Consider the following 114,607-nt stretch of genomic DNA (forward strand, 5'->3'; position numbering starts at 1 on the left):
AAGATGTAAGGGGTCGTTTCGTAGTCAGTTAGAGTTCTATAGATATTAGTATTACAAAAATTAATTTTACAAATTTAGTTATTCAATCCTCTATTTTATATAGAATTATAAAAAAATTCTCTAATAACTTATAAATATATTAGTTATGCAAAAAAACAAAATGAAATTATTAACCAAAATCATATTTAATGTTTCGAATTATATATATTACATGCAGAGGTGAACCGAGGAATTGAAGACTTCGGGTGCACCAATAATATTTTAGCTCAAATATGAGCTCTAAGCTTAAAATAAAATAATAAAAAAAGGGGTTTTAGCTGGATTTGAACCCTTGACTCAAAGGTGGTTTCTCTAGTTTGTACCAACAATACAAGGATACTCTTATGCTTCTCATTGGTGCACTTTTACTATATTCTCATTTTTGTCGGTTTCTCAAAAATAAATATACATATATATACATATGATTTTTTTCAAAATTAGCGAGTGCACATGTACCCCTCCTTAAGTTGTGGGTCTACCTCTAATTACAAATTAAATATGACATTAATTTTAAAAAAATTAATACATGAATAAATTTCTTAACCAAACAAGAAACAAGCTTTAAGAATTCATATTCTAAGAATTGCTTACGTAATTAGTTAAACTGCACAGCCTCGTTAAGTATTTTTAGCTAAGAGCTTACGTTAGCTTATTCATTCACCAAGAATTAATTTTTTAGTTTATAATTTATAATTAATATCAAAACAGAGTGTATATATAAACAAATAAAAGGTTGTTGAGGACCATGGATTCTTGCATACTTGTAATTTCTGCCGTGTGCGTCTTGTTCTCTAAGTCTAAATTTAAAATAAATAAATACTAATCACTTTTGTCTCATTTGAATTCACATATGCAAAAGACCAAATCAATGGGGGTTAAGGTGGGGTGGGAGTTGGAGGGTAGCAGGTGGGGATTTTGGCCGTGGATCAGTGGACGGATGAAAGGAGATAATAAATTTGAAATATTGAAATTCTCTTTTTAGTTTTGTTAGGAGGTTATTTTTTATTTTTACGAGTTTTGTTTTTTTTAGAAAAGGTATTTTTCAATGATAAATAAAATAAAATTAAAAAAATAGTTTTAACAAATATTTTCCTCTGTATAAATACGCCCTCAATTAATTCTATAGACCTCATTTAGGATTTAACTACCCAACACTAACTTTTTTTGTAATCAATGATATATTGTTTATCTAGTTTTTTAAAAAAAAATTGTTCATGCAACCTATTTACCATAATGCAAAAAGAATGTATATAATTTTAACTAGTCTAATTGCTAAAAAAGGAGAAACCAATCAAAACATTATTCTTTTTACACTAATTTAAAAATAAAAGAATTACTACAATAAATTAAAATACGGGTGGTTAATGTCATGTTTACTTGAAAGGAAGTATTTTTCGTCGATTTTTACTTGTTATATTTGGATTTGATATACCTATTAAAAAATAATGTTTGGCATACTTATTAAATTTCAGGATAATTTTGAAAAAAATATTGATACATCTTTAAGTTTTGAAAAAAATAATTTGTTTTAAATTAAAATATAAAATAAATGTAAAAAATTTATTTGTTTTTGAATAGGAGAGAGAGAGAGAGTAGTGTGTCAGCATTAAAGCATGTGATTAACGTAACAACTACTAATAAGAAATGGAAAAATATTATACACCAAACTAATGAAATTTTTATTAAAATGTGATTTAATAAAGTAAAACATATATTGATTAATTAAAGTTAAGTAAAATGAACTATAAATGTAAACACCTGACATACATATATTGAATTGGTGTATATATTCAATGCCGATAAATTTTACCCAATAAGAAATGCATGGGTCCTCCCGTCAACTCACAATTAAAGGTTCCATATTTTGTGGTAACAACTAACACGGCATCCATACTTTTTGCGTATTTCCGGTTAGGTAAGGTTAATAAGGTATTCCAACTCCATTTTCGGTGAAAAATATATTCTCTCCGTTTTATTTTATGCTACATGTATATATTTTTTAGTTTGTCTCAAAGAAATATTATATCAATCAAATCGTTCCTATTTACATATTATTTTTATTCAAATAAATATTCTTAATATTTGTTATTTCATAAAATCAATATATAAATGAAACTATTTTTTTCTATTTTATCCATGAGTATTATTATTAGCTTTGAAAATATGTCTTCGATCAATATAGGAAAACGAGTAATTAATTAATATTCATTGGTCAAATTAATTAATCAAAATAAGTAAATTCATGTTCATTTATTGAAAAATTCTTTTCAAAAGAAATTTAAATAAGGATACAATAATTAAGAGTCCGGAGCCTAAAGGGCCAAAAAAATTGTCAAATATTTCAAAAGGGCACATCACTTTTTATTCTAGCCAAAAGGGCAAAATCGCTGCGTCATCAGCGATTTTCCTTTGACAAAATGACGAAATAGCAGCGATTTCGCCTAATTTTTTTTTTCTTTTTTAATTAAAAATCGCTGCCACAGCAGTGATTTTGTTAAAAAAATATATATTTTTTTTTAAAATTAAAAATCGCTGCCGTGGCAGCGATTTTTGTTAAATTTTGTTTTTATTATTATTATTAAAAATCGCTTGCCAGTGTAAAAAAAATTTTTTTTTTTTTTGTTGTGGCAGCGATTTTAAGTCAGATTTTTTTTTTTCCTACACATCGCTGCAGGGGCAGCGTTTTTCATGCCGAGTGCTATTATTTTCATGCCTATTATTACTTATTAATAATATAAAAATGATAAACAAGACGACAGTATACTCAATAAAATTGTTGAAACATGAGGAAAATTGAATTATATATCATAAATAATAATAAAAGAATATTAAATTCTTAACCAAATTCGCTGCTATAGCAGCGATTTTGAAGAAAAAAAGTTTTTTTTTTTTTGAGAAAATATGCAGCGATTTTTATTTTTGTTTTGTCAGAAGCCCTTTTGGTTTTTGTTTTTTTTGATGTGCCGTTTTAGTTTTTTTAAAGAAAAAGCAGCAATCTTTAATTAAAAAAAATTACAAAATCGCAGCGATTTTGCCCTTTTGGCTAGAATAAAAAGTGATGTGCCCTTTTGGATTTTTGACAATTTTTTTTGCCCTTTAGGCTCCAGACTCCAATAATTAACTTACTTTGTTTTGTAAGGAATATGAAATATTAAATGGTGACAACTAAGTAGAAACAGAGGGAGTACTATGATTAAAAATAATTGTAATTTTATTTTATCTGCAGTAAAATAATTTACAACTACAGAAATATAAGCATATAATATTAGCCACGTTCAGCCTTAGTTTTTTAGAAAATAAGAGTAACGTGTGGGGTACTTTTGTAATTTAAAACAACGGTTGGTCATTAAAAAAAATTAGAGTAACGTCTAGGACACTCTAGTAATTTAGCAGTTGAAGTAGAAAAATCTGGTTGGTCTCGAAAGAAAATATAGAGTAAAGTGTAGGGTAATAATGGAATTTTAAAGTGGAGTAGATAAAAGGAGTTGGAGATTAAAGAAATTTAGAATAACTTGTGGGGATAGTAATGTAATTTGAGGAAGAAAATATCTAAAGGTGATATTCCAGATCGCATCACAGGCCATTGGGGAACCCACGATACAGAACACGTGACATCAACTGACAAGCCAATACTCATCATTTACACGTGTTACTTACGTGGTATCATCTGATTTGCTATGGTGTTTAAGAAAAAAAATAATTAAAATTTGTGGTTTAAGATAATTTAAAATATTTATTTGGTTATAAATTAATAAAAAAAAATTTAAAGTTAAGTAATTGTTAACTTTATCAATTAACATATTTTTTATGGAGAATTGTTTTTCTTTTGCTTGGATTTGATCCACTTGAGCCGAAGGTCTTTTGAAAACCGTTTTCTATTTTATGACGTAATGATAAAGTTTCCATACATTTTACTCTTCTTCCAGATTCACTTGATGAAATTTCACTAAATACATTATTGTTGACATTCATTTTTAAACAAACTAAAAAGAGAAAGAATGTCATATAAAATAAAATAGAGAAAATATAATTTGGACTATAATAATAATAAAAGACGAGGATGAAGGTGGGGATAGAAACTTCAAGAGTAAATTTTGAAAAACTGTTTACTTCTAAACCAAACACACCCTTATTTTATATATTATATACCCACGGGAGGTGATAGTGGGGAATTTGCTTTTCTTTCTTCGTTCTTTTTTTTCACTAGAATCTAGATATTTGTGTTTAAACATCTTATATATCATAAAAGATTTATGTTTTAACGCAAAAATTAGCATGTACTAATACACGTAAAAAAAACAACTAAATTCATAAATTTGTACTTTATGAGCTTAAAACGTCAAATTAAATGACATTAGTCATGGCGATAACGACAATATTTTTTTGTAAACGCAAAATTTAAGCCAATTGAAGTTTGTCATTATGTATTAATACACATCAAGAATATCAATTTCATGACTTTCTAACGTCAAACTAAACGACATTAGTCGTTGCAAAGCGATGAATATTGATCACCATACTATTTGTGAAAGAACCCAGCAATTTCATTTTTAGTAGAGATAATAAATAAATGTATTATTTAACTTTGTCTCAACTAAAATTTTAATAGAAATGCATATCCCATCTGAAATAATACATACAAAACAAACTAAAAGACGCTAATTGTCACATAAGAGACACGTTTTTAAATAATAAAAAAAGAAAAAATATAAAAGAATTTTTTTTTCTCTATACAAAACAAAAAGTCTTAATAGTGTTAATTAACATGAATTTCTCGGGAAATTTTTTTAAATTTCCTTTTGGAAAAGTTATCTGGATTCATATCATATTTTGTTTTCTCCTTATAATTTAAAATAATTACATATCATCTCATTAATTAATAATTTCATATCAAATTTTAAATTACATACACCTAAATATATATTTTTGCTAATCAAATATATTAAAATTGAAAAAAAAAAAAAAGGATCTAGATCCCAAATACTTACTTATCATGTTTACCTCCAATTAACAAACGTCAACGCTCTGAATTAGTTTGAACATATTCTTTTTACATGCCTTTTAATATTAGTAGTAATTATCAATAGATAATTTCGATTACTTTATTTGTATTTAAATAGTAATAATAACACTAATAAGGGATAGCAAATTTAAGTCCAATCAATTCAATTTATTTAAGTTTTGGCGTATTATAAACTCAATTCATTCTAACCTATTAAAAATTACTTTACGAGAAATTTTGTCAAAATATTTTTAAAAGTATGCTAAATTATAAATAAGGAAAAATTACCTAAATATACAATACAATACTTATTTTACTATATTCTCTAAAATTTTCTATCATTTGGAAAAATTACAAATATTCCTACTTTACGGGATGTATCAGTCAGATACATCACTTTACGCGATGTATCGATCGAATACATCATTTTACGTGATGTATCGCGACGTACGTGATGTATCAGGGCGTTACTTTATGCGATGTAATGGTCGGATACGTCACTTTACGCGATGTATCGGGAATTTTGAGATGTATCCGAATTCTACCAAATCTAAGAAAAATTTATAATTTAAAAAAAAAATACAAATATAATGTAATTAGCTCTAAACACTATTGAATTCGTGTAATATCTACAATAAATGAAAAGATTATCTTATTAGGTGCTAACATATTATAAAAGAACAAAAAAAAAATTAAACATTATAAAAATTGAACAGAATTGGGTTTTGACGAGTGCTATAATTTATTATTTGATCTGTTTTGACCCAAATAAATTTAAATTGAAATGAATCTTAACGCATTTTGTTATTTTGACCCATTATAACCCATTTCTATTTGACCCAATACACTCAATTGTCACCCCTAATCCACAAGTACAATTGGAAGAAAAATAGTAAAAAAAAACATTCATCATGTATTATTCAAATCGGAAAAAAAATATCGATAATAAATGACAAAGGGTTAGTATCTCACTCTATCGAACAAGACATAAAAACAAATGTTCCAGCAAGAAAATGAGTAATCTACTATTATTTTGCAATATAATATGCAGCATTATTATCTTTTACTATTCTTTTATTTATTTGTATTGTATATGTAAACGTATATGTATCTATTTTAATAAAAATATTATGCTTTATAGTAATAAATCACATGTAATTAGAAAAAAAAAAGTAGGAAGCTTTTTAGGTGAAAGAAAAAGAGAAAGAAGCTTTTAAAAAGCAGTAATATATATCTCATGTCATAGAGAAGGTGATGGCAGAGGCTACTAGGCCACGTGGTGGATCAATAGTGAATACGTGGCGCCATGCATGAACCTCAAAGGTTGATCCCATTTCTCCTCTACCCACCTCTCTACAACTCCACGCCGTCCGTGAATTCGGCGATTCCACAAGGCGGCGTATTCCATCAAGGAGTAGCTTTTAGTTTCTACACTAACTTAATGAACAAAAGACGCTTTAGGTGGATATTTCCTCCTCGTAATTATAATCAGTTGCGTAGCCAGAAAGTTCACAAATGGTATTCAAGAATTGTATGAGTATATATATTTATTTTTTTGGATAAATGAGTGTACTAGAAAATTTTAAATTAATATACATGAAAATTTTAAAATTAAACTATGATATACATGAAAAAATATTGAAAAAAGAGGCTTAAAACTACGTAATATACATGAAATTTTTTTGAAAAAAAGGCTTAAAACTACGTAATATACATGAAAAAATTTGAAAAAAGAGGCTTAAAACTAAGTAATATACATGAAAAAATTTGAAAAAAAAGGATTAAAACTACTTTTTTTTATGACAAGGGAAATCCGCAACCGCAACCCTTTGGGTGCGCACAGGGTGAAAAAGAGGCTTAAAACTACTTCTAGCGAGATTTGAACTCACTAAGGCTTAAAGCTTGGCTCTTTCAAGGCACCTAACATCACTAAGTTATAACACATTGTTCTGTTAAGGGTGTCCACGATACTTTATTTAACCACTTTCTATATCGTTTTTCTTTAATATACGGTATAATTTTTCGATAAAGAATATCCAATTGGACACCCTAACACTAATATAGCTACGCCCCTAATTATAATGTACAACATCACTATATTAAAATATCCTCACATTTCAATTAAGTGAAATATATTAAAAGCCTACCTTTATTATACATTAAAAACCATTTCAATAGAACGATATATGTTTGAAATCAAAATAAAAATTATCCATACATTTAAGGACCATTTTGATAATTTTCTCTTTATTAACCACCAACAACTATGATTAATCATTAATGTTATTTACTATACTACTTCCTTTTTCCTAATTTCAAAATTCAAATAAATCTATTTTTTGCAATAAAATTTTCATATTTTAAAAATATTTTGAATTGTCAATTATTTGACGATTATAATACTTTCTTAGTTTACCAATATAATATTTTCATTTTAAAATATTGAAAATCCCATAAGCAAATTATCAGTTAAACTTAAACTGTTTGACTCTTGAAAAACTAAATTTGTCATATAAATTGAGACGAAAAAAGTATAAGATACTATGACAACCAGTGTTGTTAATCAATATTATCACAAATCGACACAATATTATCACAAATCGACACACATAATCACCATCATTAATCAACTCACACAATTATCATCGCTATCACCGTCAATAGTCATAAATTTTTCATTGACATTATTTGAGATCAACTTAGTATTTTATTTAAATTTAATGTTTACTATTTTTTAGATAAAGATACAAGTTACACATTTAAATGTTGAGAAAATAAATAATCTTAATTAAATTAATTTAAAATTTTAATACACATCTTAATATTTAAATATTTATCCAAATATTTTAATTTAATAGAAACAAATTAGTCCTAAGCTCTCGAAAATTTATGTCCAATATCCTAGATCCACTCTTGATTGAATAGCAACTTTTGAGGTAGTTGTCATGGGCTCATGGGAAAGGGAAATAAGTGTTGGAATTTTGTCTTGATTTTTTTTCTTATTTGAACTTTTATTTATTTTTTTAAAAAAAATTAAAGTATTATCATCAATGCTAAAAAAAATTTAAAAGGAAAATATAATTTTCTTCCATATTTATCTTGAAATTGAAGATTCCTATTCTTATAGCATAACACAATATAAACGTTTAAATGTTTAGTTTATAGAGATATTTATTATCTCAAAAGTTTTCATATTTTTTTATATTTATTCTATATAATAATATTATATTTTTAGTGTAACTTTTGTTCTCTAATTTATTATGTCTATAATTAATAATTATAAACTTGCGTATTACACTCTAAATCACTTTCGAACCCAATAATAAGGACAGGATAATAGCATGGGGCCCATTTGATAGATTAATGGAAAGAGTGGGGCAACTCACCATAAATATAATTTATTTACCCTTTAGAAAATAGGGTAGGAATTTTCCAGTGGGACCACGATTTACTAGCTCAATGAGACATGACACGTTGCTGAACTGAAATTTCAAATTGTACCGTTTTATTTTGTTTCGTACACCTTAGAATTAGAAAAGAAAGTCTTTACTTCTACTCTAAGCTTCAAAATTTCATCAATACTTTCAGTAGGACGTTATCCCTCTTTTTTCTGTTCTATAGTTTTGGTGGAAAACTGGAAATGCCATGGAAATTTCCTGTCTGTTAAATTGAAGGAAAATGATTACTTCAACTCTTCTAAATTAACAGTTTAATTAATTTTGTAATATTAATATGAAATAATTTTATCAGGGGATTCAATATTTTCACAGAAAAATTTATGAAGTAATTACAAAGATTTAACAAATAATATATATAAACATCAATTTGTTTAATCGAAATTTCACAATAAAAGGGTATCATTATTCTGTCACTGGTTATCATATTGGGTGTGTTAGACAGGAAGGAACAATTTTCTCAAATATTTTCTTTAAAAAAACCAGTTCCGTAGTTATTATTTATAAAAAAAAAATAAAAAATTCTAACAAGAATATAAATAGCAAATTGCACTATAACAAATAACAAAAATACCAAATACTAACAAATTGCACAAAAATACTTCAAAGCTGTCGTACCCACCATCCAATACCCCTACATCTACATCTCTATCCTCACTTTTCCTCTTTATTTAAAATATATATTAATATAAATAAATTGAATTCTTTCTTTATATTGCTGATACCAAACCACGAACGGATAACTTGGTCGAAGCGATTTCGACCTTGTCAAAGATTCTTTTCCTCTTATCTCACCAAAGGTCAAGGTTCGTTTAAGGACTATTAAAAGTCGTTACGCTAAATGAAATTATTCAATACTTGGAATATCTTTTTGGTGTTCAAGTGCTAAAGACATCTAAATTCCAAGCTTTAGAATAACATGAATAATAAAGCATTTATCAAAACTTGAGAATCTAAGTGTCACTTTTCTTTTTTCCTATCATTCATGATAAGTTATTCAAAATTCGATTAAATATTCGCTAATTCTCATCTTGTATTTTTATTATAAGTTATACTAACTAATAATTTTTTTCTCCTTGTATACATATGAGTATGTATAGACACGATGAACCTCTACAAATAATAATTATCCTTCAAATGAACTCGTAAAAAATTGGACTACATGGCAAAAAATAAGTAGATTTTTCCTGCTGGTGAAATAGACGTGAGGCCTACAAAATTAGAGTTGGTGTTCCGTTTACTTTACGCCAGTGGATTTGAAACACAATTTGTTGGTGAGAAATTTACTTTTGAACGTCAAAATATTTCAAAGTTTATAAATGAATTGGTGGGGTCTAATTTTTCTTATTAACTTTTACTGGGTCAGTCAGTCCCATAGGAAGATCCAGAAGAAAAAAAATAAAAGAGAAGGTTAAAAGAGACGGTTCATAGGAAGAAATAAACAAAGAGGACAGTGAAATGTACAAGAAAAACCAATGAAATTCAAGGAAAGCGCAAAGAACACGTCATGAGCACAAAAAAAACATATAAACTTAAATAACCATTTACAAATTGCTTAAAAGATAATCATTTCGTTTAGATAATGCATCGCGACTTGTGAGAAATTATTATATAAAGCGTGACATATAAAACTAATAATACGACTACATGTTTTGTTATTTGATATTAATATTTAGAGTTTAACTTAATTTAAATTACACATGAGAATTCAAATTTAAAATCTCTAATTAATTAAAAATGAAGAAAGACTTATTAGGATAACCCTTGTTAGTAACTCGACAATGAGAGTTGTTTTCATAGGTACATTTCTTTATTAGAATATCAAAAGAAAGGTGTAAATAACATTTCGAAGCTGCGTATAATTTTGGTCAAAAATAATAATTACAATTTATAAAAAAAATTAGATAAGCTATACGAAAAGTACTATAAATTGTAATTTTTTGCATATCAATATGATGAAAAAATATATAATGAAATGTTACTCAAAGTTCTTATAATTTGACTCTAAAAAAAAAGACCATGACAATTAAAAATGATGAATTAATACCTTTTTTATTAGTCTTTATACGCTTTATTTGAGCGGAATTTCACTGTAAACAACTTTTTTATTTTCACAAAAGTAAGTACTAAAAAATTAGAATTAGAATTTACTATTAATTGGATTGACAAATTTTAGCTGTTATTAGCTCATATAAATTTAAACTATTCCAGCTCAAATAACTTTCGAATGAATTAATAATGTGATTATTTATCCACCCACAAAAGGATAAAGCCAAAAGTCTAGCTATGTATTCGGGCCAAATTAAATACATTTTTGTATTTATATTAAAAAATTACAAATGTATAAATATTTTAAATATAGAATTATATTTTAACACTTGAAGTAACTATTTTAAAATTTAAAACTTATAGAATTAAAATTTTAGCTACACCATGTTTGTCCACCCAATTTTAGCCCAATCACCTATTTGACATCCATAAATTAGATTAGATTGGGTAGTGGGTACACATAGTATTCACTGATTCAAAAAGAACAATTTAGTTTGATTTGGTACACAATTTAAAAAATAAAAAAGTCTAATTTAAAATAATTTTTTATCAAATATATCAAAATATATTTTTAATTTTATGGTCTTAAATATATAATATGAAAAGTTAAAATTAAAATATTATTAAAAAGAAAAGAGGTTATTTTAATCTTCTAAATATGTAATTATTGTCCATCAACAAATATTTTAAAATTTTTATAGCTAAGTTGCAGTTACAAAAATGTTAACCACAAACACACATCTATTATGAGAAGGTGTGGGAGCCAGCTGCAGCTTGCAGAAAGAGGACGGACAAGTAGGGAGAAAGAGACATATTTTCCCTCCGAAAAGGGTGGGCCCGGAGACGGACTTGAAATGCGGAACTGAAATTAAAATTAAAACGAATGGACACCAAAAATGGATGAGACAGGAAAAAAGAGAATTCAAATCCAACTAAATAAAGGAAAAGGAAAAAAGAAAAAGGCAAAATATCCGTGAAAACGTGATGGTAGGAGGATTAGATGGATAAAAATGACTTACATTATGATATCTGCCAAACACGCGCCTGTCAACATCTTCCCATCCCACCTCCCTTCCTACTTTACCACCTTTAATTGTTACGTAATTAAAAATAAACAAAAAATGTATTCACCTCTCTTTCTCTCTCATAATACTCTCTCCATCCATTAAAAACACGCGCCTGTCAACATCTTCCCATCCCACCTCCCTTCCTACTTTACCACCTTTAATTGTTACGTAATTAAAAATAAACAAAAAATGTATTCACCTCTCTTTCTCTCTCATAATACTCTCTCCATCCATTAAAAAAATTGGATAGAGAGTGCTGCTCATCGTATACGACTTAATACTATGGGAATTTAGAATAGATATAAATTTTAATGGAGAGGTTAAATAAAAAAAAAACTTTATAAAGGTACTAACAATTAAAGTACTTTTTTTTTGTTTTTCATCGATATTCGGTATTTATATTATAGTAAAATTAACTTGAATTTTCATCAAATAGGAAGTAGGAACTCATGAAAAATAACATTTATATTAAAAAACTTCATATGATAACTCAAATTAATTAAAAAAAAAAACCTATTCACTACCCTAGGTGGCTATTACGGTTAGTACTAGCAATTAATCAGAATTACTAGTACTAGCAATTAATAAGATATTTATATTATAGTCAAATTAACTTGAATTTTCATCAAATAGGAAGTAGGAACTCATGAAAAATAACATTTATATTTAAAAACTTCATATGATAACTCAAATTAATTTTTAAAAAAACCTATTCACTACCCTAGGTGGCTATTACGGTTAGTACTAGCAATTAATCAGAATTACTAGTACTAGCAATTAATAAGAAATTTATACGTTCAAACTTTCTGATATGAATGGCTGTTTGGTCAAATTTTGGTTGGCTATAAATGCTTAATTTAAAAAGTAAGGTATTTAACTAAATTTTAAAGAAAAGATAAGTAATTTCAAGAGTAATACTGTAAAAAATTATTTTAGAAGGTAAAAACTAAAAATTAATTGGTCAACCACTAATTACTATTTTAAAAAACATTTTTTAAATCAATTAGTCAAAACACATAATTTTTTTTATCCATAAACTTTTTTTATAAATATTTTAAAATAAATATTTTTTAAAATATATATTTTAATAGCGTGATATAGAAGCCTCTTTTCTTTTTTTTTGGGTGTATTATAAGTTTTTTTACCCTCGCTATATAATTTTTCTGAAAAAATATAATTATAGGAACCACATATATATTATAAGTATTAAATAACATTTTATTCATTCTAGTTTTTTATTTATCAAAAATCCCTTAAAAATGATGTTTGTGGGATACATAACGTTGTGCACGGAATACATTAGGTTTGATACATTTCACATAGCGGGATACATAATGTTGTGCACGAGATACATTATATTTGATATATTCCACATAGCGGGATACATAACGTTGTGCATGAGATACATGCGAGATACATATCGTTGTGCACGGGATACATAACATTTGATACATTCTACAAAGCGGGATACATAGCGTTGTGCACGAAATACATAGGTAAGTAAAAGAGTGTAGTTAAGTAATTTGTCCAAAAAATAATCCTCTGTTTAAAAAATGAAAAAGAGAACAAATATTTTTTTTATAATACTTTAATTTCAATTTTCTATATTGCATATTCAAAGCTAGAAGATTAAAACATAATTTAATATAACTTTAATATAAAATTATAATATTAAAAAAATTCTTTATTTTTCATAAATTTCATACCAAATAAAATTAGATAATCACTTTTTAAATGGGGGAGTATACACTTTTTTTTCTGGCCAAACGGTACTTAGATTAGATTATAATTTCCACCTCCACTTCCCTACGCCTTTGCATCTTAACCTGAAAACAGCATCTTTTGTCCCCTTTTCCCCTTCTCTCTCTCTCTCATGCACACAAAACCAAATCTTATCGCTGTCACCCTTTGGCCCCCCTCCTATTCTCTCCCACTATATAAACAATCTTCCCCTCCATTATCTACTACATTGCTTCTCGAATTCTCCTCCTCTCTCTTTTACCCAAAATTCAAACAAGGACTTGCAACTATCAAAAGCAAAACAACTCAATTTTGTTTCTCTCTCTCTAGGCATTACAAAAATTGTAGACTAGACCTACTGTACTTTCCCCCACAAGCCCCCACCATCTCATTTTCTAATCATCCTGTTGTCCTATTCTAAATTTTATAATCAACTTTTCCTTTGAGAAATTTCACATCATGAAAAAAGAGTTGAAAACTGAGAATAATAACAGTAACGGTAACAAGCGGTCCCGAGTTGAGTCAGGATTGGACTCAGCTGGTGACTCGCGTGAGTCCAAGCGAGTTAACGCAGAGGTTGAGACTGGTCCTGACTCGTCCGAGTTTAGCCGAATCGACTCGGAGTCGGGAGTGAGTCCCAACCGTTCAAACTCGCCGGAATCGAATGACGTGCAAACAGATGTGTACCTGGATTCACCGGAGGCTAAGCAGATAAGAGAAGATATATTGGATATCTTAGATGAGCCTGACGCTCTAACGGAATGCCCGCCGGAGATTCAGGATCTGGACTCTGTCATGAAGAGTTTCGAGGAAGAGATCCTTCACCACTCACCTCTGAACGACACACAAACCGTCCTTGACCTGACTCCATCAGAATCCGGCGACTCACAACCGGACCTCGGATACCTCCTCGAGGCGTCGGACGATGAGCTCGGTCTCCCTCCCACAACATCTCCGACCGACGAAGAGGTTAACGTCGAATCTACCGTCATGCCGGAGGCCGCTGAATTTGCGAATATGACTTGTTTTGAGGACGAAATGCCTAATTACGACACGTTCGACTTCGGCATGGACCACGAGGCTAGGGTAGGAGATAGTGACATCGGTAACAGCGACGGCGACTTTGTGACAGTTGGAGGATTGTTTGATTATCCTGAGCCGTCGGATTTTTCCGATTTCTCATGGCGGCAGGAATCCTTACCCGCTCTATAAACTGATGAAATTTCTACGTAGGTTTTGTGAATGGTAGCGTAGTTTGTACATCTGAAAACCAGAAAGCACAAGATATAAATAGGAAGCTCATACTGTAGAATCAAATGTTTTCAGAGGCTAGAAATTGGAGTTTTAAAGGGAATTTGCTCATTTGAACTCAAATCTGAATTCTAGAGAATCGATGTTAAATTGCAATAAACAACTGAATTGATTTCCCGCCATTAATTATTAAAGCTAATAAACTAAGAACAAACATATATCATTTCTGTTTATCTGACCAGCGCTATTTGTCAAATATATACACGACTACCCGGAGCTCGGAGGCCAGTTCCTATTTTGTAATATTAATCATTTTATATTCTATTTTAATATGGGGAAACAAAATTTAAAATTGATTTTTTCCTTTTGAGTTGGATTAATTCCTTGGTATAAATTAAGTGATATTTTTTCTTCTTTAATCTCTTTTAAAAAGAATTACGGTTATATAATTTATGTGATACACAATCAAGTCTCAGCAAGGGGCAAAATTTGAAGTATTTTGGTGTTATAATTTCAAGGTAATAAGAATAAAAATGATATGATACATCGTATTTGAACGAGATTAGATAACAAGGGAGGTTCGGATTTAGTGTTATGTGGTATGTAAAGTAGTAGTTGAGATCAATTATGTTGAATTATTGGAAGTGTTTCGTTAGTCAAAGAATTTTTATATCAAAATAAAAATTGAAGAAATGAATATGTTTAATGGATGTGTAGACATCAAAATGGATGTGTGTGTAAATCAAAGAGATAAAATTAATAAATGAAGTTATACAGGGTATAAGATGTATAAAGATAAACCTAGAGACTTTTGTGGTGGTCAAGAATGTGGAAAATGAAGCTAAGATAGTGTGATGTGTGAGAGGTAGGCGATCGATCTGATAAAAGATACTACTAAATAAAAGTTGGCAGGAGAGAGATGGGGTACACATCGAATATCATATTAAAAATACAAAAAAATTGATATTGCAATTTTTCAATATATATTTCACATATTATTATTATAGGAGTAGTAACTAGTCATAGTATAAAATTAACTTTGAAATTTTTTATTACTCTTATATTTTGTTTAAAATGACTTTTTTTGCGCAATTGATTAGTGATAGAAATTGTTTGTAATTTTTATTAAATATTTTTATATGGTAAGTGTTATTAGTATATATAATTGAGATTTTATCAAAAAGTAGAAATCGTAATTCTTATGAATGTATGTAAGTTGAAATCGAATCATCTATAATTATCAATTTATTATATAGTAAAAAACTTAAATCAATACTTTAAAATATTGTACCATATCAAATTAATTTATAATCCTCATTGCATGTGTTGCTTTTGGATTCTTTGTGTTGTATGTACTTGTGGCCTTGTCTTTGCGGTGAGTTCTTTTGACCCTGTTATGTCTTAAAATTCAACTTCACATCAATAATTTTTTGGTTGAAGCAGAGCATGCATCTTGCATTTTTCTAGGAATTGAATAAACAATCCTAATACCATTTCAATTTTGGGTAATTGTATAGTGTTATCTTGAATCGTGTGTGACATTTTGGACCCCTTAAGATCTTCCTTATACTAGTCTATGAGAAAGACAAAGATTTGAGGACTTAAGACTGACATCGAATTGAGTACAGGCGCCTTTTGGGCTTCTTTCCGCAACCCCTATAACCTCATTGTGTATAGCCCGAGTATACACCTGAGTACAGGCGCTTTTGAGCTTCTTCTTTTTTTGGAATCCCAAGATAACGTCCAACCGCTGCTACAACCTCATTTTGTATAGCCAGAGTATACACTTGAGTACACGCGCCTTTGGGCTTCTTTTTTTTTTTGGAATCCCAGGATAATCCACAACCAATACAACCTGACTGACTGTGTATAGCCTGAGTATACACCTGAGTACATGTGCCTTTGGGATTATTTTTTTTTGGAATTCCTAGATAACCTGCAACTGCTACAATCTCACTGTGTATAACCTGCAAATCACACGGGGAATGTAAACTGCACTAGGCCTGCACTAGGCAATAGGCTTAACTCAGAAGGCATTGAGGGGGATCGATCCCGGTCATCCGTGTGGATAACCACCCTCCAAACAAACTGAGTCATCCCGAAGGACACTTTTGGGCTTGTTAATAACGTAGTATGAAGGGAAATTTGTGAGGCCTGATGGATGATAGCGGACAATATGATTTACTGTCTTGGTTTGAAACATAAAATAAGTTCCATTTTCATGTTTAGGTGAACCACTTTCATTGAGGCACTTCAGAGAATTGCAGAAATAGTGAATATTTGGCTTCACTAATTTAAACCTATGAGGCGACTTTCTTGTTCTGTGATGTGATAAAACACGAATAGAACTTGGAACTTTTGTAGGTTACTTCAAAGGGAATATTGCACCAATACTTCTAGTATAATTGTCCTTAAATGTCACAGGGAATAGTCATTAGTACAGATTTAAAGATAAGCTACTGCTAAATTGGCATATATATATGCTATTACATTGGCATATGATTCTTGAAAAAAGGGTCAGGGGAATAACTAGTTTTAAAATGTGTGGACAAACTAATCTGTGATAGAACAATAACTTGTACTGAAGCATATTCTACTTGCTACATATCATGTCTGAGCTAAAGTTCAAGTCTAAATAATGACTAGACAAACAATATGGAAACAACGGCTAGAACCAGAATAATGCACCCCAAGAAGTTAGCACTGTGATGATCATCAAGCTCTCCTTCGTGTTGAAGTTTACAGCAGAGCTGTTGTTAAAGCCAAATCCCAAAGTGCTGGACGTTTTAGGTGGTACTGTCACCATCGGCGAAGCTGAATTGCAAGTTAAAAAAGGCAAAAACTTTGAACAAACGCGTAGAAACATTGTGTTGTTACGTAATTGAACTATTGATACAGTATAAAAAGTTCATACCAGCAAGAGTTGAATTGCTATTTGTCCCAAATGAAACTTGAGGCGTTGATGACCTAGGAGCCAGTCCTTCAGAACCTAAAAATACAGAAATTGGATGAAGGAATAACACATTATTGAACTTTAAAGAAGGGGTTTTTTTCAAGAAAATTACACTATATGTCTACTGGGGGAAATATTTACGTCACGTAGCTCACATTTTGATACACTTTATACAAGTTTGATACATTATGTGTAATGTTTTCTCCCAATTATAATGTTGTATAATATTATATATTGAGTTATGTGGCGTAATATTTTATGTTGATCTTTACTGTTACATACCTGAACAGGTATCATTGTCAACATGCATACTGCAAAGAAGTGGCAATTGAAGTGCTAATGTGGTGTTGATAGGAAGAGTGCTGATGCCAGTTTGATTGAGCAACAGGCAAAGGCAATCTGGTTGCTGGATATAGAGTTGCCTGAGGTTACTGCAACACCGCTCAGTCGGTGATGGCGATGCGCCCTGCACAAACGGTCCACAGGGAGCCAATCGAAGCAGTAGTGGCCCACACGACGACACGGTGGGCCCTGCAGGTAAGTTACCAAAGGTCTGTGAAAGGGTTGTAGGTACAAAAACAAATAGAAGTGAAAAAATAAGAACAGTAGTAGAATCCATGCTGTGAACACTTTAGTATACTAAAGAAATTAGAATAAGTAGCTGAAATTGGTTTTCTATTACTGTATGGACTCTTAAATGGAGTAAATAATCAAATTTAGTGTGAAGTGCAGCATACATTGAGTGTGGAAATAACAAATTAATTACCATACATTCACACAAATCTTATTTTTCATATCTGCCTAGTCAGAGAACCAAATGTTATGATAAAGATGCTCCATGCTTTTATCATTCAGCAAAATGTGTAATTATTTTACTTATTACTACTATCATCTTGAGGGAAAAAAAAGGCTTCAAGTTGAAGGACAATCACAATGAATGGTACAGTAAAAGGGCTGATGATGGCATCTATCACACTACCTTCACATAATTAGCATTTGGGGTTAATCATAATTGAAAAAAAAAGTGGATGATACAGAGTATATAGCACCTCAAGATAATAGAACAATAATTAATTATGACAAATTGACAATAATGATAATCAAATCTCATCCTAATTAAGTAGTACTTTATAAAATTAGTATCTCTTTGTACTATAAATATTGGAATTGATGTAGCAGCCAGTTAATTTCCGCCAATTATAGTGGTGACTGAATTAGAACCTACCCTTGTTCAATGGGAGTCAATTGACACTTCTTCGTCAAAAAAGTCTATATCCGAATCAAAATCTGAGGTGGATAGCATCAAGAACTAAGATAATGTAAAAATATCAAGAATAGATTCACTCACTTTTTAAGCTAACTTGTTTAAAAGCTAAGGAAATGAATACATAGATTCTTGGAAAGAAAGGTAAAAGTGTGGGGAAGGGAAGAGTTTCAACTTTAGAATAAGAATATTTAGACACCGAAAAGGAGATGCCTTTAATTAATTGAAAACATATGTAGACCCTTTTTTTTAGAACAAAGAAAGTGATGCTTTTTTTTTTAGGCCACAAGGCATGTTTGTATAAGAATAATAGGAGAAGTCAAGAATAATGAATGAACAAATTAACTACCTAAAAATGTGCAAATGCTTGTTAGGCAGGAATCAGATTCCCAATCAGTCAATAAGACATCAAAAAAAAGATAAATGAACAATCCATTATCTTTTCCAATTCATAGAAATCCATCATTTCCTTCCTAGCATTTTTTTTTTATCTCAAAGAGAAAATCTTCCTTTCTTCATGACTCAGAAGGTAAAATATTGGGGTCCTTGATTGAAACGAATCTATAATTTAGACATGATAGGTTCTCATGTGTTGAACTCATTGTACGTACCTTTGAAAATATGAGATCAATATTTATCATTTGTTGAAAATTTAGTGCTGTCTTCTTTTACATATATGTCCGTGTTGAAAGTATTAGATTCAGTTGAATTTGTTACACAAAGATTGCATCCGCCTCTGGTTCTTGATTTATTTTTCTTTTTCTCTCCTCATTCTTTGTAGTTGTGTTGCATGGTGATGAGGATTAACATAGACTGCAAAGGATGTTACATGAAAGTAAGTCGGGCACTTCTCACAATACCAGGTAATTAATCGATGATTTTTAGATTTTATAGTTTGTTTGATCAAGCACAAATTGTTGCTCTAATATTGATAAACATGTTTTTTTGTTAAATTACTTCTAACAAAAAGTACATTTCAAACTAAACGTACTTATGTAAGATTGGTCAACGTGCTATTAGTTTGATTACGTTAATAAGAAAGACTCTGAATTTTTCTTGAAATGTTTTGAATGAAGAGCTGGAGACAAGATTCATAGAGAAAAATCACAGCAGAGTAATTGTATGTGGGAATTTCATACCACAAGATGTGGCAATAAAAATAAGAAAGAAGACAAATAGGAGAGTTGAAATATTGGAGATACAAGATTTAAGTGGCAATGATGAACCAAAGCAAGAGGAAATGCCCTTAATAACTTCTTGTGACAACCAAGTTGAGACAGAAACATATGTAACATCACAAAATCCACAACCACACATGTACTTTCAAGTTTACCGCTAATCAAAAACATAATTGTATCTTTGTAATAATAACTTTTTCATCTTCTTAGAATTAATTTCTAGTGCCCAGTGGGTTTAGATCATTCCATGTTGTATAATTATATTGATTTATTGTGGATGGAAACTTTGACAGTGTAATTGTTTTTTTTTTGGATATTATAGTGCATTTTAACTTGTTATTTTCTGTAGTACCAAATTAGATCATCATTATAGAAAGTTATACTTGTTAATGTAGGCCATCTTAATCTATGGTTAAAAAAATTATATATGTCTAGAAGTTAAACTCATTTATTGAAGGTGCAATTCGATTTCAACTTAATTAAATTATCAAGTTGCCTAGTTATTAATGAAGTGAGTTGAGAATCATGAGGTTTCAAGTTTAATTTCCAGCATAAATAAGAAACTTGATGATTTCTTCTCATATTTTCTAGCTTTGATGGACAAAGTTATAATCTGGTATTTGTTGATGGTGAAAGATGACAGATATTCCATGAAATAGTAAAGGTGCACGCAAACTGGCATAGCCACTGTGATTATAAAAAAAAAAATGGACTTGATTAGTTTTTTTTTTTGGCATTGGATTAAAAAATTATCTGTATGTTTTTTTTTCTTCCAATTACTCGAAGAGAAAAACAAATTCAACTAAATTTCAATGCGTTTGTTAAAGTCGGTGTGCTTATTAAGGTGTTCAATTGGAATATATAATAATTGAATAACAAATTTAATAAGCTGATTATATATTAAGCCTCAATCACACGTAGAAATGTTCTCAAATTTTTTGGCATTTTGCACACCCGCTAATAAGTTTCTTTGGGGTTGAAAGTGATATATCTATAAGTTCAATAAATGTATTAAAACGTTATTTTCATGCAGTAACACGAAGCAAGTAAGCTTTAATTTGGACCTACCATCTACTTTAATTTTTAAAAATCATATAAGGAGCTTACCTAACGTTCTGTTATACAAGTATCAACTATAATAAAACATGGTAGGAAATGTGTTAAATGACAGCAACAAATTAAAGAGCATTATATAAAAAAGTTATATATTTGATCGCTCGATCAAAAATATATAAGTTTAGAAAAACAGTTATATATTTTCTTAGACTGACTTTCAACCTAATCCAAAGGCAAAGCCTGAAAGATTGTACTAAAGTATAGTGTGAAAAGTGCGGCTTCCAAAAAATAGGATAGGTGTTAATTTATACAAAATTTCAAGATAATCATGGTCATTAAAGATAAAACAAGAATGATTAAGTGGTGATCATCAGATTGATGCTTTGTGATCAATTATTCAAGATCCAATTCCATAATGCTATAGAACTAATATACAAAGTAAATTTCAGTATCCCCCACCTCCACCCCACCCATCCACAACCCCCAACCCACTATATACTTTCAAGGATCTTATAAGTTTGTTATATATTACTATCATTCGGTGGCGAATTTATGTGTTAGAAAACAAGGTCATGAAATTCGTGGTCACTTGTTAAAATTTGATACACTATCTGTATAGTATTTGTAAGATATTTAGTATTATCTGAACTCTGAAAATACTCATGTATGGTTAAAAGAAATTAAATAGTGCATTGGTTGAGAGATGGTCTTTAACTCCTTCAAGTCGAGAATCGAAGTTTTTTGTTTCTTTTTTAGGCATTTTTTCTTCTCAAATAGCCTTTCTTATATATTTTAAATATATATATAAAGCAGAACACACAGAATAATAGTTAAAACACGTAAATTGATGATTTTTTTTGTAATTATATATGTACTTTAATTAATTATCTTTTACTCACCAAAATATCATTATACTAAAATTTTATATTTTATCTTAAAAGATAATAATATATTCGTTATCTTGAAATTATGAATTCGCCGCCATCAATTATCATTCATAATTAGTACTCATATGTCAAGTTGATAACTTTCTAGAAAGACGTGCCTACGATAGAGGATTGCCCAACAATCATTTATAAGGTGTGATTATTCATTATTGTTAGCACTGATAATTTACATGATGTATGCCTAAGATGTAGAGGCGAATTCAGGATTTTCAATAAGAGCGTTTAAAATCTGTAGAAACAGATTTCAATAAGAGGATTTAAAATTTATAGAAACAGACACATGAAGTAATCAAAGGGGACTCGATATCTACTATATATACATATAAAATTATTTTAACCATATAAAAATAATATAATTTTTCGTCGAAGGGGTTCACCCTTCCTACAAGGTGGTTCCGCCCCTGCTAAGATGTTTGTTGTATATATGACTATATGACCCTTTGTTTGCTGAAAAGGTAAAACAATATAATTTAGACACACAAAATAAGTGTGTGCCTCAGTTAAATTGACAGCTCGTTTCTGATTAGTGCAAACAAATTTAACTGGAGTTATTTTATGGTTCTACATTATATAATCCTAACTAATATTACAGTCATCATATGAAGGGAGCAATATATATATGGCTAGTGGATAGTGAAAAATGAATACATGTAATACTTGAGAAAATAGTGATAAATGTTTTGAAACATCTAAAATATTATAAATTGAAAAGCGAGTAATAAATCAATTTCTACTACTATTGTTATAAGATACAAGAAAAATGTTATTTGAACTAGTGATCTCGATCCACATATTTGAAAAATTGCCTCCAACATCTTCCTTGAAAACAATTGCATACATATATAGTTAGTCACACATACATGTACCGATAAAATCATAAAATGAAATATTGTATGCACACAAGTACATGTATTCAACTATCTTTTCAAATCAAAATACTATCACGTCTTAATATATATCAAAATTCGGTAAAAAAAAATTAAAATGCAATAGTAACGGTATTAACTAAATTTTCTCCGAGAAAAAGGAAAGGTATTCGCTTTAATCCTATATCAGTTGTCCCTTTTTCTTTTCACACCTTTTTAAAAATTGTAAATAAAAAAGATTATTTTACTAATTTACTTCTAAAATATTTTTGTTTGCAACAAATTTAAATTTTAAAATAACAAAAAATAAATTGCAATCACAATAAAATAAGAAGAAACATAATTTTACTTATCCAGATTGCGGGTACAATTATATGTTCCTCTCTTGATTCTACTCTCCTAGCTAAGATTTATCTATGATTGATCTACTCTTCTAGCTAAGATTTATTATGATTCGATCGCCGCCGTTAATGACGTATTTCTCGAACTAGAATGATTTAGTTTTGACCCCTATATGAATATTCCATCAATTGCGGAATATTCGAGATATCTTTTAAGGGAATTTAGTATCATTTATATAGGCATGAATTAGAGTTTAGAGTTGAGTAGTCTCGAAGAATTCTAATTAAAACTGAACACACTTTTTAGAGTCTTACTTCGAATTGAACACGTCTTATAGAGTCCCATAAAATTTTAATATTTACAATTTTATTTTAAAATCTTACAAACTTGTTTATATTAAAATTATAACAAATAATATAGACGACTAATATGAGACGGGTAACGGAAGGAAACAAGAAAACGGAAAAAGAGTAGCTATTTCACGAAATTACCAAACAGGGGCCCACAGCAGCAGCCCAATAGCTGATTCGTTTGAAAGAGAAGTCCAGTCCTACCAATCTCCACGCGGCTTAATATGGGTTACAATCACCATATCTACGACGTCGTATAAGTAAAACTGTCAACATAAACCATTCTCTTTTCACATTCTTCACTGTCACAGTATCCCCTTCTCTCCGGGAACTCTTCGTCAGTTTTCTAGACTTTCCTCATATTATCGGAATGGTGAGAAAATTGAATTCCTTCAGGAAGAGTTTTGAAGACAAACGAGTAAGAGAACGTCTTCTTTCTTTATGCAACGGTGTTGAGTACACTGAGTTACCTGGTTTCCGGCACAGTCTTGATTACCAAGAAACTTCTGGGTGTTGTTCTTCTTTACGGGAGAAGTTTTCTGAGCTATGGAAGGATTGGAAAAGAGTATCCGCGAAGGCGATGGAGATGGGTCGAACCGACCCGAGAAAGATCATCTTCTCCGCGAAGATGGGTTTGGCATTGATTCTTATATCTTTGTTAATCTTCTTTAAGGAACCGGCTGTTAAAGAGCTTGGTAAATACTCTGTATGGGCTATTCTTACTGTTGTCGTCGTTTTTGAGTTCAGTATTGGTAAGTATTTCACTTTTTCCTTGATCTCTGTTTGTTGATTTTGTGCAGTTATTTGATAATTGTATGCTTGAAAGATGTAAATACGAAAGAAGATTTGTTTTTATACTTATTGTAACTGTAGAGAGCAATTAAAAGCTTTGAACAAGTCAATATTTTAATTTAAATTTCCCAGATAGAAGTAGGCCCTAACATTTATTTTGTTTTTCATTTTTGGGATTAAAGATTGGCATTTATTTGTATTCTGTATAGCTTTGTATGGGAACTTTTTTTTTACATATACATGTTTTGAACTGTCCACAGGAGCGACTCTAAGTAAAGGGTTTAATCGTGGGCTTGGGACATTATCAGCTGGAGGACTTGCACTTGCAATGGCTGAATTGTCTCAGTTGTCTGGAGACTGGGAAGAAGTTGTTATAATCATTGGTATATTCATGACAGGTCTGGTTTTTCGTTCAGTACTCATGACTTATGTGTGAATTGATGTTCATCTCTTTGTTATATTTGTACCTTGCTGACTGAAGTTTGTTTGGTGTTTCTAGGTTTTTTTACTACATATGCAAAACAGTACCCAGCAATGAAGCCCTATGAATATGGTTTCCGAGTTTTCTTGATAACGTATTGTTTCATCATGGTATCTGGCTATCACACAGGAGAATTTATTGAAACAGCTGTTAGTCGGTTTTTGCTCATTGCACTTGGAGCTAGTATTTCTTTAGCTGTGAACATATGTGTGTATCCCATCTGGGCTGGTGAGGATCTTCACAATCTGGTGACGAAGAATTTCATCAATATAGCTACTTCACTAGAAGGTAATTCAACCTATGAGATGGTTGTTACTTTCTCGAGATGGGATTTTAGACTTGAATTGTTTCTCTAGAGGATCATCTCGAGATGGGATTTTAGAATTGAATTGTTTCCCGAAATGGGATTTAAAGTTGATGACATTGAAATCTTTGCAGGTTGTATCAGTGAATATCTGAACTGTGTCGAATATAAGAGGATCCCTTCAAAAATTCTTACCTACCAAGTGGCTGATGATCCAGTTTACAATGGCTACAGATCAGCAGTAGAATCTATAAGCCAAGAGGAAGCTCTGGTATGTGCTTAAGCATTCTTGCACATGGATTTGTAATTTCTTGAAATTTCGCTAGCCGGATGTCCTTACTTTGGTACCACAGGAAGCATTTGCAGTCTGGGAGCCACCCCATGGTCCATACAAGATGATTAAATATCCTTGGAAAAACTATGTCAAAGTTAGTGGTGCATTAAGGTATTGCGCTTTCATGGTTATGGCACTGCATGGCTGTATACTATCTGAAATACAGGTAATTTCTCTACTCCTTTTTCCAACTTTCCTACTAGCCCTGAGTTTGTAAAGTGCATCATATAGTATTCTCTTATCATATTTATTTTTTATTGCTAGATTACTTGGTGCCTATTTGGATGGGCTTATAAAAGTTAACTTATAAGTCATAAGTTGCTTTTGACTTTTGACTTATTTTAAAACTTTTTTGGCCTAAAAGGGTGCTTAAAAGCACTTTATAACCTTTCCAAACACCTCCAAAACTAAAAAACTACATTAAAGTAAAAAACACCTAAAAATAAGTTAATCCAAACTGGCACTTATTCTCCTAACCAGTGCAAATTTTCTCTGGAAACAGTCTTAAAGCGACTCATAGAACCCTTCACTGAAACTTGGCCATTAAAACTTTTAGCAATGCTTTTTTGCTTCTGAAAGGGGTAGGGGTAGGGGGTGGGGAGGCAGGTGACTGCTAGCAATTGCTTGCAGTATTAATCATAGTTATGTGGTGTCCCTGTGCAATAATTATATTCATTTGATTTACTGGTGAATGTGTGAAGTACTGGTGAAAAATTGAAAATTGAAGTTGCTTAGCTCTTCTATTCCCTGATAATATGCTGCCTATGGTTGTTGTGATGTATATAATTACCGTACTTATTATACTTGTAATAGGTGTATATGCTTCAGAACAATCATATATTAAGATTAATATCTATATAGGGTCCTTCATTGTTTGAGAATGTAATTTGACATTATAAATGGCATGCATGCATGTAAGACTATTTCATTAGGAGATGAATTATTTAAAGATCGATCCTGTACTCTATCTCTCTGGTAACATGTGTAATTTTCATCAAGGAGACTAGATGACTGGAAACCTTTTTCTTATCATTCATCCATTACTGAGTGATGCTACCCTTTTACTGGAACTGCACGAGGAGATTTATGCAGACAGATGAAATAAATGTTGGAATGTCTTCATTTCCTTTCAGCCAAAGTGAGGCTGAAAGAACATGGTCTGCAGTATTACAATCTACGGAAGCATGTCATGTATTCCCTCCTTGTAAATCATCTTAGGACTTTGTTATAAAATTAAGTTGTTGCTTAAGCTGTGAACAGAGTTACGAGGTAACTTCTGGTGGGAGGTAGCAGCAGATATTTGGTGTGATAATTGAGTTGCATGTCAGCTAAACCTGGACACCACCATTATAAAAGAAAAGAAAAAAAAGTTAAGTTGCTGCTAGATATGCATTATTTATTGGTTTAATATTGTTTGTTCAAGTCCTTGCATATTCAGATGTCTCAGTTATAAATGCTATGACCTCTTTATCTGAGAAAATGACTACCAAATATTTTTTACATGTAGGCACCTCCCGAAAGAAGACAGGTTTTCCGTAATGAGCTTCAGAGAGTAGGTACAGCAAGTGCCAAAGTATTGAGAGAACTGGGGGAGAAAGTGAAAAAGATGGAGAAGTTGGGGTCAGTGGACATTCTCTATGAAGTTCATGAAGCAGCAGAAGAGTTGCAAAAAAAGGTGGATCGGAAGTCTTATCTTTTTGTCAATGCTGAAAACTGGGAAATAGGAACACGAGCCATGGTGGTGGATATTTCCCAGGAGCTTGGAAGCATGGATGAGGACAGAAGCTTACTTCAACATCACAGGTCTCAAAGTGAAACAGTCATCAACATAGACTCCATCCTTGCCTCAAAAAGTTGGGATAATAGGACGTGTAACTTGGCTAGTAATAACAACCAAACTACAGGAGTAACCCCAGAAAACACGGTGGAGAAACCAAAATTCCGAACAACGCATTCTCTGCCTAAAGATAATGATGCACTAAAGGAGGTGGAAGCGGGAGAGGATGAAGAAGTAGAATCAAAGACATACGAAAGTGCCAGTGCTTTGTCTTTAGCGACATTCACATCCCTTCTCATAGAATTTGTTGCAAGACTTCAAAACGTAGTAGACTCATTCGAAGAATTAAGTGAGAAAGCAAAATTTAAGGACCCTATGGATTTGTCCGATGCATCGCAGAAAGTTGGTTTGTGGTCCAGGTTTAGAGGGTGTATAAAGTTTTGGAAAAGAGAGAGCAGTTTACCAGTTTAGAGACCAATCCTTCTTGTCCATGCAATGACAGAAGACTATAGATTTTATCCTTCTTGTCTGTATATAAGGAGATGTTATAGCAGCTTACACAACTGGGAACTCGAATATATATCCTGACTCTGAAAAGTCTCAAACATTTGAATAGGCCAATTGCTCCTGCTGGTTAGTTTTCAATATATATACCTATCTATGTATTGAGCTAAAATTTTAGCGAAGTGTTCTGGGCTCCAATGCATTAAGGTATAACGGTAAATGTAGGTAGCACAAATGTACATTAATACGTCTGTTTACACTATAATTTTTATATTGTTTTATTGTAGTATTCTATGGTGCATTGTAGAAGTGATCATCATGGATGTGTTCGGTCAATTTTCTTATGTTTGGTAAGTCAAATTTTTTTAATGACTTACCAAACATTTTTCTCAAAAAAACAAGATGAGAAAAATAACTCTCCTAAAAGTAGGGGAAACAAAGTTCTACCAATGACTTTTTTTGTTTTGAAACATTTCATCTTCCCCATAAACCCCCCCCCCCCCCCCCATATTCCTACCTCCCCATTTTCACCTCTCGTATTTTCTTAAATTACATATTAATGTTTTTTTCTTACATATCAAAATAAAATAAAAATAGATAAGAAATTCACTTATTTTTCTAAAAAGTATTTCTGATAAAAAAAAAAAAATCTCCCATCCTATATTCCCATCTTAGTGTATCGTTAGGCCATAAACTAATTTATTAAGAAATCTACTAAGTATTTATAAAATTTTGATTATTGGTATATCAACTCGAGGTCACTTTTGAACCTATAAAAAAATGTACCTTTGAGTTTTTTTTTTTTAAGTATAGATAATTTAAGCTTTCGAAAAGTAATGTGTGCTAATACATATTTTCTCGAAAGAATCGTCAAACATCTCACTTAAAAAAAATAAAAATATGCATTGTTCTTAAGAAAAAAAAAAACAGTTTTGAACTCTCTAAAGTTGATCAAACAAGTTAATTTTGGATCTATAATTTTAAAAAATTATAGTTTTAAAAATAAGAATAAGCATCTTTCTAAAGAAAAAAAAAAATACTTTTGAACTTTGACCAAACAAGTTAATTTTGAACCTATAATTTTAAAAAATAATAGTTTAATGAAAAAAAATCTAAAGGTCAAACAGTTAAAGTTGAGCCCAAAAACTCGAATCCAAAACTTCTAATCAAGATCGGCTCCATGTCTTTAAAATTACTGAAATACACGTCTTATGTTTCCCTTATTTCTAATATTCCCTTCTATTTCTAAAAACCTCTAAAATCCCTTTTTTCTCTTCTAATTCTAAATTATTTTATAATGTATCCGAGCTACATATTATGTATCCGATTTGTTTTACTTTATCAGGAATTAATGTAATTATAAACTAAATAGGGATAGATTGTAATTTCATATTAAAACTATGTGTATTCCTAAAATTTATACATTTAAAAATGAGGCATTAGGCCCCCTAATTCAAAGGGTCCAATCTTTTTTTAGTAATAATAAAACTATGATAAGCTTTTTTAACGAAAAGAAAATAATATATATATATATATAATTTTTTAATTTATTTGTCTTTTTTTAGTTTGTTTCGAAACATTAAAAAATGTTTCTTTTTTTGGATTAATTTTTAAATTTAATTCCACATGATATGCTTAAGACCCAAGATTAAAAAATATTTTGGTATATTAAAAAGAAAGACATGACTTTAAATCTCAGATATTAAAAAATAAAAAAATTATTAAAAGTTATGCCTCCAATTTATTTTTGGCTTTAGGCCAATAAAAATAAAAAGATTTCTATTAAATTGTGATCACGTGATTGTTGCTTGCCATGTCGTCCTGCGTATATTTTTTGGATAAGATAATTTAAGCTTTCAAAAAAATGTTTGCTACCCCGTAGATATATATTTTCTCGAAAGATTGTTCAAACACCTTACTTTAAAAAGTTAATATTAGACCTATAAATTTTTTTAAAATTAACGAGTTGAATTTAAAAACCAAACATTTAAAGTTAGGTCCAAAATAACTCGAATCCAAAACTTAAGAATAAAAAAATTTCTATTATTAAAAAATTAAATTGCGATCATGTGATAAATCTATTGAGCAGGAGGGTAAATCGAAGAAAAAACAGAACAAAAAATTGTTGATTTCCAAACTATACAAGTAGAAAATTATCGGTCTAACTTCCAATATTTTCAGTCACCCATCTAACTTCCACTATTTCAGTCGGTATTCTGCAGTCCAAACTTTTCACAGACGTCGATTCTCTCTGTCATTTCATTTAGTTTGTCTGCAATCGTTCTTCTTCTTGTTCCTAGTCATTCCTCATGTGTTTTAGCTTGTTATAGTAACTCATTCAATTTGCATGTAAATCTATCAAAAACTTCTGATTGCATGATTTGACAGTTTTCTCTTTAAGAGTTAGTCATCCTTAATTGCCTCGAGAATATGAATGCTACTTCAAATTACTGAATTATGTTCGCATATGATTGCACGGGTTTTATATAGTTGATGATGAACATTGCATTTGTTGTTAGTTTGTAATAAGTATAGAAGAGGAATTTTATTTGTCTATGCATTTGTTGCGTGTCCATAATATTTGAAACATTTCGTGTCTTCATATTCAGAAGTGAACAACTTTGCACAGATTATCTAATACAGTTTAATAATTGTATAGCATTTTGTCGGATAGCAGGATGATTGCATCATCATTGTTTCTTTTTTTCTTTTCTTCTATGCGGTCATAGATTTTAACGAGAACAATATTTTTACATGTCTTAAACGTAGTTAATGACAAATATTCTCTTTATTGGAAGAACATTCCTGATGCACTTCTAAATCTTGCCCCTGTAATGGATTCAGAGATTACTTGTTCTCGATTTTTGCCTATTATAGTGTTCCATCGTAAGACAGGTTAATGATCAAGTTCTTCATGCTTCAATGCTATTCAATATTTATTTTTAAGGTCAAGTTCATATTCCAGCGTGCCGAATGTTAGATTTCATGTCGCAAAGGGGTTGAAATCTCTTGCTTCTGTAGTTGATCAATCGATAAGTGTCAGCTTAGTTCTATCATTTTAGAAATATAAATATGTGAAAAAGGATGTGGATAATCAATTCAGCCGTGTTTGAATAAATTAAAAGAGGATAAAGATCCAGAAGTTGTGTATTTTGCCAAGAAAGCTCTACATGCAATCAATCAAGTCATGAGATGGGTCAAAACAAGATTTTTTGTTGCCTATGTTTTGGTGGTTCCTGACTTGTTGACTACCTTTAATGTGTAACTGTATTTGTGCATTCTGCATCATGTGTATGTAGAACTCGAAGCCACACGCTATTGAACTTGTAGATCAAACGGCTATTACTGGACTTCAAATACAATACCATACCAAGGGTAACATACAATATGGGTAGGGCTGGGGCATGAAATATCGAAAATCAAATTATCGAATCGAATTATTTTGTTATTTGGTATTTAGGAGTAAATTTTTAGAATTATGGTATTTGGGTTTGGGTATAGTATGAGACATTAGTATCATTTGGTATTTTCCGAATACCGAATTTTTTACTTAATGAAAGTCATATATCAATATGTCCATTACTCATTCCAAAGAGAAAGTTAATGAATAAACATAATTAATACCCAAGTACATGTTTTTTAGTTGTATCAATTTGTTTTTTCTTGATGTCTTCTTACTTATTGATTTTTAATTATATCGTGTCTTCGCATAACAAAATAGAAATGATTGGAGAAATAGTATTAACTTTGTAATATCATCAACAACAACTTCAATATGATATTACCGAATACAATAACAAACTGAAATTTAATTTACCAATAACGAATCGAAATTTAAATTTTTGATAATTACTATCTACTTTTAACTATCAATTACCGAATTCAAAATTTGACAATCCCGAACGAAATACCACATACCCACCCCTAAATATGTGTAGCTGCTTTATGAATGTTGATGCATTGACCTTGATAAAATAAGTTAGATTAGCTTTTTATATTTGATTTTTTCGAATGCTATGTAATTATTTATCTTACATATAATTCATAACACAACAATTTCTTTAAAATATAAATCATACAAGTTTCACGTGAAATTACAAAGAAGAAAATGAATAAAAAAGCGTAGAACTCTCTCGATCAATTTTTACTTGTCAAGCATTAACTTGGAACACTTCCTAAACAACCATAAAAATTATAATTTTACTATATCCCCCTTTGTATATAACAAACTCCATGCTTTGAGAAATGACTAGAATTTTTTTTCCGTAACTAATTTGATTTTATTACCAAAGTGGTAATTAAAGAGCATAAAAAAACAGGGAAAATCAGTAGCTCTACCGTGGATAGTTTGAATGATTGCTCGCAAGAGTACTTTGAGGTATCTTTTGTTTCATTTGAAGATCATGGTATTCATATCTTGCCATATTAAAGATAAATGTTTTCCTATATTTATTTATTTTTGAAAATTAAGTGATTTTCTTACTTGCTTTTTGGTGTTCGATTTGTAAATAGAAAATCCCCCAAGGAAATTTAAGTATAATATAGGCTAATACTATGACCTTGGATTCATGTATCGACTCAATGCAAGATCGGACTCTTGCCCTAATATACCGACCCCGACCCTAAGATTCGATTCAACACAAACCCCAAATCGGACCCTACCCCAATCTTGAGACTCAACCCAAACCCTCGAGATCCACCCCTAGCCCCAAATCTTGTCTCAATCTCAAGATCTAGCCCCAATCTTTAAGAGGTTACCCTGACAATAGCAACACATAAGTTGGTCGAGTCTCAAGTTACGATTTAGTCTTGTGTCGTTTCGGGGTTAGGTTCCGTGTCGGGGGTGGGTCATAGTTTAGGGTCCTGGAGGGTCTCGGGTCGAACATCAGATCTTGGATTAGGGTTGGGATGGTTCAAGACTTGGGGTGGGTCAAGACTAGGGTTCAAGTGCATCGGGTGAATTAGGTGGTGAAGTTGAACAAGAATTTAAGAAAATATATATATTTTAATTTTTTATTAGGGATATAATTTTTCTTAATTTAACGAAAAATAAGTTCATTTAAACCAAACGAATATAAAGAAATTAGAAAACATTTTTCTCCGCATCGAGCACATTCTAAGGATAAATAAAAAATTAAGTAATAATTATTTTTTAATTTTTCAAATTAAACAAGTAAAAAATAAATAGATATTTTTAATATAATGTACAAATAAAAGAGTCGGAGGAGTGTGAAATTTACCAATATTGGAAAGCCAGAAATGCGTTTTTTTTTTCGTTCGCAAAAATACTTACTTTAAAAAGTCGGAAAATCTCTATAGGGGCTGGCTGGCTTGGCTCGGAAGGCTATTAGTTGCTAGTCTGGAGTCTTGACCCAAGATTCGAGTTGAATTCACTCTCGGGGGACCAGGGTCAGGGCCAAGAAAAGCGAGAATTTTCTTGTTCAACTTCAATTCATATGAATGTAATGTATCAGATCGGAGTTAACGTATAATCTGAAGGAGGGATCTGTTAATGGCTAGGATCTTCGAGTACTTCGTAGTATGTGGTATTGGGACAGAGATACGGACCTTGGATGCGAACAGAGGGTACCATGGCGCAGGGGTCATGTATATGCCAGCCCTTCTTGATCAGTACCCTCCTTCCAATCATACTCTCTACCCTCCCCCTCCTCCGCAACTTCCTACTGTAAGCACTCTTTTCCTCTTTTCCCTCTTGAATGGTACATATGCAATTTTTTTGACTGACTATGTAAGGTAAAATCCATAAATAAAGTGCCATTTAAATGATTATTTGTTTTTTGCACTACAAATCATTTTTTGCGGTTCTGAAATGCAGTGTGTTCTACCAGCTGGTGTGGAATTCTACGGGTCAGGTTTTGATTCAAATGATCCATCAACTCTCCCCAGGAGTTATCCTATTGTTTTGACTGGTATGCTAGTAGCTTTCACATAATATCTTCCCTTGCTTTCTGGAATGCCATTGATTGTGTACAATCCCTTCAACATACTTATGCTAGGCTGGGTTAGTGTTGTCTGGACGTTTGAACTTTCCTCTGTACTGGTTGTAGCTCTATTGCTGGTCTTCTGATAAAACATTATGTCCTCATTTAATAACGAAGAAGGATTTAATTAAACTGTTGTTTAAGGTCATTTTATCAGAAGAAAAAATTAATCTCTTCTCTGTGCCTTCTGCTGTTGTCGGTTTAGTGTTTCCGCTTTCTTTCTTTTATTGGGTCGTGACTAGTGTTAATGTCTACAGAGGGTGATGGGTCAAAGATCTATGTCAGCTGCATCGCATTTCGGGATCCTGTTTGTGAGGATATTGCTGAAGCTTACCGCATTCCTGTAAATTCATATGCTGACAAGTGCATCTGTATTGTCTCACGCTCTCCCAGTTTTCAAATCCTTCGAGATGCCCTGGAGGAAATTTTTGTGCTTTGTTTTTCCTCCTCTGGAAGCAGGTATGAATTTAGAAAGCTTCGCTGTTTATGATACAACCACGAACCGTTGACACATATATTGCACATCAATTATTAATGATAAAAGTTTATACTTTGTATTTAGATCTCCCAGAGGGTCTGCAACCTGTTTCTTATAAATGGAAAAAATATTGCTATTTTATTGTTTTTTTTTTCTGACAATCCTGCATTGCTCAAAAGAGTATATCAGAAACAACCTCTTTACCCCACAAAGGCAGGAGGTAATGTCTGCATACATCCTATCCCCTCCAGAACCTCACTTGTGGGATTATGTTGTTATTGTTGCTGTCAACAAGGGGATGGAAAGGGAGAAGTGGATTTGAGAAGGCTCTCTACCTTCTTTGGTTTCACACCAGAAAGAGGAAGTTAAGTGGAGAGAGTGTGAAACATTCTTTTATAGGGTCCACCTGTTTTCCTCCCCTTCTTCTCCTACTTTACTGGCTTGTATTTTTCCCTACCCAGTTGTGAAGCAAGGATTATATTTTTCTTTTTTCCTGCATGTGCACAAAAAATGTTATAGAAGAATAATTATATAATTTCTGATTCTTACTTGACTACAGAAAATATATGGATTGCAACGAAAATTTATTTTTGTTGTTCCTTTTTCTATATTTATCATCTTTCGTATTAATGTTGTCAGCTCTGCAAAAATTTCAGCAAGCCACTGTGGGATGTTATAGCATATTCAGTCTCCAATGTACCTTTGCCAACACCTGGAAAAGATAGGGTGCTATTTGCTATTGAGAACAGCCTTCTCTCTGTTGAAGTTCCACCAAAGGAGGGCCTTCCTCATGCTGATGTAAGCTTACTAGCATTTGTCTTCTTGAGAGTTTTTCCGGTTAGGGTGTCTCACTGGATGGTTGCTTCAGGATTGACTATATTTTACTTGATGACAGATATCATTTCAGCCTTTGCTTCAGTGTTTGGATGTGGACAATGTAATCCAATTATTTACAGCTGTTCTACTTGAGAGAAGGATTTTGCTTCGATCGAACATGTATTCCTATTTCTCTCACTCCTGGGGAACCATAAGTAAAGTTGTTTAATTTCTTCGATTTATATGTATCGCTGTTAGTATCATCTCCTGTTTCTTGTGCATACCTTACATTTTAAATGATGTGTGCACAAGGTTAATTGCTTACTAGTATTTGCAAGACTCAGAAGACAGAACTGAAAAACCCCTAAGCAGAGAAAAAAAGTGGTAACTGTATATATTTCATAATGAAGTAATCAGTACATAGGTTGTACCGAAACGATATTTACGAAGAGCTCCAATGTACTGTCCTTGTGTAGCTGATTCTATGCTGTTGTGGGATTCATGTTTCCTAATTTCAACTTAACTGATTTTGTAGGTATTCTCTGTTAACACTTGTATCAGAAGCCATATGCCATTTAATATATCCATTTCGGTGGCAGGTGTGTTTTACTGATTTATGAAATATTTTTGGGATTTATGGCTTGCTATTCCAATTTCTATCCTGTGCATTTTCTCAAATTATATTATATGCATGTATATATGAATTTATGAATGTATATTTATGTATGTATGTATGTCTGCACGTTTGTATGTATATTTACGTAATGCCCTATCCTATGGGGACTTTATCATGTTTTGAGGTTTCCACGGACAGTCATCTGATTTTCTGACGTTTGTTGTGCTGAAGCATGTCTACATTCCATTGCTGTTTTTCAGTGGAGTAGACTATATTGATGCTCCTACGCCATACATGATGGGCCTTCACTCTGGCGTGGATACTTATGGGCTTACGATGGATGGTGTAAGTTCACTTAATGCTTATAATCTAATATAGACACTTAACTCTCTTTATCCTTTTCATTTAATACTGAAACAACTTGAGTTATCATTTTGAGATTAAACAGTCGTCTTCAGTGTTGATTAATTATGGAGCTTCATGGGTTACCTCTTTTTGATAGTAAAGTAATTTTATTGGCAGACCAGCACCAAGAAAGTGCTACCTCTACTTAGTTTCATATAAAGATGGCACTGTTCTTCCCTGTTTCCTTTTTATTTTTAAGTAAAAGAGAAAGTATCTTGTGAGATTTTAAAGATGTCATAGAAATCTCCAAAGAATTCTTCTTTATCGATGGTGATCGGTCATACTATACATAGCCTTGCTTAGTTTTCCGGCCAAATCCTGATTTAATTTTGCTTCTCCCAATCGTCGACAGCTTGGATAGAAATGGTAGTTTGATATGAATTTATTGCATATGAATATGAGATACATTATCAGGGAAATTGTTGGTAGCTTAGTGGTGTAGTGTGAATCCAGCTAGTTCCCAGGCTGGAGTGACGTTAGTAAAGTTTTGCATGGTCTCAGATATGCCAAGCTTGAACCAGTATGAGCCAGCGTCGAAGCAGATCCAAGCTTTATAGGTATTAGGTAGGAATCGCTGCTTGGTAAATTCTAAATGACATTCTTTTAACAAACTCTTAAATTCACTTGTCTTTCGATTAGGTTCTTCATGCATAGGATACTTCTATTTACCAGAACCACCACTTCACACAATAATGGTCAAAACCTCCAGTTCGCTTACTAAACTGCTTGAATCTGTTGTTCTCTAAGGTATAAAGACAAGGAGTGAGAAGGAGAAATTGATGGAGAAGCTCATATATATTTCAATAGAAAAAGCTTGCTATGCCTGGTATTTAAGGTTGAACTGGCAAAGGTTGAGGGACTTATGACTTAGATCACAGGTTTGAGCCTTGCGTCATGCAAACTAAGCCTGGTATTTAAGTGGTGAAGGGTAGAGGGAAGGGCTCATTAACCTGAGTTTTGAAAGCTGCGGTTGTGGCCCTTTACAGGTTTCCGGGTCATCAAAAAAAGTTGTGTACTTACCAAAAAGTGGTGAATTAGAGTCCTCTTCAGTATCATGCTGAATCTTGGAGCTTAGCTTTAGTGTGCTCTGACTTAATTTACTATTTATCCCACTTTTTGATTTGTTCTTTCTTTGATGTTTTAGGTAGTTATTGTGGACCTTGAGCATAATCGCATCACTACAACAGAGGACATTCCTCCCATACCAGAGCCAGAATATAGTACCCTGCGTGGTGACATTATGAAGTTGTTGTATCCAAATGTTGTTGGAATAGACCAAATGAAGTCTACTCGAGCAAATGTCTCCGATCAGTTCCAACGAGGTGGCAACAGACCATGGGGAGAAGAACACGACATTCAAATTAGGTGATTCTTGTGTGTCATTTTACAATATCTGTGGTTGTTTTTGTTTGTCTCTCAAGGAGGATACTTGAAGTTGTAAGTTAAGGTTTCAAATAAAATGACATATTACTGGTTTTTGTTCCTTTTGCAGATTTACATTCTTAAAGTTCTTTGCATCAATACTTGGTGGCTACCGTAATTTCATAGTAAGAAGCTTAAACTTCTAACTAATTGATATATCAGGTGAAAGTACAACTGAAAATAAGATTTTTCATCACTTTATATCAGGAAAATACCGCAACACAGGTCTTCAACTCTCAGGCTTTCCTGAAGAAGCGCTCTCGGTCAACAAACCAGCCACCAGATTCAATGGTGATGTCGAAGTACCCATCTTGTGTTTGTAGACATACAAATTGATTTAACTTGCTTGTAGTATAAATATTTGGTCCTTTATAAGATATACAGGTTCAACATGTCAAAAAGGGCCTGCAGGAATTTAGGATGGATTATTTGATGATAATATACATTTGTTGATCCTATATGTTACATATATAATATCTGCTTGGACTATACAGGGTATGTTTTTGTTGAATATTTGATGGGATTCAGTTTATTTTAGTAATGGACAAACAAATAAGATTGATTTTGCATTAGAATTTCATCATGGCATTGAAGCCTGAAGGCTAATATCTTGATAAGATAGGGAAGACATAGATTAGGACTGAGAAGTAAGGAGACTCCAACATTCATGTTCAACTTCTTTTGGTTTGTAAGCCTATTGGTGTGATGTTAGTAAAGGATGAATGTGACGAGGTTTGTTAAAGCTCGACCTATAATGAAAAAAATTTCACCTCATCCACCTGCTTTATTTCTAATATATATGAATATTACATAGGTACACATAATACACCTATACTTCCATGTGCTTTCTGTATGGTTATTGCTTCTGGTGTCACCACTCGTGTATTTATTTTCTTTGTATTATGCCAACAGATAAGTCAGTTTTTAGATTCCCAGGGTTTCTTGGATTATTTGGAGAGAGGTCTTGGTTCTGAAGAAAACAATAATAATCTCCTAGATAAGTTACAAGATGCAATTGGCAGGGGTCAAAATCCTCTTTCAGTTCTTCCTTCACTTAAGGCAGAGCCAGAGATCATAACTATATCTGATCCGGGTGTGGGGATTTCAGGTATCTTTTCTTATTATTGTGATGTGGCTAAGTCATGTTTGATGAACATACGATTGTTGGGATGGATACAACACTGATGTAAATCCCCCCTTTGCTCCAAAATAAAAATTAGGATCAGGTGCCAAATACTGTTATGACAGGTTTCCTGCAAATGTCAGAACGGAAGAGCAGGAGGAAAAGAGGAAGCAGATTCTAGCAACAGCAAGTGGAGCACTTGAATATTCTGGGAGGCATACTACTAGGTATGTCCTATGTTATTATGCGGGATTTCTCTGGATGTTAACATCATTTTGCTTCTCTAAAATGAAAATTATTTTTTCCTCCATTTCATCAGTTCACTTTCAGTACTTGCTGGAAATGATTCAAAGGCCGAAAGCCTAAGCCCCAGAGAGCGAGCTGTACGTTCTCTATATTTTGCTGGTGATGTATGTGATTCACTATTTTGTCTCTCTCAACCCAGTTGGTTTTTTTTCTTCCTTACAGGCAGAGAGGGAACGTATGGTTTTGGACATAAAAGTTAAGCTTCAGGTGAAGTATTTGTTACTCTTAAACCTCCAAGTCTTTTTATATCAGATGCTTCCTTCTATATATTCTTTCTCTTAAGTTGTACAGTATATCCATCAGATTCTTTAAAATGAAAATTGCAGAAGCACTACCAGTTAAGGGTAGTTTAGAAATTAGTAATACTATTCCTCGTTACATTGAGTTTATCATTCCTTATATTTTCCTTGCTTTCCTTCAATATTACACCCATCTTGACCTGTTCCATATGGAGCGGAAGATCATAAAAGTGGAACCTATTGACTACTATTCTATTATCCTTAATTTCCTTGTTCTATTTTTACAATAAATTTGTATCATGGAGCAAAAGTTGAAGGGTAAAGGGGAGTGGCGCGTGTATTTACTTTCTATGCCAAGTGATTATGCATTTTTTAATGTTGTTTGCTAGGATTTAATGAAAATGATATCTGTTATGCTATTGCTCTCGTATCCGGAAGAGCAAAAAAAAGATGGCTTATAATGCACCCTTGATCCTTATTTTGCACTTATATGATCTATTCTGTTCTATCTTTCAAATCTAGAAGAGTAGGAAAGGCTGGTCTTAGTGCTGTCTTGCTCTTTGCTTTTCACTTTGTTACATATGAAGGAAAACAGTTCACGCCCCTTTTCCTGCCTGTGCATCTCTATCTTCTTGGATAGACAATCAGTTGCCTTTCATTAGATGGTGAGTAGTTTTTGTTATAATAAGTTAATATTAATAGAACTGGAGGACTGAAAGCCACCTGAACTATTAGTTTGGACCTCTTCCTATTATTGCAGTATGTATATGTTGCTGATATTAACCAGAAAAATAGCGAATCAGCAAACAATTATATCAGAAACTTCACTTTTAGTTATTTGATCATATTTGAGTTTCTATTATCTTGAATATACAGATTCTTCCTGAATTCATGTTAGTCCACTTCTCCACCACCAGTGGTTAAAGTTTGTATATAATACTTAAATAGGAGGTGTACTTGGTTTAACAAGAAGGAAAAAGATTGTTCTTTTTTTCAGAAAAAGTACAAATAATATAATCTTATCAAAAAGGTTATTTAAAAAAACAGAAACTAAAGCTGTCCTGCCGCCAGGTCTTTGGTTCCCGAAAAGTAAAAAGTGTCAGTTATACATCACACAAGATCAAAACTTGGTTCTTGCACCAAGTCTATTGACTCTGGTATTCAAGTGAATAAGGATAGGGGGGTGGGGTCATTACCCCCAAGTTTCGAAGTTGAATCAACTGCTTTCTTGGTCATTCGAGAAAGAAAAAGAAATTAAAGCTGTCTTATTAACCACTTACATTTGAGCTCCCTCTTCACATTAAGACTGGGGATGTGTTGCATGTAATACAATTCATTTGCTTCCAGATAGTATGTAAATTACATCTGAAAATAATACACTTATTGACTATTGTATATACATTCCTGGGTTGGCTTTAAATTGCATGATCTTTTATCAGATTCAGTTCTTTGAAAAACTTTGACTAGTAAAAATATGCAGTTATTAGCCACGGTACAACAACCTAAGATAGGTAATGCTATACCTATTTTTTGACCAGGTCGGTGAAGTCTATACATGTTTATAGAGATCAAATACTCATGGTCATCACTCATCACATAACTTTGATCATATTACATTATGTCTGGAATGTTTTGATAAGAGTTGCAAATAGTAGTGTTGTTATTCTTATAGCTTACATAGCATTTTCCTAATAAATGATGCTGTCTGAATTTCTTAGCATTTGTAACATCTTCAGTTTCTTCAGGAACAACAAAAGCACTAGCAATTAGTATTCCTATAAGAGAATTCTGCTTAGTATTTCGATGCTTCTCAGAAATACTGAGTTTACAATACATAAATACGTAGGTGTTCTCTCTTTTTCAAATGCCAAAAAGTTAATGAGAAGTTAAAGTTCTTTGTTTCTTACGGGTCAATTTTCGAGTTTGACAATGCAACTTAAAATCCATTTAGTTCTCAGTAGATGGATAGTGTGCATCTACTCCATTTATCTCTTAATTTTCCGGCTTCCAAGGCTCTAACTGACTTGCGAGCTTAAATGGAGAAACTTGGTGAGTGAGGATCCATATAGCTGACTCCAACTTGTTGGGATTGAGGCGTCATTGTTGTTGGTTCTAGTTGACTTTCTTTGTAGTGTAACAAAATTTTCCACCAACTTTACATGGGAAATTATGAGCTTTTAAAAGAGCTCTTGTAAAGTATTAAAGTTGACTATCATATTTAGCTTTCTTGCCAAGGATTTTTTGATTCCGACTAGGTTTCTTTTGTCTGCTCTGTACATGTACCTGCACTTCTGTGGCCTCGTGGATGCTTCTTACTTTATTGATGAAAGAAAAAAAAACTTCTCATATAGATCTTTAATTCCATATCTGCATTTGCTTTTCCTTAAAACAGGGATTGTGGGTACGCCTTGTGAATTTGGGACAAACTGATGATCCTCTTTCCTCCTTTGAATATGGAACCATCCTCGGTATTTTTCATAATATCCCAGAATTACTGGCTTTTTTATGGTTAATGCTGGTATAATCTACTGTCCTAGCAAATGAAGAACAGGCTAATTGGTAGGCTTATTTTTTATCAGCACTTATTGAGTCAGATGCTGAAGGAATTGGTGGTAGTGGTTTCGTTGAATGTATAAGAGAGCACATTCATTCAGTACGTAGCTTCAAATCAGCACTGTTATCTAATCATTTGACATGTTTTGTGCACTGACTTCCGCCCTTTTTACCACATATTCATAGGGTTTGAACTGTCAATTGTCAGAGGAGCAGTTTATTGCAGTCAAAGAACTGGTAAAGTGACACTTCAACTCTCTATTTTTTAATTTGATTGAAGTATCTGAGACTTCTCACCCTAAAAAAAGGGAAGAAGAAAGAAAAAGAGCTTTTCTTACTTTTTTTTTCCTTTTCCTTCTACATTATTGAAGAACACTCCTCCTTTTGGGAGAAGTTATGAAAGGGAGAAAAACATCTTAATACTTTGATAACTAAATAATCATATATGCAATGTGACTTATTTTGCAAATTCTACTTCCTACTTTTAAGTGATACTGTTGAGAATTTTCTTCAGTTTTCCCCTCTGAGATGACATTTTTATTTGATTTACAACTTCATGCAAGACTCCTTACCTAGCACTTTTACTTTTAAGTGATACTTTTACTGCTCAGTATGCTTTCACTTCTGTTACTTCTTTTGGACGGCTTTGGACTCTTTTTTTCTTACCTCTAAGGTAGGTGTAAGGTCTGCGTACTCTGTACTATCCCCAGTCCCCACTTTGTGGGACTACACTAGGTATTATGTTGTTGTTTTATTCCCTTACCTGTCACTAGAAATATCACAATCTATCCTGAGTATTCCCTCTTTCAGCTAGTTAGCCAAGAGCTCAACAGGAGCATTCATGGACCAACTTGTCTAACATATACTTTTTCATGCAACTGCAGCTGAAAACAACAATTAATCTTGCTATGTCTAGGAATGACATGGCAACTGTCAGAGATGCCCTGGAAGTCTCTGCAGAAATGTACAAGAAGGATATAAACAATGTCTCAGACTATGTTCAACGACATCTTCGTTCTCTTTCTATCTGGGAGGAGCTACGGTGTGTTTCTGTCAACTAAATAATACATCATAAGTTGATGTCTCATAAAATATGTTAATAGTTGATGTCTCCTTTTCTGGTGTCATGTTAAATTACACAGTACAATTAAGGTAACAATAAGATCATATATGTCCATATATGACCAATCAAAGTCCCCAAGGCTTTGATCTAGTGGTAAGAGTACGACATGTGATTTGTGGGTTTCGAACCTTTTGTAAACAAAAGCCTAGTATTATAGTGGATAAGGGTAGAGGGCAGGACCACTATCTATCCAGTTTCAAACTTTACACCATTGGCCCTTGGTATTTCTTGGTTATAAAAAAATATGTGACCAATCAAAGTATTCTTTCTGGAATTTTTACCTCTATGGTCTTCAAATATCCAGGTGCTATCTCCTTCATATATTTTAGAATATTCAGCATAATTTTTTGGAAAAATTACAGAAATCCACCTTTTAGTTTACTTATTACCATTATCCCCTATAAGTTTTACAAATCTCCAAAATCCCTCATTTTCGCGCATCAGATTAGTGTATCAACGCTTATATTATTGTATCTCGCGCATCAGATTAATGTATCAACGCTTATATTATTGTATCTCGCGCATGTATCAGCGCTTATATTATTGTATCTCGCGCATGTATCAACGCTTATATTATTGTATCTCGCGCATCAGATTAATGTATCAACGCTTATATTATTGTATCCGTTTGAGAGATTTCTGTAATTATAAACTTTTAAGGGATATATTATAATTTTGCCTTAAAAGTATGTGATTTCTGTAATTTGCCCTAATTTTTTTTTTTAAATTGATTTTCAGCATAAATTTTATTTCAATCCTAACTAGCTTTTATTGATTAGATTATAAAAGAGCTTCCACAAGTTTCTCCAAACTAACTACTGGAACTTTGAACAATTAGCTTATCACAATGGTTAAACTTTAAAGGGTGAACTTTGTCCTTTTACCTTGTAATCACTATGCCTCAATTACAAGGGTGTCTTTGTGAATTGTGTGTTGGTAATATATAGGGAACTAAGACTGAGGTTCATAAGTTTTTCAAACTTTGTCTTTTTCCCTTTTTCTTTGATAGTCTTTCAAAGTTTGAGGAGTCTGTATGAGGTTTCTGTCTGACATCTCCACATTCATTTTGCAGTTTCTGGGAAGGATACTTTGATTGTCTACTGGATCGTTATTCTAGCAAGTAAGCGATTTATTTATCTATGCTCCATACAAGTTTATATTACACCCATCGTTATCTGTATGCTTCATTTTGGCATATTAGCATTTAACAAGTCTTGCCTTGTTTTCCTTTTCAATGGCCGTTATTTGGATTGTTAATAATTTCTCTAAATGAATTATTGAAGCTAGGATGCGACATGTGGATTACGAAATACTTAGTGTCATTAACTGAATTGCAGCATATATGTTGTAGATATTTTAAAATACCGCATCTCCTACATGAAAGGAATTCCAACAGATTCCAAGGTAAGAGGTTTGTATGAAAAATTTGTCGGCGTGACAATACAATATAGGAAGAAGTTGTCTGAGATATATCAAGGCAAGGGAGAGTTGATTATTTTACATATACTAGCATTGTCCTCTTAATTGCAATGTTGAGTATTAATGATGTCAAAACCAGCACTAAAAAAACTCTGATTTGTGCATGCCAACAGTAACTGGGTGGGTCGATTCACATTCGTTCTCCATATCATGCATTAGTTTATATCTCTCCAACTAGAATCAGTTGTCACCTAGGCAATATACTTTTTTTTTTCAATCATTGACAATAGACTAAGATGACCAAATAAGATCATCATGCCGATGAAAACAACTTGAACATCTTTAAACAAGATCCAAAAATAAGACATGCCAATTACATTACTTCTGTTAAAGTACTATATAGTAACTTGCAAGAGACCAAGAGTATAATTTGCAGTATGGTTATCAAAAAGGACTTGGTAGCACATAACCACAAGAGAATGTAGCAGGAGACAGGTAGCAAGATGCAATTGAAAGTGCACCATGCTGTTTAATACTGACAGTTTATTTATGCTTCAGAAACATGAACATTGCTCACTTTTAAAGAGAGTTCACCATAAGAAGCAACACCTTTTTAATATTAGCAACACTCATCCAAAATCAGTAATAGCAAGCAAAACGGAATTAAAAAAGTTTTGGAAAATAAATGTTGATCCTTTTCCTTTCCACCTTGCAAGGCATAGTGAATAAGGACATAGTTTAAGTTGTCATTGAATTCAAAAAAAGATCAATCTTTGTAAGAATCAAGCAGGACTCTTAAGATACAATTTGCAGCTTCCAGTTGGAGTCTTTTCACATCTCTCTATTACGCCCTCCCAAATAACTTCAAAATTATGCTTTGTCTTTAAGGTTAAGCCCACATATATTGTTGGTAAATTTTTTTGATGCCCTGGGATAGTAGCTAGCTCCCGTAGATCATAGACATAGTTGACTGGACACTGGAGTTGGGGGCGGTTAATGCTATGTTGCTCGGACTCTCCAAAAATGATGTTGCACCCGTGTTGGATACTTGGGTTCTCCAAAAATGAATTACTTTTGAAGGATCCAGCGCACACCCATCAACATTTTGAAGAGTTCAAGCAACATAGTTTGGACATGAGTTGAATGATATTTGAAAAAAAGTAGTATTTGAAGTTAAGTTGAAATGGCTATTCGGAAGTTGAAGCTGTGTTTCGACATGTATTTTACTTGAAAAAATGTTAAAAAGTATTTGGAATGAAAAATTGACACAATGTGTAACCAAACAGATTCTTAACAATTTTTTTTTGTCCAAACGTCCCCTAAGTTTACTCTTGGCCCAATTTTCATGAAGTCCTGATACAACTTCAAAAACACCAAGGATTAGTCTCGTATATCTTTTTTGTCTTTCCTCAAGTTCACAGAAAAAGTGTCATCCGCACATAGAAGGTGTGAAATTGCCAAACTATTTTCTTGCCCACAGTTAATTGTGGAACTCTTGATCCAACCCTCAGTTACAACAAAGTTGAGCATTCTGTAAGCCCTTGCATAATTCATAGGAACAAGAAAGGAGAAATTGAATCTCCTCGTCTTTAACCCCTTAAGTTGGAAAGGAACCTTGGGTATAAATTCTCCCTGCGTGTCGGTGGAGAAATGCATTTGAAATATTTGTGGTTCTTGTTGAAACATGCATTGCATATGCATTAAAACCATTAAAAGCTAAGATATCTGCTATGTTTGCCTTTTTGCTGGTCTACATTCTCATTGTAGTTTGTCAAGTTATCTATCATTGCTTTTCATGTATCCAACAATATTGTTAAGAAGCTACTAAGCTGAGAGACTTCTTCAACCCTATGTTTGAGTGATATAATACTTTAAGAGATTTACTTTAACTTTTATCAAAAAAAAAAATACTTTAAGAGATTAACCCTTGCTTATGAACTTCTCCCCCAGAAACAGTGCAGTCCCATGATCTTGGCATCACCTTCCCTAACAAGTTTCTAGGCGTAGTTTGTGCTGCCATTTTCAATTGTGCTTAGATTTGACCCAAAAAGGAAAAAATGAAGGAGAAAGTATGCATGATATTCAAATCTATGTTCTCTTTCTGTCAGGTCAACCAATTATGCTACGTTGGTGACAACCCAGCTCATTGTTCTGGCTACTCACATGGTACATCTTATCCTCATTGTAAAGCAGAAAGTTGTTCCACCCAATTGCTTTTGGGATGATATTTTCTCTTCTGAATATTGATTCTCTTCCCTTATTTTCTTGAAGGCTGGCCTTGGACTTCATGACACTGATGCATGGTACATGATTGAAACAATAGCTGGGAAAAACAACATTGGGTACAAGCATATTGTGAGTTATATTAGACTTTTTCTCATGCCCCTAATCCGCCTCTCTCCTTTTTGACGTGGAGGTGTTACTGTAGGTTTGCCATGTTAATGTTAGCCTATTATTACTTGTAAAAATGGAATGTTGCCTATGGCATTTCTATCTGTTTCTTGCTATAGTTGTGTAAATCCAACTCAATATGATTTGCTGTTATTACTAATTTTTAAAAAATGATTTGATGTTACATAATTTACACCTATTATCGTGTCTTTCGTAGAGAACCATGTATATATGTAGGTTTTTTGCCTTTTTGGTATACTTCTTGTATACATGTGTAATTTTGGCCCAAATATTAATGAAGTATATTTACCTTATAAAAAAGAATGATTTGCTGTTATCAAATTATATAAAAACATCAAGCCGTTAATATATCTAGAAACTCTTTAGTGATTTTCTGAACGCTCTTTATTATATTGAGTCCCTCATTGAGCTGTGGAAGGAGAACTGATAATATATTGCATGCCTCCATTTCCAGCAGTGACCAATCCGCCTTGGTGACGCCGCATGCTTATTTTGTGGCATATCTCTTCCTAAAACCATTCATAAAGTCAACATATAACATCCTTCATAATTACCAACCAACATTAGGCTGCCAACAGTCTTAATGCTGAGGAATACAACATTACTAGTTCCCAAAAAAAATAAAAACCAACATTAGACAGGCTAGTTAGCTCCTTTTTATCCTGGATCCGTAATGCAGGAATTCTGTGACTGGGGTGACATATTTTTTGGTCTTTTCATTTGATTTTAACCTTATGGCTTATTTGTCATAGTTAAAACTTACTAATAATCACTTGTTGTCACACAGATTGTTATGTTATTTTTTCGTGCGTTATGAGAATCATTGAAGAATGTTTTAGCTGCTGCTCTGCTTAATTTTTGGCACTCTACCTGCTGTGCTTCTGGACTATATTGTTATTCAATTGTCCGTTTCTTCAGCCTTGTACTCCATATTAGTAAAAATTGGTAGTATTTGCATGCTTTAAGCATGTTTTCTGTTCAAAGCACTTGACACCATGTTTAGAACACGTTTTCGAGGAAAAGAAAAAGAAAGGTTCTTAAAAGATTGAATAATGGACTTCAGTGTTGCTAAACTTTCTTTCTTAATCTGTTAATTTTCTAATTTATTGTCAGATAAAACTCCGTGGATATTTATCCCATGTCCGGCATATGTTTGTTGGTTACTGGGGAATCCACTCAGTTAAGTTACAGTCTGCATCTACCTTGGGATTACCTTCCCCGCGAGCACAGGATGCATCTGATGATGCTCAACAACCTGCTGAGGCATCTGGTATCGGAAGAAGCTGGGTCCAGAGCATGTTCAGCAGGGATACGTCAATAAGAGCCAAGTCTTTTGGTCGTGTTGGCAATTGGTCTTCTGATAGTGGCACTCTAGGCATGTAGTATTCCTTCTATTTTGCACATTATGTTTCTTCCCTGTGTTGCATGCTGAGATTTGCTATTCTACTAACTTCAGCTTCAAGCGAGAATGGGACTCCTCGAAAACAAGATCTATCAGCAGCTGGACAAAAGAAAATGCAAACCAGCATCCGTACATTAAGGGGTCACAGTGGTGCAGTTACCGCTCTACATTGTGTGACGAAAAGAGAGGTTTGGGATTTAGTTGGTGACCGAGAGGATGCTGGTTTCTTTATTAGTGGAAGCACAGACTGCACGGTACAGATATATGAATTATTGAGTCTGAATGTTTGTCATGGTCCAATTTGCCTTATGCTGTAAGACCCAATAATTTCTTTATTTTAGTTGTGAGATAACATATTTTTCTAGTTTTAGAAAATTCTTAATTTGTCTTTATTGAATATTGGAATGATATGGACCCCATAGAGCAGAACAGATACAGATGGCACATGGAACTGACTCCAACTAGTTCGATATTGAGCCATAATGAGATGAATAGTGATTTCCATCTTTCCTTCTGCCATAGCTTCCAATCACACGCACAGTGCACGCAGACACACATTTATTTGTGTATGTGTGTATAATATATATTCTATTATCAAACCAATTAGTAATACCCTCCTATTATAAATTACATACATTTAATGTTTTCATAAAAACATTGATAACTAAAATTAAAGAGAAACAAGAGTCAACCATGTAATGCTTAAATGAGTTACCTATTGTATATGACATGATTATCTTGTAGAGATAGAGAGCAGCAGTAGCAAATTCAAGTGTTTGTGATCTTGTTTTGCCGTTTTAGTTATTGCTCTGGCAAAAATTATGCAGGTTAAGATCTGGGATCCTAGCCTTCGTGGTGCTGAACTTAGGGCTACTCTGAATGGGCACACAAGGTAAGATTATATGTACTTTCTTCTCATTGCTGGTGTTTAGCTTATTGATTTCAACTTACATATAAGTTTTGGTTATCTCTTTCATTTTCCACCACTTGAAGTTAAATGTAAGAGAGTTTCTCGATCTTCTCCTTTTTTTAGTTTCTTTAATTTTTTCATCCGTCTTCTTTACAGGACTGTTAGGGCAATTAGTTCTGACCGAGGGAAGGTGGTATCAGGATCCGATGATCATTCTATTCTTGTATGGGATAAACAAACAACACAACTACTTGAAGAATTGAAGGACCACAATGCACAGGTTTCGTTCAGTCTCTTCATGTTGAATGTGCTCGATCCTTTTGTTCGATATCCAAATAGAGAATGACTCTCTTTTTGCTTGCCTTTTGGCAAGTATTTTCATTTATGGACTTAAAAGCAGTGAACAAGTGCAAATGTGGTGTAATTTAACATAAAGGAAAAGTAAAATCTCAAACTGAACTGTACGATTTTGTACCAATGTTGCTAATGAACTGAAATGGTGTTGAAGTGGAATATAGACTAATCAGGAACCTAAGTTGTTTGGCATCTCTATAATTCTTGCATAATTCTATGGGTTTTGATTTTATCATTTTTCTAATGACAATAGTTCTTACTTTATTTCTTCTTAAGCAGCTAATTAAGATGTCCAGTTACCTTAATCATCTTAATAAGCTGCTTAAGAAGAAATAAAGTTGTTTGGAACCTAAGTTGTTTGGTATCTCTATAATTCTTGCATAATTCTATGGGTCTTGATTTTATCATTTTTCTAATGACAGTAGTTCTTACTTTATTTCTTCTTAAGCAGCTTATTAAGATGTCCAGTTACCTTAATTATCTGTGTACGATGTGTAGATGTACATTAATGTAAACCTTCTGGTGATCTCATCATTATACCAAATCATTCTCTGTTCTTGTAGGTCAGCTATGTGCGCATGCTTTCAGGTGAACGTGTCCTTACTGCTTCCCATGATGGGACTGTAAAGATGTGGGATGTAAGAACAGATACTTGTGTTGCTACGGTAGGCCGTTGCTCTGGTGCTGTTCTTTGCATGGAGTATGATGACTCGACAGGAGTCTTAGCTGCTGCAGGCAGAGATGCGTATGTCACTTCTATCAGCATTTTAAACAAGCTGTTTATTGTGTTCATCTGAGATATCATGTAAACCTGCTTTTTACAACTTAAAATGTTATAATTAGGGGTCGTTAATTTTGAGGGAAAAGGAAAATTAATCTATTTATAAAATTCTGCACTATTTATGCGGAGTAGTTTCTGGTATAGAACTCTGTATTACTATTGTGATCTCCACATGACTAACATAATGTTTTGTTTCAGGAGTTCAAATTGAAAATCAAATGGAGTATTACTAATACTTTATAACTTATGCTGGACTCTCAGTATTACTTTTATATGAGATAGAATGTGGAATAGGCATATGTGTATTAGATATACCTGGATAAGAGTATCTAAAAACAAAGATGTCCTTAAAGTAGGCTTTTCCTACATAATAATCTATGCATTACTATTGTTTACTGTATAACAATCCTTGGATTATTAATCACCACATGGAAATCCATACAATATTATGCAGCGCTTTATAACCCTTGAATAACTTAGAGCATTTTTTGCAGTGTCGGGGTAAATTTTAAAAAATGCTTATAAGCACTTGATTTTAAGCTAAAATGTTAAAAATAAGCCAAAAGCCAATCCAAACAGGCTCTTAATCGTTAAATCAAAATGACTTGTTAGCATATTGGCACAAGCCTGACTTCTATATATTTCCATTTGAAGGGTTGCAAACATTTGGGATGTTCGTGCTGGGAGGCAAATGCACAAGCTTATGGGACATACAAAATGGATAAGGTCAGATAAGGTTCAGAGTTATTATCTTTTTCCTTTTATGCTGTGCTTCTATGATAATTAATGAAACTTGTAATTCAAACAGATCAATTAGAATGGTGGGAGACACGGTGATAACAGGTAGTGATGATTGGACGGCACGAATCTGGTCTGTTTCTAGAGGACAATGTGATGCAGTGCTAGCTTGCCATGCTGGTCCAATTCTATGTGTGGAGTATTCCTCAGCGGACAAAGGGATAATAACAGGTCATGACCAGTAAATAAAGAAGTATTCTATTTCCGAGTTTCCTTTTATTGTTTCTCAGGGTATTATTAGTTTTCATCAGTTTTGTTGATCAAAATCTTGTATAGTACGTTCTAAAGCATGATAAAAATGCTCTCAGGTTCAAGCGATGGTCTTCTGCGGTTCTGGGAAAATGATGATGGTAAGCATAAGTCTTTCCTGAAAATTGGTTGTTTAATTCCTCTAAGTGACCCAGTCTGTCCCTGACTTAATGGACAATTAGCTAGCAATATGCAGTTTAATGTAACAGGGAAAACATTGAATTGCATGTGAATCCATCTATTATAGTTTATGATCATCACAGTGAAGCTGATTCCCCTTCTTCCTAAATACTCATTAAAAACATTCGAATCCTTGACTCCCTAATGGCGTTTGACAAATCAAATTGTTCAGACAGATAGCTCATGATGCCTTTGTGAGTTACACTTTAGCTGGTTTTTCGTTTATCTGTATTAGATACGAATCTTTTTTTTTTTTTTTTGAGAAGGTAACTAGATACTAATCTTTTATCAGCATTAGTCTTGTAGTTTCTTGTCCGTCGATTTTTGTTTGCTTTTCCTATTATTTGCTAGGTCTTCTTTACTTTTGTATTTTTTTTCCTAAACTGCTTTGGTATGCGTTACTTGAGCCGAGGGTCTTTTGGAAATAACCTCTCTACCTCCATGGGGTAGGTAGGGTTAAGGTCTGCGTACACTCTACCCTTCCCAGACCCCACCTGTGGGATTTCACTGGGTTTGTTGTTGTTGTATTAGAATTTAGATACTAATATATTGTAAGTTATTAATGATATCTCCTCTCTATTTAAGGTGAGATTTCCCCCTGTAATATCGATAATAGTACAGCTCGCCTTGTCAAAGGTTCGCTTAACCCTGAAGCGAGAGGTGCAAGACATGTTGAGCACTTTGCCTCACTCTATGTGCTTTAGTGTCATTATCATTAAGGTTCTAAGACATTTTTATCCAATAAGCATCTCTTAACGAGGCGATGCTAAACAATGGATATTTCACTTATCGTATTCTTTTTTTCAATTTCTTTGTCCTATATTTGTTATTCATGCTTTTTAGTATTAGTCTTGTACTAAGCATATATTTTTGTATCTTTTCTCCATTTGAGCCTTTTTTTCATTAAAGCCCATGTGTTATGTGCGCTTAAAGCCCTAGCGGACCGTAGAGTTTTTTTTGTGCTTTTCGCTTTTGATAACATTGGACCCGACTTATCTTTTCTTTTTCTCTTTTTAATCATTAAAGAAACTGGAACTCTCTATATTCAATTTGGTTTATGGAATTGTTCAAACTTTTTGTGACTTTCTAAAGTTGGGAAGCATCAAACATAATCATAAGTTTAGAACTGTATTTTAAATAATTTTGTTAGCATGATGAAGTTTTTCTTTCACACAACCCTCCCCAGACCCCACTTGTGGGATTACACTGGGTATGTTGTTGTAACACCATCATATCAAAAGCCTATTATCAATTTAATGTAGCCTTGTAATGCCAGAAGTTTGATATTTAATGTACCCTTACCCGGCCGAGAATTCGAGTTTTCTCATTGAATTGGACTGATTGTGAACTGTCATGGTTAGCACATAAGACTTTACATATCCATTTGAGCAATCTGATCTTAGATTGCATCTCTGACCATGGATGGGGTTTTACTCTTTTACTGGCTGCCATTGTCAATATGATTGTCAACTGTGCTATTTAAATTTAGTACTCCCTCTGTTTCACAAAGAGTGACCTGGTTTGACTTGGCACAAAGTTTTAGAAAATAAAGAAGACTTTTGAATCTTGTGGTCCTAAATTAAAGTTGTGTCAAAGTACTAAACTGCTCTTCAATCTTGTGGCTTTAAACATGCCACGTGGAAAACTGAAATTAAAATGTTACCAAAAAAGGAAAGAGGTCATTCTTTTTGAAACAGACTAAAAAGGAAAGGAGGTCATTCTTTTTGAAACGGAGGGAGTATATAGGAGTATTAAGCAACACATTCACTCAATATTTTTATATACAGCGTGCTTCTAGCTTTGCTGGACATTTGATGTTCGGTGTGTTGGTAGACGAAGGTTGACATTAGTTAACTATCTTCTCTTCCATAGAGATGAATGGACGATGAACTGGTTGATTGAATAACTAAAGCTGTTCTTTTTATGTGTAGGCGGCATAAGGTGTATAAAGAATGTCACTATCCATACTGCTTCAATATTGTCCATCGATGCTGGGGAACACTGGTTAGGAATAGGGGCTGCTGATAATTCAATGTCTCTCTTTCACCGTCCTCAAGAGAGACTAGGTGGCTTCTCTAGTGCTGGTTCAAAGATGGCCGGATGGCAGCTCTACAGAACTCCTCAGAAAACAGCAGCAATGGTATGTATTTTTATTTATTTTTGGAGATAATGGTTTTGTTGTTGAGATAATGGTAAAAAAACACATCTGAAAACTGTCACTTTTTTGCAAGTTTCACACTCCAACTATCCGTTGTTCCCTTTTCCTACCTAAACTATCACCATCTTTGTATTAAAATACACTCAAAGCTGACTAGGCCAACTATGAGTTGTTCCTGTTTCCTACTTGAACTATCACCATCTACTCAACTAGATAAGTTCTAATACATAGATGATGGTGATAATTCAAGTAGAAAAAGAGAATAGATCATAGTTGGGGTGTGATGAAGTGATAGTTCAAGTGTATTTTTGACCATTATCTTTTTCTTTTTTGGCTGTACCAGTACTAAACCTTTTTAAGTGACATTAATAGAAAAAGCATCTAATGAATCAAGAAACTAGCTATTATAATTTTTTAAAATGCTCCTAGGCACTAGTTTCGAGGTACACCAAAGTTACTTTTGAATTAGTGGAGCAACTCCGGTGGTCCTTCTGATCACCGGAAAACAATTTTCTTCAGGTCTCCACTATTTCAATTTTCCTGTTTTAGTTTTTTCTTTTCTAGATTCTTTTTTCTTGCCATGCCCTGCTACCTTGGAATAGATCAGCTGCAGTATTAAATACTGTATCATTTGCTCTTTAACTTTTTATGCCATCATCTGTTATCTTCAGGTACGATGTGTGGCTTCTGATCTTGAAAGGAAAAGGATTTGTAGTGGTGGACGCAATGGGTTGCTTAGACTCTGGGATGCTACTATAAACATCTAGGTTTTCATAATTATACTTACCTTGACGGTTTCAATGGATGATCAAGAAGGCTCGTAGTTAGGCTAGTTACCTCTGTCTCACATGGTAAGGGTGACTGTCGCATTTACTTGGGGTTTATATGTATAAGTTTGCTCTATTTGGTTGCACTAATCACTATGTACACATGCATTGTACATGTATCTTGTATAAATCTTTACAAAATTTGTACTAAAAATAGATTCACTTTTAAGCTCGTGAAAATTCTTGAACATTTGTCTGAGTTACAAAATTTCTTTCTTTCAAATATCTAGCTCGATGAATTTATAGGGGCAGCCTTATAAGATTTTATTAGCAACTATCTCTGATTTTTTATGGCAACTAAAACTGAGCATCTGTCTTTTACTTTTACCCTCAAACATTAAACTGTTTTCTTGAGGAGGCAAAGAAAAATAAATAAAGTAAAGAATATATAGAAAAATAATCCGAAAGCATAATAGTATGTTTGAATTGATTCAAATGATTAGAAGCCATGAAGAAAACAAGCATATTCTCAAAGAGTAACTCCCAAGAGAATATAATATAATGAAGAAACAAGCCATCATGGCTTTCGACCCACAAGTGGTGTAGAGAAGTTAAGACTCATATTCCCAAACATTTACAGTTTCAGAACAGAAGGGAGATGATAGTGGAACGCCGTAGGGCTTGCTTCTATATTGAACCTGGAGTTGGTCAAGGGACTGTTGTCGGTCAATCTTGAAAATGTGCTCCATGCTGAAATATCACAAGTAACGCCTCGTCCTAGGGCATCGCATGGAAAACTAAACCAAAATCCTTTTTTTATCTTGCATTAACTTGGAAATAGAATTCCAATTTCTACCAAGATAACTGGAGGTTCCAGCCAACAAGAAGAAGCCTAATGAACCTAAAAAGAAGGATCATTGACGTAAGATGTTGTGTATGCTTTCTTTATAATGTTGATACACTTCAGCATACTCGGAGTCTTCTCTCTAAGGTGGAAAGCTCCAATGTGAACTCTTAAAACCCCCGACGTTGGCAGGTCGTTTAGCCCCCTTCATCTTAGACGCAAAGTATTAGGGTAAACCAATATGATCCGGCATTGTAGGTGTTCGTAGTGAGATGGAGGCCACTGCCCCGGCCCCTGAGTTGGTAACTTTTGGTCATAGGTTGTCACCCAATACTGATAGGGGAAACATGTCCCTTTTTCCATCACAGAATAAATGGAAATTGATCTGACAGCAACTGTGAAGAATTATATATTTCCATTTTCCATCCACACTGGTCGGCGGGTGCATCACCCACTTGTAGGGGTGTGCATTCAGTTTTTCGGTTTGGTTTTACACTATTCTGTTTGGATTTTCGGTTTTTGGTTTTGTAAAAGTGTAACCCAATCCAAAATAAATTTGGTTTGGTTTGGTTTTCCTCTATTCGATTCGGCTTTTTTCGGTTTGGTTATTCGGTTATGTCAATAATTAATAACATATATAACCAAAGTAATAATATTTAATCCCTTAAATATTTTGTTATGAATCTTTAGGGAAGGATCGATTCACAGGGCGATATATAAATCAATTCGTTAAAGGGAGGCTGAAACCTTAGAATTCATTAAAAAAGAACTCCGATCTCTTCAAAGGGAGACTGAAACCTTAGAGTTCAATGGAAGAGAGAACTCTAATCTCATGCTTTTTGCTGAATTACGACTTACTGATTTATTCATCAAAAGCCCCTTTAAATAGGAGTCTTATTGGAAGTCTAATTCTTATGAAAGTAGGAGACCTAAATCCTATTCCAAACTAATAACTATAACTTAACCTAATCCTTATACAACTCTGAAACTAAACCTTATTCTAGAATAATAAATAAAGCAACTAAAAATATAATTAATTACTTAAATTAATGACTTCCAACGCATCCCTAACATATTCTTTCTAATATAAATCATAAGTAAAACTTAAAACACAATACTTATAAGTATACCTATTATAGATGTAATTCAAACATAAAATATAAACGTAATCATCATGAAAGGCAATAACCAAAAAGGGACAAAAGTGGTTAACTCCAACTTAATTCTAAACCTAAACATTATATATATAGATATATAATTCGGTTTTTTTCGGTTTTTATTTTTTAAAATCTGAAACCAAACCAAAACAAAGTAATTTATTAATCCAAAACTAATCCGAAAAACCAAAAAAACCAATCCAAATAAAAATTCGGTTTGATTTGGTTTGATTATTCGGTTTAATCCGAATAGTGCACACCCCTACCCACTTGGTTGTGAGTTGCAGTGAATTGTAAATAAACATTGTTTCTATAGCTGCCCCAAGACAATTCGTATCAGGAAAGGGATCAAAATTGTTCTCATAAGTAGAGTAGTATCATCTATAACGTAAATTTTACCTGTGGAAAGTGAACCTAATTAAAGTACTTAGTTAAAGCTAACCTTGCTGCCATAATCTAACTTCAGTAAGGGAATTAATGGTGCCATCTGATGAGCTATGAAAGTTCCTTTGCATTAAAAGATAGTTCTTCATTATGAAAATTCCAGGAACATTTGAAAATTTAGCATTATTTCTCTTTCCCATTGGGGAATTACAAATCGCAAAGGAACACAGAAACATACATATAGACAAAGATCTGAAAAGTTAAAAGACAGAACAAAATTTAGAGAGAAGCACAATATAAATACTTAGTTTCTACAAATTAATCAGCCCATGGCTTGGTGAACTGGAGGGACCATGGTAGCTTGTTGTAGCTGCATGTTCTGATTCTGTGCCTGATTTCCTTGCCATCCTGTCAATGAAGAACAGTCCATATAGTTTAGAAATATGACAACTATGATTGCGAAACCCATAAAACGGAGGTCTGGTTCATAATTTATAGATAAGGATGGTGATACAATTGACCTAGCAACTTAATACTTGTGATTATAAAAATAAAATAAAATAAGGTTGTAAGTAGAACTACCAATTGAAGGGTCAAGTCCTCTGTGGTGAAGCTCTCGATATTCTTGACAGAGAGCACAGTATTCACAAAAGCAGTGGATTACCCAGTCAGGTGCCGGTGATTCAATTAGCCCGTACTGGCTCCTCAACTTTGTACGATAGGTGCATGACATTATGCAAGGCATTCCAATGAACATAAGAATTGCCCCATAGATAAAGCCGCTAGTGGTACAAGCTATAGTATACACAAAAAAGAGAGACAAGGAGAGAGTATCCAGGGTTAATTATGAAGTGTAAGAATTTCCATTTTTGTTTTCTTATCTATGTATCACTTACGAGTTTGTCCAGAGTCTACAATCTCAGCAATCTGTCCAAATGTCAGGCAGGGGAAGCATGCTGTAATGAGAGCTGAAAGTTTGCACAAGCTAGTAAATCACATTGAAACTTTTACTTTCGTAAGCAAATTGAACAGTTCCTTTGTCTGTGTGTGTGCTTGAGTGCATGAGATAAGGAGATTAAAAACTGTTTACCATTTGTGGGGTCTTCCATGCAATCAAACAATCCAGTCTTCCAAGATTCAGTTGGAAGAAGTGGCTTGAAGGGGATTCCCATCATGGGAGATGCTGGTTGCGTCCCTTGTTGGTATTGTCCCATACCCATTCCTATTTGTGAACCTTGCGCTAAACTGTACTGTGGAAAATTAGTACCTGCTTGAGGCTGAGAGTTGGTAAAAACTGGCACATTATGATTCTGAGGCACAAATGCGTGTGGTCTAGCCTGAGGAGAATATAATTGGGGATCAACTTGAGGTGGTGGAAAAGCATGTGCTTTATTAGGAGTTGGAGGAAAGCCTTGTGGTTCATAACTGTCCTGAGCAGGAGGGAAGGCCTGTGGCACAGTTGGAGGAAATGCGTGTTCTTCTTCTTCTTGCGTAGGAGGAAAGGTGTCTGGCTCATAGTAATCTTGAGCAGGTGGGAAGGGATGTGGCAAGGGTTTAGACTGAGGGGGAGGAAAGGCTTCTGCTTGAGGTTGAGGGTCATGAATGGGAAAGCTGTTGTGTTGGCTAGGGTGTAATGGTGATTTGGGCTTAGGCTGCTTCCTTGGCCTCTGATTCTTTCCATTTTGCTGAGAAACCTGTGTGGTCACAGGCCTGCTCATTTGCTGAGGTGCTGCCTGTACATATTGTTGCTGTAGTACTGAGTCTTGATTTTCCTGTGATTCACTTGCCATTGTCAGTTCTTGTGGTGGTTCATCTTGATTTTCTTCTGGATAAAGATCTTCATGGAAAGACTCAATGGATGGTGGATGTATTTCATCAATGGTTTCAGGGGCTTGATAATGATCAAAACTTTCCACTTGAGAAGCGTATTCTTGATGAGGCTGTAGCTGGTGCTGATCATTATCATTTTGGTGTTGAACTTGGAACTGATGAATGGGTTTTGCACCTATACGCCCCATTTCTTCTTCACTCTCTTTGTTGAATGAAAGAAGAAAGAGGGTACTTTATATTTAGATGATCTGAGTTGATAGAAGACTATTAATAGACATTTTATACTAATAATTATGGAAATGTGTGGGAATTAATCACCCCTCCCCCCACTAGGCTCATTGTTTAATTTTGGTAAATTCGGCTGTCGAGGGACATGTTAATTCCACGTTCCTGCATAGTTGATTGATGTCAACTATCTTATGATTGAAGGGAGATAATGGGAATATTATTTCCTTAAGTATCCTCTATTTATTAAGTTCCTAATAATATGTGAACACTCAGTTTCCTTTTGAATATGCTTGTAGCCGGGGTGAAGCTACAATATCACGTATGGGTTCAGTTCAATGGCGGAGCCAGAACTTTGACAAAGGGGTGTCAAAATATAAAGAAGTAAAATCACGTAGAAGTCAAGAAGTGTCAATATGTAATATATACACATAAAAAAATATTTCTAGTCTAGCTACACAATGTAAATTTTCGACGAAGGGGTGTCGGTCGACACCCCTCAACTTCATGTGGCTCCGCCACTGGTTCAGTTATAAACTCCAAATCCTAGCTCTAGTCGGTGCTTAACGTGAAAATTATCATTCAAATAACAGCATTACAATGAGAAAAATGTAGAGATGTGAACAAAATTTGCTACTATCGACAACTTTGACCTGGTTTACCTATACAGATAATGCCAGTAAGTCATTGCAGTTATCATGGAATTTCAGGAGTATCGTGATGATGACAACTCTAAACCAAAGACTTAGTCCACAAAGCAATGTGAGCATCTTTCTTCAAAGTCAACTAAAAGCCTAAAATATTTGTAGACTTGTAAAGCAGTGAGCGACGACTTTTACTTATATAACTTGCAATTTACTGATTGTAGAATTCCAATAATTCATCTTTGGACTTTGAGTGTAATATGTAAAAGACTTGATGAGGTATTGATTTTGTGAATTATATTGTAAATAAATATTGAAAAAGTCATATATATCTTTATATTTGTTTAAATCAAACAAATTTGCCCATCACTAAACTTTTAATTCAATATCATACCTTTGTTAGGAAAGATACCATTTTTCCCTTGATGCTAACAATGATATGATAGAGACAAATACGAGATTGATTTTCTAACTTTCTGAACTTCTACAATTTGTTAAAATGCCGATTAATTCTTTTAAAATTTTCTCAAATTGCGGGTGAATCTGACCAATTTCTCTCTATCAAACTTTGCTTTATGTGAATTAAAAATACATTCCACGATTTATAAATTGCACTCAACACCTTATACCATTTTGCAATTACAATTCACATTTATCATTTGCGACTAGAAATCTCATTATAGTAAGTTGGATTGATTCAAATAGTGCACAAATTGTATTCATTGGCTATAACTTACAAACAATTGTCTGTCCAATTAAACATCATTGTATAAATTAAGTTAAAGTCGTAAATTTTAAAAATATTTCTTTCATTTAAACTTTGTATCCCATTAAAATATTACCCCACTACCTAATCACATCTTCTTATAGAATTTGTGTGCTCCCTTTTTTCCTTTTAAGTTTATCCATTTACGAACTCCTCAGAAACTAAATAGTACTCCATTTGGTATTACTTGACCAAAATTGCACGTTTTGAAGTGAGAAAAAATACTCATAAAACTGAAAACTTGAGATCTCTGATATATCATAGGGAAACATTTTTATTATATTGAAATCTTTGGAGAAGGTCAAATTGTAATATTAAACTAATACTTCTTCTATTCACTTTTCTTGTCTATTATTTAAAAACTAAAATTTATTTTTACTTATCACTTTTAACATATTATATTTTTTTTCCCCATATTTTATACTTAGTATAATATTAAATATTAATTATAATAGAGATAATGTGGTAAGACATGTCAATTATAAATTATTACGTTAATAGGTGCTTTTTGCAACGGGAACCTATATATAGAAAAAAATAAAAAATTGTTCAACTTTCTCCATAGCAACTTCAGGAAGGAGGATCACTGGATCAGAGAGGGAGAAGGCGAAAAGTTCGTCTTCTTCTACTCCCCTCGCTACTGGAGAGGTATGTGTTGGCGCAATTATCTGTTAAATTTCGTCAAATTTATTTTAATTTTGGGATTAGTTCACTTTAACACTAGGCAAGAGCAATTTCGCCTTTATGTTCTAGTTATCAGTAGTTTATCTGATGCAATAATCGGATTTTTAGCTACTGTTCAGTCAAGTTGCTTTGCATTTTGCTGCAAAATGTTGGAACAGAGAGATAGAATGACAGAATGGAAATTAGCTCGGCTTTTAGTTGGATTTCGATTGCTAATGATGAAGTGAATTTAGTAGAGAAAAATGTTCATTTGGCATTGTATGCTTCTTTCTGATTTCTGTGACTTAGTTCTTTACATACTTTTGTCTCTAACTCAGTAATTATTTTTTTCAAATGATTGTTTTGTGTATAATGATATTCATCATCAACAACAACAACAAAGTGTAGCCCATAAGCAGGGTCTAGGTAGGTAGAATGTACGCATACCTTATCCCTACCTCGGGAGGTAAAAAGGCTGTTTCCGTAAGACTGTTGGTTCGAGTAACGCACGTCAGAGCACTATGGAATATGATGTTGATCAATATGGGTTCAGATAACAGTTTTAAATTTTGAACTCTTACAACTACATCTCCCGTTCCTCTAACTGACTCCTTTGGGGAACTAGTCACCGAACAATTAGACCTTCTTTTTTGGATAGCGCTTATGGTTACCCCAAAAGATTGCATAACCCCAGTGGTCTTGAAGAAACCTTGGGGATCCACCTCTGTGAGGCGGAGGAACAAGTGATGAGAAACTAATCTAAAACCATATGAAATAATAATACAATTGATAAAAATAAATGACATCTGATCAAGGGATGAATGTGGAGAGAGAAGAGTATTGGATGGGGATCATAGATCATCATGATATAATGATAAGGTTATCGAGCCATCTATTGATGTTTAATATTAGATTTCCAAAAGTTCAATGCTTTTGATTCATACATTTGAAGTTCTAAAATGCTATAATATTCCTATATTATGAATATGAGCTTACAATAAATTGACATATATTCTAGAGACCTCCTCTGGGCTCGCTTGCAGGAAACTGAAGAGGTTTCATTCTTTTTTCCTTTATTTCTGAAATGATCTCTAATCTTTCCACTTACCTTCTATAAAACCTCAGAAATGTGTCTTTCGTGCTTACAAGGGTCATTGTTATTAAATCTTGATCTTTCTAGGAAATTAGACGTCTGAATGAGAAGATAGGTGTGTTGACCTCAGAACTTAAGAAAACAAAAGCAGATAATGTCAAACTTTATGGAAAAATCCGTTATGTTCAAGATCATAATTCTGAGAGAGTGATTTCAAGAGGATCAAAGAAGGTGACCTGTCTGATTTTATTGTTGATTTCACAGTCTGCGTCGATTTCTTTTTCTTCTGATATGCTGCTTTCTCATTCTCAGTATGCAGAAGACCTAGGAAGTGGTTTCAGCTCAGATGAGGAGTCCAATTACAAGAAGATGTATGAAGAGGATATAAATCCATTTGCAGCTTTCTCGAAGAAGGTCCCCAACTTTTCTGTCACATCTTAATCGAGTTTCCATGTCTTTTTCCCTGATGGCAGGGTTAGGTTGGTGTTAGTAAAACTTAGCTGTTCCACTTCCTCCATCTGCCAAGTCCATTCTTTTGAGGCCTATGAATTAGCTTCCAAACTATTTAAATTCATAAGAGTAGCATAAAGCATGTGCGATTTTTAATGTTCCATACATAAAAATTGCAGAAACATTTATGATTCCATTTTCTAAACTGTTTCTAGATGTTCTCGGCTTTGTATTTCCCCATATTTACAATTTTACATTGTCTAGTCAGTGCAATAGCTTCCCTTCAATTTTCTGTATTTCCCTTGTTTCCATTTCTCAATCTGTACATGCTTCATACCTATTTTACTCATGCTATTGGAGGTTCTTGGTCCTCATCTTATCAAATTGTTTTGTTTATAATAGGAAAGGCACCAAAGATACAAGGAACTAGGTTTGAGAGACAAGATTACTCTCAGGAGTGGATGTTTTCTTCTTGGTAACAAGTAAGCCTTCTCTCTTCAGTTTCCCCTTTAGTTAGCTGGACACTTTATCTTTCCAGATCGGGATGTGCTTGCTCCTCTGCCGTGGTAACTTAAGACTAATCACATGGATGAAATGATTTGCATTTACATCCTAAATTTTTCACCAAAACCATCTAGTAGTTCTATATATGAGCATCTTTATATAGGGAAAACAAATAATATTTGTGTTAGTTAAGGGCTATTACTTCTAATCCTTGCCTAGACTGAGAGAGAGTTTATCATTAAAGCTATGATATTGGGATGGTGTATCAGTAATTTTAGTTCGAAGCTGTAAACCTCTATCTTGACACCTTTGTGATTGCACACCTTCATCTCATCTTCTAATGTAGGATGTGCTTAACTAACCAAATAGAATTAAAATGATGTAATTTGAGCTGAGATTTAACTGTCAAGTTTCACAGTAGTAATTGATGAAGATTATCAACTAATCCTGCTCAATGGTATTGCTGAAAAGAATGGCTGGGTTCCTGACTTAGATGTGCTGCTTGCTGCTATAATTTCTCAATTTAGATTTATAATTCCTGGCCCTATAACTTGTTACCTATGCATTTCAAATCTCATAACAATAGTAGCAAGTTTGGATCAAGTTCCAAAGAAAAAATGTTGTGAAAAAGTGGAATGGCATTGTTGTTTTATTAGGGACGGGTAACTGTCTATTCAAGTCTCATACATTTTATAGTTAAAAGATAACAACAACATAGTGTAATCCCACAAGTGGGGTTTGGAGGGTGGTGTGTACAAACCTTACTCCTACCTTGTGAAGATAGAGAGGATATTCCGTTAGACCCTCGACTCAAGTAATGATAAGGCAAAAATCATCGCAGTAAATATTAACGATGCAATTGAAAGTCAGGACTGATCTTAACGGTGTTTAAGCAAAGATAGGATAAGTAAGAACTAAGAATTGGTTAAGCCACCAGGCATTGCCGATCTAAGGATTACTATTGAAATGGATCAGGTATACCTGTTGTATTCCGGATGGAATATATAGAAGGCATATGTATTTTGTATGGAATAATTTAATTATAGTTCTAAGATGTATTAGGTAGCACAATATTTTGTGAGTTGTAATGTATGCACTATGAATTTAGTGTTACCGGGCATACAATTGCCGATGTTACTTGAAGAAAATCTTGAAAATTACACTGAAAGTGATAAAGATGATGTCAAAAAAGAGAAGTAGTTAGTTCAATAAATTCAGTTAAGCTAATCAAGAAAAAAAAAGTAACAATAAACGTAACTAATAAGAGGTGTAAAATCATCTTCTAAGGTTTCATTGAGCTGGAGTTGTCGAGGTCTTTTTCTTGAATCACATTAGGAGAAAATGTACTTGTAAATAAAAGGTAAAACTAGCTATTTTGTATGTTTCCTTTTCTTTCATAGTATAGAATAAGCATTATACAATAGAAGGATTGTCCGATGCACAAAACATCTCGCGTTAGCGGGGTCCAGAGAAGGGTCGCAGCCAAGGTTTGTGTTGTAGACAATCCACCCTAAGGCAAGTATTAGTGTTTGCTTCTATGACTCAAACTTGTAACCTATAGGTCACACAAAGATGTATATCCTACTAAAAAAAACTTACTGGCGAATGATGCAGAAAGTAATTTTCTTAAGGAAAATGTTTTATGTTTCAAACAATCTCTGATAGTTTTTTCGTCATTCTCATTTCTATTTCTGGTCTCTTTTCAATTTAGTTATTTAATTGTTGGAATATATGCTACTTTATTTGTTTCACATACTTGATTTTTAAGCTAAGGGTCTATCAGATACTGCCTTTTTATCTCTATAAGGTAGGGGTAAGGCTGTGTACACTCCATTTTCTCTAGATGCCACTTGTGGCATTACATTGAGTATGTTATTGTAATAAGTATTCGAGTATATATGTTTCTTACTAAGCGAAAGTCACTTGACTTGTGTGTAATTGCATTCTTCTACTAATGGCTTGAAGCATTTGACTAGTGTGTAATTGCATTCTTCTGCTAATGGCTTGAAGAGCTTGTGTCATTTGGATTTGCATTTCACATTGTAAAATGAAAACGTCAATTTATTAAACGAATAGATACCTCAACACAAAGTAAAATCAATTAGTTTTATGTAGCTTATAATGATTTTCTTTTATTGTCTTATGGCAAATCTCACGAGAGATTTTTATTTTTACATTTTAAGAATTTAAAATAAACATAAAACATTTTGTAGGATCATTTGGATTTCAATATTTCAACTAGGTAGCACAATCACGCTAGTTATATACTAGCTCATTATAAATGTTCTTTTAATTATGTAGCTCATATATCCCCAAATTTTATTTCAAAATTATTATTCGTTATGTGGCTTAAAGTTGAATTACCGGTAATCTTTCATTTTCACTTAAATAACTATACCCCGAAATGCTCCCGGCATAGGAGCCTACGGTTCCATTCACATACCAACCTCTTAGTCCTATAGGACTTAAGTAGGCAGTAAAAATCGTGAAGCACTAGCCTACAAGTAAGTTCATCTTCACACGCAATGCTATACTGCCTGAACTTTTGAAGTCACATACTGAAGAAGTTCATTCAATATATTAAATGCTAAGCTTCTTTTAGCATCAATTAAAGTCGTTGTAGTATAGTGGTGAGTATTCCCGCCTGTCACGCGGGTGACCCGGGTTCGATCCCCGGCAGCGGCGTACGTTTTTTTGCTCTCACCGGCGACTGGTTTTTCCGATTCATAAAGCAGAATCAGGAATGAAGAATATTTTACTAACATCACAACAAAGTCGTTGTAGTATAGTGGTAAGTATTCCCGCCTGTCACGCGGGTGACCCGGGTTCGATCCCCGGCAACGGCGAATGTTTTTTGCTCACTCACCGGCGACTCTGGTTTTTTTCAAATCATTAAGAGAAATAGGAAACTTCTACGCTATTGTATCAATAAGGTCGTTGTAGTATAGTGGTAAGTATTCCCGCCTGTCACGCGGGTGACCCGGGTTCGATCCCCGGCAGCGGCGTTTGTCTTTTTAATGCTCAACCGCATTCAGATCAAACTTCCGTCGAATACTAAATTCCGATTCCGACCACACATCAGAACCGCATTCAGATCAAACTTCAGTCGGATACTAAATTCCGATTCCGGACACACATCTAAAGCTCGATGAATGTAGTATGTGCATTTTCTAGCTACGGTCCTTTGGTCCGCCTCTTCTCCTCCCTTACTAAAAACCCTAATTGTACACGTAATGGAGGAGTTGGATGAGCAGCACTTCTGCAGAACTTTTTAAACTATTGCCAAAGATATGTCAATGGAGCAGTGTCTTTTTCAAAGTGTTCTTTGGAAAAGGTATTTTCCTTTTTGTGTTTCTGGGTCTCATCTTCCTGATGATTCTAATTTGCATTTTTTTGCATCATTTTTGTAGTTTCCTTTTAATATGTGCGTTTAAATTGTTATATTGTGTTACTATTAGCTTCACAAAGTAATGTGAACACAGAAATTATTATTTTGATAAAATGGGAGATATTTTATATATAGTTACTTACTTTAACATTACATTATCGCCGTTATTATTTGTGATTCTAGATAGCTAGATATATTATCAAAACGAGCTAACTTATTACGTATAGACCATGAGGAGTAGATACAATATGGGAGTCGAATTAATCTCATAATTAATTGATTGAAGGAAGCTTATTATATTTTGAATAAACTATTTATAATACTTATGAATAGATTAAATAATACAAATATAAAATTATAATTAAAATTATTGAATTTTGCCGGTATAGAACGCTCTTCCCCTGTAAAGAGTTGCCAAACTAGTAGTTAAGTATAGATAGAAGGAAAATAAGTCGGTAATGCATCAAAACAATATAATGAAGACATTTAATTCATAAATGGTTTATTACTTAAATTTGGTCGATTAATATTACTTAATGATTGTAAATAAATATAAATGGGTGCATGCACTGAATTGTTCTCATTTCTCAACAATAAATTCCTATTTTTTTTATGGGTAAAGAATAACTCGTCTTTTATGCGAGAATTTTTCGTTTTCCCCACTGACCAGGCAAAAAACAAAACAAAACAGGCAATTCATATTTTCTTAAATTATTCGGACTACTCAAAAAAAAAAACAAAGTAAGAGGAATATGGGAAATTGGGAATGGCAACCAGTTGGAATCTGGTGCTTCCACCGAACATATACGAGGTTGAGTGCGTGTGTACAGTGTGTGATGAAAATTAGATGTGCTACAAGTAAGGAGAAAGGGATGAATTTTGAGCACAATCCTAAGTAACGTCTTTTGTGTTACACGATTGAGTTGGGATGAATCTTAGATTCTTTCAAAATGTATTATTGTTGTTGACGGTTATCTTGACTTGTCACTAATATTTTCATCATCTGGTTGTTGCGGAGTTGCATCATTGTTTTGGATTCCCAGTCTTACCCTTTATGATCTAGTGACATGTCCGATGTTACCTTTACTGAACTAGATTCAATTGAACTTTGATTATGATGTGTCTTCTCTTGATTTGTCCAATTATAAAGACGGTATTTCTACCCATACAAATAATTTGGGAATTGAACGTTTTGATAAAGAAATGAAAAAGGAAATTGTACCAACTAATATGACTAACTGATAAACCACAAGCAGCCAAAGAATGGTAAGTGACTATTAGCTCTGTGAGCCAAAGAACATGAGCGCAGTAGATTCTTATATGATGTCCCTCCACTTTTAACTTATATACACCTACAAATTGTACGGTACAATGCAAATAATATTTACTCGATTAGTGGTATATCAAGTTGTCTTCATTTTTTTTTTTCAAGTGATCAGTTTCAGTTATTTAAAAACTTTGAGCAAAACTTCAAATTACGCTAAGGTGGACTGAGTTAATATGATCCACTCACGAGCAACTTTATTTTGTGACACATAAAACCTATGAATATTGTGTGAGCCGTGAGGCTTGTTTTGGGTCCATCAATTTGTTTTGGGAACTACAAATATCATCCTAGGATTGATTCCCATGCAAGGTGTCCTTCATCAATGTGTCAGAAATTTTGCTAAAAATATTTAATATATATAACATGTATATATGGAAAATAATTTTTGATCAGGAGTATAATTTTCTCTATATCAAATTTAATCTTCGCTCAACTAGACTCTTCATGTCCTAATCTGTGCCAACTAATGTTGGGGATACATGTCAAGTTGTGATTGAACATGGGCATATAAAGCTAAAGCAGATTAAGACATCAAAATTAAAAGGCTACCGACCGAGTTCAAGTCATTTATAGTATCTGATCCCACTACTAAAGGCAGGTATGCCCTACTTCTTAAGTGACAATATCCACACGTTGTCTCCTCCAATGGAGATTCTTCTTGTATTTATCCTATATTTTTATAATAATCTTAAGCATGTGAACTCCCTTAAGCCACCTTCCTTCAACTTCAATAAGACCAATTTGTCATTTTATTAATGACTTAATTAGTGATCTTGTGTTAAAAAATCAATTTCTTAGTCACTCAACTCACTGGTGGCAGAATCTGACCATCTGCCTTGGTTATTATTATTATCATTTTTTTTTTCTTTTTTCATTTATACACCAATGTAAAATCCTGAACATATCCATAATATAGTAGTTGAAGTGGATCACTCAAAACTTGCAGTGCTAGTAATATCACTCGAACAGTAGGGAAGAGTGGCCGAGTGGTCAAAAACGGCTGACTATAAATAATATACGTTCTGTATAGTGGGAATTCTACAATTGGGATCTTGAGTACTCAACAGAACCCAATAGTTTGGAGTCTAACCATATACTATGTGTCTTAAAAGAAATAGTATAGATAGCTTTGAACATATGTTTCAAATCTCTGTTTAAATTAAGCATACCTAGAATATATCAAAATGTTCATTAGTCTTGTGCTCTTAAACACACATTTTACGTGGAAAGTTTGAAGTTATAAAAAGAGTTGCAAAAAAAAAAAAAAAAGACATTTGTTTTTAGACAAAATAAAATTGAAAGACAAACAAATAAAAACAAAAAGATTAATATTTAAAATTCTGAATTTGTCACTAATACACCGATTAAGTGCAACACAAAGCTATAGGATAAAAGGCAGTTTTGAGCATTATGTGACATATGGACCAACAATAGTTCAAAAGTTGGCATTGGAATTGTTGGGGTAACGCTAAGAGCTCATGGCCTGTGTCAATGTTTCGTCACTCTTTCCCCCATTTACACAGAAAAAAAACAAGTCAAAAACCAGACAGACTGCAATGGGAACTGGGAAGAGACCACCTCATGACTGATCACAAAACTTAGCTTGTTTAATTTGACTCTGACGTAAAATGCTGATGCACTTCCCCAGAATTTCATGCACAATCTAAAAAAATATTTTATTCCAACATACCTCCAAAATGCTCACCCAAGTGGTCTCATGTTGTCCATATACAAAAGTTAAAACTCGATATGGTGCCGTGGATGTGATCACATCTCTTTTAATCAAAAATCTCAAAGTTCTAATTATGTATATGAAAAAATCCTCGTGATGGCGTATGCGGCACAAATTCAAGTACTTGCTATCCATAATGTGTAACAATTGATACTCCATTTAAAGTTGGTAGTAGAAGTTGGGTACGGTATTTATGAGGCTCTCACCAGTCAATAGCACTTTCTAGAGTTATTTAACAAATTCACATTGGACCATTCTCATCTTCCCTTCCAACCTTATACAGTAGTATTAATTAATAATTACAGTCGTACAATCATTTAATTTCCAACTACATTTCAATCTCTCACCTTACAAATTTCCTGTGAGTAATTAAAAACTACACCCATTACATTCATAATTTAAAAAAACATTTAAAAAACCATCCATAATTAATATAACTTCATTATCCATCACCTACCCTTTATTTGTTTTTTGTTTTTCTCTTCCAACAAAGTATACTGCTTTTAATATTTTTACAATAATAATTAATATTGGTAAAAGCAGTTACTGGAGAATGGAGATGCAAAGTGTTTTACTATTTCCTACTCAACATTTGTCGGGGCTAAATCCAACAAGATTGTTGGCCAGGTCATAACTGACACGTGTCCCTTGCTGCTGTATGTTTCCAATAATTGATAGCGACCCATCCGTCGGAGCAAAAGCCAAGCAGAATTTTCCCGACGAATCCACCGGAATTAGGTAATTCTTCGGGTGCAATGGCAGTGTTTTGCCGCCGGAGAAATGAAACGCCAACGTCGGAACACTCGCTCTTGTCATCGACGACAAGTCGTAGCAGGTGTCAAACAGTGCGAACTGCCCGGCGGAAGGTAAATGCTGAGTGTACTTCACGAACGAGTCACGTAGAGTATTGTAAGCAGTGCTCTTTAACCGAGTCACCGCCGTTCCGGAATCCACAATTATTCCGCCACTACCACTTCCGTCCACCTGAAACACCGACGCCGGAATCGACAGCATCTGCCCACCGACGCTGATTCCGGTGAGTCCGACGTAGAAGAAAGTGCTCCTTCTCGAGTTACGGAGTAACGGTGCGATTACGGAGTCACTGGGTCGGGCCGAATTGAAATCCAGCGTTGAGGATGAAGCAGAGTCACGGTCTACGAAACAGTAGGAAAACGAAGACGCTTTGATTTGAGTTGGTAGAGATAAAGAGCCGCCGCCTAGAGCAATCAAGCCAGCGGCACCGACGAATAGCCCTTCGTTATCATGGCCACAACCAATAGCAACTTCAGAGAACGAACCAGATTTCCCAAACGACACCGTTTCAGTTGCAAACTCTCCAACAGTGAACGAGCCGTCTCCATAAGAGACCTGGTAGAGACACGATTGAGTACTAGCACAAGCCGAAACCTCAAGAGCCGAGCACTGAGCTGCGTCGCAAGAGAGCCGACTGTATGTAGAAGAACTCGACGGGCTAAAAATTGGATCCGACTGCTGATAACAATCAGAGCACGGCTCACATTGAACCCAAGTGATGTCACTGCCAGTGTCAAGCACCATGTAATACTCCTTAACCGGTTGACCCAAGCCGAGCCGGGTAAAGTACTCACCGCTCCCCTGACTAGCTCCAGAGGTAATAGGAGTCTGAAGGTCCTCAGGCTGTACCATGGTCTCCACCGGCTTGAGATCCGAGTGATTAAAGTTGTTCAACGCGAGCTGGAGCTTCATGGTGAGTGAAGAAACTCGGGCCGAATCACGTTCGAGTCGAGAGAGAGTGAGAGCTGCATAATCTTTATGGCGGGGCTTAACAAGAGCTGAACGAGGATAAATTGAAACAGATATTGAAGAAGAATTAAAATGGGTATTCTTAATTGCTTCTTGTTGAAAATTTTGTGTAGCAGGAGTGAGAACTTGAACAGTTTTCTCAATGGATGCTGCAACATCGAAGATTTGGGTGTGAGGATGTGAAGAAGATGACAAAGAACGAGAGAGAACACATGGGACAGAAACAAGATAGATAAAAAGAAGAAATAAGCAAAATTGGGCCATTTTTTTTTAATGAAAATTGAAATATGAAAGAAAAGGAATGGAGAAGAAAAGAAAGTGAAGAAGTGAATATATGTAGAGAAGGGAAAAGCCTAAAGATGAGGGGAAATAAAAGGAAGGGAGGGGGCTCACGTCAGACTTGTTGAATCCATACAAAAGCATTTAAAACAGAGAAAGAAGCTTGATACCTGCTCTCCCTCTCTGTTTTTATATTAAATCCATCACGTAATTTCGCATTAGTATGAACTACGAAGGTATTGACTAATTTGAAGTTGTTAATGAAAATTTTAGGATAACTTACCGTTGTTATAGTCTTTGCTTTTACGGTGAACACTAACCCCCACAGTATAATAATTTACAAATAACACAAAACATGTAAAATACACTAGACAAGCTCTATCCAATAAGCTGGTTTAGAATGCATTAAAATGTGCTCGATCTCAGATCATTCATATAGATGACCACCTTTCAAACTAACTTTTGTATTTTTTAACAGAATTTTTGTCATGTTTAAATTCAAAATATTTGATTAAGAAATTGAGAAATCTTTTAACTATAGTCACCACAATCTTGTTGGTAGACTAGATTTCTCTTTGTTCTATTATCACTACTACTATAAAATAAGAGGTGATGTTGTCACCATCAATTAATTAATTAATTAATTATTGTTTTTCCCTCTCTTCTTTCTAGTGTGTATCATTTTTGTCCTTAATAATCTTTTCCTTCTAGTTTCTACTACTACCACACTTTATCTCCCTTTTTTTTCTATTCCTCTAGCAATTATTTGCTAATTGTGGTCCAACCATAGTCAAATCAAATAGTTTCTAAAACTTAGAGATAAGTTCACAAAGAAGATCTTTTGAAATTTTGATAAACATATCAATTTTGTTGTCGACTTTCATACGTAGTTTTCTGTCAAATTATCGGCCAAATCATCCGTACAAGGAGATTACTTGAAAGATAAAAGCTAGCATGCAACAATTGTCCTCACTTGTTTGATGGCTAGGAACTCATTCTATAAAGTCAATCAATTTATGTGATACTTTTATTTCTAAAAAAAAGACTTCAAAATATATATTATTTTTTATAGTTAAAAATTAACTTTTAAAAAAATATTTATTTTTATTTATAATTAAATAATTATAGTCACACAGGTAGATGTTTAAGATTTGTTTTAGATTATAAATTTCATAAGTTCTTTTTCTTTCTTAAAATTTGTGTTAAGTGAAATGATATCACATAAATTGAGACGAAGAAAGCTCTATGTCAAATCAAATGACGTAGAATGAAGTATTTACGTGGAAGATGGTGATAATCCAATTCCTTTTTGAGAGAGAAATCCTTGCCTCAAATCAAGTCTTTCCTTCTCATTTTTATTTTCCCTTCTTTTACAATCAAAGAGTTTGAAACAAATAGTATCTTATATTAACGTACGTAAAACAAGTATATTTTAAAAGGTCAATTTTATAGTTAAGCGTTTTATAAATAATCAGACAAGTTTTTAAAAAGAAAAAAAAATTCATAGGTGCAAGATGCACGATGACCCATTTATAAGTTCATCATATCCTCACATACGTTTTAATCCAAAAAGAAAAAGTTTTGCCGCTTGAATAAATGATGTCACTCATTAACTTAAACAAATTCAAATTCATCATTCTAAATATCAATATTCGTGAAGAAAAAGAACCGAACACCATTAAAAAATTAGAAAAAATATATATTACGTATATATTCCTCACATCTTATATATTAAGAAAAAAAATTAGAGTTTCCTTTTTTATAAAAAGAACATCGAAACAAAAAATAGTTTTACATGGGACATGGGCCCTCTTTCTAACTCATCTAAAAAATCTTTGTATTCACATAGGTTGTTTGTTGACTTCAATAAAAAATTCTTCTTACCTTTTCCCCTTTAAATTAAATTTTGAGGTGAGTGTTTGGTGTTGGATTAATTTTTTCCATTTCTTTCCACTTGCAAATGTAGTTGTCAAATTAATTACAAGGCTACACCCCATCCATAATTGAAGATGGCTATAGTAAAATTAATTACTACATGGTTACCGTGGGTAGTTCAAGCAATCAATACTTGAACTTCCCAATATTTAATGCTCGACATTATTTTAGACATAATTACAGTTTAATCTTTTTAGGTGGTTTAATTTACAAAATATTAATGAGCAAGTTGTATAGATTTTGTATTTTTTATTTAAGTATTAGTATAATAAATATACTTATATGAACATATAAATGATAATATACATGATCAGCGTATGGGTATAATATTTACGGTTAGTGTTTTTCTACAGTAACAACATCAAGGACATTTATTTAGCCACCCTACTCAATAACTATTTTAAGATATCATAATCTCTAAAATTCTCTATTATTTAGAAAAATTATAAAAATCCTTTCTCGGGTAAATCTCTATCAATATTTTGGATACATTCCTATCCCTTCTCGGATACATCCCTCTCCTTAAGTAATGTATCATTTGCAATGTATTGGACAACCAAGGAATGTATCTGAGAGCAATGAAAAATCCAATTTTTTTGTAATTGAGGAAACTTCCTACTCCCTATGTTCAACAATAGTTGCTCAATATTGACTTGGCACACCCATTAAAAAATAATAAATAATAGGGGTAATATTACTATATTATTCTTTGATTTTATTAAATTTAATGCTAGATTAGATAAATCTTAAAGTATTCTTATTTCATCCGCGTTTTCCCTTATGGCAGATTCGAAAAGTATCCCATCTTTTAATCTTAAATCTCTTTGAAAAATGTGTTAATGATAAAAAATATTTAATAGTAATGGTAAAATAGACACAAAAAGTAAATTATCTTTTGATTTTCTAAATTAGATAAGTATTATTAGACAACTATTTTTTTTTTTAATATAGTAGACAACTATTATTGGACGGATGGAATCCTTTATTTAATCCAAATCAAGAACAAACCAATCATAGTATGCTGTGTTAATTAATTAATTTATGTACTACGCCTATAATCAATTTCAAGAGTGTGTTTAACGAGGGAAAGGGTAGATAGAATTAGTTTGAGTCATAAATAGATGAGCCTTATAAATAAAATATAAAAAATTTGGGTAAGTTTTGTAATTTTGAAAGAACTAAACAATTATATTTTAGCCCAAAACAAGTGCATTTTTTTTTCTTTTTTTTGCAGATTTTGGATATTTTGCCGATTTTTTTCCCCAAAGCTAAACAAACTTATTTCGAAAAATGGTTGCAATATTTATGGCCAAAAATTGCTGACAATTTTGAGTATTGAGGACTCAAATCATTAGTCTCATTAAAAGAAATCCAAGAACTGGACCAATCACTTTTCAATGAGCAATACTCCAATTGTTAATTGATTAACACCACATATTATGTCTGATCTTGAGCATTATGTATCACACATGAGACTTTCCATAGCGATTGCATACTCATGTTGAATCGTGTAGGATTCTAAGATCTCTACCTCAAAATGAGCTAGATTTCCAGTACTAACAAGAAGGAAAGGTGAGACACTAAAGGGATGCCTATGATAGTTACTAGGGGTGCACATGGCCGGGTTGGTTCGGATTTTTCAAATATCAAACAAAATTATTTGTGTCAGATTTTTTAATCTATAAACCAATCCAATAAAACTCGGGTTTTTCAACTTCGGGATTTTTCAGATTTTTGGGTTTTTTCGGGTTTTTCCGGTAAAGTATAATTTACTTGTACTTCAAATATTTCTTTAGTCCTTCCAAAATACAACTATCTAAGGTGTTTCTTAAGAAAATAACATAAAATATTATATGAGTAATGATACTAAAATATCCAACAAAAAAATAATAATAATGAAGTCACGTAAAACAAATATTGCAAATTAGTCATAATGAAAATGATCATAATTTAAAAGTTCTAAATCATGCTAAAATAAGTTTAATAAGTATTAGTTACCTGATTAAATATTAAAGAAAATTAAAATTAGATTATGTATTTAAATAAACCAATGTAAAACCATAGAACAACTTATCTATGCAGGAATAAGTGTGCGCAATTACGAGAACCTCTCATTTGCCATAAAAAGGCAAATTATTTAGTAAAGGCAAAAATGATTTGACTTGGATAGAACATAATAGAAATAGTCGATTCATATTTGGGATTGACCATACTACTTCGAATTGAGGAATAGTTGATTGATTGATACATTTCTAGTATAACAAACTCAGCAGTCTCTGGTGCTGACATTGTTTACAGTAATATGTTCGACTTCGAGCTCAACAGACTGGAGGTAACGAGGTACTATGCCATTCTCAACATTTATGTACAATATCTATGCGGGGTTAGGCTGCTTCTTCTGAAGAATTCACCCATCAGGTTCATTTTCTTTAACAACCTCCACTGGCAGGCTCGATGGAGCTCAGCAAACCATTGCCTCTTAACTGTGTGCAATGTTCTTCTGCATCAGCTTGAGCACAAATTATCACCACTGCCAGACCATTGTGATGTGCCTCTTGCATGATATTAACAGCATTGTCGACCGTCATCCCTGGTATAACCTTCATGAGTACTTGAACAACATATTCCCTCTTGTTGAAATTGTCATTGTGCAGCATCACGCGATAGGGTGGGGACATTTTCCTTGATTTTCTAAAAAAGGAAGACACAAGTTGTGATAGTAGAGTATTAGTCATTGCATTAGGGTGGGGACATTTTCCTTGATTTTCTGGAAAAGGAAGACAACAGTTATGACTTGTGACAGTAGAGTACTAGTCATTGCATTTGTTCTTTATAGAAAGTTTATTAACTGTTGCATTTCAACCTCACAACTTGTATCATTTTCAACAGAAACCCAGAAAGTAAAGGAATATTAGCAGTTATCCACAGGCAGTTTTCTTGATAGGCAGCTCATCAAAATGAAACTTTCTGGTCTACTTTGGGGCGTGATCAATAGTCAACTCTTGCCTAACTTATCCATGACTAAGTAAACAAATAAACATCACCTCTCTTCTTAGGGTGAGATATATTTTGCCTAAAGAAAATACTTCAGGTTTATGATCCTAGATAGATTGCCCTTTTCCTCAATCTTTACAAGAATCAACATTATTTGAAAACCCTTGCTCTGTTCCTGCTATCCACCTATACCCTTTAATTGCTGCCAATTTTTGTTCTCCTCTATCATTTCCCATTTTCCACCTTAGTAGTGTTGTACAAAGTACTTATACATCACCTAAACAACAATCAAGCAATATGCACCAACGGATGAGGTCTAGTGGCCAATGAAGTGAGTTGATAACCATGAGGTCTCAGGATCAAATTGCACCAGCAACGAAAAAAACTAGGTGATTTCTTACAATCAGTCCAAGTCTTTGTGGACACCGTTATCCTATACCTATGTTGGTGGGAGGTAGCAGGTACACCATGGAATTTAGCGGAGGGAGTTGGAAATTCATTTCTCCATTTGAAAACACAAGGATTCTGTTGATTGGAGTCATGAATGGTATCACCTGAGCTGTGGTTTTCTCCCAGTGGAAATTGGGACTTCGGAATTATTAGGTTGTCTCTGTGTAAGGTAGAAGAACAAGTGATTAAATAGTTTAGTATAGATGAGGCTGGAATCTGGATGGCGCAGTGGTTGGAGTTTGACAGTCAGCCAGTTTGCAACGACAAAGTACAGTGTAGGAGAATGAAGCATTAAAAGACTTATTCTGGATTTGGAAAGACAGGATGGAATGACCTCGTTCAATTGACAAATAACTGCCCAGTAACCACATCAGTAGAGAGTATTTCAGGGTAGTTACTACTTTTCTTTCACTACGGAAAATATAGTCCAGGAAAGGGAACAGTAACAGGTCCACCAAACAAGAAATATAGCAACTGAAGAATGAAAAATTATGTGTAGTTGTATATATGGGTATTGGGTGCTTCCTTTTATCAACCGCACATACAGAAGAAAGAATAAAATATCTTCCTATTCACTTTGGAAAAGGGTCTACAAAGAGAAGGCAATGATCTGACGTGGACATGATTGGACTTGGTATTACTTAACTTCAATTCTATGTCTAACTCTATAATATTCTTATGACAACAACAACGTCAACAACAACATACGCAGTGTAGTCCCACAAACTGGGTTCTAGGGAGGGTAGAGTGTATGCAAACCATATCTCTACCTCAGAGGTAGATAATATGTTATTATTATGATCCACCAATCTATTAGCTGTCTACGTATGAGGATGATTCCAATCAACTCTACTTTTCACAGATAAGAAACAGAAAAGAATAGACAAAGTACTCTTAATTTTGGAAGTAGTTGAGATGTCACTTGGCGGAGACACGTAAACGTGCAAGAGCAGAATCAAAAAGTTTCAGACTCGTGTTCGAAAGAACAGTAAAGCCTTTAGAACCTGAGTTAGTTGAAACAACACATACTTCACAATTGAGGAATCCATACCTCAAGTCAAACTCAGATTCACGCCCAGGAGTTGTTTTCTCTATAACAGGCTTCTCCAACAACCCACCACCTTTGCCTGATCCTGCTATAGACATTGCCATTAAAGCATTCCGATTTGTCCATTGTTTTTGGCGAGGTTTCTTATCTCCTGTATCACATAAGCCGACAATTCAATCTTATACCAAGTTACAAACATACGTGAGTCAAAATTCATGAAGAATACAGTGGCAGTCCATGAATTCTCCAACTTATGTACACATATTCTAGTTATATATACATTTGATACAGAGTAATCACTCTGGGTTACTGAAGAGTCGTCCGACTTCTCAGTGACCGAATTAGAAAGGTTTTTATCTACTACTAAGTGCGTTGACAGGCTCAGATTCAAAATTACAATTACGTGTTTCAATTAATGCTCTAGTAAATAGTATTCATTAAATCCATGATATCTCGAAACCAATACATCTCTCTTGGATCAACTTCGAAACTTAACTAGTTTTGAATGGAAGAACGATCAACAGTTTCTAAGAATACTAATGACTAGGTAACGTGATTTGGTCGACCAGCCAAAGATGCAGATAACCAATCATCTCTTCAACTTGGACTCTCATAGTTCTCTCACAAATTTCGGTCCTTTTCAGTGAAGAAAACACCCCCATTTCTGCCCCAGTAAAAGTTCAAAGTTCAATTTTACTCTTTACTTTAAGTTATTGTGAATGTTTCAAGAACAACATACGCAGTGCAATTCCACAAGTGGAGTCTAAGTAGGGTGGCATGTATGATGCCTTACTCCTATCTTGTGAAGGTATAGAAGTTGTTTCCGATAGACCCTTGAATGTTTCAAATGGAAGAATAGCGTAAAGAGCCTTGTCTCTACAGCCCCCACCCACCCCAACACACACACAACCTCCAATTGACACTCTTTTTCGTGTATTGTGTGTATGGTCACTATTACTTTGGGGTAATCACTAGACATCAGGGTTTTCAAAGACCGTAACTTTTTCTCTGTTTTTAACTCTAAATGCACATAAGAGAAATTGAAAGCCAAGAATTCACGAACCCCATCTCAGGCAAGCAAGGATAATACTCCCTCCGTTTAAAAAAGAATGGCCTAATTTGACATGGAACGGAGTTTAAGAAAAGAAAGAAGACTTTTTAATCTTGTGGTTCTAAATTAAAGTTATGTCAAATGTACCAAAATACCCTTTTATCTTGTGGCTTTAAACATGCCACGTGGAAAGTTAAAGTTAAATTGTTGCCAAAAAAGGAAAGGGGTCATTCTTTTTGAAACATACTAAAAATGAAATTGGGACATTCTTTTTTAAAAAGAGGGAGTACATAAATTTCACACAGAAACATTCAAGAAAGCAAACTATTCCAATTAAATAGCCACAATCTCTCAAAAGAACAAGCAATTCTTGGTGAAACAACAATAAAGATTAACAGTTAACATATCCAATAGTGAGAAAGATGGGTTTACCAGGTTTTGGTTGGAAGATTTGATGGGGAGAAAGTGCGACTCGGCCACAAATGGCAGTCTCCATGACCATACCTCCTCTCTCTCTCTATAAATTTCTCTTACCTCCAACCACACACGCACAACACTGCTAATATTCATTAAATCCATGATATCTCGAAACCATTACATTTTTCATGGACCAACTTCGAAACTTTACTGGTTTCAAATGGAAGAATGATCACCAGTTCACAAAATACTAATGACTAGGTAACCATGACTGGTCGACCAGCGAAAGATGCAGATAAACAATCATATCTTCAACTTGGACTCTCATAGTTCTCTCACAAATTTTGGTCCTTTTCAGTGAAGAAAACAGCCCATTTCTGCCCAGTAAAAGTTCAATGTTCAATTTTACTCTTACTTTAAGCTATTATGAATGTTACAGGAAGAAGAATAAGAACAACATATCCAGTGTAATCCCACAAGTAGGGTCTAGGTAGGGTGGTGTTATGCAGCCTTACCCCTACCTTGTGAAGGTGGAGGTGGAGAGTTTGTTTCTGATAGACCCTCAAGTGTGAAGAATAGCATAAAGAACCTTATCTCTACACCAACCACCCCCCCCCCCCCACACACACAGAGCCCCCAATTGATACTCTTTTTCCTGTATTGTGTTTCTGGTCGCTCTTAGTTTGGGGTAATCACTAGACATCAGGGTTTTCAAATCCAGATCAATGACGGTAACTTTTTCTCTGTTTTTCACTCTAAATGCACATAAGAGAAATTGAAAGCCAAGAATTAACGAACCCCATTTCAGGCAAGCAAGAATAATCCATAAATTTCAAATAGAAACATTCAAGAAAGCAAACTATTGCAGTTAAATAGCCACAACCTCTCAAAAGAACAAGCAATTCTTGGTGAATCAACAATAAGGATTCAAGAATCAATCAATTAACTTATACAATACAGAGGAATAGAGAGAGGAAGATGGGTTTACCAGGTTGAGGTTGGAAGATTTGATGAGGAGAAAGAGCAACTCGGCCACAAATAGCAGTCTCCATGACCATAACTCCTCTCTCTCTATATCTCTCTCACCTCCCACCACACACGCACAACACTACTACTACTACCACTGATCTCTGATTTTATAGTCTATCACAAATTTGTTCTCTTTTTTTTTTTCACCTGAAAATTTATATATAGTACTAACTGATAAATAAGAAATAAAATTAAATGAGTGGTTGGTACTATAAACAGTCGATCAAGATTCAAGTCCTTCACACATATGGAAAATAGACACGTATCAGTTTTTGTGAAATCACAACCCTTTCCTTCTTTTCTTATCTTAATACTTGTTAGTTGTTAACATGTATCGTTATTGTGTTTTGGTTATTATATTATTTTGTTATTATTATTTTTTTTTGAATAATTTTATATTGCTTTTCTTATCAATTTTCATGTGTTTTTATTTCATTTTTTTTTAAATAATTATTTTGATTTAATACACTCAAATTGAGCATATTTCTAAAATAACTTTTCTATCTTTGATAATGTCTGCATACACTCTTTATTTTTTATATCTCACTTGTGAAATTATATTGAGTATATGATTATAAATATTTTGATCTTTTTAGTTTAATGTAATTAACAGAAATAATTCATGTTTGTATAAGCTTAAAATAGTTCCTCAAGAAAATATATTTGATTAGTTTTGATTCCTTAAATTTATCATAAGTGAGCATTTTTTTTTCTAATCAAAATATTGTTAGTTTCAACAAAATTGTAAAGTTTTTTTTTTTTAATGAAAACTCATATTGAGAAGTCAAGTTTTTATGGTTTGTGTTACTTTTTATCTACCTTTTTTTTTTCTTTATTTGATGTAATTTTGGGTGATCCAATTTTCGAGTTCTAAAAAGATATTTTTGATGTTTTTAATTAATTCAATTTTTTTCACATTTCCTGTTAAATATACTTTTGGGATTCAATCTTGACGTGTCTTTCCCTTTTTAGTAACCAATTTTTTTTACAAATCAATTATTATATTAATTATATTCATAATATAATTATTAATCAGATATATAAATTAATTATGTCTTTTTTCTTTCTCCCACAACTCACTCATCTCTCTTCTTGTTTTAACATGTAGCTTCAAATTAATTAAGTAAATTATAGCTAGTTTTTGATTTTTTTCTCAAAAGAAAATGACCCTCCTAAGTGTGGTCTCGTAACGACTTTTCGTCATTGTGCCGCTCCTTGTTATAATATATAGCTTCAAATTAATTTAGCAAATTATAACTAATTTTTGAAATTTCGTAAGAAAAAAAAAAGTCTCCTTAATCTATGTGTGGTCTCATAATAACCTTGATGTTTTTTGTTATAACATTTAGCTTCAAATTAATTAAGTAAATTTTAGCTACTTTTTTTAAATTTCCCCAAAAGAAAACGAGTCCCCTTATCTATGTGTGTTATCGTAATAACCTTAACATTTCGTATTATAATATGTAACTTCAAATTAATTAAAACCTTAAATTTATTGTTATAATATGTAGCTTCAAATAAATTAAGCAAATTATAGCTACTTTTTTAAAATTTCCTCAAAAGAAAACGAGTCTCCCTTGTCTATGCCGTGGTCTCCTTACGACCTTTCGTCACTGTGGCGCTTAAGATATCAGTGGATTCATACTGACCACTTACTCTGCAACTCATGCAATGGGCTGCTGCTGTAGAGCCGGTTCCTCGTGGCTGACCACTCCCAGGCTCATTACGAACGCTGCCTGCCTCAACTTTCGGCCTATATTCAACATGTGCAGTGTGAGCTTCCATCGTAACAACACCTCTTCGCCGACGGCTTCCTACAGCCGGCGTTGGTACAAACCGGAACGTCGCGGAGGTATCAGTCAAGCACCGGAAATCGTCCGGCATTGGGTGCAAGGGGATGCTCTTCCCGGTGGCAAACATCAAGGTCAGTCCCTAAATTTGGTTAAGTTTTTTTTTTTTGGGCAACTCTGAAGTTTGAATTAGATTATGAAATATTGGTGCAGAGGAAAGGTTTACAGTTGTTTCGTACAACATTTTGGGAGATAGGAATGTTTCGAATCACGGAGATCTATATAGAAATGTTCTCCCAACTTACTTAGATTGGGACCACCGTAGAAGAGTTATTTGTGAAGAGCTCCTTGGATTGAATCCTGATATAATTTGCCTACAAGTAATTAACAATTGCCCTTTTGGTTACTGGTAGTTTTATCTATGTCTATGCTTTGGAGATGAAACTAATTGAAGAAATTTATTAATGTGATATGAGTAGGAGGTGGACAAGTACTATGATCTACTAAACATTTTGGAGAAATCTGGATATCTCGGCTCCTATAAGGTCTATATCCACCATGGCCTCCCACCAGTTAAAAAAAGAAGGAAAATTGTAGTATTATCATTCATTATACTTCTTGCTCTTAGAAAAATATTTAAATGCGTTACTTAAACATGTAGAGGCGCACTGGTGGTTCTGTTGATGGTTGTGCTATGTTTTGGAAGGTTGATAAGTAAGAGCAAGAAGTAAAAGTTGTACCTTCCAGTTAGTATCTTGATACTTGTTTGGACTGAAATGAATACTTGCTCATGCCAGGTTTCAGTTGTTAGAGGGTGAAAGCGTTGAATTTAGGCAGCATGGGCTTCGGGATAATGTTGCTCAACTCTCTGTTTTTGAGGTAGTAGTTGTGAATTGCAAACTTCTTTTCTTATGTTCTGTAATCTCATCTAGCCTAATGGGATCAGTGAGTGATGAAAGAATGCTCAAAATTTGGATATTAAGCTGGGTGGGTACAAATATGTAAAAGGAGATATGAGGCTAAAAAGAGAGAACCAAACTAAACTGGAAAATATGCGAGAAACTGGCCAACTACCTAAATATGAGCATTTAACTAGTACAAAATGATTAATCTAAAGCTCATCGAGCGTCAAGTTCTTCAGAACATGCGTATATGATGGCCAATGGCTTAAATGACCTCGTATCCATGACTTCCTTCTTGCATAAATATGCGGATCACTTCTAGTAGGTCAAGTTCTGTCCCAATAAAAACATGTGCAGGTAGCATTTGATTAAGCTGATATCAGAAAGCATGTCTCTATTTATTCTGAACTGAAGATTTCTTCTGATTTCCAGGGTGATTTGTCTAGACAATCACAGTTTCATTCTTATTTAGTCATATCCCATTTGATTTTGTATGTCTAACTTTGTCTGGTACAGACAGACGCGTGAAGCCAAGTCAAGGAGGCTCGTAGTTGGGAACATTCATGTGTTATATAATCCAAACCGTGGAGATGTTAAGCTTGGTCAAGTAAGATCCTGTTTTCTAAGTTTTTTTTTTTATTATCAGGTAAACAAAATATCAGTTCATAAATCAAAGGCCAAAAATTGGCCGTAGACAAGTAGGATACCAAAAACTAAAGAACCTGCAAAAGATATGGTTCTCTACAAAAGATACCCAATCCTCTAAACATCCTGGAACTACATGGGTGCAACAAAAGTAAATAAGGGACCAGAGACTACTGCTCAACTGCCCAAAACTCAATTCTACCCGTTCAAAAGCCCTCATATTTCACTCTCTCCAAGTGATCCACATCAAAGTCAGAGGAATAATTTTCCATGCCCTTCTTCCTCCTGCTTCTTCCAGCTTTCCAGCTAAACAACAGATCCTTGACAGACTTTGACATCACCCAAGACATACCAAACCAACTTAACATATGCCACCATAGTCTTGTAGTCAGCTGTAGTAAAAGCTCATCTACCTCTTTTTCCGCCTTCTTGCATTAGTAACGCTAGTTGATAAAAACAACCTTTCTTTTCCTTAGGTTTTCCTCCGTCATAATCACCCCTCTAACAGCTAACCATGAGAAAACGCACACCTTCCTTGGCACCTTAGGAATCCAAATCGACTTTACGGGAAACATTTCTGCCCTCATCAAGCGCTTCTCGTAAAACTAAAAGGACAGAAAAAACGCCTTTGTTCCCTAACTTCCATCTCATAGAATCGGGTCTTCCAACTGGCTCACAATGCCGATGGAATAAAGCTAACAATCATTGAAAATCCTTCACTTTCCAATCTTGGAAATCCCTCTTAAAACCTCAAATTTTAGAAAGTATCTCACCCTTGTGTCCCCCTAATTTGTTGGATTATCACCTCACTTTAACTAGAAACCTTGATAATGCTTGAAAACTCATCTCTTAACAACAAATCTCCATACCACAATTTGTTGTTGTGTTTTAAGCCTAAATTGTGTGTTTCCAATGCATGGTTTAGTAATGCAAAATACATTTGCACCTGATTGTTATAATTTAAAGATTGTTATGGTCATTAATAATTTAGAGATTGTTATACATGAATCACTTAGGCCTTATTTGTTTTCATTAAGATTAAGACCTCTAAATCTAAATACACATCTAAAATTAAGATGTGCATTAAGATTTATAGGTCTAAATATGAATACACATCTGAATATTAAGAGGTTGTTGTAAGATTTGAATACTAAATAGTTAACCCTGCTTGTTTTCTCAACATTTGAATGTATAAAATTTGTCTTTGTTTTAAAAATAATAAATATAAAGTTTAAATAAAATACTTAATTGATCTAATATTATATTAATCAAATATTTTAAAACATTTATATGACAATTAGTGGTAGTGATGGCTAACGATGATGACTGTGTGTATCGATTTGGGATGGTGTTGAATGATGATTGTGATTGTGGTATGATTTAATGGTTGGTAGTAGTGATTTGGGCTTGAGATTTTCTTGTTAGAGGTCTCAAGTTCGAAACTCCTTGCTAACGAAAGCAAGGGGTTTGCCTTCTGGGTCAAGCTCATCGCATCAGGCTTGCCTAGTGCGGGTTACCTCTCATGTGTGGTTTGTGAGCTATTGCATAGGAGCGGGGGTTTTACCTTATGCGCACCAAAAGAGTAGCGGCTACGATTTTACCTTGTCATAAAAAAATATAATGGTTGGCAGTAGTGATTAACTATAGGTGTTGATGGTGGTGGTTGATAATTGGTAGTGAATGATATTGATATCTAATGGTGATGATAAATGATGATGGCTATTATCGGTATTTAATGTTAACTAATATGGTAATTATCGATAGTGAATAATGAATGTAATAATGGTTGGTAGTGGTGATTGCAAATAATGTCTAATGGTGATGATAATTAATTTTGGTGATTGGCGGTAATGGTGGTTGTGGTTATGCTGAGGATGGTTGTTGTGGATGGTAGGTGGTGGTGATAGATGATTGTGGTAGTTGTGGCTAAAATGATGGTTGTGGGTGAAGGTAGATAGAGTAGTGATGAATTTTTTAAATAGACGTCTTAATGATATTAAGACTTGGTTATAAATCCTAATCATACAAAATTATTCATACCCATTAAGTGGTTGTAAAATAAGAAAAACAAACGCACTGAATGATGAAGATTCAGATCTGGAAAACAAAACAAACAGACTTAATGACTCAGATTTGATTGATTAAGATTAAGACCTTCATTAAGTGCAAACAAATTAGGCCTTACTTTGAAGCAATAGTTTTGACTTTAATCAGTAAATACCTACATTGCTAATGTAGTAATTGAGGTTGCACAAAATTGGAGCTAGAAAAGAAATAAGTGGAACCTGGAAAGTATTCTCTAAGGCTAATGTAACTGAGTGAAATTTATTTTGTAACATACAAGAAAGGAACCCATTTGTTTGTGCTCCCGATAAAAGAAATAATGTACTTTATTCCCTTACATACTTGGATTGGGTTGAAAAATCAGACTCAATTTCTCTTGGAATCCTAAATATGCTAATAAAGTCAATAGATATTTGATAAACACATATTACAAAGATTTCACCATCTCATTGAGCAAGCCTTGATGTAAAATGTAAATGCACTAACATTGCTGGATATGGAACATAAAAGAAAATCAATGAGTGTATGAGGGTTTTCTTTGATCCATCACTTTCACTTTGTTCACTAGTTCAATAAAAGATTTCAATTGATTTACCAATCTAGACAACATAAAGCATCATTAAAGACTACAAATGAAAAATTAAAATAAATAAATTAATGACATAAGAACTCCATAAACTTTTATTTTGTGGTTTAAAATCTCATATAAATAGATGACTTAATAAAAAAAGGCAATAATTGATCATTTAGAAAACTCGATCCCTGGTAAAGTCTTCTCCAAGCATAGCTCTAATTTCAAGAACTTCAGTTACCAACTTCATGATAATTACGAGTTTCTGAACTCTCATCCTCTTCTGGCTCACGAGCAACATTTAAATCAATCTTGAGATGCTCGGTCAGAATAGCACTTTTTGTTTCTTCTAGAACTTTCTTCAGCCGCAACTTCATTGCCAGCTTTTGCTCCACCATGTGTTTATCTTGAGGTATTTCTAAGCCAGGGTGCATAATCTTATACATTAGTTTACGTTTTTTCTCTTTCTCCTCCAGTGCTTCTAATTCTTTATGGAAATCTTCCAACACCTCAAAACCATTTGATTTACCCTCAACATAAACATGTTGGCTTTCCTCTAGTTTCACTTTGAAATATTTATCAATTATTTCCTCAATACTTGTGGAGCCATTGGAGCATGGTTTTCCACTTGGTGAAAAAAGTAGAACACCAACATCCGCTCCGGACATAGTTGCAAGCTTATTTGCTTGCTGGAATAGTGTATTTTTTCTTTTTGAGAAGCTTACAGCGCGTGCTTTCTCAGATTCGATCAACTTCATTTCAATCTTTTGCTTACCTCTTTTGGCCTCATTTTCCATTGCTAAAGAAACTAATACAAAGAAGAAAATAAGATGTTTTGTTGAACAAGTCTGAGCAATGTTAAGAGGAACACTTGGGTAATTTATAGTAGGTGGGTGAGTGTAATTGTCACGAGTATTGTAATGTCTATTTAATGTTTTCTTATCAGAAGTCTATTCTTGTCACGTGTATCGTCACGTTTATTTATTGTTATCATATTATGACTATTTGTCACGTGTATTGCTATGTTTATTAAGTGTTTTCATATTATGTGAATTTATTACGTGATCACCATGACTCCCAACAAAAGTTGCCTTCTTATTTATTCCACTGCAATTGCAAAGTAATATGTTGAATTCAATCTAACTGTAAATTAAAATAGTTTGTTATTTTATTTTAATGTTTTCATCTTTTGAGTCTATTTGTCACGTGTATTGTCATATTTATTTATTGTTTTCATATTATGAGTCTATTTGACAAATGTTTTGTCACGTTTATTTAGTCTTTTCATATAATGTGAATCTATTACGTGATTACCATGATTCCCAACAAAAGTTGCTTTCTTATTTTTTTCCACTGCAATTGCAAAGTTATAATTTTGAATTGAATCTAAAGATATATTTTTGTTAAATATATGTAAATAAATTAAATCATTGTTATTTTTCATTTATCTTTAGATTTATTTTATTTATTTTTGTCATAAAAAAAATCTAAAGATAAATAAAAAATAACAATGATTTAATTTATTTACATGTATAATTTTAATTTGGAAGGGGAGCCTTGAATCACCGGTAAAGTTTTCCTCGTGTATAGACCACAAGTTTGAACCTTGAAAGCAGTTACTAATGCTTTCATTAGGATAGGCTGGCTACCTGACACCCCTTCGGTGAGGCCCTTCTCCTAATGTGATTTAAGAGAAAAATCTCCCTAAGATGATTTTACACCTCTAATTAGTTACAATTATTGTTATTTTTTAAGCTTGATTAGCTTGATTGAAGTTGTTGAACTAATTACTTACAATTTTTTGGCATCGTCTTTATCTCTTTCATTGTTATTTTTAAGATTTCCTTTAAATAATATCGACAATTTTATGCCCAATTACATTAAATTCATAGTGCATACGTTACAACTCACATAATATTGTGCTCCTTAATACACTTTAGACCTATAATATAATTATTCCATAAAAAATACATGTCTTTTATCTATTCCGTCTTTAATACACCAGGTATGATTTAACTCTTGATCTATTTTAATACTTATCCTTAGATTGGCAACACCGGTTGGCTCGACCAATTCTTAGTTCTTATATCTCCTACCTTGCTCAACTGCCGTTTAGGGCAGTCCTGACTTTCAATTGCATCGTTTTCTTTAATCTGTCCTGACATTAATGAAAGTGGGACCACATTCCAAACACTTTGTTTTATCTTCCTTCTCCTGCTCTTTCTGCTAAACATCAACTCTTTCACGGTTTTTGACATCCTTTATGGAGTGTCAAACCATCTTAACATAGCCCACCATAGCATTATTGATAATCCACAATGTAGAAGAAGATGATCTACATCATTGTCCGCCTCCTTGCACATGTAACACCAACTGATGCAAACAACCTTCTGCATACTAAGATTTTCCGCTGTCAAAATCACCCCTCTAACAGCTAGCCAAGTGAAAAAACACATCTTTCATGGCACCTTTGGAGTCCATATTACATTACATGGGAAAGCTTGCTCCCTCCTAACTAAAATCTTCTCGTAGAAGGCCTTCACAGAGAATATTCCATTATTTCCCAAGTCCCACCATCAACCATCGGGTTTATCAATCAGATTGACTTATCTATGAAGTTAGGCTAACAATCTTTGAAACTCGGTCACTCTCCAATCTTGAAATTCTTTTATAAATCTCAAGTTCCATAAAATCTCTCCACCTTGTATCCCCCTAATTAGTTGTACCGTCAAGTCTCTTTGACAAGATATTCTGGAAATTCTTTGGAACTCCTCTTTCGATGTGCCGAAAATTTACTGTTTTTCTGTCTCCGACCATGAATGAGATATATTCCCAGAAATACTTATATCCCTTCATAATATTCCTCCACAAACCACACCCAAAAGGCAAAGTGATATTTCTAGTTCTCCAACCCCCTTCTATTCCATATTTATCAGCTATCACCACTCCGAACTTCCTATTCCAGTTGCCTAATAAGGCTTGTTAAAGACCTTTGCATCTTTTTAAATAAGAGGTTGTAGTAAGATTTGAATACTAAATAGTTAATCCTGTTTGTTTTCTCAACATTTGAATGTATAAAATTTGTCTTTGTTTTAAAAATAATAAATATAAAGTTTAAATAAAATACTAAATTGATCTAATATTATATTAATAAAATATTTTAAAACATTTATATGATAATTAGTGGTAGACCTCCCCATTTTTAGGAGATGTGACAGTCTCTTACTGCACCAAGTGAAATTTCCTGCCGCAGCCCATAAGAAATTTCTTTGAATTTTTTCCAACTTTTCAGTAACCAAAAATTAGAGCACGAATCGAGGACATGTAGTAAGTGGGAATACTCAACAGTCTGCTCTTAATAAGCCATTAGGCAAATATCTTTTGTGCTACCCTGCAAGTTTCTTCTCAACCCTCTAAAGAATGGGATTCAACATTGTATGATCCTTGTTCGACGCAGCTAACGACACTATAATACATGTTATCGGAAGTCCAACCCTGCAATTCAGAACTTTAGCAAGCGATCCAATGTCATTTACCTCTCCAAGTAGAATAGTTTCACACTTTGTCAAGTCGATTTTGAGGCATGACACTGCCTGAAACCATGTGAGGACTTGGCCTAAATAATCCAACTTGGTCTCAACTGCTTCACAAAAAACCAAAGTATTCCACAAACAGCAAGTGAGTCATTGAAACTGTCCTCTACACCCCAAACGCAGCATCGAAACCCTTCAAGTGTGAAGTAACCCCCAAGACAGATCCAGCTCAAAGTTTCCATAACTAGAATAAACGACATTGAAGATACATGGACCCCTTGTCTCAAACCCCTCAAGCTCTCAAAAAATCCACACGGATTACCATTTACCGACAGAGAATCTCACCGAAGAGATGCAAAAATATATCTAATTTCTCCACTTTTCCCCAAATCCCATTTGAAGCAATAATGGAATCTAGGAATTTTTGGTCCACATGATTATTGGCGTTTTGAAGATGAAGTTTGCACTAAACACCAGGCACTCCTTGCTTTCTCCTTGAATCCACCACCACGTTTTCCACTAAAGTTGCATCCAAGATCTGTTTACCCTCAACAAAAGCATTCTGCGATGCAAAAATAGTTTCGTCCAACACCTTCTGAATTCTAATGAAGGCACCTTAGAGATGATTTTAAAGATGCTTCCCACTAGACTAATATGTCTATAGTCCTTCATGCTCGTAGCTCCCTCCCATTTAGGAATGATCACAGTGAACGAGGCCAAACTATTTTTGAATTGACATCTTTTATGAAACTTAGCAACAGTATCCATCACATCAGTTTTGACCATATTCCAGCAATGCTGGAAAAAAGTCAAGGAGAACCATCAGGTCCCGACACTGTGTCACCCGCAGAACACTGCACCGCCCTTTTCACCTCCTCCTCGATTGCCTTTCCTAGCCACTCGCCCTCCTCTCCTCCGATTTGAATGAACCCTAACCACCACCGCCCCAAAAAAATAAATTAGGCCTCCACTCTGGTTCCTCTTCAAACAAATGTTCATGAAAGTCTACAATTGCCCCCTCTACTTTCTCCTTCCCTACATTTCTGGCATAACTCACCCTATTGATCTTCACTGACTCTATGTAGTTCCTTCTCCTATTTGAGGTTGTTGCCCTATGAAATTTTTTTGTACTAGAATCCGCCTCCATCAACCATAATGCCCTAGATTTTTGTCTCCAACTAACCTTTTGGGCCAAGGCCAATCAGCTAGCGCCCTTTTCAATCTTTTCTTTCCTCTCCTTCTCCCTCTTATCTAACTCCCTCCCCACTTCTACCTTCTCCAAATCCCCCACTTCATTCATAATTTCTCATTTTCACTTTTACTCTTCCAAAACACCTCTTTTTTCCACACCCTTATGTCAGCTTTAAGCAACGTCAACTTCTTGAAAAGCCTCATATTACTCTCCCAAAACACCTCTTTATTCCACACCTTTATGTCAGCTTTTAAGCAACTTCAACTTCTTGAAAAGCCTATAAGAGGGTCTCCCCTCCACCACATAACTATTCGACCAGCTAGCCATTCTATCCCCAAAATTAGCCACTTTAGCCACATATTTTTTTGAGATAAGGGTAACTTTGTATTCACAAAAAATTCATCATCCAAGGGATGATGAATTGGAAACTTACATCCCACAGGGTGGTGGGCACACCCTTAAAAAGCCATATGGAATTACAAGTTTCCTTTAAAATCGACCATCTCTATGCTTTCCCCTACCAACTCTTGCTTACACCAAAAAAATAGAAGACTTAAGCATTTCATTTCTATCTTCTGAAAACTATCATTTTGTCCTTCAAAACACCTAGCATTCCTTTCTTTCCATAGAGTCCACCATATACAGGCTGGTATAGTCTTCCACCAATCTTCACTTTTCCCTCTGTTGCCAATTCTTGTCCAGCTATTAAGGAGCTCTATGGTTGTCTTTGGCATCACCCAGCTAACCTCTAGTATACACAAAAACATATTCCACAATTTTGAAGCTGCTTTACAGTGAATGAACAAATGATTATTTACTTTTGCTTTCTGCTCACACATAAAGCATCTTGGGCAAAACTGCATCCCCCTTTTTTGTAATGCCTCATGTGTAAGGCAAGCTTTTCTCATGACTTACCAGACAAAACATGCTACTTTTAATGGGCTTCTTGTCTTCCACACTAGCTTCCAAGGCCATTTTTTAGTCACTGATTGATTGACATTTATCCTCCAGTAGCATGATTTGACTGTGAACATTCCTTTGCTATGTAACTTCCAAATTGGTTTATCCTTTCTTTGAGATATAGCTGGAGGGGTGTTTAGCACCTCTTGTAGCCTGGCCACATCCTCAATTTCCCAGTCATTCAAAGCCCTCCTGAACACTAAGTTCCACCCTTGTTGGCTCCATACTTGAGCAACAGTAGCAGATCTTTGTAAGCTCAAGGTGTAGAGGTTTGGGAATAAGTTCCTCAGGCTATCATCCCCTTTCCAGATTTCATTCTAGAAATCTGTTTTCAGACCATTGCCCACACTAATATAAATATTGTTATTGAACTGTGGCCACAACCTTCTGATGGTCTTCCACACACAGCATCCAAACGACCCCATCACCTCCTCAGTGGTCCATTGGCTAAACAAGTCATATTTCCCTGCTATGAATCTTCTCCATAAGGCTCCATCTTCAGTACAAAATCTCCATAGCCATTTTTGTAGCAAGCAATTATTCTGGATGCTAAGATTTCTCATGCCAAGGCCACCTTGTTTTCTGCTCAAAGTGAGTGTCTCCCATTTCACCAGGTTGTAGCCTTTCTTTTCTTTGTTCCCTTGCCAAATGAAGGATCTTCTCATTCTGTTGATTTTCTTCACAATGCTCTTGGGTATTGGAAATAGACTCATCATGTAGGTAGGTAACCCATCTAAAACTGACTTGATGAGAGTCAACCTACCCCCCAGTGATAGGTACTGACTTTTCCATCTTGAGAGTCTTTTCTCACATCTCTCCATCACCTCATTCCATACCTCCAACTCCTTATTTTGGCCCCCAAAGGCAACCCCAGGTACTTCGTGGGCAGAGAAGCTATCTGACATCCCAAATTCTCAGCTAGACTTTGTATATTGTCTACCTGATTAATTGGGAAGAGGAAACTTTTCGACCAGTTAACATGAAGCCCTGAAATGCCCTCAAATATTGTAAGGATTGCTCTCAAGTGTCTGATTTGTGCCACTTCTGCTTCACAAAAAACCAGGGCATCATCTGCATAGAAAAGATGTCTAATTTCCAGATCATCACCTCTCCCTATTTGAGCATTGAACCCTTAGAAAAGATGTGTAATTTCCAGATCATCACCTCTCATCCGCCTTCCCAAATTGCATCATTAATATGTACTGTGATGATTTTTACCTTATCATTACTTGAGTCGAGGGTCTATGGGAAACATCCTCTCTATCTTCTTCGCAAAGTTGGGTTAAGGTTGCATATACACCATCCTCCCCAAACCCCACTTGTGGGATTACACTGCGTATGGTTATTGTTGTTATAAACACTACAATTATTTGGAATTCACAGCTGTCAGAAAGTAATTCCTCTTATTATTAATTTGTAAAAATTTGCTTGATTGAAATTAAATTTATCATCTGTTCGGATATTGGAATTTGTTGATGGAAGTTTCTGATCAAATTGCTTTCAAAATTGTCCCAAACTGTAAGAGTACATCTTATTTGGTTATTAGGAAATTCAAGTGAAAAATAAATGTAAAAACCAACTTATCAAATCGTTTCTTACTGCTTAGGCACATGGATAGAGTGAGTTTTATTCTTTTGGACTTCAAATCCTGTTTCATCACCATGCAGATTGACGTGTGGTACCAAGGATTGCTATTTGCTTTAGTTTGTCACCATGTGGTAACTTATCACTTATATTCTTCCTCTCAGATTCGTTTTCTTTCATCAAGGGCACACATACTTTCAGAAAAGTGGGACCATGTACCTATTGTGCTTGCAGGTGATTATAATAGTACTCCCCAGGTGTGAATAACTGAAATTTATCTTTATGAAGTATGTTATTGACTTCTATTTTTAAAAATTACTTGCTGAAACAATGCCTATTTGTTTATCCCTTGTGACAGAGTCCAATCTACAAATTCTTGTCATCATCCGAGGTAATACGCCAGATCCCAATTCAGTATCCTTTATGCAATATTAAAGTACTTCTTAAGTAATATGATCTGCATGCTTTTTTCGTTGAATTGTTTGCTTCTCAAAGGCTTTGTTTTTGATATAGCAGCTCAATCTGATGCTACATAACCGAAAAGAGTTATCTGGTCAGAGACGATGCCATCCCTCTCAAGTTCTTGGTCTTAGAAGAGAAAAGGGGATTTTGTTTGTTTTAATGGACAGGTGAAGCAAGGATCTTCCAGTACTTATTATGTCTTTTGAAGGTCTATGTGCTCCTTTAAATCAGATAGCTAGAGTGTTCATAAAACCTAAGGGGGGGTCATAAGTTGCTTCAGTTTTTGTTTTGTGAGAAAACAATGTGGTGTTTTTTAACAACATGACATCTTCTCTATATCCTCATTCTCAGTTTTCAACTTCACTATAATGTGTTGTATGGTCAACTTCACTGTATCACCAAATTTGTTTATGGGGATAAGACTTTGTCACATTGCTAGAATATAACAAAAATGGAGATATGAAACTAACTACCCATTTACATAAGGCTTAAAAATATTTAATAATAAGAAAAGACGTATAACTCTTCCAACTGTTTATGTTGGTTGTTGCTGATTTTATTTGGGTTCAGCTATTAATGCCCTTCATACATTGTCAAGTGTGTTTGATTCTTGATCCATTGATTTTTGAGATTTCTGATGTCAATTGGTTTACTTGTGAGAAAACTAAATTATTTGTATTATCATATGATTTTGATGAAGAATTCTGTTGTGTGCATGCAATTGACTTCAGATTTTTTAATTCTCGATGGAGTGACGAGGAGATAAATGTTGCTATTGGCGCCCCTAAATCCCACATAGCTATGCACCCTTTGAAGCTAAATAGTTCTTATGCGATGGTGAAGGTACGGCTTGTCCTTCCTCTCCACAGTTTATGTTTATTTCTTTGTGTATTCCTCTTAGGCAGACGCTACCTCTTCCTTCTTCTTAGGGACCTCTAACAACAAGGGATAACAGTGGTGAACCATTAGCCACATCTTACCACTCGAAGTTTCTGGGAACTGTTGATTATTTGTGGTACTAATGCTGTTGATTACAACTGCTACTCATATTTTTCTGCTAACTTGATTGAAGGGAGTAAGCACTAAAGTAAAATCCACCACATGCAGGTATTCTGATGGTCTTGCACCCACAAAAGTTTTAGATACTTTACCAATTAATGTCTTGAAGAAAACAGGTGGTCTTCCCTACAAGGTATTGTTCTTCTGACATAGTAACTTGATGTTGTTAATAAGAATGTCTTAGATTATGCAAATGACTTGATACTTGATTGCACATTTGGGATAGATTCAGCCATCAAGAACCATAGTCACAACATCTTTTCTTTATGGTGAACCAGTAAACTTTTATTTCGTAAGCTGGATAAGAGCACTCCTTGATCTCATTACATTTGATATATTCCTTGAGATGTTTTGTGTGTTAACTTCTTCTCTAAGCTAATTTTGATCTGAATTTCTGGGCCGCAGAAATTGGGTAGTGATCACTTGGCTTTGGTTTCTGAGTTTGCATTCTTGGAAGTTGTTGGAGCAACTGAAGACCGTCTATCAGTTAAAGGTGACATCTGTTAATATAGTGATGGACCGATCATCCATACAACAAACTCCTCATCGTGGCACGCAGGTTCAAGACAACATGGGAAACAAACTGGATATTGCATATGTCAAACGGAGTGGCGTGAATTAAACTGAGCGTAAGAAATGACAAAAGTTTAGTTTGTGATTACTAAGCAAATGCAATGTTCTATCCGCTGTTGACTAGAATTATACTACGTACAAATGATTGTTGTAGCATAAATGATAGGAACTCATGGTTTGGACGTGTGAATATGTTATCGCTGAACAAATTGGTACCTTTAATATCATCTCAAGTTTTTGTCTGCAACTCTGCATTGCAGTAGGAACATATATGTTAACACAAAACCAAGTTTGCAACATTGTGATCTCAAAATTTTCTCTTCCTAATGAGATGCTATCAAGACTTGGCTAACAGGATGAGAAGTACTTCTTCCTGGGTTTGCAATTTGCATCTAGTTAGCTGGGTGGGCAACAAATTTCATTCAGTTCCAACGTCTTCGTCCATATAAAGTTGTGTTCCTCTTAAACCGTTTGGTCATGTGAAATGAAATCATAATATAATTGGAAATCATATAAGATAAAGTTGAAGTTTTGTGAAGACGTGTAATTTGAAATTTTTAGTTAAGTATATATTTTGCTCATAAACATAAAACTCACATAATGCATTGTCACAAAGCAATTCTAAAAAAAAGAGTATATTGATTGAATTTTGGTTCAATAAAAAAGTAAAATTGAACATGAATAATATTTATATACCAACAAAAATAGCATTTGGTAAAAAGTTATTAGAGGTGAAGGAAATGAGAAAGTTTTGTGTAAACCAACAATATTTATGCTGGTGAGAATAATAGTTATATTCATGTTTAAAATTTGATATTTTTTGTTTGCATATTAAATAAACGGTTGGAGGATGTAAAATGGTGGGATTTTTTTCACAAAATGTGGGCTAATTTTTGTATTTGAAAAAATGTGAAATCATGATATAAAATTTTCAAATCTATTTTTTGAAGAATTAAAGATTTCATCTCATGATTTGAAATAATGAGATAAAATAACATGTACAAAATATCTATTAAAATATCAAAAAGAGTGTATAATAAGAGTAAATTTTCTCAACTTTTGTGTAACATGTAATCTATTATCGATGTTCTATTTATGGAAACAAGAAAACACAAATTCAGACTAAACTATACAAGGAAACTTGAACTTTCAACACAATACGAAAGTAATTTGAAGAAAATTATTTTCACCAATAGAAGAAAAATGACTCTTTCCTATTTATAAGAGAGAGTTAGAGACCTTCACATTTGTTTAATTTTTACTTTCTTACCATTATTTTACGAACACTCAAAAAGTTTCATTAAAATATTATATAATTTTTATTTTATTGTCAATTTTTATAGATATTTATCCCCGTATCGCATCGTCTCTAACATATGATGTGTCAATCTGATAAAGTGAAATTTGTTTAGTGATAGAACGCTTTTATCATCAATGCTAGTTTGAGCATTCAAGTTACTCCGAAAAAAAATGAGAATACTATTTATCCTTCTAACTAAATTAGACGTTTACTCGTCATTCAGCACTAACTCAGGGACTGTATTTGCAATATGATGAAATATTTAAATCAAGCGTATCTTGACTTTCGAGTCGAATGGATATATAAACACAAACGTGTAGTCATCGACACGTCACTGCAGGGGTAGAAAGCGATTGAAATAATTCTATCCAATTATAGAATGCCAAGTTGCAATTTGGGAACCATTTTTACAGACCACAAACCGACTTATTCCGGACGGCAAGAATCGGGCGTGTTATATCTTTACCGACTCCTATTTCGCCGGGCACGGATCCATTTTCTCTCTCTATCTTGCCGGAGAATTTTGGAAATTAGTTTGCAGTTATTTCGATTGAATATTTTTTTCTTCCCGGAGATATATCGATTTACTCGGTTTCCATTATTTGTTGTTGTTGTTACCAAATCTAATCCAAATATAATCTACGTTGTCGCAACCGATGCAACGGCTCGTTGACCATACCCTTGCTGTTACCAAAGAGTAAGTTCTTCGTTTCTCGTCTTTGTTATGTGTATAATATACACATAATGTACATGCCTGTATGCGATTCAGGCGTATAGTGGTTCTGATTGGAATGAAATGGAGGGGGGGCGGAATGTATGGAAGATTTATTGATATTGGATTGAGGCTTATCTGATTGTGATCTTTTGCTTTCTCGCATTAAGTTTCTTTTGGAAAATTGTTGTTTCAGAGGTTGAAATTCGCCATGATTGTCCTAGTTCAGGTGCAGAAATGTTATCTCTTTTGACGTATGAGTGTACATCTTGCTCAACTGTTAAATGCTTAAGTTTTGGTGGGAAAAAATGCAATTTTGTGTTTAAGTTTCTGTTTTGGGTTCAGTTGATCAGCCAGAGCTTAAGAAAATAAGAAGTAGAGCAATATGTTCCACATCTTATTTTTGAACCTCTAGCTTCTTTGTATTTACTCCTGATGCCATTTATGGTAGTCAAACTAATATAACAATTGTTTTTTTTTTTTGGATAGATTTAGCTATAATCTCCACTATTCATACAGTGGGATAAACATGAAGTATTGCAGAAGTTTCCTTTTTAATTGTACTGATTGCCTTAAGGGCATTGGTTGAGTGGAGGACAACATTATAAGCTCAATATCTATATGATTTCCTTCATTTCTTTGCCCTTTTTTATTTTTAAGGAAATATAATAGATGGAACTTTTCGTAATGATATTAGATAATCCACTGCTTTAGAAGTCAGCACTATTACTTGGGTGGATGGATTGGAATAAGCTCTGAAGTTACTAGTCATAAAACTAGCTCATACTCAGCTGTATCATCTCATACCTACGTTGTAATATTTATTCAGCTTGAAATCCTTAGGGTTACTTTCACGCTACTTTCTGGCTGTAGGTTTTTGTCTTTAGCTTTAGCAAGTTTTGTTATTGATGCATCATTCGATGTTTCTGATTCTTGTTAACATTTACTCAGGTCAGTTAAGACATTGACCTATGAGTCGCTGAATAATGTTGTGAGATTGATTAATGGAGTGTCAGCACTATTATTGACGATATTGCCGGGGAAATCTACTATTCTTGAAGGCATACATGGTTGGGAACTTCGTCCAACCTTTCGTGGACCTCGGCTTCCACAGTGGATGGAGAAGTGAGCTTTCTAATTTTTTCCATGTTACCCTGTTTTGGCTTTTGAATTAATGTCTTTTTTATAATGCAAATGTATTAACAATTACCTTCTTGGTGATCACAGTGGCGCCTCATCTTTTAACCAGTTCATCCATGAACATTCTTTTGATTCTGATACCTCCTCCTCAAGTGTGGATTATTCATCAGAAGAAGAAGAACAATATACTGATGAAACCATTTGTCCTCCATCTCCACTGTCACAAAGTTCTCGGGTTTCTAGAGCTCGCAGTCTTTCAAGGCGGAACAGGCATTGGATGCATTGGTTCAGATACATCGTCTCATGGCTCCTATTCCCTATTAAATTTATGTTGGGCCTACCTTTGTTTATATATGCTTTGAGTAGGGGCCGTAGAGCCTCTTGGACATCTGAGAATTTTCAGTCTTCCCATGTACAAGCTAGGAAGAGATTACAGACACTCAGGGATCAAGTTATCCAGTCTGCCACTGACAGAAGACGTGGCGTTGTTGAGGTTTGACTTTTCGCGTAACATTAATCTTCGTCCATTTTTTTTTTTCTTCTCTTCCATGTATGGAAGGGTGAAACCAATTGATTCAGAAATGGAAGCAAATTGAAAGATAGAAAACTTCATTCTATTTCATATGATGTTGACTCAAAAATACGCCAACATTCCAACATTCATATGATGTTGACTCTGCTTAATTGCTACCTTCACTTTCTTTCGTCTACAATTTCCTACGCAATTCCTGAAGAGAGACTATGAATGAGCGAGATAGTTAGCCTCCCTTTTTCTGGTTCTCCTTAGATTCAGAGGAATGTATTTCGTATCTGAAAACAATTACTATATTACAAAATAACAAGGAGAAAATACATGGGAGAAAGAACTGTAATGAGGGAGCAAAGAACCTATCTAGATTGAATTGGAAAAGAAAAGACAATCTGACTCTGCCCTTTATGGAAGGGTAAGAGAACTTTATCAATGATAAGTGGGGTTGTGATAGCGGAGGTGATCGGAAAAGGCTCCTCTCCTTAAGCAGTACATCAAGGAGCAGGTTAAGGAAAATGATCCGTGAAATTGAGTGAAGAAAGGGTGTGAAGAACTACAACTTTAATTAGCTTTTAAGTTTTCCTGTTTACCATTTTAATGTCAAGGAAAATGTTGGACCTGAGAAGGCTAGCCTTGGGGCGACAGAGAAGTGCTCCGTGTTTCTATGAGTGACTAGGGTTTGAAACAAGGAAGCAGCCTCTCCATTAAGTAGGGAAACCTGTTGACCCCCGTCTTTTCCTGAGTCTGCTTTAGCAGGAGCCTTCTGGCACTCTGGTCGGCTTTGGAAAAAGTTGGACTTGAGTAGTTCTGTTGGTTCTTATGTCAAACAGAAGCAACCAAGCATCTGAACTAACTCCTGATGGCTTTGGAAAAAGTTGGACTTAAGTAGTTCTGTTGGTTCTTATGTCAAACAGAAGCAACCAAGCATCTGAACTAACTCCTGATGGGCTTTATCACCAACATCCTATTCCTCTGGCACTGCCTGCTCAAGAACAATACCAAAGTGAAGAATAATAGAAAGGAGAATAGGGAATATAAAAATGGTGTCTTTTAGAAATCACTTTGTCCCTTATATGCTATACAATTGTTTGTTTTCTCCTCGATTGTAACTTTTCATGGAAATGACTTGGTCTGAATTTTTTACATGTAGGACCTCCATCTAGCAATTGAGATCACCATAGAGGCTGTTTTTGATTTTTTTCACAAGGCTGCACACTGTCTTCTTTCACCAATAGACACCTTGAAGAAATTGGTTAAGTGGTTTTCTTCTGACAACAGTGGTCGTGTGGACGTTCCCACTGTCGGTTCAGGTGTCTCTGTTCCTGTGGATACCCTTTCGGAGAGTGATCCTACTCCAAGACAACGGAAAACGGGCTTTCATTCCCTCAATACGGATGCTCGGACATGTCAAGATGTCATTACAGAGCTTGGGTAAGGGATTTTGCTTGCATCCTATGTAATTTAACATATTGCATACATGGTTTTCTTTAAAAAATCTTACATACACAGTGAAAGGGATTGGACGTTTCCAATCCTATTTAAAAAGATTTGTTAAGTTTTTCTTATTAATCTGTGGATTTTTCTTAAGTTTAGATTTAAAATATACATTTCCAATTTCTTTAGAGGTCTTTTAAGTGTTGGATAGGATTAGCATAATGTTGGATTAGTGTCTTTTGTCACTAATCCAGTGAACCTAGCGAATGCTTATTTCCTTAAATACTAAGTAACATTTAAGTTATAATGATCAGTCTAAACTGGTTGGACATACTGCTTTTTGGACAAGAATTATGTTGGAAATATTTTGAAATTACAAGTGTAAACAGGATTATAAAAATTGTGGACTTTCAGTTATATTTTTGTCTTGTCAGTGTTGTTTGGGTACACATTATCCTCTATAGACTTGAAAACTTGGTTGGTCAGAAGTTGTAGTAAAACCAGTTCATTTTCAGGCAACCTCACCAATACATAATGGTGAAGTGTGTATTAAACTCTTTGTATTCATAACTAGTGTGCATTAGTTTTCAAATAAAGTTTAGCATTCCAGTCTCAACTTGTGTCTCTTTCCTTTGTAGATACCCATATGAAGCTCTTCATGTGGTTACTGATGATGGATATATTCTCCTTTTGGAGAGAATTCCAAGGTTTGGGTTCTTTTTATCATCACCATATCTTTATATCTACAGCTTTGAGGTGGATGTCCATTTATAGATGTTCCTTGATGTTTCTAACTTGATTTTGCAGACGTGATGCTCGAAAAGTTGTTTATCTACAACATGGGATTTTTGATTCATCCATGGGGTGAGCTTCACATGTCTTCTAACTCTTCAAAATCATTTTCCCTTTCTTATGCATAGTATTCAACTTGTTGCGTACTTTGGTTAACACCGACTGTCTTTGGCATAAATCGCAAGTTGTTTTTTGAGATCTTCTAAGCGTATGAGTTATTATACTTCCATAATATTTTAGTTGAAATGATAGTTGATCAGATAGAAGGACTTCGGAAGTACGTAATATTGGTTCTCTGCCGTTCTTATTTCTTACTTCTCCTTTCTTGCCTAAATATTGTCAAGATCAGTCCAATTTTCAATTGTGTTATTAAGAGTTGCTGCAGTGATCAGTTCTAATTGTCAACTGCATCATTATTTATTCCATGATTATATGATTTACAGGTGGGTATCAAATGGAGTTGTTGGTTCCCCAGCATTTGCAGCCTATGATCAAGGTTTGTTCTTTGTATATTTTGGTCTATAGGTGTGCATATACTATAAACTACCCTGAGATAATTCTGTAGTATTCATTCTTCTGTTTCTTGATTACAGGGTATGATGTTTTCCTAGGAAATTTCCGGGGATTGGTGTCGAGAGAGCACATTGACAAGAATATATCCTCACGTCGGTAAGTGCATCACTTCATGCAGCTCCCATTGTGTCTGAAATGTCATTTGACCTCTTTTTTGAAAGGAAAATAAACTTCATATTTTATGTTTTTGTTGATTGCTGAATTTCTATCAAGTTACTTCAGCTCCCAAGTATGGCATCTTCATGCAGGTACTGGAAGTACTCCATAAATGAGCATGGGACACAGGATATACCTGCAATGATAGAGAAGATCCACCAAACAAAAGTTACTGAATTGGAAAATAGCCAAAAAATTGTGGAGGAAGAGAGTGGCAATGATCAGCCTTACAAACTTTGTGCAATTTGTCATAGTTTGGGTGGAGCTGCTATTTTAATGTACATTTTAACACGTCGAATTGAGGTAAAGCCCCATAGGCTTTCAAGATTAATCTTATTATCGCCGGCTGGGTTTCATCATGATTCCAATCCCGTATTCACAATGATGGAATGCTTATTCCTGCTATTGTCTCCTCTACTTGCCCCTTTTGTGTCAGCTTTCTATATTCCCACTCGGTTTTTCCGCATGTTGTTTAACAAGTTGGCCCGAGACTTCCATAACTTACCAGCAGTTGGAGGCCTTGTGCAAACTCTCATCAGTTATTTGGTTGGTGGAGACAGCTCCAATTGGGTTGGAGTCTTAGGGTTGCCACACTACAATATGAATGATATGCCAGCTGTTTCATTCCGTGTGGCCCTTCATTTGGCACAGATCAAGCACACTCGGAAGTTTATGATGTTTGACTATGGGAGTGCAGCTGCGAACATGAAAGCTTATGGTTCCCCTCAGCCTTTAGATTTGGGGGAGTTCTATTCCCTTATTGATATTCCAGTTGATCTTGTTGCTGGGCGTAAGGACAAGGTCATCAGGCCATCCATGGTAAGGAAACATTATAAGCTGATGAAGGATGCAGGTGTGGAGGTGTCATATAATGAGTTTGAGTACGCTCATTTGGATTTTACATTTTCCCATCATGAAGAACTATTGGCCTATGTTATGTCTCGGCTAATTTTAGTAGGTGCTTCTATGAAGCAGCAACCTGGCCAGAAATCATTGAAGAACAGGAGAAAAGAGGGGCAAACCAGCAGCAGCCGTTAAAGTGTAGCCCTAACAAGAGTCGGACCTGTCTATATCTTGGGTGTTTCTTTGTAATACATATATGTCACTTGTACAGAAAAATATAGAGGATACTGAATCAGGATAGGGTACTTACGCGGCCCCTTTTGGACATTACAAAATCCTACTCAAGGAAATAGAATTGGACTGGATGTTGTGTCCTAGAGTGTGGATGTGGTTTTGTGTATATTTTGTATGTATGTTGTAACTAGTAAAGGTGTACCATTGTTTAGGAATGAGCACTACACATATGGTGTTTATTGTGAAATTAGTACTTTGTAGAATTTGTGAAAAATGAAATCTTATGAATGGGCATGATGCTAGATACAAATGATATGCCTTTAAAAAATCAGCTGCTGATGTTCTCTTATTGACGAGTGTCGTATAAATCTGGGGCGAGGGCTTCCAGCAGGCCCCCTTCTCTGGCTTTCCCTTTTGTATGAATGAAGATGCTCTTGGCTGGACATCATTGGTTCTGTGTCACTAGAACCCCGGTGCCTGCCAAACGTGCTTCCAGACCATCTGCAAAGCAATGAGCTAATATATGGTTTCCATCTCCAAAAAGAGATGAATGGAGTCTAATCTGGTTCAGCAGTTCAGTTGCACTCCTGCAATCATCGGTGGCAAGAGTCTCTGCACAATTTTATTAAAAGAGACCTTAAATTACGATTTCCTTTTTGACACACTATTTCATCCCGCAGCCGCCTGTCCCTACAGTAGATCCTTTTGATTGCCCCTTCTGCGCCGTGGTTTTCGTTCTAGCATTCTTCTTGCGGTAAGCTGTCAATGCTTCCCTTCCATTGCACATGCTATGCAGCAAAATTACATCAAACTTCTCCGAACGAACTGTTGATTCTGTATAACCAGCAGTTTGCTTGCTGCTACTTTGTTTTTTTAAATCTATATCATCTCTATGAGGATTTTTCCTCCCTCTTGGTCCTGTAGGTGAAGTCTCTCCCTCATCCCTTTTGTCCACCTGAGCTGCCACAACCACTTTCTCCTCTTTTCTCAAGAGGCAGCAAGTCATTGATAACCACATTTGACATTGTCCAACAACTTATTATTAGGAGGGAGGAATTTGCTTGCTTCTTCAATTGTTTTTCTAAAGAAAAAAGAAAGGTCACGGGTTCAGCTATTTGAACCTCTAAATTTACTTAAAGCATGACGTGGATCCAGTTAATTTCTTATTTTTATTGTACTTTTACACTTAGATGCGCGGACTCTCTACTTTTGATGCTGCACCCATCTCGGATTCTCCAAAAATACATTATTTTTGGCAAATCCGACACGCACTCGTTGATATTTTTGAATAGTCTGACCAACATAGCTTTTACATTCTAATATAATGTATAAATATAGTAATCTTTAAGCCGCTGTTATGTGGTTCAACTTGTCTGCTTAACATCAATAGCATGCCCTCTGCATATAAAATTGGGACTTTTCAAATTGATTCAGGACTTCATATGTTTTAGGAGCATAAAGACTTGTCGAGTGTCTGGGACTTGTTTGTCGATACTTCTTCTCAGTTGTTATAGAATCTTTAGCATTGTAGATGAGGTTCCATTAGAAGACTGATGTAGTGAATGTCTAATATCTGCTTTCAAGTGTGGAGGTCTTCATTCCTTTGCACATAACATATTTTATGCAAGTCCTGTTCAAACTTTTAAAGAATGATACATTAATTCTTAGTAAATTCTTAGCTGATGATGTTGTTTCCAAGTTGCTTAAAGTCATTGTAGTTATATCGTTTATGCTACTAAAATCATTGTGTTAAGTTGATTGTTATACTAGAACTTGATTATTCAAAGGGAGAAAGCATATAGCTTCTCTGTTGTGCATTAGCATAGCATGATATCTGCTCCCATTAAGCCATCGACTATCTTATTCTTTCTACTGTCTTTTGATTTACTTCTCCTCCTTTCATCCGAAGCATAACTGCACACTCACACGATCTTTGCCGAGAGATAGGAGCATTCGGTTTCTGATGGTGGAGAGAATGGACTAGATTCTTTCCTACCTTTCAATTGATTTGTTCATTGTGTCGAATTTTAAATTCAATTCTTATAATGTGGCTTGAGCTATATCCAACTTGGAATTTCTAATGCTAAATTTTCTATAAGTTACAAGAGGTTTTCACAATCACAAAGCATGGGGCACTGGATTCTAAAATTTACTACAAGCATTTCATCAACCATCTAGTGATGAGAAGAATAGGAATATTGTTCTTCTTGTCTGACAATTGACTTGTTCCGTTGTGTCAATTTTTTATTTCAATTATCTTGAAATTTATTTAGATGCTCATTTGAGTCGAATAGATGCAATGCTATAATAATTAGTACAAGCTTCAAAAGTAAAAGGTTCACAAATAATGATATATTGTTTAGGTTTCTCCTTATTCCCTCTAAAATCTCTTGAATTACCATACTTGATACATTAATTTTCATATTTCTTTGGCTTCTTGATAATGTTGTTAAAGCTTACTTAAATTCATTAATCCCTGAAGCTCACCGAAGCCCAGGGTATACGCTTCACCTCGCTTAAATGGCGCTTTAGTATAGGTGTTGAGGTGCTAAAGTGTGTGCACCTTTATTTTATATATATAAATTGTACATATACATATACAAGTATATAACAGATATACAAATACATTTCGCCTCCCTCCACGCTCAGCTGTCTCTTGTTCGTCTCTTTCCTCCCTCTCCCAATCTCGCTCGCCTTTCTCTTCCCTCTCTCAATATCGCTCACTAGATATACAATACATATATACAATCATCTGATCGATATACATATACAATTCGACAGATATACAAATGCAATTCACTCTTCCACTCTCACCCTCTCTTGCTCGCCTCTCTCCTCCCTCTAACATGTAGCTACGAATCGTTATTAACAAACTATAGCCATTGAGCCTAATTAAGTTATTTTTAATGGCTATTTGTGAAATTGTCCCTTTTTAAATTTTATCTTTTGAATGAATGATTTTTTGTTTTTGTCATTCAACATACTAAGTAATAATAAATAATTGGTTCAAGATACCTTGACATTAAAAGAAAAAATTGCAAGACTCAAATTATGTCTTACGAAGAAAAAATTCCACAAGACACATAAATAATGTCTTACAAGACATAAATTCAATTTCAGAACATTATGCCATAGAAGATCAAAATCTATAAGCTACAACATAACTTAGTTTCCATAGAATTTCTATTTATAGATATGTAAGTTTAGTTTCAAAACCACAAAAAGTTATATTTTAGAGGCATAACTTATCATAGTGAACTTTTGTCAAATAAGATAAATATTTTCAAAACTTATGTTGGACAAAGGTAAAAAGTTCTCTACACTTATATAGAGTAAATAACTAATTCTTGCAAATTAAATAGAGTAAATTTTAGGTTTAGCAAATATAAAAATCATATTTGTATGCTATAGCTATAGTTTGTATAATTGCGCTCCACAACAAACTTTATGAATGCTATAGCTATTAATCTGTATATTTCGGTATACATATACATAAAAATTATGTATTTGGGTCTACTTGTATATTTCGGTATACAAATGGGTCCTGCATTTGTATATTTTGGTCTATTTGTATATTTCGGTATACAAATGGAATGGCAAAAAACATGGAATGTTTGCTGCGAATTACAAATAAAAGAAACTATGGCTATAACATTTAATTTGAATTAACAGTTTGCTATTTCATACAATTTTCCCAATTAAATACTACATAACTCATGTCGAACGAGGTAAAAAAATTCTAAATTTCAACCTTGCAAAGTTAGGTCATAAATAATAGGGATAAGAGTCTGAAAAATACTCCAACTTTGGTCGGATTTGTTGTTGTGGTACTAAACTTTCATAAGTACCTATTACCTCCCTAGACTATTTAATACCGTATTTTTTACCCCCTGAACTATTTAATAGTGTATTTTAAAGGTATATATGTGCCCACGTGGACACATTATTATTTATAATTTTGCATTATTTTTTATGGCCACGTGGGCAAATATATATGTTTAAAATACGATATTAAATAGTCTAGGGAGGTAAAAGGTCCTCGTGAAAGTTTAGTATCGCAACAACAAATCCAACCAAAGTTGAGGTATTTTTCAGACCTTTATCCCTAAATAATACTACTTTAATCTAAAACTTTTAATTAAAGTACAAATTATCAATTTAAACTTTAAAGGACAAAACTTAAATACCACCCTCAAAATATGGATTATCCTTGCACAAACTTGTTTATTCGGCCCAGTTGGAAGAGCCCATCATAGGAGTGAGTTGTGGCCCACTTTCGAAGAGCCATATGTGAGTCAATAATCTCAGATTTCGGATTCAGGGTAGAAAGGGGGAAGAGGAAAATCGAAGGAAAACAATCGGAAACGGAGACGGAGACTAGAAATAAGAGAGAACAATGAAATCGCCGAGATGGGGATATGTTAGAATTATATCAGGAACTATTTTTGGAGGCATTCTTGGATTCTATCTTATGCATCGCGCTGAACTTCAATACAAGGTTTTGCGATCTTCTTTTTCTTATTCTAGGTTAAATTGCCTACGCCAAAGAGCGATCACCTGTATAAATTACTGTTATGTGATTGAAGGAAATGTGGAACGAGAGATTGAAGAAGTATGAGGAGGAGCTCAAAATGAATCAAAGTATGGAGACGCATACCCCCACTGAGTTGTCTGGAGATCCTCTTGCGAGATAGGTACTTTGAAACACCGACCTGCTAATCTCTTCACTTTCTGTAGTTTATAGCTTAGATAAGGTTTGAGATGTTCAGATGCTTATGTATCTTGTGGATTATGATTTGGAAATTCAATTCAGACTGGACACTCCAATAGAAATGAATAATTGGGTATTGAATTGCAGTCCTGGAATTTAGGCTGACTTTCTGTGTGAAGCTTATGTCTTGTTTATAATAATTTATGTTTATGCAAGTACAATGGGTTTAGTAGATATATGATTGGGGAGTCCTATACACGAGGGTCTTATTTAGGTCTTGTTCATGCTAAAATGTAATATATCGTTAAGTTTGGCAGTTGTGAATTATGAGGCTGTCTAGTTCTCCAAACATGTTTCCAGGACCCCACTCCTCAAGCATACGATTCACAGAACATCCTAGTTTGTAGCATTCTTTCACAGTGTAATCACCCTTCTTTTAAGTTGACCCAAAATGTAAGTTGGGTGTATGAAACTATAAAACTAATTTATGTTTATACATAAGTGATTTTTTTATTGAAACTGGTAAGATTAACTTTATACATAAGTAATTATTCATGTTCCCTAGATAACAAGTTTTAAACCACCTTATCCCTATTCCTTACACTAGAAGTTTCCGTAATGTAACGAAAATCAAACATTTTATGTATACACAAAAATTGTACATATATTATTTATTAATAGGAATTAGGATTCCCCTTCATGCAAGCTGGCTCCGTCCCTGCTTGCAACAGTTCCATATCAATGTCTCCAGATTCTGCAGAAAGTCGCAGCTCTTATTTAAGACACGTTTCAGTTTTCCAATAGTTATTTGCTAAAGTCCTGCTGCATTTAGAAATTTTGGCCAAGATGTCTTTCCTCAGAACTGACTTGATTAATCAGTAGCAGGAACAAGACTACTGTACGTATGATCCAACAATAATTCAAGAGGGAGAAGGTTTTCCTTCTTGTATTGTACACTTGCACCTTGCTTCTTAATTTTTTCATCATTTTACACTACATTCTTTATTCATGCAATTTTCCATACCTTTGATTGTCCAATTCTTTATGATTGTTTTTCTTCTGCTGCTCAGTCCATTGCACTTGCATCAGTATTATATAAACTTTTTGGTTCTAGACTCTAGTGATCAGCTTAAGGCACATTGGTTCAATCACTTAATATCATTATTTACTAGTACTGAATATCTCTTGTATATGGAGAATGTTGAGGCCTACCCTTAGTCAATCAAGCGAACTGTGGACAGATTTTAGTAGGTACAATGTATTCGTGTCTTTCTTAAAATGCTCAACTGTTCTATCATTAATTTAGTTGATGCATGTAAATTTTTCTTACGAGACATAACTATACTGTCTTTTCATCCCTCAAGTTGTACATTCTGCACTTTTGTTATGTTTACATGTCCAGATCGCTTCACCCTAATTGTTAGTCTCATTCACTAACATTATTTAGTAGTCGGACATACTGTCCACATAAACACCCCTTTTTTTATTTGCAGCTAAAGATAAGTTGCTTATGTCATATCTTCAGTAGCATTTCCAAAAGACTGCAACTTAAATTTAGACTGAAGATATATGATGAATGAGGATATCAATTGATTCAAGTTTCATGTTCTTTCCCTTAAATGTGTGGTGTTCATCTAATGTGAGTGTTTCCTGTTGGTTCTTTTAGATGAGCTCTACTTTATTAAAGTGAAGAAACATTCTGCATAATTTCATGCTATAAACCCAGTATGCTATTTGTGTTTTTTAAGTACCTGGGACAGAAGGAGTCGAAGTAGAGTAGAAATTGGGGAAGAGAAAAGGGGAGGATGATAATAAATCACGAGTCCGGATATTGATAAATCTTCATTTTTGCTTGAGCTTAGGGTCTATCAGAAACAACCTCTCTATCTCCCAAGGTAGAGGAAAGGTCTGCCTACATTCTACCCTCCCCAGACCTCACTTGTGGGACTGCACTGGGTATGTTGCTTGTCTATTTGTTGTTGAAGAAAGTGAATGTAAAGTAAGGTCCCTTCCATATTCTTGCAACTTCGTATATCTTGCTTCTCAAAATCATTTCTATGGGTTTTCATGGAATTCATCTCCTTTTCGATTACCCATGCATGTAAAATCATTGCATTGATCACTTGTGCTTGTAAATCTAATCTAAACCGCAGTGGAATGCTAGCATATCTCCATTCAAGGTCATTTTTCTTGCTTCCAATTGTTAGTTGCAGTTAGCTGTCTTTGTTATTGATCAACAGAAGTGACAGGTGCAGATGGAATTCTGTGCGTAATTCTTCAAAGGCGTGATCCGGGTTTCAACCTCAACTGCTGTTTCATATGTCCAAAGAGGTAGACAGGGAAACGGCAGAGATGTGGTTGCTGTTATCATGTGAAAAGATGATCATAGAGAACAAACCCCCACGGGAATGTAGTTTTGTGAATTATATTATTTAAGTCAGATCTTTGGGGAGGAAAATAACTATCACCTTATTTCACAGCTCCACCCCCCACCCCCACCCCCAATTTTCTCAAGCCAACCTTTCCCGCTGCAGCTCCTTTTTTCTTTTTTTTGCCCGTGGATTGGCTTAAATTTAAGTGCTAAGTAAAGTTTTAGCTTTTTTGCGTTTGGTAAAATATTGAGTCAATTTTTCTATGAGTGTCCTTCATTTGAAATGAGGAAAATTTGACAAAACGTGCACAACCATTGAGGGCATCAGAGAAGAAGAAAAGCAGCGCATTTGCTTGAAAAATAAAGTGGCCAAATGACCATTTTTTGACAAGTGGATTATTTTGGGGAACAATGTTGATACAAAATATTGTCTAAATATTCCTTTTTTTAACTTAACTTTCTGTCGATATGGGTTGAGATGAGTTTATATGGCTAGACTGGACCGTTCTTTTTCAGCAGATGAGCATTTTAATCAAGTACTTGTGTTCTTCAAATATTAACTTTTACCTTATAAAAAGTGTGTTTAATTAATGACACTTACAATTAGAGAGAATTGAACAAATAATGCAAATTAGACCTTAAGTTTTCTTATGCTCCTTTAAAATCTGTTTGGTATACAAGTGTATGTAGGTGTAATTTCTATGTTAACCTTTTAAAAAAGAATCAAGACTGTCGGATGGAGGTAATTATCCTTCAAAAGATTTCAACTCTCATTCAATTTCACTTGTCTCGTGGTTATATATAGTTCTAGATGCTCTTGGTCTCTTCACTTAATTTTATTGTACGGATATTATTGTAATATAGACCTTTGTCATCATTGCTTTTCTAATTTCTTTAGAGTTTTTTCTTTTAGTCAATTCAGAGACATTTCTCAAGCATTTGCATGAAAAGATATGTTATTTAAGACTAAAGTATGATGATATACACGAAAAAATGGATAACAAAAGGTGTTGATCATAAACTATATGACGCTTTGTGTGTATACTGCTAAATTTTTTCTATTATAGAAATGTGATGGAGAGGATGATCACTGGTAAAACAGATATTCTATCAATCATACAAGGGCAAAATTGCAATTTACACTAACAAATGGACTGATTTCAATTCCAAACGCAAGGTATAGACCCATCCGTCTTCCATATTCTAGAACCATCCGTCTTCCATCTTTCACACTCCAAGCAAAAAGATTTCAACTCATTCCAAGCACAAACACTCTAACATAATTCTAAAAGCATAGTTTCTTCCATCCCTCTTGTTCCAACACCAGTTAACCGATTCGCAAGTCTTCATAATTTCAGGTATGTCCCAAAATTATATATGAAATCCATGGCTGATGTGAAGGTTTATGTTGTCTGAAATTCATGGCTGATGTGAAGGTTTATGTTGTCCTTACATATTTGCGATTCCATAAGAAAATAACATATTACTAATTACTGACTGATCTAATAAAGAGTTCACATTTTATGAAATTGAACCGTGTTTGTTTATGCACAAGTGTACACCCCATACCAATTGCTAGAGGTTATGGATGAGTTATCAAACATGGTACTCTAGATTCAATTACCCATCTATTTTTTGGAACGAAACAAGAACATAAATGGGGTTTAAAAGCATATGAAAAGATGAAGTTGTGTTGCTCGCTATTGTCAATGAAACTTTCTCGCGTGTGTGGTTACACATTTATCTAGAAGGATCCAAATACCATCTCTTCCCTCGGCATCTTCACTATCGAACCCGAACAAAAGTTGTGAATCTTCACCAATAAACAGGGATGGAATCCATCTGCTAAGAGCTGATGGAGAACACTGTGCCGATTTCCACTTATGCTCCATCAAATATATTGTACTTTTGGCACAATAAAACTTGGACATGTTTCTACTTTAGTTATTTAAAACAAAAGTAAGGGTATGTTTTCTGGATCATTCTTCATATGTCTCTCCATAATTTCTCATTCCTCACCTTTACTGTCTTACCCTAAGAGGGCAACTGGGCAAGGTAAGATCAAATAAATATATGAATCTTTTACTCCTCTTCGGAATTTCAATAAGAAAGAAGATTCACTAAAGTTTAGGATTTAGAATTTTTAAAAAATTCTCTTAATTTTTCTTCGATTTAGAGTGTAGCTAGCTTTGGTGGGTGACTAATATCCGCACGACCCAAGGCCTTCCGTTGAACTACTACTCAGGTCTAAATCTCATTATATAACATGTTCTCCTTCTCATATATTCTACTTTGAAAATATTCTCTCTTAGTTCCTCTTAGTTAAAGCATTTTTAATATATTACCCTCTGTTATCTTTATCTATTGCACCCAACAATATGACTTCTGAGTTTAGATTTAACCGTTGTATATTTGATTGTTAATATATGTTTTTATTATTTTGATTTTTTTTAATTGCACATAGATCTCATCTCCTTTCCTAAAGCCAAAATCAATCTCTATATATCTGTGGGATTTCATTAGCTCTTCCGCGTGTAAGGTGAGTTCTTATTTCGCTTAACAACTTAAATTTCCCCTTCTTAATATGTCTGTGATTTTTTGCATATGCTTGCATTCACTGAAAAATAGTGTTTATTGTCACTCATGAACTTTTCATAAATGCCTTTTTCTTTTCTATAGAATCCCACGTATCTTTCATTTTCAGATCCTTTCCTGGTTGCATCAGTGTTTGTGTTAAGGCAAATGTATACATTACAACTCTCAATGGCTGGTTGTTCATATAAGGTTCCTCACACTTGCTCTCTCTTTGAGGCATGAATATGAGGTACAATCAGATGGTCTTGCAGTGTACAATCCCTGGCAAACATATATTACGGTGATTAGTAACTTCAAAAGAACTTTCTGATGGTTAAATACTTCTGGTTTTATTTGATACTCCCTCTATCCCTAATTACTTGTCAACTTGTCAACTTTTGAATTGACATACCTATTAAGAAATCAATTATTGACATAGTGAGTTTACCATTTTATCCCTATTAATTATGAAGTAGATAGATTAAAAATTTAAGATTTTCAAAGTAATTAATTGAGGGTATAATAGGTAAAATTATTTTGTCCTTTCTTGATTTGTCAAAATAGACAAGTAATTAGGGACAACTATAAAAGGAAAAGTGGACAAGTAATTAGGGACAGAGAGAGTATTTTTGTGCTCCACCAAAAGTTTTGGATATTCGATTTTAACACAAAAACCATACAAAAAGTACAATTTTGAGGCGTCTTTCAAAATGAGAAATCTTGAAAAACCTAAAAGGTATCTCATGTAAAACTGATTATGATGTTGAATGGATTATGGACACGCAGTCTGGAAGACACTATTGTTACTTTGTTGATTGAAAGATGGCAAATTTCCACCAAAGATTGGTTACCTTGCTGCCATTTTTATTATATGCTTTACTTGAGCCGTAGTCTATCAGAAACAACTTTTCTACCTTTATAAGGTAAGGATAAGTCTGTATACACACCATCCTCCCTAGACCTACTTCTACTTCTGGGATTGCACTGGTATGTTACTGTTGTTGTTTGCCTCCTTTGTTTGGTTCAGGGTTAGGGTCACGCTAGCTAAACTATATACTTTCAATTTTACTATGTTACTATTAATACATATGGTTATACCTCTCGAATTTTTTATTTAACGTGTTGACTGAATATGATTTGGTTACTTTGTTGGAGTTACTTGCCCCATTGCCCCCTACATTTGCCAAGAGGAGAATGATTTTAATGTTGTTTTTGGATGAATCTTTACACAGAAAAACAAAGTATAATTTATCATAAAAGTTGATTAGTTAGAGAGGAAAATGGAGAATTATTCACAAGCTCTCTTAATTTTTCCATTCCGGTTGGATCCAAGAGAGGACGTCATACATGCATGGTACATGGATGACATGATGAGGACCAGAGGCTTCCTCATCACCATGAGCCAAAGGAGTTTGTGTCTCTTGACAAGCTTGCCGGTAAAGATCAGGCTAAGAATTATATTTGTATAAATTATCTATGAGGAATAGAAAATCCACCTTTACCACCCATTCAAAAAAAGAAATCGCTAGGTTTCAGGGCAGTTTATCACTTGCGTGATCCCTTCAATACCTTTCGATAAGTTTTTGAGTTCTATGTACAAGGATCTCACATTTGTAAATTCTTGCTAAGTGGATAAATGACTTTTCA

At 34.0% G+C, this 114,607-nt stretch overlaps 11 protein-coding genes, 1 long non-coding RNA gene and 4 other non-coding genes across 21 annotated transcripts; 11 read left to right on the forward strand and 5 right to left on the reverse strand.

Annotated features, from left to right (window-relative positions):
* Window positions 1–13,593: 13,593 nt before the first annotated feature.
* LOC125832606 (uncharacterized) lies at window positions 13,594–14,726 on the forward strand. Its single transcript, XM_049511797.1, has one exon. It carries the CDS (start codon window positions 13,812–13,814, stop codon window positions 14,562–14,564), a length of 753 nt encoding a protein of 250 aa, XP_049367754.1. The 5' UTR covers window positions 13,594–13,811; the 3' UTR covers window positions 14,565–14,726.
* Window positions 14,727–16,267: 1,541 nt separating this feature from the next.
* On the reverse strand, window positions 16,268–18,175 carry LOC125832305 (uncharacterized). Its single transcript, XM_049511444.1, has 5 exons — window positions 17,839–18,175; window positions 17,518–17,592; window positions 17,279–17,417; window positions 16,693–16,840; window positions 16,268–16,570 (listed from the first exon to the last, which is right to left on the reverse strand). Exons 1-5 carry the CDS (start codon window positions 18,173–18,175, stop codon window positions 16,268–16,270), a joined length of 1,002 nt encoding a protein of 333 aa, XP_049367401.1.
* Window positions 18,176–19,139: 964 nt separating this feature from the next.
* LOC125832610 (uncharacterized) lies at window positions 19,140–20,180 on the forward strand. 2 transcript variants are annotated; one of them, XM_049511803.1, is made up of 3 exons: window positions 19,140–19,349; window positions 19,602–19,683; window positions 19,897–20,180. In XM_049511803.1, the coding sequence occupies exons 1-3, from the start codon at window positions 19,338–19,340 to the stop codon at window positions 20,157–20,159; spliced, it is 357 nt and encodes a 118-aa protein (XP_049367760.1). In that variant the 5' UTR covers window positions 19,140–19,337; the 3' UTR covers window positions 20,160–20,180. The 2 variants fall into 2 exon arrangements, with proteins under 2 accessions (XP_049367760.1, XP_049367759.1); XM_049511802.1 differs by having other exon boundaries at window positions 19,326–19,427.
* A 3,640-nt stretch (window positions 20,181–23,820) lies between these two features.
* Window positions 23,821–27,964, forward strand: LOC125832599 (aluminum-activated malate transporter 9-like). The gene is made up of 6 exons (XM_049511792.1): window positions 23,821–24,311; window positions 24,612–24,749; window positions 24,851–25,120; window positions 25,271–25,407; window positions 25,490–25,636; window positions 26,978–27,964. The coding sequence occupies exons 1-6, from the start codon at window positions 23,930–23,932 to the stop codon at window positions 27,716–27,718; spliced, it is 1,815 nt and encodes a 604-aa protein (XP_049367749.1). The 5' UTR covers window positions 23,821–23,929; the 3' UTR covers window positions 27,719–27,964.
* Window positions 27,965–33,091: 5,127 nt separating this feature from the next.
* On the forward strand, window positions 33,092–54,591 carry LOC125832598 (DENN domain and WD repeat-containing protein SCD1). Of its 2 annotated transcripts, XM_049511790.1 has the most exons (31): window positions 33,092–33,437; window positions 33,588–33,681; window positions 34,011–34,212; window positions 34,888–35,029; window positions 35,127–35,227; window positions 35,583–35,646; window positions 35,895–36,008; window positions 37,213–37,433; window positions 37,561–37,615; window positions 37,698–37,781; window positions 38,403–38,598; window positions 38,711–38,840; window positions 38,933–38,996; window positions 39,082–39,126; window positions 41,551–41,626; window positions 41,738–41,811; window positions 41,898–41,948; window positions 42,596–42,753; window positions 43,907–43,954; window positions 46,362–46,419; window positions 46,525–46,608; window positions 47,779–48,040; window positions 48,122–48,321; window positions 48,895–48,959; window positions 49,134–49,257; window positions 49,895–50,076; window positions 50,767–50,838; window positions 50,921–51,081; window positions 51,219–51,260; window positions 53,271–53,479; window positions 54,169–54,591. In XM_049511790.1, the coding sequence occupies exons 1-31, from the start codon at window positions 33,264–33,266 to the stop codon at window positions 54,262–54,264; spliced, it is 3,648 nt and encodes a 1,215-aa protein (XP_049367747.1). In that variant the 5' UTR covers window positions 33,092–33,263; the 3' UTR covers window positions 54,265–54,591. The 2 variants fall into 2 exon arrangements, with proteins under 2 accessions (XP_049367747.1, XP_049367748.1); XM_049511791.1 differs by lacking the exons at window positions 33,092–33,437; window positions 33,588–33,681 and having other exon boundaries at window positions 34,023–34,212; window positions 34,871–35,029; window positions 54,169–54,349.
* LOC125832726 (small nucleolar RNA snoR137) lies at window positions 44,731–44,860 on the reverse strand. Its single transcript, XR_007443254.1, has one exon. It is a non-coding gene; the product is annotated as a small nucleolar RNA snoR137 (small nucleolar RNA).
* Window positions 54,592–56,779: 2,188 nt separating the features above from the next.
* LOC125832420 (early nodulin-75-like) lies at window positions 56,780–58,751 on the reverse strand. The gene is made up of 4 exons (XM_049511568.1): window positions 57,740–58,751; window positions 57,546–57,617; window positions 57,232–57,444; window positions 56,780–57,057 (listed from the first exon to the last, which is right to left on the reverse strand). The coding sequence occupies exons 1-4, from the start codon at window positions 58,665–58,667 to the stop codon at window positions 56,972–56,974; spliced, it is 1,299 nt and encodes a 432-aa protein (XP_049367525.1). The 5' UTR covers window positions 58,668–58,751; the 3' UTR covers window positions 56,780–56,971.
* Window positions 58,752–60,574: 1,823 nt separating this feature from the next.
* Window positions 60,575–62,821, forward strand: LOC125832306 (protein CASP-like). The gene is made up of 5 exons (XM_049511445.1): window positions 60,575–60,579; window positions 60,693–60,762; window positions 61,958–62,101; window positions 62,183–62,284; window positions 62,723–62,821. The coding sequence occupies exons 1-5, from the start codon at window positions 60,575–60,577 to the stop codon at window positions 62,804–62,806; spliced, it is 405 nt and encodes a 134-aa protein (XP_049367402.1). The 3' UTR covers window positions 62,807–62,821.
* A 2,616-nt stretch (window positions 62,822–65,437) lies between these two features.
* TRNAD-GUC (transfer RNA aspartic acid (anticodon GUC)) lies at window positions 65,438–65,509 on the forward strand. Its single transcript has one exon. It is a non-coding gene; the product is annotated as a tRNA-Asp (tRNA).
* An 89-nt stretch (window positions 65,510–65,598) lies between these two features.
* On the forward strand, window positions 65,599–65,670 carry TRNAD-GUC (transfer RNA aspartic acid (anticodon GUC)). Its single transcript has one exon. It is a non-coding gene; the product is annotated as a tRNA-Asp (tRNA).
* Window positions 65,671–65,757: 87 nt separating this feature from the next.
* TRNAD-GUC (transfer RNA aspartic acid (anticodon GUC)) lies at window positions 65,758–65,829 on the forward strand. The gene has a single exon. It is a non-coding gene; the product is annotated as a tRNA-Asp (tRNA).
* Window positions 65,830–69,751: 3,922 nt separating this feature from the next.
* LOC125832068 (protein ASPARTIC PROTEASE IN GUARD CELL 1-like) lies at window positions 69,752–71,522 on the reverse strand. Its single transcript, XM_049511203.1, has one exon. The coding sequence runs from the start codon at window positions 71,315–71,317 to the stop codon at window positions 69,857–69,859; it is 1,461 nt and encodes a 486-aa protein (XP_049367160.1). The 5' UTR covers window positions 71,318–71,522; the 3' UTR covers window positions 69,752–69,856.
* Window positions 71,523–75,480: 3,958 nt separating this feature from the next.
* LOC125832493 (ATP-dependent Clp protease adapter protein CLPS1, chloroplastic) lies at window positions 75,481–80,418 on the reverse strand. Of its 2 annotated transcripts, XM_049511646.1 has the most exons (4): window positions 80,289–80,326; window positions 79,243–79,317; window positions 77,763–77,910; window positions 75,481–75,958 (listed from the first exon to the last, which is right to left on the reverse strand). In XM_049511646.1, exons 2-4 carry the CDS (start codon window positions 79,310–79,312, stop codon window positions 75,697–75,699), a joined length of 480 nt encoding a protein of 159 aa, XP_049367603.1. In that variant the 5' UTR covers window positions 79,313–79,317; window positions 80,289–80,326; the 3' UTR covers window positions 75,481–75,696. The 2 variants fall into 2 exon arrangements, with proteins under 2 accessions (XP_049367603.1, XP_049367602.1); XM_049511645.1 differs by lacking the exon at window positions 79,243–79,317 and having other exon boundaries at window positions 80,216–80,418.
* Window positions 80,419–81,835: 1,417 nt separating this feature from the next.
* On the forward strand, window positions 81,836–95,781 carry LOC125832494 (carbon catabolite repressor protein 4 homolog 3). Of its 2 annotated transcripts, none has more exons than XM_049511647.1 (13): window positions 81,836–82,180; window positions 82,260–82,426; window positions 82,526–82,591; window positions 82,708–82,760; window positions 82,844–82,925; window positions 83,469–83,555; window positions 93,662–93,754; window positions 93,856–93,888; window positions 94,011–94,126; window positions 94,691–94,802; window positions 94,889–94,974; window positions 95,067–95,151; window positions 95,424–95,781. In XM_049511647.1, the coding sequence occupies exons 1-13, from the start codon at window positions 81,928–81,930 to the stop codon at window positions 95,523–95,525; spliced, it is 1,335 nt and encodes a 444-aa protein (XP_049367604.1). In that variant the 5' UTR covers window positions 81,836–81,927; the 3' UTR covers window positions 95,526–95,781. The 2 variants fall into 2 exon arrangements, with proteins under 2 accessions (XP_049367604.1, XP_049367605.1); XM_049511648.1 differs by having other exon boundaries at window positions 94,014–94,126.
* Window positions 95,782–97,241: 1,460 nt separating this feature from the next.
* Window positions 97,242–103,625, forward strand: LOC125832363 (uncharacterized). 2 transcript variants are annotated; one of them, XM_049511505.1, is made up of 9 exons: window positions 97,242–97,588; window positions 98,555–98,728; window positions 98,831–99,236; window positions 100,423–100,703; window positions 101,345–101,413; window positions 101,514–101,570; window positions 101,942–101,994; window positions 102,092–102,167; window positions 102,320–103,625. In XM_049511505.1, the coding sequence occupies exons 1-9, from the start codon at window positions 97,548–97,550 to the stop codon at window positions 103,263–103,265; spliced, it is 2,103 nt and encodes a 700-aa protein (XP_049367462.1). In that variant the 5' UTR covers window positions 97,242–97,547; the 3' UTR covers window positions 103,266–103,625. The 2 variants fall into 2 exon arrangements, with proteins under 2 accessions (XP_049367462.1, XP_049367463.1); XM_049511506.1 differs by lacking the exon at window positions 97,242–97,588 and adding an exon at window positions 97,706–97,832.
* Window positions 103,626–107,660: 4,035 nt separating this feature from the next.
* On the forward strand, window positions 107,661–108,228 carry LOC125832157 (uncharacterized). Its single transcript, XR_007443220.1, has 3 exons — window positions 107,661–107,802; window positions 107,891–107,998; window positions 108,163–108,228. It is a non-coding gene; the product is annotated as an uncharacterized LOC125832157 (long non-coding RNA).
* The last annotated feature ends 6,379 nt before the right edge of the window (window positions 108,229–114,607 follow it).

The sequence above is a fragment of the Solanum verrucosum genome, unplaced genomic scaffold, assembly GCF_900185275.1.
Source record: "Solanum verrucosum unplaced genomic scaffold, falcon-dt-bn FXZP01000009.1, whole genome shotgun sequence".
Taxonomy (NCBI): Eukaryota; Viridiplantae; Streptophyta; class Magnoliopsida; order Solanales; family Solanaceae; genus Solanum; species Solanum verrucosum.

Coding starts and splice junctions, on each gene's coding strand:
- LOC125832606 (XM_049511797.1), top strand. CDS start 13,812: ATGAAAAAAGAGTTGAAAACTGAGAATAATAACAGTAACGGTAACAAG.
- LOC125832305 (XM_049511444.1), bottom strand. CDS start 18,175: ATGGATTCTACTACTGTTCTTATTTTTTCACTTCTATTTGTTTTTGTA. Junction 17,418..17,517: donor TAGCAATTCAACTCTTGCTG/GTATGAACTTTT, acceptor CTTGCAATTCAG/CTTCGCCGATGGTGACAGTA. Junction 16,571..16,692: donor GTGTCCTTCGGGATGACTCA/GTTTGTTTGGAG, acceptor TGTGATTTGCAG/GTTATACACAGTGAGATTGT.
- LOC125832610 (XM_049511802.1), top strand. CDS start 19,395: ATGATAGGTTCTCATGTGTTGAACTCATTGTAC. Junction 19,428..19,601: donor ATGTGTTGAACTCATTGTAC/GTACCTTTGAAA, acceptor CATTCTTTGTAG/TTGTGTTGCATGGTGATGAG. Junction 19,684..19,896: donor GGCACTTCTCACAATACCAG/GTAATTAATCGA, acceptor TTTTGAATGAAG/AGCTGGAGACAAGATTCATA.
- LOC125832599 (XM_049511792.1), top strand. CDS start 23,930: ATGGTGAGAAAATTGAATTCCTTCAGGAAGAGTTTTGAAGACAAACGA. Junction 24,312..24,611: donor CGTTTTTGAGTTCAGTATTG/GTAAGTATTTCA, acceptor AACTGTCCACAG/GAGCGACTCTAAGTAAAGGG. Junction 25,637..26,977: donor GTATACTATCTGAAATACAG/GTAATTTCTCTA, acceptor TTTTACATGTAG/GCACCTCCCGAAAGAAGACA.
- LOC125832598 (XM_049511790.1), top strand. CDS start 33,264: ATGGCTAGGATCTTCGAGTACTTCGTAGTATGTGGTATTGGGACAGAG. Junction 35,647..35,894: donor TATATCCATTTCGGTGGCAG/GTGTGTTTTACT, acceptor GTTGTGCTGAAG/CATGTCTACATTCCATTGCT. Junction 43,955..46,361: donor CTGGATCGTTATTCTAGCAA/GTAAGCGATTTA, acceptor TCTTTCTGTCAG/GTCAACCAATTATGCTACGT.
- LOC125832420 (XM_049511568.1), bottom strand. CDS start 58,667: ATGGGGCGTATAGGTGCAAAACCCATTCATCAGTTCCAAGTTCAACAC. Junction 57,445..57,545: donor TGTAGACTCTGGACAAACTC/GTAAGTGATACA, acceptor TGTATACTATAG/CTTGTACCACTAGCGGCTTT. Junction 57,058..57,231: donor AGGACTTGACCCTTCAATTG/GTAGTTCTACTT, acceptor CTTCATTGACAG/GATGGCAAGGAAATCAGGCA.
- LOC125832306 (XM_049511445.1), top strand. Junction 62,102..62,182: donor TTTCAAGAGGATCAAAGAAG/GTGACCTGTCTG, acceptor TCTCATTCTCAG/TATGCAGAAGACCTAGGAAG. Junction 62,285..62,722: donor TTGCAGCTTTCTCGAAGAAG/GTCCCCAACTTT, acceptor TGTTTATAATAG/GAAAGGCACCAAAGATACAA.
- LOC125832068 (XM_049511203.1), bottom strand. CDS start 71,317: ATGGCCCAATTTTGCTTATTTCTTCTTTTTATCTATCTTGTTTCTGTC.
- LOC125832493 (XM_049511645.1), bottom strand. CDS start 80,285: ATGGTCATGGAGACTGCTATTTGTGGCCGAGTTGCTCTTTCTCCTCAT. Junction 77,911..80,215: donor AATCTTCCAACCTCAACCTG/GTAAACCCATCT, acceptor TATGTGATACAG/GAGATAAGAAACCTCGCCAA. Junction 75,959..77,762: donor GAATCTGAGTTTGACTTGAG/GTATGGATTCCT, acceptor TTCCTTTTTTAG/AAAATCAAGGAAAATGTCCC.
- LOC125832494 (XM_049511647.1), top strand. CDS start 81,928: ATGGGCTGCTGCTGTAGAGCCGGTTCCTCGTGGCTGACCACTCCCAGG. Junction 82,926..83,468: donor CTCAACTCTCTGTTTTTGAG/GTAGTAGTTGTG, acceptor TGGTACAGACAG/ACGCGTGAAGCCAAGTCAAG. Junction 94,127..94,690: donor TTGTTTGTTTTAATGGACAG/GTGAAGCAAGGA, acceptor AATTGACTTCAG/ATTTTTTAATTCTCGATGGA.
- LOC125832363 (XM_049511505.1), top strand. CDS start 97,548: ATGCAACGGCTCGTTGACCATACCCTTGCTGTTACCAAAGA. Junction 101,414..101,513: donor CTTTTGGAGAGAATTCCAAG/GTTTGGGTTCTT, acceptor TTGATTTTGCAG/ACGTGATGCTCGAAAAGTTG. Junction 101,571..101,941: donor ATTTTTGATTCATCCATGGG/GTGAGCTTCACA, acceptor TATGATTTACAG/GTGGGTATCAAATGGAGTTG.